This window comes from Alosa pseudoharengus, unplaced genomic scaffold, assembly GCF_046254945.1.
Source record: "Alosa pseudoharengus isolate Yale_2024_CS ecotype anadromous, Long Island Sound unplaced genomic scaffold, YU_APseudo_1.1 YU_APseudo_1.1_scf_16, whole genome shotgun sequence".
Taxonomy (NCBI): Eukaryota; Metazoa; Chordata; class Actinopteri; order Clupeiformes; family Clupeidae; genus Alosa; species Alosa pseudoharengus.
The window spans coordinates 30656240-30762268 of NW_027468630.1; the positions used below are offsets into that span (position 1 = coordinate 30656240).

General features: G+C 41.8%; 7 protein-coding genes across 14 annotated transcripts; 1 reads left to right on the plus strand and 6 right to left on the minus strand.

Annotated features, from left to right (window-relative positions):
* Positions 1-24607: 24607 nt before the first annotated feature.
* On the minus strand, positions 24608-40692 carry rab27a (RAB27A, member RAS oncogene family). 2 transcript variants are annotated; one of them, XM_076287690.1, is made up of 6 exons: positions 40501-40692; positions 29412-29583; positions 28489-28574; positions 28226-28329; positions 27948-28071; positions 24608-25502 (listed from the first exon to the last, which is right to left on the minus strand). In XM_076287690.1, exons 2-6 carry the CDS (start codon positions 29562-29564, stop codon positions 25301-25303), a joined length of 669 nt encoding a protein of 222 aa, XP_076143805.1. In that variant the 5' UTR covers positions 29565-29583; positions 40501-40692; the 3' UTR covers positions 24608-25300. The 2 variants fall into 2 exon arrangements, with proteins under 2 accessions (XP_076143805.1, XP_076143806.1); XM_076287691.1 differs by lacking the exon at positions 40501-40692 and adding an exon at positions 34452-34635.
* Positions 40693-41269: 577 nt separating this feature from the next.
* Positions 41270-42023, minus strand: pigbos1 (PIGB opposite strand 1). The gene is made up of 2 exons (XM_076288211.1): positions 41975-42023; positions 41270-41644 (listed from the first exon to the last, which is right to left on the minus strand). Exon 2 carries the CDS (start codon positions 41554-41556, stop codon positions 41362-41364), a length of 195 nt encoding a protein of 64 aa, XP_076144326.1. The 5' UTR covers positions 41557-41644; positions 41975-42023; the 3' UTR covers positions 41270-41361.
* A 172-nt stretch (positions 42024-42195) lies between these two features.
* Positions 42196-46785, plus strand: pigb (phosphatidylinositol glycan anchor biosynthesis, class B). Its single transcript, XM_076287692.1, has 12 exons — positions 42196-42426; positions 43077-43206; positions 43290-43407; positions 44210-44314; positions 44723-44853; positions 44950-45090; positions 45179-45230; positions 45336-45547; positions 45653-45717; positions 45801-46014; positions 46115-46295; positions 46520-46785. The coding sequence occupies exons 1-12, from the start codon at positions 42315-42317 to the stop codon at positions 46634-46636; spliced, it is 1578 nt and encodes a 525-aa protein (XP_076143807.1). The 5' UTR covers positions 42196-42314; the 3' UTR covers positions 46637-46785.
* Positions 46786-47173: 388 nt separating this feature from the next.
* On the minus strand, positions 47174-56225 carry ccpg1 (cell cycle progression 1). Of its 7 annotated transcripts, none has more exons than XM_076287699.1 (11): positions 56134-56225; positions 55227-55297; positions 54633-54747; positions 54326-54411; positions 53994-54225; positions 53534-53626; positions 52484-52780; positions 51466-51578; positions 50119-50244; positions 48516-49900; positions 47174-48302 (listed from the first exon to the last, which is right to left on the minus strand). In XM_076287699.1, exons 2-11 carry the CDS (start codon positions 55284-55286, stop codon positions 48116-48118), a joined length of 2694 nt encoding a protein of 897 aa, XP_076143814.1. In that variant the 5' UTR covers positions 55287-55297; positions 56134-56225; the 3' UTR covers positions 47174-48115. The 7 variants fall into 7 exon arrangements, with proteins under 7 accessions (XP_076143814.1, XP_076143808.1, XP_076143809.1 ...); XM_076287693.1 differs by lacking the exon at positions 56134-56225 and adding an exon at positions 55651-56114; XM_076287694.1 differs by lacking the exon at positions 56134-56225 and adding an exon at positions 55651-56112 and having other exon boundaries at positions 48516-49861.
* Positions 56226-58173: 1948 nt separating this feature from the next.
* On the minus strand, positions 58174-62089 carry dnaaf4 (dynein axonemal assembly factor 4). The gene is made up of 9 exons (XM_076286625.1): positions 61967-62089; positions 61446-61593; positions 61232-61365; positions 60888-61113; positions 60651-60784; positions 59741-59850; positions 59498-59651; positions 58983-59088; positions 58174-58277 (listed from the first exon to the last, which is right to left on the minus strand). Exons 1-9 carry the CDS (start codon positions 62087-62089, stop codon positions 58174-58176), a joined length of 1239 nt encoding a protein of 412 aa, XP_076142740.1.
* Positions 62090-63311: 1222 nt separating this feature from the next.
* Positions 63312-67128, minus strand: pygo1 (pygopus family PHD finger 1). Its single transcript, XM_076287700.1, has 3 exons — positions 66985-67128; positions 66156-66238; positions 63312-66038 (listed from the first exon to the last, which is right to left on the minus strand). Exons 1-3 carry the CDS (start codon positions 67031-67033, stop codon positions 64821-64823), a joined length of 1350 nt encoding a protein of 449 aa, XP_076143815.1. The 5' UTR covers positions 67034-67128; the 3' UTR covers positions 63312-64820.
* A 4228-nt stretch (positions 67129-71356) lies between these two features.
* On the minus strand, positions 71357-104086 carry prtga (protogenin homolog a (Gallus gallus)). Its single transcript, XM_076286626.1, has 19 exons — positions 103984-104086; positions 102231-102533; positions 90188-90332; positions 89948-90081; positions 89370-89666; positions 89060-89219; positions 88256-88503; positions 86278-86442; positions 84836-85141; positions 83169-83357; positions 76497-76592; positions 76128-76314; positions 75743-75870; positions 74107-74277; positions 72768-72950; positions 72315-72438; positions 72035-72170; positions 71837-71947; positions 71357-71743 (listed from the first exon to the last, which is right to left on the minus strand). Exons 1-19 carry the CDS (start codon positions 104048-104050, stop codon positions 71357-71359), a joined length of 3537 nt encoding a protein of 1178 aa, XP_076142741.1. The 5' UTR covers positions 104051-104086.
* Between the last annotated feature and the right edge of the window lie 1943 nt (positions 104087-106029).

The following is a 106029-nucleotide window of genomic DNA, read 5'->3' on the forward strand; positions in this document are numbered from 1 at the left end:
TTGGGTAGAACAAGATGGGACAATACAAAGTCTATGAAGGTCACTTTTGACCGACACATCTTTTTTCTTGCCCCATTATGTCATAACAAAAATGTCCCATAGGACAAACCAAGCTCCATTCCCCCCAAAAAATTGTCTGCCTCTAGAAGCTGCGAACAGTAGCCTACATACCAACCACATCTTCTCCGGTGTAATGAACTATCATTCTGGTGAAAGTTCCAAGGTTCTGTCACTGTATTGCAGTGTAAGATTAAGGTTGTATATCACCTTTAGGAAGCCAATGACAAACAACATTTCATCCATATGAAAATAAAGTAAATAGATCTTAAAATAATGTAAAAAAAGTGTTAAATCAGTCTCCAGTTGCTGCTAATGAATTAAATGATGAACATCCTGTCATTAAAGGTTGTATCAGCGATTGCAGGCCCAAAAAAGGCCCAAACATAAATGATCACATTCGTCTATTCTTTCCTAACGATCCGCTAGCTGTCCGCCCCATACATGGATTTCTATGGAACGTCACGAAAACATGCGTGCGCAACCAAGAGGCAGAAAGCACCACAGAACAGCATAGAGCAATGCAAAAGAGCAAAAGAATAAAATGAGTTTTTGTGCTGAAAACTGCACCAATTCGAAATCACGATGGCTAGAGAATGTTAAATATGTTCAATATCCCTAACGGAATGCATGTCTTCGCCAAAAATGACAAAATACGATGTTATATTAATAATCCAAATGAACGTCAAACTTTGAAATATAGTCTGAAATGAGATGTTATTATCATTGAGACAACAGGGGTATACAAAAAAATCAGATTTTAGCTTACAGCAGCCGACTATTTAGGTTAAGTTTATAACGTTGTGGACGGCCACCAAGCGTCTTCTGCCTCGCGGCTGCGCGCGCATCTAGTTTTGTTGGTAAACGGGAAACCCGTGTATAAGCAGGGCCGCGTTTGGGCATTGGGCAAAGGGGCTGCTGCCCCGGGCCCCGGCCACTAGGGGGCCCCGGCGCGGGACATTTAAAAAAGAAAACAAGTGTCTTATCGTGACCTGTCTTTGCCCGTATCAATGCATGCTATCACAGATAACAATGGCTTCGCATGAGACAATTAGGAAATATGAAAGCGGATCTCGAAAAAAGAGAGAGCTTCAGCCAGACGTTCTCAGTAATGCGCGCCAAAACCATGGCCGTACGCACTGGGCGTGTCAGCCAGGCTACTCATAACAACGAGAGAGAATTTCCCCTGTGTGCGTGTATTCACACCAAATTGGCCTAAGCTACCATAACTTATCAACTCTGAACAGTAGCCTATTCCATTAACTGCATGCCAGTAGGCTATTTACAATTTTCTGTAAAGTAAAGTTTGTAACGTTATCAAAATCAACTTAATGCAGAACTATGCACGCGCGCACCTTTTGTTTGAGCAGGAGAGATACACAGGCATGCTACAGAAGTTGTAGGCTAGCTTGTTGTTTTCTATTACTATCTATGCTGGTTATCAGCAAACAATGGTATAAGCCAGGGATTCCCAAACTGTGGTACGCGTACCCCCAGTGGTACGCGAGCTGCTTCTAGGGGGTACGCGAGATGAAAAGGGCTATGGCGGACAGGTGTAAAATTAACATTTTAAATCTTTTGTGATTAATTCATGAATAAATACACAATTTCGAATCAGGTCATAATGATATGGAAACATGCAATTAAAGGATATCATTTATAAACTCTGTATGTGTTCATCAAAAAAAGGGCAGCTTATTAAACATGACGCCTGGAATAGCTAATAGAATGCGTTACTTTTGAATGCGTTGGATGGTCCGTGGTCCGTGGGGGGGAAGTTTCGCGGATATAACAGGTTTTTGAAAACAACAAAAACAGAAAGGAGGGAAGGAGCAAAGCTAGGAGTTATTTCAGATGGGCAAGAAAGGTAACATTAAGCTAGGCTTTACATTTAACAAACTAAAGGTAGCCTAAGTTTAGCCTTTCTAGGCTGTATATGTTGTCCAAACGAATACATCCTTGTCAGGCGTTGTTGTAGGCCTATTATAAGATATTGTATGTGGATGTAACTTTTTAACTGACCAAATGCACACACCTAAAACCGGGAAACGGACAAATATTGTCAACGCGGGGGGGTATTATAGAATGCGTTACGTTTTTATGTGTTTATGTGTCGGATGGTGGGGGTACGCGAGCCGAGTCGTATATGTAGGCGGTGGTACGCGGGGGGAAAAGTTTGGGAACCGCTGGTATAAGCTAATTCAAGACTCATCATGGATATAACACGTTTTTTTTTTTTTAAACAACGAAAACAGAAAGGATGGAGACAGCAAAGCGAGAGGAGTTATTTCAAATGGGCAAGCAGCAAGCACAAGGTAGGCAAGATTATTGCTTGTCAAAACGTTAGGCTAGCATTACCACTGTTTAAAGCCATACGGTAACGTAGCCTTCGCTAGTACAAAACTAGCTTAAACTTTAGCCTTTATAGGGCTATACAAAGTTGTCCAAATAAATACCGGTAGGTCGTTGTTAGGCGTTGTTATAAAGATATTGCATGTGGATGTTATCCTACTACAGTATGTAGGCTACTTTTTAACTGACCAATGCAGGAACCTAACCGGGACAAATATTATCAAAGCGTTGAAAGTTAGGTGGGTGTGTGCCAAGCCTACCATCGCATTCATTCCTGCAGGCGCCCTGTCCACTTTTTTCAAAACGAAGTCCACGTCTAGGCATACCCTGTCCCTGACAACGTTACCGTTATCGGCTGCGACACCCCCCTTGTTTGTATTTGATGTGGTTGGGCTGTGTGTGCGCGCTAGACTGCGTGTTTCAATGTATTTGACGTCCTGGCTGGCTAGGGCTGCGTGTTACAGTGTATTACAAACAGCGTGTTACAATGCATCATGATGTGGCTGTGTGCGTGCGCGCCAAAGTCTAGGCTACAATGTTTCATGAGTTCAGAGTTCGGGAGTTGCACATTTTAGTCTGACCTGGGTACCACTGGCAGTTTTCAAGCCTTAGTTGAAGTAATTGATGGTAATAATGTAATATTTCATGGTTGATTTTTTGTGTGTGCATTGCCCCATGTTTGTAGGCTACTTGTTTTTTGTATGTTGGTACAATTGTATGTTGGTTATATGGTTCCACAATATAAATGCAAATTACATTTTTACATTATGTCTGTCATAATTTAATTGCCTCTCTCTCTCTGTCTTATTATGTATATTGATAATAATAATAATAGTAATATATATTGAAAAAAAATGGGGGGGGGCTCGGGGAGGCCTCTGCCCCGGGCCCCAGATGACCTTAACCTGGCCCTGCCCATAAGTAGGCAAAAAGCGCGTCTCTGTAGGCAGCCTAGGCTCTGAGATCTGCACACAAAAACAATTGCTACCAACAAGTGTTGCCAACCACTCAAAGGAAAAAGAAAGTGTTCCAACCAATAACCAATGAGATGCGCATTCAGGAGAGTTTCAATTGCACGGGAGGGAGGGGGAGGGAGTAGCGAGCTAGCTCTCTGTTTTGTTTGAACGTCAACAGAAGTGACGTTACCCCGCCATCACTGATACGACCTTTAAGGGTGTTACTTAATGTGTCCCTTCAGGGAGGAATGAAGAGTCAGACAAACCTCCTTTCTCAACCTGTCATGCAGTCCAAGGCTAAAGCTGAGGGGAACAAAAGGTATACAGTCATAGAAACATCAGAGTAACTTGTACATATATCATTCCATATCTCAGCTTCTTATGTACAACTGATGTATCCATAAAGCCTTTGTGTTGCCAGTAATGAACATCTCTGTTTTCTTTTGTCTTTGTTTTTTTTTTTTTTTTTGGGGGGGGGGGGGGGGGGGGGGGGGCTTTGAGGGACAATAGACTTTGAAAACAATTTGCTGAAATTATAATTAGCAGAAGACTATGAAGGTTTTGTTACACACCTTTTTCAAACTTTTTAAAATTTCATCCAAAGGACTTTGATTTCATCATTAATTAGATAACACACAGTATGCAAATTGTCACATCACATTGAAACCTCTGATACTTTTGCTGCACAGTCAAGGCTGACTGCCAAAGATGCAAATAATGAATGCATCGGTTACTCTGAAGGTGACACTAAGCGTGGGACTGTATTTCTTAAATGGAGGTAAACACTGATTTATGCAACTGTCAGTGATACAGTCATAACTCAAAATGCATTGCTCCCCTGCAGCCCTGGAACATGGATAGTGAGGCGAGATGCTGCATTACGGAGGCAGCTGTCCTGGCCTGTCAAAACAAATGCTCTGTTCCTTGCGACGACAGATGTTGGCTTTTCACTGCTCTGACGTGCTTTGGTTTCCACTTCTGCAGGTGAATTGTGCAACTATGTCTCAGTGCTGTCTTTGTAGCTACTGACTACTGTGTGATGCCTTAGACTGCACACCAAATTCCACCAGGGCATAAATCTAAGAGATGAGCTTGCTCGAAAGACATAAGCAAGCAGTTGATGAGTGATTAATTACTACAGCTGTTCACTGCATGTTCTGATAGCCTGTAATATATAATGTGCCATAAAGAAATTACTACAGCCATCAAGTAATTATGGCACACAATGCTAATATCCAGGGGACCTCATCTGAGATCTCAAGTGAGCACGTCACAGACCAGACTGTCATCTGATTGGAGAGCGGTGTTATCCCTGCAATGAACACTTCATTATTGAGGCCTGAAGGAAGGGACAATTCTCAAATCTTAACACAAACACATTTATCTTGAGAATAATGAGAAATGTGATATTCCTGTCATGATGACATAGGCGGACCTCATGCCCTCTGCAGCGAAACTGAACTCAATAGTGCCTGTGAAGTAGGGCTAGTTGGTGAAAGTAGTCCGTGGTCTCTCCCTGCGTCCCACAGCACACATCTTCATTACCAAACACCTATTAAACCAGCAGGGAGAGTTCAGGCGACTCATGTTTTATTCACAATCAGATAGATCCCCTGAACAAACCTGCAGAGCGTCTTAAGGGGGCCAGATGCAAAGCACAACCTCTCTCCACTTTCAAGCAGGGGTTTGAGAACATGACCTTATCCCTTATTTGAGCTGCATCCCACTGCTGCTTGCTGCTGACTTATCACAAAAAGGAAGATTGGTGCTGAATCTCTTTTGTAATGGAAATACAAGTGAGCAACCTAATAGTCTTAAACGCGGGCATTTCAAATCTATGTCAGGAAAAACAAATGAAAATACATTCCCCAAGCCAGGGTAATAGATTGGCCAGTGTGCTGTTGAACCTGAGGGCTGTGCTACGCATCCTTCCTGACTGTGCAGGCAGATGAAAAAGCAATTCATTTAAATTAAGTGCACAACTTTGAAAACACATTTTCCAGGTTAGGGCATTTCTATTCATTGAGGAAAATGTTCCATTCCAACACATTACAACATATCATGCAAGCATCAGAATGTCTCCACAGTTTGTTTATTTGACAATTGTGTGCCGGCTAAATGCCAGTAATCTACTAAATTCAGCTTATTTTGGGACAGAAATGGCCATTGAGTTTAAATCACAAAGTAGTACAAACCATTTTCACAGAATAAGTGTGCAATTACCCTTTATTACTTGATGCAAATGTTAGGCCCCTACTTTGGAAATCAACTCATTATCACAATCATTATCATTATCACATTGTGACAAACTGTGCTGTAAAAACAGCACTACACATGCAAAACAGCCAACAATAAGATGAGTTTTGGCTCTAACGAATGGGCTGATACACTGCAGAGGGAGTTTGGTGTATGGATGGTCTTTGCCACAAGGGCTCAGTTGGGGGGAAATCTAGAATGAGATGGTAAGTGATACTGAATCTTTCAAAAGTGATGAGTCTGACTGACCTTCCACTCCAGTGTTCACCTTGGGTTTGTGTAATGGCTCCATATGAACAGTACAATGGCACAGGGAAATGTTTGCAGATCATTAACATTGCTTGCATTTGCCTTACTTAAGTCAAGAATCCTATTTAGACAACTGCTGTTTAATTAGGGATGTAAAATACATTTTATGAAACCTTCCTCCCTTTCATCACATTTCTTTTCTTTTTCTTTCCTTTAGCAATTTTGTCCAAAGTGTCGGCAATTTGAGGTTAGAGGTTAGGGACCAACAACAATAAAAAAAAACCTGCGTACATAGCTCTGACTAAAAAAACTAAAGAACACAGTGTGTACATCAGGGCAATGTTAACTTAACTTCAGAACAGTAACTTCAGAACTTGTAACACACTGCACTGCATGGGTGTAAAATGTAAAAAAAGCAGCAATTATCCATTATAAAATTATCGAAAAAAACTAGACAAACACTCTACGCATAGGCCGAAATAAAAACATAGGCTATATAGTAGGCCTAGGCTATGCTATATATTGCAATGATGACCACCCAGTAATGAATAATCAACTAGATACAGCATGGAATGATTAGTGATTCCTGATTGACAAATCTGAATACCTATCTGAAACCCTAAATATTTTCCCCCGGACACCTCCCCCCAATCAAAACACATCGGTACTGACACATTCTATGACACAGAGAGGGAGCGGGAGACACAAACACTCACGCGCACACACACAGACCGGGAAAACAGGAAGTAGTCTACAGGGGAACCAACAAAACAGTCCAACAAGGGTAGAAGTCTCGGTATGCTATATATTGCAATGATGACCACCCACACCCAGTAATCAATGATCAACTAGATACAGCGTGGAAGCACGATTTCTTCCTACCGTAGCCTAGGCCTACTTGTCCAAAACGGCCCATACAGCATCCAGACCCCCGGCCTCCATTACCCTGCTTCTTTCTCACCTTGTGTCCAGTGCAGCTCTATGTCCTTTAGAAATCCATGACCTCACGTAAGGAAAGGGGTTGAACCGGGTAAGCGGCGGGCCAACAAGGCAAATGAAGAGTAGAGAGGAGATGGTAGAGGTAGATGGTATTCCCTGAAAGCCCTGATGACATTCTGCGGGCTATCGATGCAAAACTGCTGGCAGAGCGTCTCAACTTCTCTCCCCGAACAGCGCGTCACCATCCTGTGACCAATATTTTATTGAGGATAAAGCACTTTCAAATCCTCGATTCTCCTCGATCCTTGTTGTATCCTGTTTGGTCTTTCCCCTATTTCTAAAGACTAATAAGAAATATATCAACATTGAACACTACACAAACAGTAATTTATTTATTTTTTCGTTTAGGCGTTATATTGACGTAAGAGTTGACGGATCCAATAAAAAAAGGTTCCGGATCCAATGTCGGAGGTGCCGGAACATGTTCCGGCGTGTTCCGGCTCAAATTAAGCCCTGGTCATAAGACATTTGGAGGAACATTGGGGATAGACTAGGTGCATTTTTCCAGCAGATGCATTCCTTAGCGCAGACTTCTACTGTATGTGTTCCACACCACTGCAGTTATGTCCTGCTCTCTTTGCACTGTCTCCTGGCTTAATGGTGATTAATGATCTGTAAGAAACACTGGCCAGCTTGCAGGTCAGTTCCAAGGCACTGGGATTTTGCTTAGCTATCAGTAAATATGACTTAATCCTAATAATTCTAAAAAAAATGGGCCAAACAGTTCAATATAATGACTAAGTATGCATATAACACTACAAATAAACTCATGGTCAGCTATTTATGAGACAGGTAATTAAACGTAAGCCTCTAAAATTGTTGGTTCTCAGTGTGAGTCTGGTGCCATGCTGTTTGTGTTCAGCAGCCAACTGCTGTGCCAACGTCTTAATGTAGCGCCTGGAGTGGCTTCACATGTTTACAGTTCAAATCCTCTCAGACGTGTAATGATAACTCAGTGTGCTGAAGGATAACCTGAGCACTGAGTGCACACTTACAATAGGGGACTTGTAAAAGAGTTTGCAAATGAATTTGACAGCTACCAAAGCTACCACTTTATTCAAAAGTTTAAGCAAGTTTTGATGTACCAACAGCAATGCCTTAGTCAAAACTTTACAGCATTTGTAATTGCCTTTCTAAATTAAGGACAGGAATAAAATTCATTAGTTGTAATTCATATGTCCGATCGATACATAATATACAATGTACGCAATATAATATAAGCTCTTTACATTTGCATGGTAACTTAATTTAGATGATTCAGTCAGTTTTACAATTCTCAAACATTAGATTAAATGGAATTGAAATCTATCTTGTGATGTCTGAAATATCGGCAGGGGATTGGGATGACATCCAAAACTGAGAATCAATTAAATCCCCATCACTCCCCTGTGCAACCGACGGGCCTCTCATTCTCCTGATCTTGCATTAACTTTTTTTTCTGGGTTTTTTTTGCTTTCCATTCATTTCTCCTGCGCTGTGTCTCTATCAGATGTGGGGAAAGAGTTAGAGTCCCTAATTGAAGCAATCACTCACCTGCTAAAGCTGTCCCATATGCTAAAGAGCTGCCAAGTTGTGGCGAGCCGGGGGGAAAAAGGCCTCCGGGCTGGGGGGGCAGCAAGAGTACTTTTTTCTACTTATTTACTGTGACTGACAAGTAAATTCTAGAAGGGGAAAATACAAAGCGTGTCCTTGTCCACAAGAGTCGTTGTTGACTGAAAGATTTCATGCTCCTTTGAAAAAAGAGAGAAGGTGCAAGAGAGGGAGAGAGAGGGAGAGAGAGAGAGAGAGAGAAAGAGAGAGAGAAACAGCATCGACAGCATTCCACTGAAGTCACCTTGCTGTTCAGTGTAAGGTCCACTGTTCATCAGAGACACAGCTCACCACCACTGTAAAGGTTCTGGCATTGATATTTTCAATCAGCGTTTTGAATACCATTGTGACCAGCAATGGGTCTTCCACACCATTCCATCTGCCACAGGGCAGAGCCCTGCCCCAGAAACCCCCTCAGTGTGCCAGCTTAGGTGCCCATTATGCTCCCTCTCAGCCATCCTGCCATCTGCTGCCACTTCATGGACTCACCGTCCAGCCACCAAATCGCCACAGCAATCTGCAAAACTTTATGTAGACTTTGTGGTCATTCTGCATCATTTTTTGTCAACATGTATGCAAGTATTTTATTATCGGACTTATAATATGGTTATTACCATGTTAATAACATACAACTGACATAAGTATTACAAGTTGGAAATATCAAAACAGCAAAACATGGGTATGGACCAAGGAGAAAGAGAGATGTGAAAGGCAGAGAGAAAGTGAGAGACAGATAGAGAGAAAGTGAGAGAGGTATAGAGTAAGGTGCTGATGTTGAGAAAGATTACAAATGTAGTGTCAGACAAATAGCTGATGTGACATTGCCTACAACATAACATGTCCTTTTCCGATCACTATGGTGATAAAGGCCCCTCAAGACTGTGTGTCATGCTTTAGATGAAGGAGGGTGCGGCTTGCAGCAGAGCACGTAGCCCATATGGGTGAACTCCCAGGGGGGTTGCAGCTTGAAGGATGAGTACTTTGAAATGAGCTATTAGCTGAAGATGTAAGTGGTTTCTCAGCGATGCATCAGACAAACACATGGCTGCACTCAGCTTACGTACCACATCACACATACACACAGATACACAAAGATAAACATACAAACACATGTGGTCATGACTGCCATGATGGTCTATTACCGTGTCACAGGAATGGCTATAATCCTTTGAATTATAGGCTGCATAGAGCCTGTCAAGATGTGTGTGTGTGTGTGTGTGTGTGTGCGCGCGCACCCCTTGGAAGGCTTTCAAAATGATGTGAGAACAGATAATTTCGCTAAAGCTTTGTATCCTAACAAAAACATTGGATGATCAGATCTGTTGTCTATTAACCACTGGCTCCTATTTGGTTGCCAGAAAGTGAAATAATGGGAAACAAAAAACCCACTGAAGTGCCCTTCACACAAACAGAGGTGAGCTAGTGAGGATGAAGAGCCTCCTACACTCACAGAGTGAATAGATCAAACAGACCCTTGAGTGCAAGCGGTGTGTATTGGTTGATTAGTTTGCCTCTTGCTTGACATTTTCACTTTTTTACTTTAAAGTGCATGAGGGGAAGAAAGGATGTTCCCTCAGAATGCACAAACAATGAAAAAAAACTATGATTCCTTTCATTAGGTCCCCACTTGAAAATGCTACGCTTCTAAGCCCACCGCAGCAGGCTGGCACAAGGGCCTGGCGTCCTCCACACGGGCACAAAAAGAAACTCCACAGAAGTTCTTCAGAACCAATTTCTTCTTCACTGCCCCTGAACAGCTGCCTGCTGTTTTAAGTCCACGGCACAGGAGACAGGCAAGAGGGTGCACATCCCTTATTTAAAAGTGACACCTCTTTCCTGGCCGACACCCCTAACTTCCTCTCTGACTGCCACCTGAATCCAGAGGTCTTTACAGTGGTCCGTCTCAAACTCAGTGACATTTTTGGGTCCTTATTTGACCCTACACTGCAGTGATGCTTTCAGAAATGCAATCAAAACAATGGCCAAACAATGAAACAGGAATATAGGGGGCAAGATTTCCCTTTGGCGGAATGATACTGGTTGTCCTCTACAACATTTTTACATGCTGATATGACATGTTGAGGTATAAAAGGTTATCATCCCATGCGTTTTGAATATGGACATTTGATTAACTGCATACAATTAAGACTAAATGAAATCTCTCTGTAACACTGACAGGAATGAAAGATGATGCCCTACCAAAGATTCTGTGTCAAAATGAATGTTTGAAAGTCAGATGTATTGGACCGTTTGGGCAAGGTCCATCAGTTGTTATCTTTCACTCATCAAGAGGAGCCTGGAGAAGTGCTGACCTGGCGCCCCGGTCTCTGAATCTCCACGCCCTGCGTTCATTACACACACAGTGGCGGGAGAGAGAGACGCTGCAGCTCCAATGCCTCTTGTTCACTTTTCAAAGGCTGACAGGCAGCACCGCCCGCCTCGCCTCCCCGCCAACCTGACACGTCCAGCTGCTTAAATCTACTCTCCACAAAGCCTGCCTGTCCTCCCGTCGTCTCCTACTTTCCTTTTCCGCTGCGCTCCAGTCCAAGGTTTAACTCACCTACTTTTTTGTCCATATGCTCATGTCTTGACATACCAATGCTGCTTGAACACTCACTTATGCGGTCACTCATCTCCATGGCATCTGAGATGAATATTCAAACCTTCTCTCTGAATATTCAAACGTTCTCTCTTCATCAGTGACACTGGAGTGATCTGAGCCAAAACTCATTAGTATCTCATAACTGAGCCAGTAGGCCTACATTAGGCCAACTACTGCAGACTTGTCTCAAAACCTGAAACACTAAATTATATATTTCAGAAGATATAACACAATATCCAAGTGGTAAATAATAATTTAATTCACATTGAAAAAATGCTTAATCAATATCTTAGATTGATTAAAACTACTGTATAATTGCATCAATTACTGTAATATGCAGGTCAAACTATATTAGTGATTGCAGTGCAAGTCTACAGAGTTTGCTTATATCAGGTCTAATATCAGGTCTGAAACATAATGATTTAAATAAAACTAATAAAGCTGGAATTAATATTGTACGATTTTGTGTCTACGCATATTGGATGTATTTTGTGTCTACCGCATATTGGATGCATATTTTGTGAGCCATGAAAACCAGTTTCTCAAGTGGCATCTCCAGATTGCTCCAGATGAATAGATGACAGCCACAGAACATAGTGGAATATTAATCTTAGCCCTGGTCCTTTGTGGCACAAATACTACATGATGTATGTAGGGTGCACAGTAAGTGGGTGATCCATGTGTGGTTGCTCTGAGAATCCTTCTCTGCCAAATAAATGGCACATTGTTCACATTATTTACAACAGTGTAAGCTGTTGTGCACCTGCCAAGCAAGCGCTCAGCTCCAATCATATAGGTGGATATCATGTTGGAAATCATGTACACAGATGTCAGGGGAACAGCAACGGCAGTCAGGAGAGCTCATCCGTTCCCTGTAACTCATCAGAGGTCTGCTGTGCCAAACTAATGGCACAACTATCTAGAGTCCATACAACCAGACATGTCAGCCAGTGGCTTCTGTGGGGCGGAAACAGAGAGGAGGAAACTGAGGGAGAGGGAGAGAGAGAGAGGAGGAGACTAAGAGTGAGAGCCTCTACTGTGGTGTGTGTGTGTGTGTGTGTGTGTGTGTTTTAGTCTGAGAGGGAGTGAGGGAGGGCTTAGTGAGCGAGTGGCTGACTGCCTGCAGCTAGAACACTCTACTCTCTCCCCCTAATCTTCTATCCTCTCCCTCTCTGCCTTCTTTCTTCTCTCCTTTCCTCCCTTTTCCTTGTGTCTTAAGGCAGACGGGCCTTTTAATGTTAAAACATTCCACTGTTTGGAAAACATTGCTTGGCTTAATAATATTTCATCTTGTATAAGCCCTTGCAATGGCTCTCTTGTTTATACAAAATAATGTATATTATGAAATATACAGCAAATTGATTCACAATGCATCAGTTCCTGGATTAAAACATATTTGGCAGCCAGCAATCTTTGTGCAACATCGAGAATTTAGCTACATTACTGTGATTTGTATGGTATGTGACATTAACATACAGTTAAATTATCACCTGCTCAGAAAAGATCACCTGAGACACCTAAAGCCATGTAAGTTTTATATGTGATAACACGTGATATGCCTGATATTGTTAGTATACCGTCAGTAGTCAGCTCTCTGGCATTTGTGAGAACTGGATTCATTTTAGCCCCTGAGATTACAAAACTGGAAATGGGTAAGTGAAGTTGTTGGGATACAAACCCTGGTAACCTTACCAAACATCTTGTGACAATGGCCTTCTTCACCTAATAAAGGTTACATCCCCAAACAGTCTGTGAGTGCCCAAGCCATGTACTGACTCACTTTTTCAGCAGCCTCAGACCTCAGTCCTTGGAGTGGCCATCCTCAAAAACCAAAACCCAAGAGCAATGCAGAGCTATCTATCACTAAATTGGCCAATCACCTATCGTACATGTGTATGAAATGCCCTATAGAAATAAACTCGCCTGGCCTTTCCTTGCCTACCTCCACTGGTCTGGTGTGTGCTTGCCAACCTTAGTCACTCATTTTTGCTACTGGTCATGCATACTTTAGTTTTTTCTTTTCAAAGGCTTCCTCAACCACATCTTCGAAGGAAATCAATAACTCAATAAATTAAACAATATGCCCACACTGAGAATACAACACCATTTCTGCTTTCATAGCAGCCACTAGAACACACCGAGGAACTTCACGTGGCCTTCCAACATTAGACAGAAATATCCAATCCCGTGCATTGCCTTATTTGCCAGCACATTAAACCTCTTGCATGAAAGAAACCCTACTGTCCCTGTCTAGCAAAACCTAACCTCAACACATTTATTCTAACACGCCACTTATTTAAAAACCTGATTATTTCTTCACATAGCAACCCTGAGTCAAGCTAATTTTAACCAGACAGAATATGTTTTAATGAGCCGACAGCCAAACACATCTTGTAGCCTCTACCTTCACTGACTGAGGTTCAGCAGAGATAGGAGGACATCATAAGTGCTCATGTGGTTCATATCCATAGGCCACAAATCTCTTCAGCTGATCTTCATTTTCTCCTCATTATGCACCACTTCATCCATTGCCCATGCTTTGCCTGAGAAGCTGCTTCTGCTCATTGCTCATGAACAGAAAGAAATTGCAGAAATCACCTTCCCCATTAATAAACAGCCCTTTCAACCAGTTTTCACTCAGTGATAAATGTATGTCTTTGTCTGATGTTCTATTCCTAATAATATGAATCTGACATAATCAAGTGAAACAGTATCCTTTAGAAAGTACACTCAAGCAGGCTGCCCCAATTCTGATGTTACTTCATGCCTTGCCGTCTTCCAAACCCAATAATAGGTCATTTTAAATAGGTAGCCATAACATCCTGGAGCTAAGGCTTTGATTTGTATTTGTGGCATCTTTCCTATCCTGGCCTCTCTAGCCGTATTGCCTCATGGCCATTTGTCATGTGAACAAAGATGTGACATCAGTCCACACTACCACACACCACCAAACACTGCTTTCAACACAGAGTGTGCTGCTAGAAAAGGACAGACACTAACAAAACTGGCTAAGAATCATCCGTCACCCCAAAGACAGCTGAGATTATTATAGACTACAGACATCTGCGGTCAGGGTCACTGTGCACTTTCTAACGTGCCAGCATGGCAAGTGGCATCAGATACCGACAGAGAACAGGCGAATACCAAACACACCATGAAGCATGAGAGAAATTACCACAAGGGCCATTTCCTGAAAAGACTGGGGGTCAAATTACAGTAGCACAGGCACGCGCGCACACACACACACACACACACACACACACACACACACACACACATATACACACACACACACACACACACACATACACACACACACACACACACACAGACTGTCACTGCACCCCTTGACTGTGAGGCAGATTCATCTCAGCAGGAGGCGTCCACTGACACTCTTAATGCACTCTCTCTGAGCTGTAATACTGCTCCAGTGGGAGGAGGAGCAGATGGGGCCACAAGGGACAGAGCAGGGAGGGACCTCCTTCTGCACAGCCATCCCCCCCCACACACACACACACACACACAGTATGCACTGCCTAGTTGTACACCATGCACACCAAACAGGAATCAACTGAGAGAGAGTGACATCACACCACAGCATATGTCACTTGCCAGCACATGCGCCAATGTATCTTGTACGTGGAGATTGTGTTTGCTTATATGTGTGTGTGTGTGTGTGTGTGAGTGTGTGTGTTTGTTTCTGTGTGCAGGCTTCTGCCTCTACCCGGCAGCGTGTGGTGGGGGCAGCCTGTGTGTGTGCCGATGAGTGTGTGGATTGATGTGAGTGTTATCGGATCCATCGCTGGGGATGCTGCTGTGCACTGCGACCTCGCTGCTATCAGCACTCGCCGGCTCTCCTCGTCATCGCCGCAGCTTTTTTAATCACACGCGCCCTTTTGTTCCCCTTCATGGGAGATCTATGTGCGATTTGTGCGGTGGCCAAACTCTCCGCCTGTCAGACAAGACACATACACAAACACGCCTTGTATTCAGTGTTGGCGGCTGTTGGTTTCAAATGTTAGCTCATCCCTCTCTTTTCCTCCATTTCTCTCTCTCTACCACGCCACCCCCATCCCTTCAGCATTGGTCGAGGGAGGATGTGCTTTCTAATCTTGCCCTTGTAAATTCATGTCAGTTGATAGAGTGGAGGTAGTAAAACACATTTCTTCTACATTTACCACTCTATGTTGTATACCATCACAATTTGATATATGGGTTCAACCAATGCAAGCGCCTTCACAGATTCTCAAATTATTGAATCATTCTGACACATAATCCAATCAAGGTTATAGCAAAGATATGAATATTTTCATACAAATGAGTGTGCATAATATAACCAAAGTCTACATGACACAGTATGATTATTGTGGGAGGTAGTGGTTCTCCAGCAGCTTTGGTGGAATCCAGTGGACCTTCCACAGACATGGCCAGTACTTCAAAAGCCAGGGACTATACTGCCCTCAAATGGGGACTCTGAGAAGTGCTCATATTGACAAATGGAGCATCTACAGAATGTAGTACTTTTTGTAGGTCAGTGTCATTGATTATTGACATCTCTGGTCAGTATCCATGTCTTCAAACCAGCAGATACTCTTAGGAGTGTGAGTTTCCACCAATTTGCCTCAAATACAACCCAGCGACCCCAAAGACAAAGCTAAGCACAAACAGACTCAGTAATATGATGTCCATTATAAATAGACAGAGCATCGAATAAATTATGCAGTAACCTACAGCTTCTAGTTTTCGCCCTACTTCCATTTGCTAAACAAGCATAGTGTTAATCTTTCACAGAGCAATATGTCTGCAAGACATCTCTGGTGCATAAAAAAAGCCAAGAGCTACACTGAGCTGCACTACCTACACTGCATCCACAACACTGCTAGCACAGAGGGGGCACAATCCATAACTCTCTGTTGACATCTCATGTTTATCATAGATAGGCCTGTAAGTCCTATCCCCTGGGGAACAATAAAGTATCTATCTATCTATCTATCTATCTATCTATCTATCTATCTAAGTCATAGCACTCCTTAAGAGGAATCATAAGGAAGATGGGGTGATTCACACTGCTGTTCCTGCTGCAAGACATGTGTCTGGCTGGCAGGCTTACGTGAGAGGAGGCCGGGAGATTGCTAAATCCTTTCCCTGGACCTTGATGATAGACGTTGCGCGCCAGGAACCAACTGTTATCTCACATGGATATACTGTACAAGCTTATCCCATCCACCTAGCTTGTAGATGCACAACAAAATGTTTCAGCAATTGCGGGATTGTTAACCCCATTGTGTATTATGGGTGTAATGATGATGTGGTTTGGATCACTGCCACTAAAAGAGATTCTGCTGGAGGTGCTTTTGCTGTACGATCAATAATTATAATCAATAACAATAATAATACCTTTGGGGGAATGAATACCTTTTTGGGGGGGGAAACATAGCCTATCTAATAAACTGAAATTACATTATTAAAAGAACCTTTTTTTCAATCATTCTACACACTTCACAGAGCCATGTGACGTGTGCAACCCAGGGAGGAAGTAACCTAAGAGGAGGAAGAGCGCTCATGTGTGTAAAAAAAAAGGACTGCAAGGAATGTATGCAGGTATACATACAGACAGGTGTTCCTTTAAAAAAAATGGGAAAAACATTTGAGGCACCAATGTTGTGACTGCTATTTAGGTTTCCATGAAGTGAAATCAACTGAATGTTTATTGGTGGCACATGTACTGTTTACGACACGAAGCAAGTCTGCTCCACTGGCATTTAGACATCTGCCACAAATGGCAACAATAATGCAAACAAAGCGGCTACGAACTGTGCCAACAGAATCTTAATTCAGTTAACCAACGTTAACAGTGTCACCTAATTCCTCTACCATGCAAGTCTATGAGGGCAACAGGCCACACACAAATACTGAGAAGCGGGAGGTCCGTATCCCAACAGGCAGTGTGTGATGGATGCTCCCAGGAGGAGACAAACCTCAGCAGAGCGCTTAATCACAGGCCTAACGAGGTCCAAGCCCACATCACTGATAAGAGGCTGTACTCCAGCTCTCATCCCAAACGGTGCTCTTGGTGACAAATGCCTCTGTGCTCTACTTACTGTGTGTGGCAGTGGAGGCCCGTGCAGTCACCCTGGTGCCGGCGTAACACTGGCCAGCCTGCCAGGCCCGCTCTCAGGAGGCTATTTCCTTTCACTTCTCTTAACGTGGGGGGTGGTGCTGAAGGGGACCCACATCAACCTGCAGGAACATTAGCACTTAACTACATCAGAGTCAGAGGCAGGTCACGCTCACCTTTCTGCCACCATCACCACTTATGGGCCACTCCGACACAGGCATGGGATACGCTTACCTCCTGAGGATAAGTGGAATTTACTAAGCAAGCCACCGGTTCATGTCCCCCATTTGCTTTGTGCTCATCAAAATTTATTCTCCTCTGTGGGGACAGCCATGCATCTCCCCTCTTCCGAGGTTTATAAAGCTGCTTCAGATGTTCTGCAGGGAGATGATGACACTAATGCTAGTACTATACCTCTTCCATGGATCTGATAGTGTTCCACACCATGGAGACACGAAAAGCTGAAAATTGAGAGGCAGCAGCACACTGTAGGTTAATACAAAAAATGACACTTTGCAAGAACCGTATCGCAGAAGGCAGAGCTTAGAATCTCTGAACGTGACATGAAATGGATGATGGGAAAGAGATGAGAGCATCTGAAAGAAGGGAGATAGAGGCGAAAAGCCTCAGAGACCAGAAAATGGTAGTGGAGAGGAGGCTCATATACATGCAGACAGCACACCTTCCACAGGCTTTATCAGCAAACATGTAGTCACGCTCTGGGAAACACAGCTACACACAAGAGTGACACAAGAGAAAATGCTTAACTGCAGTGAGCAGCCGTTAGGCAGAGCACAAAGGCTACTTTTGTTCCCACAGACTGAAAGCATTAGATTGAGACGTGCATTCCATAGCAAGTAGGAGCATTTCTAAATTGAAGAAGCTGTTTTAAGGCAACGTAAGGTGACCAGTGTTCTGAGTGAAATTAATTATTGACTATTGAAGTCATTCAGTGCATGGCAACAAGCCAAAGTGCAATATTACATCAAAAATACTCCATATGCCCGATGCCAACCTCATCATTCGTCCGAGCCAAGAGTGATGCTGAGGTGGATATGAAGAACATAAAAGAATTGTTGGGGGAAAGTTGAATTATATTGACAGATGTTCACCAGCTCCTGCCAGTGTTGGGTAAAATGTTTTTTTTTAATTATATAACCACAGATATTGAAGAGAAATGGATGGCTGAAAAGCAAGTTCCCTAACTTCTGAAAATCTAATTCCAAGTTGGTTTTCTTTTGAGTTTCCAGTGTCCTTTAAAAAAAAAAAAGAAATGTGGCAAAGCTTGCACACACACACACACAAACAGACATATACACACACATTCTCACATAGGCTATACGCACACGCATAAACAAACACTCAAACATGAAATTGCTTGTTATTCAGGCAGTAACACCTCCTGGCACCCTTGACTAATGGTAATCACAAGTGAGCAGCCCAGGGAGGCCCAGAGACCCAGATTACATATTGTAAGGGAAAAGAGGCATTTATCACCCCAGCTCAGAAGAACCACTCAACAGCAGGGGTGAGGAAGTGAGAGCCATGTCTTTGTTCCACACATGCTCATCTCCAGCAGGAGAGAGGCAAATAAGACTGAGGCAAATCATATAGTGATGTGGTCACGGGTAGGACATTTATAAAGCACATCCAGTGCATTGCAGTGCATCTCCTGAAGTACATACCAAGATCCATCCTGACATCCTACTTCAGCCCTCCTATGTGATTATCCACATAGACATAGCATGCAATAGAGAGCAGGCTGCAATAACAGACCTATGGTGGTGTATTTTTACTGTGTCAAACACCTGTGGCAGTCAAAGGCAGACTCAATTGCTCAAAACACTGAATAACGGATGCACTCATTTTAACAATGGAAAATGGAAATGAGGCAATACAAAGACTTGCTGGAGATAAACAAATATTTTCCTAATAGGCCTATTATTTTCCTATACTGTCTTTCACTAAATGTTGTATTCAAGACAATTGGTTGGTTGTTTTTCAAGTCATGCTCTGATGCTTTGATGTAATCTATTGAAGAGCCTAAATAAAACATTCTGAAATGACTGGAGTTCACAGACATCAGTATACAATTGGACTACATGGATGAGAAGCTTCTCAAAGGAACCTTAAGCTAGTGCCGCTTCCTAACCCATATCAACACCAAAAACAGCATAATATTGAATCAGTAGGCCTAATAAAATTGTTTCAGTATTGTTTCAGTTATCCAAAAGGCTTTCTCAACAACTTTTCTGTTCAATCGGGACCAGCAGAATTGTCATTAGGATCCATCGGACGTTTCCCTTGTCTACCCCGTTAAACTTAAGGCTATCTTGTTTTGCTGAATGATATTCTCAGCAGATCACCCTAGTAGATAACCAGAATTACATTCTCCAGAATTGTAGGCCTAAGTCAGAATGTAAAGCTGTACATTAGCTTAAAAACTATCTAGCCAAGTATAACCTAAAACTAGCTTAATTCAAATGTCACAGCCCATAATTATTTTTTTATTAGAATATAGATATTAAGAGAATAAATCATTATGCAAATAATTTTACTTTTAATACTTAAAGTACATTTAAAAGCAGGTACTTTTTACTTTTACTTAAGTATAGTTGTCATTATGGTAGTTTTACTTTTACTAAAGTAAATATTTCTTTGCTTATTTGTACTTTTACCTAAGTACTGAGTTTCAGTACTTCCTCCACCACTGGTGTTTATCATATGTTATGTTAGTAGTGGAGCTGGAAAACCAGAAGGCTAAAATAAATAGCAGAAAACACTAGTCAACAACAAACTAGTCAAATTGATCCTGTACAGTCCACGTTTCCTGTATGCCTAATGCAATATGACACTGTAGTAAATCTTGCTGCATCTTGTAGTGGATTTCTCTTTCCTCTCATCTCCCTCCTCTTCTCAAATTACATGAGATATTTCGGTTTCAAATACAACTGGGTGTAGAGGAGGCAATGCATGCAAAATGCAGACAGTAAAAATGGCTACAATATGGGCCTCATAGGGTCTGAATTATCTCTGCCATAATGACTGAATGACTGTGGCAATAGGGATCCTCTTCAGGGTATCATGATATATTGATATATTAGGTTAAAGTATTTACTTTGACGCAGCAAGCTTGCCCCCCAAAGTTATAGCTATATACCATTTAGTTGTAATTGTATATTCCGGTCTTACTCAAAAATACTCTGATTACAGTGGTTTTGATTCCCAATGAATTGAAATGAATGAAAAGGAGTCTTATTGCTGTGTCTGGAAATTCACAATTTCGTCGCCGTTTAAAAAAAACAAAACATAGTTTTTTAAAAACGGCGACGAAATTGTGAATTTCCAGAGCGTGTTACAACACACTCAGCAATAAGACTCCTACGGACTTTCCCCTGAAGGTGGCGGCAAAGATGGCAACATTTCCAGAAAGGTACTGGCTTGATGAAATTCATTCTGGACTCTCTATTCGACCACATAAAGACCTCGGGATACTTCGGTTTGGCTTTAGGGACCCTCTACTCACTACCACGTAAGTGTTATGTTGTTTGGAACTGTAGAAGAGGTTCGAACTTTCTCAAATCGCATCCGAATGACATAATTTTGATGTCAACTCAACGTATGTACCCCCAATCATCCGTAAATCGATCTAAAGTGCATTTTACTCCGGATAATTCCTTTAAGAATATTGTCTCTTGGTTGTAAGAAAAGGTTTGTCTGTGCCTTAGTGCCCATTGTGTCAAAAACTCGTTGACCCTTACTTCTTATTTTCTTTTAATTATTCTGTAATTTTTAAAACTCTACCATGCTGTGCATGCGCAGGACAGTGTATGTTGTACAATTACAGTATGTTGTCAGGTCCTTTAGAAATGTCAGGCCAACATAAAATATAAACATACAATAAGGCACATTTAGTTAGTGATGCCACCTAGAGTTATGAGTATCTCAGTCACAGTTCAGTCAAGAGTTCATTAAGTATCAGATTAGTTTCTACCTAAGAAATACTGCAAACAGTTGCCTTGGAGTAAGGTAGGAAAATGCTACTATGCTGTTCTCTAGAAGATTAACTTCTACATTCTTAATGTCAAGACAATTGTGTGCCCTAAATTTTGTAATGTGTTTTTATGCCACCATATATATTGCGTACATATGCCCTGCATTATCTGATAAATCACCAGCTCCTAGATGAAGATTAATAAATCTGATTGGAAGCAGCGGGGGCAAATTACATTTCTAATTGGACCCATAATTCCCCTTGATATACACTATTTTATGAGTCACCAGCCGTGCTAGCTTCAGATAGAAGCTCATTTTATTCTGCTGGTTAAGTTTCAGTTGGTCGAAAGATAAATCACTAAAAATAGTTGGAGACCCATGTTTCCCCGCTGTACTAATCCCTATTTTTATCATCAGTGCAGTCACTTGACAATCATCTCCAGTACAGATGTCAGTACAATCAGTAGCCTATGCTGTCAATAAAGAGCTCAGCCAATAAAAGCCCCACTGATAAGCCAGGCTGGCCTCTTTGACATCATGCACACTGCAGCTTAGATTAGAACAACTTTGAAGGTGAAAATATGTCCAGAGCGAGCCTATGCTGGTATTGAATTTTTTACAGGATGCAATTTTCCAAGTAAAACACACTGCTTCAAAACAGAAGGGTGAGAGTTCAAAACAGTGGGGTGAGACTGCAGTCATCACTATCTCAAGATGGAGCCTTTAACTGTACAGCAGAAGAGATGCACCTGCAATTCTAATCCTGTTATGCTTTCCATGATGCAACACAACTCAGCAGTGAAACAGATCAAGAAAACAGCCAGTCACAAGGAGTTCATTCCTATCTCCTTTTTCAGATAGCCTCACAGAAAGCTTCTTAGTGTTTTAGTGGGATATTGCAGCACATGAGTAGCTGATGGAATATAAGCTTTACAGTATGATGTGCTCTTGAAATGATACTTAGTAGTAGTAAACGTCAAAATACTTAAGGACGGGTAGAGGCATATAAAAGAGGACAAAGCCTTAAGAACAGTTACAACAAACAAATGTTAGACAACACATTAGAAACATCTGTGATTCAAATAGAATAGGTCTTTATTGTCATTGTCACAGGTACAACAACAGTGCTCTCCAGTCAGTGCATCATTCATTGAGTCTATAAAAATATAATTTAAGTGCTTAAAAAAATAAATAGAAAATACAACAGCATTAGCAGCATACATACACACACACCACCATACACACCCAGTAATTGCATAAAAACAGTATGAACATACAACATCTACAGACATGCATATCATATTCATCAAGCCATAACTTGACAAATATTCATGTGGGCCAAATAACTTTGCATTCATTCATAGTTTTGATGCTTTCAGTGAGAATCTACAGTGTAAATAGTCATGAAAATAAAGAAAACGCATTGCAATGAGAATGAGTGTCCAAACTTTTGGCCTGTACTGTACCCATACACAATATTGGGATTGAGTGTATATTTTCTTTATCACAAGAAAGCCTTTGGAGGGGCGAATGCCATACCACTAACTAAGCCAAATCGGTCACAAGTTGAGATAGCTCAGCAGGTGTTCAAAAAGTGATCTCAGCACAGGGAGAACATTTCTATATTATACATTCCTTTAAAGAGACTCATCCAGGTATATTAACAACACAGCACATTTGGGGGAAAGGGACAGGTAAGTATGGCCTTGTCTGTGCCTGCAGTCATTCACAGCAATCTGCTGCAGAGCTCTGGCCACTGGAGACCCTGGCGGATTACTCACTGCTGTTGAAATCTAAAACTCCCTCCAGTGGCCGCACCCCTCTGTAAGACACTACCGCAGGCCATTCTCCACTAAATACCTCGTTTTTAATGCACCAACAATGCAGCCAGATAACTCATGCTGATTTTGTTCACTTAAGGTTATCACATATTTCAATGTCCTCATATTCTCTGCGCTAGTCTGCTTCTAAATAACGTAATAAGGAGAAACTACTGCTTTAAATCTACCTCAAGGGTGTCCATTTTTCTTTTGCCACACCCTTGACTTGACAAAAGCAAAACAGCACCATCTGCTGACTAAACTATGTGACCTACCTCAAAAAAGAAAAAAAACTTTCAAGTGGTTATGCACAGTGCCAGTCAAGCATATGATTGCCACCGACAAAGGGTATGTCATCTTTAAATTATGTCAGCTGTCTACAAATTAAGCTGCACCTTCCCCTTTCCCACATCCATTAAATGGCTTCTGAGTCATTATTTAACACAGGACATTAAGCACAACTCTGGTGCAGATCTATTTAAGGGAGATATACACAACAAATGGGAGTGACTGAAGATTGAAATGAAGTCTCCAAGAAGTCTCTGGCTTTAAAAAAAAACGTCAAAGCCCAAACTGACACTTCAGGACAGGAAATATGTTTCTCCCTGTGAACCTATTGTGTCAGTGACACTCCAGCACTCTCCCTTAGGTTAATTATAATACATACAGTATATGCATCAAATTAGCATTCTGTCTTTGTGTCTGGGAAGTCTGTCCCAACATGGCAACTATAACATCGGATAAAACTTATTTTGTGTGTGTGTGTGTATGTGTGTGTGATTTAGACACAGTGGGAATGTGATAGGGGGGCCATCAGGGAGACCATGTGACTGTGTGTAACATCAGTGAAATCAGCGCGACTCCTAACCGGCTCTGATGAGGTGAATGCTCTTCTTCACTCCAGTGGACACCTCCTCCCTCTCCAGCTGTCTGTTAGCCCCTCTCCAGCCTTTGAACGCAGGTGGGGTAGAAGGGAAAGGAGGAAGTTAAAAGAAATCAGATGTTAGAAATTAATGGCAGGCATAGCAAACAAGGAGAGAACACATATGGCTGCCATTCCATCTGTGAAGAGCTACTCCCTTCATCCCAAGGCTAGCATCTGACCAAAATGCACAATAACACAGAAAAGGTATTACTAATAAAATACATCTGAGCAGTTTGGCAGTTATTTGCTATATAATGCTATTCATTGGCTAGAAAGAGAATTAGGCATCACTTCCTCATCCCTCATTTCTTCCTGCTTCACTGCTTACCATTAATCAGGAGTGCACTTAAATCAATTAGAATTTTACTACATTTACACTTATTTTCACTCACCTTTCTATATTCATCAGCATGGAAGTTGTCATTGTTTTGGCTGTACTGTTTGAATGCCAGTAATGTGCTAAGCACATGGGCAGTGCTTCACTGCAACAGTAGAGGGTGCCACATGGCTTGAAAAAAGCCCTCAACGCTCAGCGGTGTGCTCACTGCAGCAACACATACAGGTACATTCAAAAGGCAAACATAGTTGAGAAAATTAGAGCTTAATTTTCTTTTGTAGATAAAACAAATCAATCAGCAGTGTCCAGACAAGAGACTGTTGTTATTAATCAAAATGGAAACCAATATATTCAATAAATAATAAAATATATTTATTTTTTTCCTGGAATAAAGAATTTGGTGTCCATATTTGGCATAAAGTGTGTTGGCAATGATACAGTGTTGCAGACAATACAGTAGACCCAGGGCACAGAGAAGCCCAGAGGGAAAAAAAACATTATATCTGAAAATATTATATCTGTGGAACCATACTTGGCAAACATACATCCATGATGTCAATATATGCTAATTGGTGTGAAATGTGGCACAAAAATTGTACATTGATTACTTGAATGTGCTTGAAATTTTAGCATTACAGAAGAGCAAGTAGTTCAGGATCTAAGAGTGCTCTGCAGGGTACATCAATTACATCACATAAACCTGCTTAGAAGGACAGCTATTTTCTTGATAACATTTCCGAGGACAACCCTCTTTTTCATTGCACGTTACTTCAAATGCAAAAGATCTAAAAAGACACTTTTGACTGTGAGGAATAAACAGTGTCTGAGCTACAATATAACAATCAAAAAAATATACAAAAAAAAAATCATAATGCAGTGGTATAACATACTGTATGTAAATGAGAGTAGAATGATAGTGATCCATGTATATTCTCCAACATTCCTCTATCAATATTAATAAAATATGAGGGTAACCTCTCCCATATTTCTGTCCAATCCAATGATAAAAAGGGAGACAGTAAAGATGGTTATTGCTTGGACTCCTAACAGGCACATTTGCCCTTCTCAGGGTCCTGTGATTCTGTGATATCTGTGGTGCTGTGGCCATTAGAGCGCACAGTGCCATCCGGGATCCAGGACTTGTCCACGCAGCGTTCCATTCTCTTCATGATGAGGTCAAGCAGAACGTCCACAGCCTTGCCCACGTTATCGCCACTTGCTGCACTGGTCTCAAAGTAGGGAATTCTGTTAAAAAATATATTATGCAACAGTTAGGTCCGGTTTGGTTGAATTATTTATTAATTTCTGAACGGACGAGAGGCATTCAAGATGTGCACATGGACTATACACCCCTAGTAAATCATTCAGATGTGAATGTTTCAATCATTCAAAACGAGAGAGCAGCGACTACATATCATCACATTGACAGTTATTGAGTGAGAAAATTGAGTACCGGTAAATGGAGTAGGCTAAATGTTCAATTTAGCATGTCAAGTCAAGTTTATTTATATAGCACATTTCATACACCGAGGTCATTCAATGTGCTTTACACAAACAAAACCAAACAATAATAACAAATAAAAGCATAGAAGGGCAATATAGTCAAAGAATAGTAAAAAGGTAAAGATCATAATAAAAAGAAAACATAAAACACAAGGTAAAATCATTTAAAAATAAAGAATAATTAGTAAGCAAAAACAAAGGCAAAAGTAGTAAAAAAAAGTAATAAAAGACAAAGTAGAATAATTATCAAGGCAGATTCAGAATTTGTAACTCGGCACAGTTAGCAGAAAGCATCTGAGAACAGTTTGGTCTTAAGTCTAGATTTAAAACTGGCTACAGTTGGGGTCTTTTTAATGTCATCCGAAAGTTGGTTCCACAGCTGAGCCGCATAGCAGCTAAAAGCTGCTTCACCATGTTTAGTTCTAACTGTAGGTTTTACTAGCAGGTTTTTCACCTGGGAGAAGGTGTGTACTGCTGAAGCATGTCTGACAAGTATTTAGGTCCTGCTCCATTTACTGATTTATAAACAAGCAATAGTGCTTTAAAGTCAATTCTGTGACTTACTGGAAGCCAGTGCAAGGACTTAGAATTGGAGTAATGTGGTCAGTTCTTTTAGTTTTTGTTAGAGTCCTAGCTGCTGCATTTTGTATCACCTGAAGCTGTTTAATAGTCTTTTTAGGAAGGCCATTGCAGTAATCAACCCTGCTGGAGATAAATGCATGAATGAGTTTTTCTAAGTCATGTTTTGACATCAGCCCTCTGAGTTTGGCAATATTTTTGAGGTGGTAAAAAGCTGATTTAGTTATCGCTTTCATGTGGCTGTTGAAATTTAGATCACTGTCAATTAATACACCAAGATTTTTAACAGTATCCTTTGCCTTCAACCCTTTTGTGTCAAGGAGAGTGGCAACCCTAAGTTTTTCCTCATTTTTACCAAATATAATTACTTCAGTTTTTTCTTTGTTCAGCTGAAGAAAATTTTGAGACATGCAGGTGTTGATTTGTTCTATACACTGACACATAGATTCAAGAGGACCATAGTCGTTTGGTGATAGAGCTAAGTAAATTTGTGTGTCATCTGCATAGCTATGATATGAAATCAAATTATTTTGAATGATTTGTCCAAGTGGGAGCATATAGAGGTTGAATAATAGTGGCCCCAAGATCGACCCCTGGGGAACACCACAGGTCAAGGACGTTGGTGTTGAGGTACAGTTTCCGATGGCAACAAAGAAGCTCCTTTCTTGTAGATATGATTTTAGCCAGCTGATAACTATGCCTGTAAATCCAACCCAGTGTTCTAGTCTGTGTAGTAAAATATTGTGATCAACAGTGTCAAATGCTGCACTAAGGTCCAGTAGCACTAGGACTGATGTTTTACCTGAATCTGTGTTGAGGCGTATGTCATTGGAAACTTTGTGTGACATATAGAAAAGCAGGTAGACTACCATTATTGTGTATACAAGCACATAATATGCACATGTCAAGAGTAAGAACTATTTCTTTAGGCGTAAAAATAAATTTGATGTCTTTAAACCCGATTAGTTCGCCTCGTACCTACGGCTGAACCACAGCCGCAGGTACATCCTTACCAACTCCACTCCCACTGCTTAAATGAATAAAGCCATCTTCAGAATCATCTGATACATCATTCTAGAGCGATTTGGTGGAAAATGTTAGGAAGTCAAACGGGTGCATGTCAAACCTGTTCACAATACATTGCTTAGGAGTGAGAAAGATGGTTTCATCTTAAGAATCCTATTTTCTGTGATGAAATTGAATTCAATGAAATTCTTGACTCAATTTGATTAAAAATTACAGAATAACACTGAATTTAATTAACCGCCACGAAATCACATTTGAGTCACTTAAAATATCTGTCATGTTCGTGTCAAAAGCAGACATGTCTGCATATTTCTGAATTCAAATTACACCCTCACGATGCAACACATGCTTGACATATGGTCAAACTAAACATTTTGGGATGCAAGAACATGTAGCCCATCCCAGTATATCTGATGACTGATTGACATTATACTCAAATAGAGCATTATGCAAACATTTACTTTCTAAGGAGGGCCCTGTTTACCTTGCTTATGAGTGCTTCCATGTCCCTTGACAAACAAAATACAGCCACTGCCCTCTTAGCAAACGTGTGAAACCCTTAAGCCATGATCTGATGCTCACCCATATTTTTCTGCCAGCTCCCGAGCCTCATCTTCACTGACTGCCCTCTGGTCCTCCAGGTCAGACTTGTTCCCACAAAGGACTATGTCTGGGTTCTCACAATAAGCATGCATTTGTAATTGACCTGTGGGGCATATCAGCTATATTAGTGACTCAAACTAGAAGTCCATGCAAAAAAAAGACCACTAAATTGCTGTGTAGTGGAAATCTGAGCATTACATCTGTAGAACATGTGCTAGGTGATATGTATGGCATTAAATACATTCTTGTAAACTCACTCATCCAGTTTCGGACATTGAGGAAACTCTGCTCGTTAGTAAGGTCAAACAAGAGCAGGAAGCCCATGGCGTCTCTGAAGAATGCTGTTGTTAAACTTCGAAACCTGATAATATTGAGGGGAGGAAAAAAAGACATGCCTCGAGTGATTGTTCTCAAAACTTAGCAACACGATCTCCGCTTACTATGTGAATCTAGACTGGAACAAAACTGCTTTTGCACAGTAGTATGTGTGAGTGGAAGGGAGATTTCTACTTTGCCACACCTCTCCTGTCCAGCGGTGTCCCATAACTGGAGGTGAATTCTCTGTCCTCTACCTGCTGTGCCATCAGGACCACTTGATTTGTACACCTTTGGAAATGAAAAAAAAAAAAAAACAGTATTTTTTCAATTACATTACAGCAACTACAATTAACATGCACTGTAAAAGTAACGTAATTAATGATAAAGACAGCCTGTCTCATTCAGCATTTGTAAGAGTAAGCAAAGTAATAGTAAGATTATTGGCATCACCAAGGATAGGTTACAATATGACGCCTATGTTTGGTTAAGGGGTACACATTGTTTGCACTTAAGGAGTGTGCCTTCTCTCAAAGAAGGAGTGTGTCTGAGGTACCATTAGTTGCTGAAATTCCATTTTGCTGTCTCACAGTGATCAGTGTAGAACAATGAACATCGAATGACAGAAATCAAAGAGACCTGTTTTAAGTTAAAATGACTACCGGTTTATGCATTAGTGGTTAGATGCTAAGAATTCAATAAACACGGTCATGTTAGTGTCACGGTCATCCTTGACAGTCTTGAAATGCAAACAAATGAGGTTGTAGAAGCTGTGCATTCAGACTGAATTAGGTCACCAACTGACATTTGGTGAGCCAAAGAAATTGTGCAACCTGTACTTTTTCTAATGCTTTTGTTTAAAGATGGATTTTCAACCTGCAGAAACCTTGGTGGTCTATTAGTAGAAAGGTAGAACTAGGAAATCCAGATTGTGATTTGCTGGACTGGTACATCAGACACCTAAACTCAACACCACATCAAGAGTATACCAGCATTTTGATTGGATCCAGATAAACCAGTATGAAATGTATCAACCACCAAAGAAATTAAAAGAAATACACATACACTTATGAGAAAGCCTTAAATTCATGCCATGAATGCTAAAATAATGGAATTTATGAACCCTACCACTCGTTTTTCTCGGAAGTCAATCCCCACGGTGGTGATGAACTTAGAGTTAAACTTCCCATCCGTGTACTGGTAGAGGAAGCTGGTTTTTCCCACCCCTGAATCTCCCAGGGCTAGGAATTTGATGAGGTAATCATAGTCCCCATCAGACATAGTGAGCGCTGATTCTGACCTGTGGGCAAAACAGACATGCATTTACAAATCACTTCAATTCTCAGCATCTAGATTTGAATGGTAATAGAGAACAAAAGACCCATTGTCTTGGGATGACCAGTCACAACCCTAACATTACTGCAGATTGTTGCAGAGCTAGAAAACAATGCATAGAGCATTTCAGAGATGAGGTCACTGTTGCTTAATTTTATCTAGAAATTTCTTGTGACTGGACATATCTATACCTTAGAATGTAAGTTCAGCAGAGAAACCCCTGCATACCAAGGCAAAGGGTTAATAAAACTTTCAACCAAACCACTTCAACCAAAGTTTGACACACTGTAGCCTACTAGATGTTGGTTCATGTGCAGACATGACTTCTCATGTTTGCTGACATTGTAACAGGAAGTAAAAAAAAAGTATCTTTTAAAAGTATGCCGTTTACAAAACCATCCCAAGTCAGCACAACATGTTTGACTGTTGCCACTATTCCAAATTGAAACCTCGAGCCAAACATCTAACATGTTCCTATTTTGTCTTTGTCTCACATCATCATACACTTATTCTCGCACTCTCTTTAAATTCACTTTATCAGATAAAATGTGAAGATTCTTGTTTAGATACACATGCACACAGTGAACACAGCACATTTAATCACTCAATTCCTTAGCACACAAGCATGGGTTTCAGCCTCACCTCACTCACCAACCCACAACCAAATTTCTACTGAAAACAGTATACAAAATCTTTCACAAACAATATGTACAATTGACTATTCAATGCATCAATCTAATTATCAACTAAAGAAAACACTGGGTGACAAGAGTTTATCGAGTGATCTCCAACCTAGACTGAAATAATTAACAGATCAAAACTAGTATGAGACACCACTTTTGTAGTTTGCTGCAGTCATTTGTATAAAATACATGTTATCTGACTGAAAAGGAAAACACCAAGAATACATTGATAAGCTATATTATGACATGAGGTACACTTGGTGTAGGTATTGCAAAGGATGAAGACGCCATCATATGACCACTGCATGAAAAGCCATTCCAACAAGTCCCACATTATTTAACTGGCGGCAATAAGCCCCATCCTGCGCTATAAGCAGCTTAATATCTTGGGGGAAGGAGGGGCTTGTTGAATCTGGTGTGAATACAGTGTGACTGGTGAAGCAATCAAACCTCATAGGAAGAGGCAGCACAGCAGAGCACACCATCAGACAGCCTAATCTACAGTATGTCTGCCAATAGCCATATGCATGACAAACAGAATCAGTCTCCACACATTTACCCACAGTGCCTGAGCACCTCTTATCTCTGGTGCCTTCAAATGCACACCCAAATTAGTCTATGAGCACTGTCAAATGAAAACCAACTACCGTATTTTCCGGACTATAAGCAGAGACTTTCTGATGAGAAAACACAGCTCTCAAAGAATCTCCCATAGAAATGTATGGGGTTAGTTTGTAACGCAAACATGGCACTTGTCTACACATATTCCGCCCCTTCCGCCACCAAAAGTTGACATGTGAATACAACGTGCCAATCATGTGGTATGTTGTGAATACATCGTGCCAATCATGTGTTGTGATCTCGCAGCTGGAGCGAGGTTGGTGTGTCGTGATTCGTGAAGCACTGTGCATGCGCAGTTCTACCCAAAATAGATGCCCGATAAGTGCCCAAAAAGCGTTGCAATATGGCCGCCGAGTGGAGGGACTTACCTAAAAGAACTTTGCTATAAGTCACACTTTTTTCATAGTTTGGCTGGTCCTGCGACCTATATAAGTCGTACATGACTATATAAAAATATTTATAATTTAACATGTTTTTAACTAAAGGTGCTCTAAGCGATGCTGGGTAACGTCACTTCTGTTGACTTTCAAACAAAACAGACAGCTAGCTCGTTACTTCCTCCCCCTCCCTCCCGTGCTGCTCCCGTGCAATTGAAACTATCCTAAACGCGCATCTCGTCTGTGATTTGCTGGAACAGTTTGTTATGTTTTCATGGGATAGGTTTGCCCAGGTTGTTTTTGTTACAGTTTTTGGAGCCTGCGCTGTCCACAGAGATCACGTTTTTTTTTACAGTGTATTCAGGACACAGACAGCTAGCGGTTGGTTAGGTGATGTTTGCAGTAAGTGACATAAAATGTTTTAGCCTAAAAAATGCATAGCATCGCTTAGAGCACCTTTAATTCATACTGACTGACATGAACCAAGGAGTAAATATTACCGTCTACAGCCGCGAGAGGGCGCTCTAGGCTTGTGGAATGAGATCGGGAGCTTGGTGAACTTGCGACAGGTCAGACATTTCTTTGTACTTAAGCCCAAAAGTTAGAGGGGGTATTAAATATTGTTATATAAATGCCTGGCTTTTGTCGGGACTCAGAACACGCAACTCAAAATCGGGACGTCTGGTCACCCTATTCTGTGTGCTAGTTAAATAACTTGCCTTTCCAGATTAAATGTCCATACTGGCATGTGAACAGCCTCTAAAATAAGGGTAGCTTCCTTAGTATAGCGTTGTTGAAAGTTCGCACGTTCTTTTAAAACATGCATCTTTTTTTCCACTCTCGCTCTCTCGGAGATAGCCTCCCGAGCATTTTCTCTGCTGCCAGCTTGTGCCCAAAATGCTTGATTGCATTGTCCACATTTTTAGCTACATTTTCATGTACCACATCAGCATTTTTGTTCAGTGAATCTTTTGTAAACTGCTTTACAATTACCGTCGGTCCCTCCTCGTTGGCTGCCTTCGTTATCACCCAGCTCGCCTCAGCTTGCCGCCATTCACTCCTTCGTCTTCATTAACATTCCCGGTAGAATTCTCAATCTTTTTGCCATCTATGTGTCCAGTTACATAGTATCTGTCTGCTCTTGGATTTTGTGAAATACATTTCTAAATAGGCCTAAATGCGACTTATACTCCGGAGCGACTTATTGTCCGGAAAATACGGTAGTTGTCTTCCCACTGAGGTCTGGGAAAGGTCTTCCTTGGGGGAGAATTAACTCCACTCTCCCACCAGGTAGAAGGAGCTGGGTCTGCTGCACCAGTCATCTCTGATTGATCAGATTAAGCACAGCAGCTCTGCACAGAGTGAATAAATGCTGCAGATACAGCCTACCCACTATGCAACCTTATCACTGCATCACATCCTCTACTAAGCGTGAGCAAGGAGGAAAAATGTCATTTTAAAAAACAAAATGAAAAACAGCAATGCTGCCAGAGGCCTGCTGTAATTAGGGGTCGACCAATTATCGGCCTGGCCGATTATTAGGGCCGATATTTAGCATTTTTATAATAATCGGTATCGGTCATTTTTTCCACCGATAAGCTGATATTGAAATGGATAAAGAATGAAACGCGCTACTTTGTCTGTAAAGCGTCTCTCACTCCCTGCATTTGCTAACTCTGTGGTCAAGAGTATTGTCCCGCCCACTACACCGTCTGATTTGTTAGTTAGCACGAATGCAGCCAATCAGGATCGAAGACTGAACACAGACAAAGTTTAGGATTCTCACTGAGGCAGACTGGGCTTCAGCTCTAGCCTACGGAGCTATTTTTCCAAGGTAAGGAAGGTAGCCTACATTGCTGAAGTTGCAGTGAATCACAATCATCTACACTGAAGTTACAAAAACACCACTTTGTAAGCTATTGTCTCTTTGATCCGGATCAATAAGTAAAGCACCCACTTCCTTAGCGAATTCCCGATTGATGCACGTTACTGATGCTGTTTACTAGTACAAACTCGGGTGCTGCGCGTCGGGAGTTCTCTGCCTCCGCCTCGTTCGTTAATTGTGAATAACGGGACACCTCGGCGGACATAGTACAGACAAGTCCTAAATTATGCGATAGCGAACGTCAAAAAGTCTAATTGCTCCTTTTTGAAACGGACTGTCAGAAAAGACTACATGCACCCAGGACCAACCGTAATTTACGACCTGAACAAAATCGCCTCTTGAGCTGGCTATTAACGTGCCTTTTAGGCTCTCAAAAGTGTAGCTTATAGCCTATGGATACAAATTGCATGCTTAAATAGCCTAAGAACTATTTTAAAACTGTTTTGTTAAACTATTCAACTGTAACACTTGCCATCACGCATGCACCTCTTCCTCTCCCTCTCTCGTGCACTCACACACACCATGGCAAAGCATCCTCTTTGTGACAGGTCCCTTAACAAGCACATAGCCCATTGTGCAGGCCTACTCTCTGAAAATAATTGCTATCACTCAGCTCTTGGATTAACATGATACACAGGATTTACACTTGCAAAGTGATGCAAGTTGATAGACAATTGTGTATCAAAAGAAGAAAGAAAAGTTTGCATAATTAAATGATTTTTAATTAAATTTTTGCAGCATATAGCCTTTACTATCTACCCCCCTTTTTGACAACTGACATATCGGTTTTACATATCGGTTATCGGCCTCCTGTTTTGGTAATAATTGATATCGGTATCGGCCCTGAAAAAAACATATCGGTCGATCCCTAGCTGTAATCTCAAGTGCCAAAATCATAGGACATGCATTTGCCAGACCAACTTTTCACAGAAAACTCTCCCTAGATTCTCTACAGACAAGTATGCTCTTGCAATCATGCCCCAACATGGATCTAATACCTGTTCTGACGGGAAGGCCCAGCAATGATGACAGATTACTCTGTGCCAATGTTAAGCAATAAACTGCTTGCAGTGTAAAAACAACTCTTAGCCAAATCAGAGAGAAAAGGATTACGAAATGCTCAAAGCTTAAGTTAAACATATAAGTGCACATGTAAATTCTACAGAATGCCTGTGAAACATTACAGTAACTTGAGCAATCCCCTCAAACAAACAAACATAAAACCATACTTGAAAAGATGACAAAAACTTTACAGGCGTAAGCTTACCCCTCCACAATGGCAGAAAGACGACGGTAAAATGTCAAGACTTCGAAAAAACAATGGTGGAACTGCTCCTCCTAGAAAGTTCACACAATTACGAGTTCAACTCCGAACTTGTTGACAATTCCAGAGACAGGCTGTGTATGGACGGGTGGGGCACCAGTCTGACACTAGTCTGTTATATGGCTGTGTCCATACAGTGCTGTGGCTGTTTGTGGAACACATGATCCTCTTACTTCTAAATAAGCAAGTGAGATGTGTTATTGCGTTGAGCAGGTGTTTTTGCACCAACAGGGCTTAGACTACCATTTAAAGGGAATCCAGACCAATGTAATTTGATATTCTAGCAGTTCTAGTCTGTGTAGACACAAAACTACTGTGGATTACTTTTAGGCTAATTATGGACATTTAGCCTAATTAATTACATGAGATTAACAAAGTTAGCCAATAGCATAAGAGGTCAAATTCACATAGTAAAGCGAGTGTACGGTCTTCCTTTCCATCTCTCATTACCATTTCAGTCACTCATCATTACCATTAACGGATAGAGGACATTAACTTACACTAAAGCAAGTTGCATACGTTTAGGGACCCTCATATATACCATTTGTACTATTCCTTTTCAGCCTTGTGGAAATCTGTTAATATAAGGGCAGAGGAAAAATTCTAATATGACTACTATGAACACATATAGACATAGACAAAGTCAGAGCCAAACAAGAGTGGTCCCAGCATGAATAGGCTACAGATTTGTATGTGACTTTAGAAGTAATCACATATAAACACCAACCTTTTAATAAACAAGAAAATTGATCAACAAGAGGAGAGAAGCATGCCACATAAAATCTCTCCCATCTAATAATCCTCAGCTGGTCCTCATGTGCTCTCCTTGACTGGTCAGGTGACCCCAGATATTCAGCCAAGCCAAGAATCTTGTAATAACCATGTCTTGCTGAACACAGATTCAACACTTCCATGAGGCTGCATTTTCTACAACCCACTGTTAAGATTGAGAGTGAGCAAAGGCAATATTTACTTCTCTAATGGTGCATCACCTCCTTTTCTGCCCTGCCTAGACAGTATACAAAACACAATTTAACTAAAAACTTGCTAATCATATTTTCAAATACTCACATTTATTGTGTAAAGGAACACGTAGGCATTACCCCTGTGTATTATATGCTCTATATAAATAAACTTGCCATTATGAAGATGAAGCTGGTAAGGGAAACACTGTTTTACTCTTACTTTTGTTTTGAACATGCCAAAACACTTTTAAAACATTTAACAATATTTAAATGTCAGAGTCCAAATAAAATCGTTGCTAAACTGGGCTGTCTACTGTTACAATCCGGCTCACACGGTTATAATATAAAGAAATCCCTCATCATTACGGAAGAGCGACGTACGGTATTATAAAGAATGTACGAGCCATATCTATTGGTTAGACATGTCTAGGCTATTAGGCTACTGGGACTTGGATGTTTAGGTCTACATATTTCCACTGTGTCCGCATGATAACTTCCTGCTTTGAGGGGGCAGGATAGGGCAAATTATGCCAAGTCAAGTTTTGTAGAATGGTTTCACATAGGCCTAAGAGACGGCTCCATCAGTAAAACAAAAAAGCGTAGCGTTTTCAGTTTGACTGGTTAATGAAGGTGGGCCATATGGCTACTCTACGCCATTTGGAAAAAGACTACTTTGACATTTTTAATTTGCAATTCGTTTCCAAATAAAGCGCGCACAGGTGGATAGCGTAAATCTTATACTCATGAATTTGCAGTGGACAATGTTATGCACGTGTCAGTTGGCTTACTATAAGAACTCGTGCGGCCCATGATGCAGTCTCAATGTAGCAGCCCAGCAAACACACTAACGTGGCCATCACGTGGCCGCAACGTGATTTTCCAACCAATGTTTACGTTGCCGCCACGTTAATTTCCAACGTGGCGGCAACCGGAAAAGTGAAAGACGCCTTGATGTTGCCGCCACGTTATTTGACAACATTACCGCGACATATCGGCGACATGCAGGCAACCTTCCTGCAACTTAATGGCCACGTAACCGCAACTTTATAGCAACATTGAAACCCATGTTGGAGGTCGCCAGAATGTTGTCAGGATGTTAAAAAAACAGCTCTGGGCGGATCTGCAGATGCAGTCCTCATTTGCCCACTCACTTGGTTTAAGAAGAACAGAGCGACATTTCACATTTGATTACACCATTTATTTAAATTCATTTAATTTGGGACTTCCTGCCGATGACTTGATGTGCTGCTGCTGCTGCTTCTCCTCCTCCTCCTCCTCCTACTGCTGCTGCCGGGCCTGCAAGCAAAGAAGAAAACCTTTAGCTTTCAGGTAAGAGCTGCACTTTTTTTGAATTTGTGCAGACTGTCCCGAAGTTTTACTTACGTTTTATTGTGCTGCATACTCCGGGTTCCGAGCAGTGGCAGCTTCTCCTTCCCCTTCAGGTTGCTGCCTCCAAATTTAGTAGTGTGTGCTACAGAAAACAACATTTCAATTAAGAGAGGCACAACATAGCCAACGTTTTCGGTCACCAACCATGAGAGAAAGGGTTCCACTTTCATCTCACACACACAGGCTACTAGCTCGTGTCTTAGAACATGCCAAACTAACGTCTTCTCTGGGGAGTCCGTTACTGCATATATCTCATATAAAATCATAGCACACCATCTACTAATTACACTTGTCATATTCAATAACATTCACATATCATATTAATATTAAAAAACTAACATTACAGTACAGTAAAGTACAGTAACAAAGCAGTACAGTAAACGTAAATCTCCGATTGTTTTTTTATATCATTCTATTAGCTCAAAGTTTTCCTAGCATGCTACATGCTAGCCCCATTCTAATGCAATTGCTGCTACGCGATGCTAATCACTCGCTAGCCTTAACAATCTTTGCTAGATGATAAATTACTCACCGGCGTTCAAAAGAAGTGGATAAATACGTAAAACAATGAGGGAAGATTAAGGACAAAGTAGAAATAGTAAAACGACTTAAGAGGTATTAAAAATGATTCACGATAGAAAGGTGTCAAGGAGTAAACGGTTTTGATTCAAAGTCTATTTATTCAAGTGTAACGTTATCGAGTAGAACGTAAAATAAACGAATTCTGGTATCCAAGCAACACGCTTGTCAAAATAAAAGCATTTCCCGTTGACTAGAAAATCGTATGTCCTTCTGGATTTTGAATTATTTTGTTATTTATTCAATTTATGTACCTATTTATTTAACATTGGGAACTAATTTTGGGTTTAGTAACCAATGCTTAGGTGGGTTACACCTTCACCCCTTCTCCATCGACTTTGTTTGTGCATGCACATAAAAATGTCAAAGCAAAATAAGATTTAGGTAAGCATAGACAATTGACTCAACCTAATGTTACATCTTAAAGGCAAGCTCGAATTAACAATGTTTGGTCTCCTCATTGCCAATGCAAAGGCTGCAGAGGGCAGCATGGTGGTACTCCTCACATCTGGTGTAGAGTAGAGTTACAGGCATAAAAACAAGATCAGTCAGAGACTTTCAAATGAGGAGACAGCACTCAAAAAATCCTCCATAGAAATGCATGGGGTTAGTTTGTAACGCCAATGGCGTTGTCTACACATATCCCACCCCTTCTTCGCCAATGTGTATACATTGAGCCAATCATGTGGTGTGATGTGACTACATTGAGCCAATTATGTGCTGTGTTGTGCAGACATCATGCCAATCATGTGTTGTGATCTCGCCACTGGAGCACACTGGTGTCGTGAAGCCTTGTGCATGCGTATTTCTGCCGAATAGGATGCCCGATGAGTACCCAAAAAGTGTTGCAATATGACTGCCGAGTGGAGGGACTTGCCTAAAAGGACTTTGGAGCAGTCAAACTCAGCTAGCTAGACACAATTGTTCTTGTATAGCTGTCTATGCACACTTTTTCATTTCGCTTGATATTTTATTAAACTGTGAGTGTGTGAACAGAAATTATTAAGACATTCTTACCTTTTTTTTCTTTTCCAGGGACCGAACTGAATAGGGATCGATCCACCATTTTGGAGACAACCGGAGGCAACATTGATAACCCTGACTCAGTTGCGACAGCAGAACCAGCATCTCTACGGCTTAAGGACAACTTCAGCTTGATAGAAAAACTTGCAACACTTAATTGACATATGAACTGATGTTGGATTGGCACCACTTAGCCTACTTGCTGATCGAATAATTTGGTGAATACAATAATAATTGAATTATAATTAAGCTGGTGTTGTAATGTAGAATTATTTTCTCATGCTATGATTTCATACAACATTTGGGTTCTATGGAATTATTGGACAGGAGACAGCTATTCCCAAAAGTTTTCTTATTGGACAGGAGACAGCTATTCCCAAAAGTGGGAATATCCCAGGTCAATAGAATAATCTGGTGTTTTAAGGTTAATTAGTCGGCAGCAGAATTAATGTATTGAATCAACACAGCATTTGTGATCGCAGGGTTGTTACCTTCGCCACTCGGCCTCAGAACCTCGAGGTTACAGCCAAACAAAACACCTGTGATTATATCATTACCCAACACTCCTACTCACACAATTTCAAATTGCTTAACCTCTTTTCAGCCTTGGTAACTGAATACTAAAATTAAACTTAGGTTTATTGTCAGTTATCAGTCTTATCCTGTGGGTCATGTGCACTGCTGTTATTTTCTTATAACTTAATATAAAGCATAGTTTGGATTGGATTCTGATTAGCAGTCAGTGGTTTAGCTACTCTCCACCTCAGCCTCTCCAAGGTCTTTATGCTCTCTCCTGGTTGACCAATGCCTACCCTGCAACGTGGTTTGTTTGTACACATCACTTGAATTCATGAAACACATGAATTTTACTTCAAATGTTAATAGAAAGAATTGTCAGTGTGATTTATTAATGTGTTCCCTACATGCATTTAAAATAAATGATTCATCAATTCAGTATCTGAATATATTTGATTGCTATTTTTCAACTGGGTCAGAGTTTGTGGAAATTAGAAAATTGTAGTTCTGGATGGTAAACATTAATCTCAGTTTAGCATTATTTTTGTGGGGATGAGTCATCAGGTAGTAAATAAACAGTACAAACCAGTGGTCCATTTTTCTGGCTGGAAGATAGTTTGACTTTAAAAAAAAAAAAATATATATAATATCTCTGATTATTATTGCATTTGATATAACCTCAGCTAACAACTGGTGTTGGGAAACGGCAACATTGCTAAATGACCATAGGGACATGTTATGGCCACGTTGCTCAAGTCACCAAATGGCAACGTTACCAAATGACCATAGCGCCACGTTGCGGCCACGTTATTTAGACCACTAAATGGCAACGTAGCCAAATGACCATAGGGCCACGTTGCTCAAGTCACCAAATGGCAACGTTACCAAATGACCATAGCGCCACGTTGCGGCCACGTTATTTACACCACCAAATGGCAACGTTACCAAATGACCGTAGGGCCACGTTATGGCCACGTTGCTCAAGTCACCAAATGGCAACGTTACCAAATGACCAAAGCGCCACGTTGTGGCCACATTATTTACACCACCAAATGGCAACGTTACCAAATTACCATAGGGCCACGTTATGGCCACGTTGCTCAAGTCACCAAATGGCAACGTTACCAAATTACCATAGGGCCACGTTATGGCCACGTTATTTACACCACCAAACGGCAACATTACCAAATGACCTTAGCGCCACGTTGTGGCAACGTTGCTCAAGTCACCAAATGGCCACTTCATAGTGGCAACGTTGTGGCCACGTTGCAGGAAGGTTGCCAGAATGTTAGTTGGCCGTGACCAACTGGCAACTTATAGGCAACGTGGCTGTTTAGTTGTGTGTTAGCTGGGAGCTGTAGTCTACTTAAAAATACTGACTTACTTAGGCTACTAAGAAAACGCATTAGAGTGAAATTGCCCATTCAAATGAGAGGCCGTGGGAGAAAACGTTGACAAGAAACTTGCTATGCCTTCAACTTCAGCTATGTTGAGAAGTTACATTTGGGCAAAATACTTACCACTCTAGTGCGTCACTGCTGTAAGTTGTTGGATTCCTCGACGTAGTAACGTTAAGATGGAAGCAATGTTCAACTTGGTACGAAAAATTTGATTTACTTTTCCCTTTGTGTCATGAACTTCGCAGGTCTTGCGAGATTATTCCGTGTTTGAGAACTCGTTTACTTAGCCAACTTCACATCACTTCCCGTTTTATTCAATCGCGCTCCTCCCTCTACCGAGCCAGGCTGCGGAGAAGCACTGACATGTGTGCTAGGCCTACAACCAAAGTGCTTATTCAAGGTCTAAGGAAAAAGGGTCAAAAAAAATTCTGACAATTCAACTACCTTACATTAAGTCTAATTGTGGATATACGTGTGTTGAACGCGGTAGAACATAAATTGTAGTCTTTGGCTATGTCCCACTTTGGGTTCTGATCATTTGAGTAACTCCAGGTGAAATCTGAGACGCATACTGTGATGAATTGAACTTCACTGCGCTGAACTTTATTGATACTTGACATGTATAGCTATAGCTCCATCTTGTGGTTCGCTGACCAGACTGTATAAAAATGGGTACAACCAGAGAATGTCTAATAAGCGGGCTCTGGTACAACCATGTAATGAGAAAGCCCTGCCGCGAATATTAGCCATCATTATACCTAACTACTCCTCGCAGTTTTGTATGTGAAAGAATCCCATTTGTGTCAGATCATTTTGCATGCAAAACACGAACCATATAGAACTACAATGACAGGCTAACACAGTGAAAGAAGCACCAACATCCAAATGGTCACCGTCAATGCAGCACTCATCTTTATTTAAGGCATAACGTCACAGAACATTTTAGAAATAATGTCTCTGCAGCTGATATTGTCTCTAACATTATTCGGACGTGTCCATTGATTGTCCGGAGGGTTTGTCAGGTATTGCATTCTCTTGCTTCGTGACTTCCTGCAGTTCTGCAGTCTGAGGTTTCTTCGGGAGTTCAAACATTGGTTTGTATACATATATGCCTCCAGCAACTCCAAGCAGTGTTGCCAACGCTATTTCGTTCAATGGTATCCTTCGTCGGAACATGTCGTGAAAAGGGAGCTTCTTTCGTTGTTTCTCATTTCATGTGGCCATTAGGCTATTTGAAGGTCGGTCCCAACAACTTCCATAAAAACTGTAAAGAAACATAGAGTTGGTTGCACATCTACCCAACTTTACCCATACGACACACAGGCGCAACAATACAAGCTCCCGCGGGTCAATATGATGCCAACTGTTTGACATTATATTTGCTGTCGCGCTAAGAAAGCCCTCAACTCTAACTCATCATCAACATGAGCGTTACATATGGGGGACACGTGACGTGACCGTGCTTATCTTAAAACCTTCAGTTTTCAGTCAAATAATAGTTGCCTATGTTCGCGATGCCAAACACCTTAAACGTAACGCTATCCTTCTATCCTAACAGTCCTTTATTCATTCAAGAGGCATTCACAAATCTTACCATGAATCTCACCAGCAGAAGGTCAATGACGTGTGTACGGCGCGACAGAGGGACAAAAGAGACCAGGGCAACAAAGTACATATTTTTTATATTTATATATAAAGGGTATCGTATTCTATGCAATACGTTCATTTGTAGGTAGGTGTACTATTTATATAAATATATAATACGATTATAAACGTTAATTTCCCCCTAGCAAAATATACATTTAATTGTATGACGTCACATCCAAAATACGGAAGTGGAGGAAAGGATATAAGTTTTTCGAGCTATTAGATATAACATGCCATGTGTTCATGTCGTGTAATGTGCCATGTAATACTCCATTTACTATTGCGGTATGGAACGAATTCGTGAGCGATTGAAGAACAAACCGACGTTTGCAGAGCCGGTTAAATTAAGGAAAAGGAAATCTAAACTCTACGACAATAATGCTGGTCCACTCCAGACAGGTATGGCTACACTGGGGGCTTGATTTTGAGTTCACTTCAGAGGGTAGTCTACTGTTGACGAGTAGGATAATAAGGAAATGGGATACTACAGCTATATTCTATCTGCACTACCAAGTATCCATCCAGTGGTTTTCTACTTAGCTCTCAGATCTCTCTAATTTTGTATAATGTCATAAAAGTGGTCAGGTTTATCTGCAGCCTAGGACAGAAATTCAAAAGTCGTATGACTAAGCTCATTAGCCTATAGTATCAAACCAGTGATTCCCTATTTGTTTGTCTTGTGATTATTATTATTATTGTTATTATTATTATTATTATTATTATTATTATTTTGCTTAATTGTGGCATATACCTTATTAAACTCCACACGTTTATTCACATTTCTACTAGTTGCTACTTGGTTTAACATTGTCAGGTGCAAGTTTGAATTCTTCCTTGTTTTCTTCCTGGAAAACTTCTTTGTTTTTCTATGATGCAACATACCTATGTTGAGGATGTCAGTAGGCTACATGTACAATAACTAGCCTATATAATCCTAATTGATGGTATAACCAGGTTCTACTCCCCTCTTGTTGCATTTTAAAGGGAAATATCAGGGTGTTATGCCGAATTACAAATAATAATAAATTATCTTCTGATATCATTTGTAGATTTTTTTGGCATCAATGCCTATCTATTCTCTGTGGCATTTCGTCTCATCAACTGCCTCCTGGTTCAGACCAACTTTGTTCCAGATGAGTATTGGCAGTCTCTGGAGGTTTCCCATCACATGGCCTTCAAATATCCTTTGTTTGTATTTATACATGGGTACTTAAACATTATACACTATTTGAACAAACACATGTTCATCCTTAACATATTACTTATGGATATTTAACTTGGGAGTGGACTGAGGGAATCAGAGGCTACTCTTATCCACTCATCTTTGCAGTTTTTTACAAAATACTGCATATATTTGAATGTGATACAGTTATACTCTTGGTAAGTGTAAATATTTTACTGCAACTGCATATATAATTTTGTAGTGACTGTAACCTACTAAAGAACCGTTATAAAGCATTTATTCAAATGTAATGATCATGCTATGGCTACTCTCTGGATTATGATCTGAGTCAAATCTATCCCAGTTATTTTTGGGATGTGGAATTCATGTGTTCATGTGTGCTTCATTGTTTATACCCCAAACCAAATAAAGAAGAGCAGTCAGGCAACTGCAGACCCTCATGCCTATAATTGGCCAGTAAAGAAAGTGAAAATAAATTCTTATTTCGGATTCAGGTCATCATGTATGAGTAACCTTCTAGCCTACCATGTAAGGAAACATAAATTAAATTGGACCAGCACTTAGTTAAGTGAGGGAACACACACATCGATGGATGGACCAACAGACTTGATTAAAATACCCTCCGACCCTGTCAGAGGTGATGATGACAAACTAACAAGCACACATAAACTAACTGCAATCACTCAACAGTGGATCCTGATGTTCCAAATCAACTTGTGAGTCATGAGTGCCTTTGAGACCTAAAGCTAAGTCATTTGCAATGTTTTAAGAATGGCATTCCTGACTCTTATAGCCATTCTCCACTGCTAATACATTGCAAGTTAACTGTTACCTGAAATTCTTTCCTAACACAGTGAAGCATAGTATTTTCAGCAGACATATTTCACATCATACCTCATTCTAGGGGATAGAATGCCAGATAGAATCCTTCTTACTTAAAAGAGTTAATTTCATTTCATGTCATGTGTGTTGTCATGTACACTGCGTTTCAATTAACAGGTGTGGCTGCCTCGTGTCCTGCAAGCACTTCTTGCTGCATTTACTGATGTTAAACTGTATGCAGTCATTAAAAATCTGGAAAGTCCAGATGTTGCACAATTAACAGTAGGTTACAGTATTTTCTTCATATCATTAAATGCATATATTTATTTGTCTGTTTATTGTCCATATCATTAAGTGGACCATGTACCTTTATTACATGGCTTGTTTGTACACACACACACACACACACACACACACATAGCTGTTAGCTGACTAGCGCAATCCAATTTGCTACAGAAATGGTGGCTATAGTAAGTGAGTGTTAAGTCCATCACACCCTGCTGAGACTGGGATTCAAAGTAGTGACCTCTGCCCATATATTTGCTTTAGAGTCAGAAATGTATCTTTAAACAAGTCACATTTAGAACAGTTTTGTTTGAATATAATTATTTTGTGCTAACTTGCAATACTGTGGGCAAAATACACAAAACTCAACTGATAAATTCCTAAATGAGCTATATTTGTCTTCAGTATTTCAGTCAGCTCTGTTCCTGGTTCACATGGTATTGTTGTACACGGACCCTGACCAATACCACAGAGACTATGCTCACAACTCTGGCTCTCTGCTACTACTCACTACCAGGATCCAAAACCCACAACAGGTTGTCCATATATAAATACATCTTGCACCAAATAAAGTGTCCTGCATCCTGATATAAAGAAACAAAATAAATATGATGTGTACTTTTGCTCTTTAGTGCAAAGTATTTGACCTTGGTTTCGCTGGCAGTGATTGTTCGTCCAACTGCCCTCATTGTGTGGCTTCCCTTGTTAGCATTCCATTTCTGGAAAGACAATGACAAGCTAAGACTCATAATTCATTATGGCCTTCCCATTGTGTAAGTAGGTGCATGCTAATTTTGCATTTGATTTTTAATCACATATTCTATCTTGAAATAATTGTTGGATTGTGATATTAATTTCCAGGGCCCTGAGTCTTGGAATTTCAACCCTTATTGACAGTCTCATCCATGGGCAGGTATATGAAGTAATATATACCAAAACATGTAAAAAAATGATATTACACATGAATCCAAGCACTAAATAATTACTCATGTATTCATGTTATGTTTCTTTGTTCTAGTGGACCCTGGTTCAGTGGAATTTCCTTAAGTTTAATGTCTTCCATAATGTTGCTGAATTTTACGGGTCACATCCATGGCACTGGTATTTCACTCAGGGATTCATGGTTGTGTTGGGATCTCATCTTCCATTCTTTCTCCATGGCTGCTCTCTGGCTTCCAAAAGATACAGAATACTGTTGTTCACAATTGCATGGACCCTTGTAATTTACAGGTTAAACATAATGCATTACCTTTCCAATTTTCTCATTTTGGTTGTGAAGATATATTGTAATACATTTTTATGTTAAAACTTAAGTTCTGATATGTTATTTTATAGTTTACTAGCTCACAAGGAGTTCCGGTTCATCTATCCCATCCTGCCTATATGTATGATATTTTGTGGTGAGTGTCCAGATACCAGATTCAGTGAAGAATGCCTATACTTTTTTATAATGCTTAGATCTCACAATGTGTTTTTATTTCAGGCATATCCTTGGCGAGCCTGAAAGCCTGGAGAAAAAAAGCTATGTGGTTCCTGCTCGTTACAAACCTCATCCCAGCCTTGTACACAGGCCTTGTTCACCAACGTGGGACTCTGGATGTTATGGGCCACCTCCAACCCCTATGTGACACGACATCAAACTCCTCTCAGCCCCAAGTTCTCTTCCTCATGCCATGCCACTCCACTCCTTTCTACAGGTATCTATATGTGCTCTTGTAATGACAAAAGTGGGCAAAAGGCAAAGTAGATTTCATGTTGATCCACATTCACTGCTTTGTATTCATGCCCACTGCATAGCCATATCCACTGCCCATTGAGAATGCGCTTCTTGGAGTGTCCTCCTGACCTGAGAGGGGATGGGAGCAGTATAGACGAGGCAGATGTTTTCTACTCCAACCCTGCAGCTTGGCTTATGAGAACATTTCCCTACAAGGACTCATTACCTTCTCACCTCGTGTTTTTTAATGTCCTTGAAAAGGTATGATTAGTTTTCATCTTGTACTTTAGGCTTATACAAGTTTGTGACTTAGCGTACCGGTATTTAGTACATGTATTAGCTGTTGTAATTGTGCAGTACAGATGATGAGGGTTTAAGTGTGTGAGAAGATTAACATAAACTGATTTGAAAATATAGGAGTTCAGGAAGACGACATGTAATTAATGAAGGGCTTTAACTAACTTAAGTACTATCACTTCTCACAGGAGATCTCTGCATTCCTGAAAGCAAATGTGTTTATTAAACACACTGAGATTTTCCACACTCATATTCCTGAAGGGCGAGTGGGACAAACCATCTTCATCTATACAAGAAAGCACTGAATCTGGGAGGGTCTGAATGCAAAAGCACTGTGTGGATTGCTGCTCAAGATTTACATTTTGTAACTAAAATATGATACCTGTAAAAATGAAGTTATAGAAATGTGCTTTAGTACTTGTAAACAAAATTAAACTCTAATTTCCATTATGTCCCTGACCTGTTTCATTTCTATTATTTTACAGTTTTGGTGAGCAGAAGAATCAAACATGGCTTTACCCTTAAGTTACATTAAAAAATAATGTGTACATTAAAGCATATTGTACATGTTTTGTGTAACTGATTGTTTTATAAGCCCTGTACATTCGGCAGACAGCTAAGGTGTTTATTTCATCCATGGGACAACCCCTGACATGCTGTACCTACTGACTAGCAGCAGCACAAACCAGTTACACGTCACCTGAACAATCCATCATCACGATCACACCTCATGGTACTTAGTCTCATCCCAGATTTAATACTTTGGGACTTGACACAGCTCAACTGATAAATGACCTAGATAATGTTGTGTAGATGTGTCAAAGAAAGACATGGCAGGTGCATTTCCATCAAACAATTTAATGGAGATTGCTCATTTTTCAAGTTAACAGCTTAACCACAAACCAAGAAATGGCATTAGGCATCATGAAAACAACCTACAATTGGAATGTTACTCAATTATTTGGGAAAGCAGAAACAAACACAAATGGCCCATCCATTACTTTCTATCATTGTATTCTATCAATTGGAGAACCAATTTAATCTGACAATTTTGTAAACATTAATTAAAAAAAATAATAAGAATTTGGTAATAAGTGCCTCTTCCACACGATTCAGGTTGCTACATTAGAGTTTGAATCACTGTGCAGAAATTAAAATAAGTAGATTTTTTTGGTCCTATATTTTTTTACACCAAACTAGAATTATTTGTTCAGCTTTTTAAATATGCTAAGTGACCAATCTTAGACATTCAGCCAATTAGAACAAATATAGGTAATTTTTAAAAGTGCATTTTCCTGTCATAAAGTTGCTCTTGAAACATCCAGAAACTAGAGCAAATGTGGCTTTATCCAGCAGTCTATGCTTTTAAAAAATAAAACTCTAGAAATCAGTAAATTGCCAAGGCTAAAGCTGAAACATTTTCAATCCAAGGCAGTAATTGACAATTATTCTCAAAATGAAGATGAATGTATTATTTCTACTAATGATAATTTATGGACAAACTGTCACTTCATCTGCTCTTTTTCTTCTTCTTTGTGCATGAGATTAGACAAGGCGACACTACAACTGCCATGGAGGCCTAGTTAGCGATGATTGCACAAACGAAGGGAGCGAGGAAACATTCCACCAGCATAAGGAGTCAACATTGTGCAAAATTACAATTAAGAGAATCATAGGTTTCAAGGACACATCCAAAATAAAATAAAACCAAGCAAACCATACAGTTTCAGTTTTAACCATCTGAATTACATAGACACTAATATCCTTAAAATCAAATTAAAATCCTAATATTTGGGATCAAATGGTATGGGCCCCAGCTCTATTTTAACATCCGCCATGTGTCTATCCGGGCGTCCTTGTCTACTCCATTTCCTCTCTTTCTGTGGCCGCGGACGTGCTCGCTGATGCTTTCGCTGATCTCTGGCCTCCCTGTTCTCTTTTGTCTTAGAATCAGGACCTTCAAGTGGTCGACTGTAAATTTACAAACAAAAGGGAGTTTACCCCTGGGCTTCATTCCTGGGTTCACAGCATTCGTATTCAACATGCAGAACTTATTGAGTTTCAGACCTAGTGACAAACAAAAGGCAAAATAAGGTACTACTTATTAGCATCATGCATCTGTCATTACCTCAGAAATGTCCATGCAATTAGTAAGGTTTAGTACCGTAAATCACACATCCTTACCTTGGACCATAACGTTTAGAATATGTATCTCCAAAAAAGTGCCTATAGATGTAGTCGTCCAAATCTTCAAACACATCATCATGGCTATGGTACTCATGCATATCCTCAAGGTAGTCCTCCACTCCACTGACAAAGTCTGTGAAAAGCATCTGGTCATGGATAAACACACCATTATGAAAGAAGTTCTTGATGAATCCCTCCAACTCATTCCAGTGGTGAAAGTGGTCCACCTCCTGTTGCAGATAGCTGTGAAGTAGCTGTTTAAACTCATCTGCCCGGATAGGGTCCATGGCTTTGTTGAAGAGACTCATAGATTCTTGGTAAGCACAGTCGAACACACCTGAGCAGCCTTTGGGGATACCTTTTGGACTTGCAAAGCCTGAATCCTTCTTGGTTCCAGCTTTGCGTGTGTTGCGTTCAGCCTCAGAAGATGAATCCAGAGTGGATTTTCGAGGGTGCTGATGAAAGGACTTGTGGGGCCTATGCTGCCACGACGCTTCCTCTGAGCTTGAGTCATCCCTGTGCGTTCTGAGAGGCTCTTGGCGTTGGGCTTTGGACTCTTTCCGTTCCTGGTACTTCCGTTCATGGGGTCGGCGATTTCTGTCGAACATGGTCGAGGCAGAGTCCTTGAAGGTGCGAAAGGTGGACTTGACAGAGTCTGAAAACTTCCGAAGATTCTCCTTCACTGCCTCTTTGGCCTTCTTGATCTGTTCTTTGTGGTGGTGCACAAATTCTTTGGTGGAGTTCTTCACTGCATCAAAGGTCTCCTTCACCTTGCCAATTATGCCTTCCTTTGGCCTCTTGGCTTTGGCTTGCCGATCCCCCTTGGCCTTCACTCGATCCTCCTTCGTCTCAACGTAGAGCCTCTCCCACAAGTCCGAGCGCTGCTGCTCAAAGCTCAGCTTCTTTTCCAGCTCCAGGAGGCGGGACTGCAGTTCCTCGGTCTCGGCGTCGGCGGGGCCGCGGCGGCTCAGCTCCTCCTTCAGCTTGTCGGTAGCCTTGCGCTCCACGTCCAGCTCGCCGCGCAGCGCCTGGGCCTCCACCACCAGTCGGTTCCGCTGGTCCCAGATGCCCCGCAGCCGCTGGCGCTCCTCCTCCAGGTGCTCCTTCAGACGCTGGTTCTCCTGGACGACCGAGTCCGCCCCGGCGCCGCGCTCCTCGAGCTGGCGGATCTGGGCGCGGAGGCTCCGCAGCTCGTCCTGCAGGGCGGACAGGGAGGCCTCCTCGTGCTCCAGGGAGCTCTTCAGCTGCCGATTCTCCCGGGCCAGCTGCTCCTGGTCCAGCTCCATGCTACTGCGCTCCTCCACCGTCTGCTTCAGTTGCTCAACCAGCTCAACCTTCTGGGCCTGTTTTGAAATGTCATGTGCTTGAAATGTGCTGCTATCCTGTGCGGTACAGTTTGGCAAGCAGTATAACTATCTGTATCAATGCTGTGCAGACATATGAAATACTATTAGACAAGATCTATTTTCTTTAACATAAATACATTTCAACAGTGGTGAATTTTGTTGCAGCGTGCATTTCACTCTGTACACTCTGCTCTCCATTTCAAATGGATTTCCTGTCAGCAGAGTCAGATGAACTGATACGTGGATCGTGTTACCTGTAACTCATCCTGTTTGAGTCTGAGCTGCTGGTTCTCCTTAGTTATCTTATCCATAAGTCCTGTGATGGACATCACCATGTTATGCTTTTCCTCTAGGTCTTCTCTTAGACTCTGAATCACTTCCTACATGTGGAGACAGTATCAACACTGTGAACAAAAGCCTGGCCCATTACAAGGCTTGTAGTGTAGACTGTGTGTGAGCCATGGTGTCAAACTCTAGCCTATATATTGTAACATACTCTCACACTAACACAGCATCTAAGATGTTGCTCTGTTCAGTTTTATAAATAGAAGGAAGGAAATGTTTCTTTTTTTTAAGCAAAGACAGCCAACCAGAGGGGTATTTCACAAAACCTAGATAACGGATTAAGCTGGATTGTTTTGGTTATCCTGGCTGAATTTAGCTTTGACTTGGTTTCACAAAAGAAATGGCACATAAGCTACCATGGAGATTTATTCTGTGCAGCAGCCAGGCTTAGTTTAATTGAAATGTTAATTATGTTGTATGGTTCAGTCAGCTGTCACTCCGATCAGACCTCTGCATGTTTTTAAAGAACGTTATTCCATCTATGTACCACAGCAACACCAATTGATTTAGTTGATTGGGTAGTGCTCTTTTCTTTATGATTTTGCGTGTCAAGATATGGAAACACTCACACATGGCTAAATGCGCATTCAGTTGCTCTATCACGCCTACTCTTGCTATTTTACAAAAATGTCCGTATTTCCCCATTCAAAAAGGAAATACTTCACTTCCTTGTTTGTCTATTTCAAAAGATGTTGAGTAAAGCTGAGAATGTTAGTGAATGTATCCTGAATTACTTACACCTGGCTTGACCTAGTCGCTTCTACTCATCCTGGCTTGGCGTTCAAGAACCGTGTTGAGCAAGGATGACCAGACAACGCAACCCTCGCAATATCTCTTATCTTGGATTTCTTAACTCTGCTTTTGTGAAATACCCCTCAGCTCACAAAGCTCCTCAAATGGTTTCTATGGTGTAGAGAGCACTGGAGAAGACTCCTTGCATAGCTCTGCTATACCCTTAAATGGAATATTTCAAGCTTAGGTTATAAAAATGTGTTCAGAAAAGAATATGATTGTGTTTAAACAACACAGGAGAGGAAAAGAGTTTAATTCTGAAAGCTGAAACAAAGTTCACCAAAAAATATTTTACCAGGAGGAAGGAAAGAACAGAAAGAAAGCCTACAAACTTAAAGTCTTGCAGTCTTTTCCCACCATTAAACCACCACGCTCCATAACTGTACTCCTTTTGATGATCCTGAGAGACGCTCGACCCGGACAGTGAGTTACTTGCTCTGGGGTGTGTTGGTGTACTTACTGACCTTGTTGATGTCTTTTTGAGGCCGATGACACTGATGGAGCTCTCTGGTGCCACTGGGCTCAAGTACACGGCTCCTCTCCACAATCCGCTGCCTTTCCTGGATCTGCACAGTGCCTGTGGGGGCAGAAATACCCCATGGATCAATGGTCATTTTCTTACATGTTTCTCAAATCACTGGGTATGGAAGGATCAAATAGGATGATGTGCTGAAAAAGACATTCCATCTAGGAAAACACAGTCTAATAAATGAGATGAATATTCATGAGATGAAAATACACATGCACTGCAAACCAACATATAAAATAAAAATCCACCTAGTACAGGTGAATCAGGGGATATAAACTTTAAAAGAAAAAAAGGAAAAAAATGTTTGCTGATCATAGAGGCACGACATATGCCATTATTTCATTTTCACTATTTGCCATCTGACACGGTGACAGAAACACACTGATTATTGTCTACTAGAATATTGGAGACAATGAAATGTTGTATGCAATTGTTTACTTTGATCACTGCATCATTCCAATGAAATGGCTTTCAGAGGACCCTTCAAAATAAAATAAAAACACAAGTTGTCATGCCACAGAGTGAAATTAAAAAGGACACAGATTTGATCCAATCTGTGTGAATCATGTGAAAACATGGAAGTTTCAGTACTTGACTTATCCATCTAGGCCAGCCTGTCATCCCATATGATTAGTCCATACCTTCAAAATAACCTGGAAGGCAAAGTCAGGGATGTTTCAAAAACATGGCAAGCTGACTCCAGACATGGTTTACGCGGTTTTGCTTTGCATTCTAACAAGAACTAATCTGACAAGGTAGACTATGAAACCATAATTTCCAGTTTGTGATCATCGGTACAGGAGAGAAACTGTGGCTTATTCTTTGTTCCATGAATATACTGTTCACCATCACAAATGGGGATTCCTATGAAGACATGTACTTCTGTAACATGAACACACACACCACACTGGTCTTTCTAAGGGTGATCTAGTTGCAGTTGGAGTTGCACTCACCATAGAAGTGTCCAACGCCCATGCTGATGGCCACCACCAGGGCCAGGAGGATGCACTTGTTCAGGGTGCCACTGACGTGGCCCTGTTGTGGCGTTCCAGCCCGAGGGTCCTGGTGCTCGAGGGGCTCCCCCAGAGCCTCTGCCTGGTCCCGCGGCTGCTGCTGTGGCGCCTCCTCTGGCTCCGAGCCGGCGGTGCTCTTCCTCACCCTGCGCCTGCGCACGGCTGGGCTGGCCTCCGCCTCCACCTCCTCATCGCTGCTGCTGGACTCTCCGACCACAGGTTGCTCCAGGGGGAAAACTGCAGCACCATCAACCACCACACACACACAGACACACACACACACACACTTGATGAGCTCATCCACTCGTGACCACAATAATAATATTAAATCTGGATGATGGTGGCACAGGAACTTATTTACTCTTGGATTTTTGACAAAACCGTTGAACATGGAACAGTTGCACAAGAAGAAGGTTGAATCTTAGGTTGTTTTCCTTTTAACAAAGAACTAATTCCGTTGAATTAGAATATGAACTATGCCCTTTCTTAAATTCAAATCACAGTGCTTTCTTTGACACAGATCACCTTCACAGCTATATCAAAAGCCCAGAACACAGAAAACTCAAGTTATCTTTTCCATACAATCTATCTTTTCAATCCTGTCACTTGACAGATGATTGCAAAGGAACTGTTGCTAGAGTAAACAAACTGTCACTGGCATTAGCTTTGGCACAGTGTTCGGTGTTAAGCGCCAGTAAGAGATTATGTTAGTTCATTGCTTAAGTTCACAACAGCTTCAAATCTAAGTGTAATTAGTCCAAATGCAAACCAATGACTATGTATATGACTATATTATACTACCATGCACCAATAAACATGCTTCTAAGTCTAGCCATGCCTTTACACACACAAAACCTCCATTGGAGCACAATTTATTTGCACCTATATGCCTGGCAGCACTGCCTTAGGCTTATCATGGCTGAGTCAGGGCTACAGTCAGAAAACACCACAAGCACACAGCAGACTAGCACCCAGTTCACAGGGGGCCACCTGAGAAAGAATGTCCAGCAGAAAGCTGCTCTCTCAGACGACAGCCAAACTTCCACAGAGTCTGAGTAAAAGTCCACTGGTTCATTATCCCACCTGCTTTCACACGTGGACAAATCAGAAAGAAGGAAGTTTCTCCATGTTTTTTTCTTTTACCCATACTAATCACACAAAACACATCAGCAATTCTGATACCATGCCCAGAAACAACTAATCACTCAAAAGTGTATTACACAAACACCTTATTACTGTCATTAATATTGCTTCAACCCACTGTGGCTGAAAAGAAGTCAAAGATGAAGAGTATTTCACCAGATGGACCCAGATTACAATTCTGTTAACATGACATAACATAAAATGCATGTATTCAGTTACAGGATAGTTTCCCTCAATTATTTCCTTAATGCACTTCACATTTATATGCTTCAATTCTGGCGTGTAACAAAGACAAGGAGAAGCACACCTGTCTCTGGTGCACTGAAGGTGTATTGGCTGCTTGAAGAGGTGCCCATGTAAAGGTCTTCGCTTCCAGCTGCCACCTCTTCTTCATCATCATCATCGTCGTCGTCATCATCCCCATCCCCTTCGACTTCTGCCTGCTCTTCCTTGGACGAGTCTCCCAAGGTGACGATGTCTGAGTGATCACTGGAAGAGCACAGTGTCACATGCTCGTCCGTCACCTCCTCAGCACCCACCTGGGGAGGACACAAGTCACTAGGATGCCAACACTTTAACACGGCTCTTTTAATAACACTTTCCTCGAATGATGTTTGCATATGACACCATCAGTCCCACCTCAGAAGTGGAGTGCAATTCCCCGAATGACTCTGCTTTTAGAGTGACATCCAAGGATGAGTCACCACGTTCCTCTTTTTTCTCAGCTTGAAAAATAAAGGAAAATACTCTGTAAAACCGTTCTCCACCAACAACTTTGTGGACAACTTCAAAAACTCAAATCCGAAGTAATGAGGGTGTTAATATACAAATGAGTGCTATATTGAATCGCTGTTACTAATTAAGGATGAATAGACCAACTGGATATTCCAAACTTTCCAGAAACTCCGAAATCCATGAACCCATAAGACAACACAGAGTAGCATACCACAGGCAAAAGCTGACTGGTCTAGCAGCTCAGTCTCCTGTATGGGTCCTCTCTCTGAGATCTCCACCTCATGTTCCAGTGCATTCTCAGGCCCCAGAGTCTCAATATCCGAGCCCTTAAAGGTAACAATGGCAGGCATTGAAACTCAGCGGTCAAACTCACATTACACAGGAGGCCAATCAATTTGACACACAAAACAGGGTATATTTAGCCTAGTTTCACTACAACAGACCCATGGGTAGGGGATACTTGATTTGTTGACAACATTTCAAATTCATAACATTAAAACGTCCATTAGCCTCAATGTCTAATACTTCAATGTCTAATCCACTTTGTGGATTCAACGTCAATTTTGCTAAAGCAACATGCAGGCCTAGTCTAATAACCAGGCATTAGACTAGGTTAAAATGAATAACAGAATTACATCTTCACATCTTCAGAATTGTAAAATTCAGTAAGAATTGTAATCCTATGGTACATTTTACAAAATGTCTTACTTGATATCAACAATGAATAGTGTTTGGATATGAACCTGATGAAAGGCTGTGTATGACTACAAAATGTCTGACCTCGTTTAGATTTGCACTGACTTACCTCATTACTAATGATGGTCCATCCACAGGAGGATTCAGTGTCACTTGAGCTCTCTGACATTTCAACACTGCCTGAATTAATATAACCAAATATAACCAAATAAAAAGGTAGTTTAGTCACCAGCTTAGGTCAATTTCCGGGACCTTCAAACTGTAAACTTCAATGCATCGAGATGAAGAAAAAAGTGTGTTGTGGTTTGTTTGCTGAGCTGGTCACGCTGACCTGAACTTGTTAAATGATTACTGAAATTTTAGTCAGTTGACATTAGTGACTTGGACAATAGACGTATTTTTCAAATACTTCAACTTGTGCGTTGCAGGGTAATATAGTTATTGTAGTAATGTAGTCACAATCATCGTAATGCCATGAATAAGGGATAACACCAACCAACATCATTAATACGTCTACAAGAAACAGAACTCACCGCATGACAAGCTATATTCTAGTATATATTCTCCAAAAATATTAACTGTCAGGGTTGGGGGGAAAACGCTTGAAACGAATGCAGGGGACTGCATTGCGCTGAGGGACAGTGCAATGCTGCATCTGAAACTGGTTGGCGAATTAAAGAGGCCATAGCCCAGGGACATACTGTAACATTTACAGCTAAAGCAGTAACATTACAACAATGTTCCAAAAGACGTGTGGCAACCATGCCACCCAGCGAAGCAAGAAAAACGCCCCTGTTTAGTTGAATATCCACAGTGTACACAGAGCGGAACATCGGCTATACTACCACCCACCACCAAAGCTTTTGAACAGAACAGAAACCACTGGCTAACGTCAGCTAGCAAACTAGCAAAACCTCTTTTACTGCCAAGCTACCAGTTCGAGGAACAAATACTTTCAATACAGAAGCCATCTCAAGCTATAAAGGCACGTTAATCTAATGTTTTGCATGCATTACCTGTTAAAACTGTCCTTATCCAGTGTACGTAAGAAAACGGCTGATGAAACTACAACCCAACTGGGCGCCCTCTCTCCTTCACTAGCCAACGTTAGCCTAATGCAACATCAACAACAAAAACATCTAAAGCCACTGACGCTAGTTGGAGAAGCGGGGTTCATAGGGAAATGAAGTTCTGCATTAATTTCCTGACGAAAGAGCCAGGCACTGTAAGGGATTGCAAAACTACATCTCCCAAACAGGATCAGATTGTTTCGGAAACTTGATGAACACAACGTGACTATGTTAGAATAAATAATTAAAATGAGATCCAACGCTGGATACATTTAGTTATAAAAGCAGGGTACTTTGAACAATATATTTTCTTGGTAATGACAAAGTAGGTGCTTCGATAGTGGCTTTATTTTTATTTATTTATTTGTATTAATAGTGGTTGCCAAGGAAGTGTAACCACAACAAAGATATCATCAGAGACACATGGGGGCTGGCTTCATTAAACTCGGCTAGCTTGAAGCAGAGACTTAAGTAGTATTTAAAACCCTTTCACAACAAGGTAAGTTTTTTCCTCCAACCACACATTTTCATTAATTTCATATTTAACTAGTTCTTTAACATCTGGAGTACAGCTAGAAAACGAATAAAACGTTTCGATTGAGATCTAACGTTAAGCCTAGAAAGGGTAAATTGTACCCTACAGCTAATAAGTTTGACCAAACTGGCGTTAGCCTACTTAACCAGAGGCGGTCATCGCGGGTTCAAGAAGTAAAGGTTCTGCAGTATTTGATCCAATCATTTAGTAAACCAGCTCATCCTAATTAGCAGCCAGGTAGATCAGATAATTAGTGATATCGCCTGTGTTAAGTGCACTGGTAGAAAGAATATATGGCAGGACTTTTACTTTCTGGACACGGGATGTCCGCCTCTGACTAGCACCCTAGATTATTGACAACTGTTTCAGTTAAAGCTAATATGTTTTGTAACCTAACATATATTAGTTATATCAGTAGTAGTAGGCTATATTTGCATGAGCTGTAGGCCTATTAAATTGAAGCTATTATACTTATAATGTTTACAGAACTTTATTGACCGTTGCCATTCTGATTTTGCATTTTGGATAAAACAAACAACCATAATAACAGTTATGGAATTGAATATTGTAGACAGCTGATCAGGTTTGCCAGAGTTTATTGTAGGCTAATTCACACCTTAACATTGACAGAATAAATGAGCTTTTGATAATAGATTTTGCGTATAATCAGATAATCTGTCCTTCATCTATAGATTACATCTATCTATCCACTCCACAATGTCTGAAGGAAACAGAAATAGCGCACACTGTGTCAACCCTGGGAACCCTGTGTTTTCCTGTATGATGAATCCAGTTTCTCAGATGCCATCTCAAGACACAAACAAAGCCATCGCTAGTCCTTTTTACAAGAGAACATCCTCTGATTATGGACACGGCCCTCCTACATTCGAATCTTCACCCTGCACCTACCACCCTTTATCACAGAAATTCTCAGAACACCTGGGAACGTGTGGAATGTACCGTGACAATTCCTTCAATACTAGCTTGGACAGAAGCAAGGTGTAACTGTAGCTGGCAGTTTGACGGTTGAACTCTAGGACAGTCCTAGTTAAAAAAACAGTTACTACACTGGATGTCCTAGAACACATTGTAAACTAGCATGATGACAATGTAGGTTATGTTTGAGCATAAACCTTTCTCAATAAAGATGGAAGATGAAAGCAAAGTCGTGAGCAAAATCGTGTGTATTATTCATTCATTATTTAAGTATGTATTACATGTTCATCTGACACTTGTCACATCATGATGTGATTAAACTATTGGTATATATAAAGTATATAAGGAAGGGATGTTGCCAGTATATTTAACCTTATGTTATAAAAATTCTACATTTAGTTTTATTTACACATGTACATCATGTCCCTTTCTTCGTAGCAAACATTCAACAGCAGGCATTTACTTGATACATTTCACATCAAACACTGTCACCCACTGCTTCATTCAAGTAGGGGTTAGACTAAGGCCCCTTGAATGATGTCTCTAATTTTTTGAGTGTCTTCTTGTAGTTTTTGATTGTCAGGGTCAATTTTCAAAGCAGCATGATAGTCCTGCAGACCTTTGTGATAAGATAGGATAGCTTTAGTATTTCACCAGTAGATGGCAATAAAACATGCAAATTGTAATGGTTGCATAGTTACTGATGTTTTTAAATATAGCTCATCTATCACCAATAACAACTAAATAAATCACAGTTCCATTATTTATACAACAGTTAGGTTCGGTTAAACAATTTAGTAATTTCTGATTGAACGAGAGGTATTCCAGAGTGGGGATATCCCAGGACATCCCGCTATGGGACAACCCCACTCGGTCTCCACACAGCTAGTAATCACTCCAACATGAACGTTCCATTAATTCAAAACGAGGGAGCCTCAATTTCATTATTCCGCATGTGACAGTTATTGAGTGTGAAAATGGAGTAGTGTGAATGCTCAATATAGCATGTGATGTACAGACAAGCAAGTAGGCTATACAAATTATTGTGTGCACAACCACATGAAGCCCCTCTCACTGAATGTGGCTCTCGAATTATATGCTGCGTTGCTTGGCAACAGGACACCCCAAGACTAAGATTGGAACTATTTTTTGGGGCGAACACACAAAAATCAAAGTAAACGATAGAAAACAGAATTTAGTGTGGGGCTGATAAAGGATATACCCACGGCTGTGGGTACCAACCCCACTTTCACTCATGCTAGATTGCTTAACTAACATGACTACAGTAATTGGGCACACTGGTTTCAAAGCAGGATATACAAACCTTCAACATATAGCTCAAGCTCACAAAATGCAGTGCCTCTTCTTACATGAGCCTTCAACCTGGCAGCTGCATTGTCAGCAACTGGTGGGGTTAGTAACTCCAGTGCCTACCAAGACATACATATAGGGATAATCTTCATTTTAGGCAAGGCAAGGCAAGTTTATTTATATAACACATTTCATATATGGGGTAATTCATTGTGCATAAAAGCGCAATGTTTAAATGTTTAAAAAGTAAAAAATACATAAAATAAAAGACATAAAATACAAAACATTGAATAATTAAAAGAGAAGAGAGTACAAAACAACACATTACTGGAAGACAGCCAACAACTTAACCTTATTCTTAGTCATACCTCCAGTTAGGCTGTTGCATTAAATTTAGCTTTAGACCAGCTAATCCAAACAAAACCTAAAAAATTGACCATCAGACAGTCTCTCGACAGGTTATTATTACTGTGACATTTTAGGGGGAAAAGATTGTGTTACTGATTTTTGATGTTGAGATGTACTGACTTGAGAGGAGTCTTCAATGGCTTTGTGAAGATTCCTTAGCTTGAGATGACATGCAGCACGGTTAGAGTACAGTGAAGGAAGTTTTCTGTTGAGCTTCAAAGCGAGGTTGTACGCATTGAGGGCGGCCTGGTAATTCCCAGCAACAAAGAATTTGCTAGAACAAACACAAATACATGAGGGAACATTAGTTCCACAGGACCCATACTAATGTTTGAATTAGCCATGTAAGGAACTTGCACTTACTCCCCTTTCTCCTTCAACCAGTCAGGATTCCTCTCCTCTGGCTTGAGGTCATCAAGCTCTGCCAAATCTGCAGCCACTGCACGCCTGGCTTCAGCTTGCTTTTTGAGCCACTGATCAAACACAAGTGTAGAACGAGAAGAACATGCATCATGCTCTTAAGAGCCACTTGTTCTTATTTTCCTATATTCTCAGATTTCACTTACAATATCATCATGTACAGTTCTGACAAAGGCATTGTGTTTTTCCACATTATGAAAAAGTATACTTAGTTCAAAATACAGCTGATTATACACCACACCACACCACATCCACACCCAGTACGGTACCCTACAATAGATTTACAGATTTACATTTGAGTTTCTAAACATGCCCAAACCCAAAGTTATTGGAGGAGTTGGGGTTGTTATGGACATCATTCTGTGCAGGTGTTAACACATTTTTTTCATGGTCTAACCACAAAGAATCAAATGGCAAAATCTCACAGGAGTTGTTATGCTGGGGCATCAGTTTTAAACATCAAACATCCCTTGCATGACCATGTATCATCAGTATGAACATGAAGATGTTGCAGAAACTAGTGCTGACAAAATCATAATTTAAAAAACAGTGAAAGGTTAAATAATATTGTTTTAAAGGTCATCTTTGCAATGTAAGCATGCACATAGAAATATAGTCTATTCTAGTTGTAATACTAATATTCTTGATCAGGGTAGAAAGTAGACATGTCTTGTGCCATTTATGGTGATCATTTAGAACACACACACTCATTTAGAACACACACACACACACACACACACTATTATTATTATAATAATAATAATAATAATAATAACAACAATAATAACAATATCCTTATTACAAATACAATTATTATTCTGAGAAAAGGAACACCCAAAAAAACTGTACTCACCTCCTCCTCTTCAGGAACTCTGGATTCTCGCAGTGCAGTGGGAAAGACTCTTGGTGTGAAATTTACTTTAATATTGCCACAAGACCTTGGACCCGGCAAATCAACATTTTCAGTTTTGGGGACATTTTTATTACCTACACAACAGGCAAAATAAAACATAAAACATAACTTATCCAAGACCTACAAGCTATACAAGTTGCGCAACCAATTGAAACATAGCTGTCTTGATCTACTAACCTAGCTGAGGTATAACGCCAACTCTTCCTGAGGACAAGGGGACAGATAACTTTTCAACTTCGCTAATTTCAGTGTTTCTCACTGATTGGATACTTTGTTGTTGTGGCTGGATAGCCTTCTCTTCCTTTGATTTGTGCTCCAGTTTCCAGGTTTCTAACTCATTTACAGCCTTCTTACACTCGTCATTCTTTATTTTCTGAATTTTTGCTCTCTCCTCTTCCTCAAGCTAGACAGAGCACACAGATATGAAAGATAATGGCATGATTAAATAGACATAAATAGGCTATCCTGTGCACAAACACAACATCATCATCATCATCATCAACAACAACAACACTTTGTACCTTCATCATAGTTTGTAGAGCAAATTTGCTCTCCTCCTGCTTCTGTGCTGCTTTAGCTTTTGAGTCAGCAGCTGCTTTTTCCTGGGCTTTAAGAATTGCTTTTTGCCTGATTTCTTTCTGTTTCTCTCTGTCCTCTGTAATGAACACACTATAGTCAGGCAATGTTTCTCAGCCTTTGCATTAGTCCTAGGGAGAATTCACCGAAGTAGCTTACCATTGAAGGTGGTGAGTTGATTCCAGAGTTCCTCTTTCTGTTTTTGTAATGTAAAAACAGCCACTCCGTTTCCAATCTTTGCAATACTCTTATCATCATCCACAGGAGCAAATAGGAATGCCTCAAATAAAAAGGGAGGGAAATGTACCTAGAACCCATAAATTAAGAATAAATCTTGTTAGATAGCAGAACACCTTTATAGATTATGCTACTAGAACAGAACAATCTATTTAAGAGGGTAGCTATCAACAGTAGTATTTGTCTTGTCTTGATGTCATGGGTACGCTGGCGACTACGCCGCTCCATCCGGCATCTTTTGTCTTGTTGTAATGTGTCTTGTTTGTGGAGCGCTTTGGATTGCACTATGTGCATGTTAAATGCGCTTTATAAATAAATCTGACTTGACTTGACTAGATTATGAAATTATTTAGCATGCAATTATGTGACAGGCTGCAGGCTAGCCAGATATGTTAGCATTTCATAACATGTTAGCTCAGTGAGAGAAAGTCCAGTCCACCAACCTTTAAATATTCATCCGTTGCAAAAATGTCAACATGTTTAGCAGTCATCCCCTTTAAAGGAACACTAATGTACACTTTCGACTCCGTTTGAGTCCATGAATAATCTTTGACCATTAATGGCATTCTTACCTAAATGAAAAGTACACTGATGTTAATTTCTCACAAGTTTCAACTCTGTTGCTACAACAGTGGTTGTTGCCTAGGAGGGACTTACATTTCCGGTAACGTCACTTCATCAAAGACTGGCTGTGGTCATCATCATCTAGGGTTGCCACCTGTGTCTGACAAAAATCCTGGACATTTTGACCATCCAATCGACCTTTTTGTTTGTAAGCAACGGCGCCTTTCGCACATCTAACCCAAGATAAAAACCGTCATTCTAATCGACAATTGTATAGCTAAAATTAGTAAGAATGACAATTTCTAGTTATTTTCATTCTAGAAATTCTATATATTTTCAAGTTTTTAGTTGTGGACACCTGGGGGCAGTATTGAGAAAAAAGGGGGAATACATAATTAGGTTCTGCTTTTTTGCTTATGTGGAATAAACTTTTCTTTCTCTGTCTCTCCTTGTCCCACACACTCTCCTTCTCCACCTTACCATTTCTAATGAACCTCCACGGTGCGTGCCCCCACCACCACCACCCATGTTATGCTACGTCATTTTTGTAGAGCCAATAAGTCTGTGCATACGTTTATGGACGTAGGCACACTTCAATTAAACTGAAATACACATTTTGCGCATCATGTACAAAAATCCGGGACATTCAGTGTCCAGGATTTTTATTTTCCTGGACAGACCATGAAAATACTGGACAATCAGGAAAATCCTGGACAGGTGGCGACCCTATCATCATCCTTCTTACTTAAGTTTCCATCCAGGTATGAAACACAAGTCAACGCGATCAAAAAGATCACATTCGAACTATCTCTAGTGAAAAAGGTCGAAGACCCTGCCAGAGAATTTCTGATATGAGGAGAACTTTCACTCTCAGAACACCAAGACTGGCTGCAGTAAGTTACTGTAGAGGGCACTCGCGAGCAAGCTTATGGAGCTTCACTGACCAATCAGCATTTGCAAAATGCTAGCGTGTTAAAGGGCAAATGTCAGGTCATCAACATTTTGAATTAATATTAGTTAATGTGTAGCCTAGATAAATCAGTGAAGGTGTACATTTTTTTAAAATTATTACTCTAAATGCACTACAACATGTACAGCCATTTCTGTCAAGATCGCATTTCAAAACACAAATTGTAATGGGAAAACTAAGATTAATTGATTCAAGTATTAACTAAACAAGTCTTGCCTGTGGGGCTGGTTACACAAAAGTATCAGGAACATGTAGAATTTCAGAAATCTTTTATCAACACCACACATTATCTGATGACAGCAGAAATGAAATCTAATAAATTAACAGAATTATTCAACATAAATATTGTTTGTATAATGAGGACCAAACTTGCTATTTGGCTGTGATGAATATCAACATTCAGAGTATTAGGGAATAATATTGCCGCTTAATGTACTTCTAATGAACTGAAGGACCAGTACTACATTATAATGCAGCATTTTGTTCAACAGAGAACCACACACTCAGATACAAAACAGATTACATTCACAATGCCACATTGTTGAGGAAGATTAAATGGCACATTTTTGAGCAAATGCAAAAATATGAAAATGATTTTGGAACCATAAAAAATAGTACATATGACACAAATTCTATGTTTAACAATGCATATTAAAATAATACACAAAGAACCTATAAAGGTAACATTATGAAAGTTCTGAAACCATATTCAGGGTCACAAACTATGATTTGTTACACCTTGACAAAAAAAATATTGAATAGTGTGCATCATTATAAAATAAAAGGTCTCTATAGTATATTAGTAGCTGAACAATCACAGAAAAGCAATAAAAATAGAAAAGTGTAGGCTATATATTATATCATTCTATCTTTAAACTGAAAAAGACTGAAAATATCGGTGTACTCACAAAAAAATATTATCTGATCACCATTGATATTTAAAATACTCCATGAACTCTAAAGAAAATATTGAATAGAGCTTACTGCCAAAGGAAAATCTTAAAGAAAAAAACAATATGGAAAAGCATAGCATGTGTATGTAATGCATTATTAGATATATCTGAAAATGTCTAGATATAGCCTATGCAAGAATGTTCCATGCTAACATATATTAACTTTATGTTCGTACATTCACACAAATGATTTTTCTCTGGACACTTTAATGCTACATTCCAGAAAAAAATCATTGCTACATTCAGTGCCAAAGCTGATGGGAAAATATGACTGTTTTATTTCAGTTTGTTCAAATGATACTGGTCATTTTCATATAAGGCTTTGGAGAACTTCAGCTGCATCTAATATCAGCCATAACAGCACCATATGAACACAGATTACTTGACATTTTTGAGAGGCTCAGGACAGTAAAGTGAATCTACTGTAACATACATCATAGGCCACCTTTGACAGGAAAAGTGCTGTGGTGTAATTGCTTGTTCGATCATATCTCAAGGCATCTAGTAACATGTCCTCACAAAGTAAAAACTGTCTCTCTTTGAAATGTCTACCCTTTGTCTGCTGAAATATATATCTTCCCAGCAATGACACTCAAACAAAATAAATCACGGATAAATTCATGGGTCATGAAAGTCATGAGACTACAGAAAATTGTTTACTATTGAGTTTTGACTGAAATAGTTTCAAACAACTACAAACAAGGGAAACTGTCCATAATTCTGAGCATTGCATGTTCAAAACCACCCGCTGCTTTAAAGGTACAGAATGAATATCCAGGGAACACAGTTATGCAATGCAGATATGTTGCGCTAACCCTCACTGCTGACTGTGGGTGGTCCAGTGGTCTCCCTCGATCTGACAAGCTGTGCTCCCTTCTCCTCCATACAGGTGTCACAGCCCCAGACTGCTGACGCCTCAGCAGCTAGCAGGTTGTAGGCTGTCTCAGTCATGCCCGTACAAACCCTGTGAAACCATTTCTGACATGAGGCATCACACAGGATGGCGTCCTGGTCATCGTTCACTTCATTTAAGCAGATGCCACATGGGTACACAGGCTCGACAGATGAAAGGCTCTGTCGACTAGGATGCGCTCCAAGTTTGTTTGCACCAGTCATGCCAACACCACCACTATTCCTCTTACGCCTCTCCTCCAAAGAGCTTGTGTCCAAGGGAATACAAGAAGGTGGAGACTTTTTCAGGGCATCATTAGTAGGGTGGATGATACCATTGATCTTTTCTAAAGAGTTAGGGTGCACCCCATCTTGACTGATGGGTGCACCCCTGGTTTTGGACTTTAGGTCAGAGGTCTTGTCCATACACACATTCTCCTCAGTGTTCTGGCCTGGCTTGTGTGGTGAAGTTGTCTGGGACGTGCTTTTGCCTGAGGAATCACTTGCATCTTGTCTGGACATTGGTGGGGTGGACTGTAAAAAGTTGCTCTGTTGTTGTTGTTGTGGTTGTTGTTGCTGCTGCTGCTGCGTAAAACTAGGGCTAATATCTGTGCAGGCCTTCCCTGTTGGATTTCCACTGTTATTACCCTCAGAAACAAAACTGCGGCCTGTGTCTGGAGGTGCACTTTGGTTGACATTATGAATCGGCATCTGATTAAAGTTCTCTCCTGGGCCTGGTCTGAACGGCTGACCCGAAGGAAATGGCATGTTGCTGTTGTTACTAAACATGGACTGGTTTCCATAGTTAGGATTCTCTGGGTGCCCATAATTAAACCCTGGGGGTCTATTAAAAGTCATACCCATCTGATTCTGGGCAAATGGATGAAGCTGGTTTCGCACAGGATATGCTCCCCCGTAGGGTGCAGGCATTCTGTTTTGGATATGTGGGACCATTCGGTGTGGGCTATAGCCACAGAATCCTGGGTAATTTGATGGGCCAAAATATGGGTTTGTAGCCAACAGTGGCTTATATGATGGCACACAAAAACCATCATCAAAAGGGTTAGATGCAACTAAGTGATCAGCACTTGGGTTTGGCGGTGGTGCATACTCTGAGAGAGGGGCAAATGGGAGTGCCTGAAAATGTAGAGAAAAGTTACTGACACAGAATTGTAAAAAGTATTTTTGTTCTGTGATTCTTATTACAAAAATAATAGACATATTTAAAATTGTTATGATTCACTTATGCACTACCTGTGTGCTTGACTTGCGTTTTTTCTTATCTGGACTCCCAAGAAGCAAGGGCCCTCCTAAACCATCAAGCCCACCATCACCACCTGTAAGGACATAAGGGTCCTCCTGATCATATTGTAGGTCTACTCTTAAGAATGAGGCCTATACTGTTATAATAATAATAATATAATAGTTACAATTAGGACACTGTCACATTAATTATAGGCAGTTTTGACTTTTATTTTTTTACATGTTCAAAACGTGGGAGTTCTGCTTTAACGTTCCCTCCTTTTAATCTAGCCATATCTCTCCTTGAACTTTTACATCGTAAAAATAACTGAGAGGTGGTCCGTTTATAAACATGATTAGCCTACTATTTAGCTAGCCTTGTACAAAATAGTCGAAAATAAGCACTGAAACTATATAAACTGCAAGAATGTAAACGGCAATGCACCGATAAGCTATGCAACAAACTTCTAGAGACGCAGTCTTCAGCAGAGCATTTATGTAGGCTATCAAGGCTATCGTATTCGTGAACGAGTTGTGAAAGTTACCTTTAGACTACAGCGACTACAGTACATTCCGATATAGTTTCATCCACATACTTTACAGAAGTTTAGGCATAAATAAATTAAATCAACTTCTTTGCCTAATTATTTTCACCGACATCAGCTTTATAGCGCTGTCTCTTCTGAGTTTCATTCAATTCTTCTTCAAAGGCCTTGAGGTAGGCCGTCAAGCTCCTTCACAGGCGTAATTACGGTCGAGACTTGTGTACAGCGTCTGCCCCCACAGACACTCCATGCCACGCTCGACCGAAAATACAGAAAAGCTAGAAAAGCTACGTTACCTCTGTTTCTTTTTAGAGAGAAGGTATCTTTATCCTGTTCTGTGGACATTACAGAGTTCCTTACATGACTCCCAAACGGCAAAACGAGCAATATTATTTAAGTGGTTGAAAAGGTACCGCACTCGTCTTCCTCTTCGCAGCAATCACAGCTATCTCTGTGTGTGACCAGGAAAGCTGCAATCGTTTGCAAAGTTTGGGAGGAGCGGACGAATTCAACTTTGCGATATATAGTAGTATGCGGGGAAATTTGTGTAAACACGGTGTGATTGTGGCAAACTTAGCAACAATTAAGGTAATCGATTTCCAAAAACTACACTTAATTGCAGTTTTGAAAAAGCCGAACAGTAATGTGGAAGAACAGATACCCCTCTACATTAGCATGTGAGTGTGTCTGCACAGCTCCGTTTGATGAGGTGCCGCTCAGACAGTATGATGAACCGCTGATGTAACACTGCGACTGGGAAAAGATATGATCCCACCAAACAAGTCAGTGAATTGGCGGGAATATTTTACCTTTTTAAATGCTGATTTGCTACATACATTTTGAAATTCGAATGGTACTGTGCTGGAAAGTAGCTATTAAGACTGTCCGACAGCGCCGTGTATTTCCTTGGCAAGTAGCTAGCCTACCTACACATCAAAGCCGCCAGAAAACATCAAAGGATGCGCCGCCATTTCTGACCGCGATGCAACTTTTTTTCCCCCTAGTCTTGCAATGATTTGTCTACATTGTAACAACAACACTAATAGCAAAGCCAGTGGCCTGTGAGGTTATCACATGCTTTAGCTCTAGGCTTACATATATAATCATTCGACCTGATGCTACTTTTAACACAGACCAACCATATTAATAGGCTATTAGGCATTTTTTATACAGCTACGAAATTATCGATACCTATCAGCCTATTTATATTAAGGAATATCATCATAATGGTGGCGGGCAGTAACTTCAGTAGCCTATCTTAGATTGTGCTATCCCAATGACATTAATAGATTGTGGGGTTTTTTTTTGTAGACTAGTCTCAATGGAAACCAGTAGTCAGTATTAATGTTTAAATCATTTTTGGCTTTTATTAGACATTTTAGGCTAATATTTTGGCATGAACACCGTCATTGTACAGAAAACACACACTGGAACACCTTCCAAACAGTTGATAATAATGGTAACTTAAGAGTGAATAACCAAAAACAACAAAACAAGTAACAATTACAAGAAGTACATTCATTTTCAAGGCCAGTGCAAGTTTTATGTGGCAGCAGAAGGCATTCATGGGCCCCCCTGAGTGAAACTGTCTATAGCCCATTTTTGCTTTGCCATTACACATGTACACCAGCACAGCCTTTACACTAGCAGTGTGACAGTAGAGGCAACAGAGCAGTGGAGAATCAACACTCACACAAGAGCCTTCAACTTCATCCTTTCTGTCACACATGTTAAGAAAAGAATAAAATGAAACAAACAAAAATTAGCACAATTCAGAATCACATAGCTGGAGTAATCGGTGTCACTAATTTCTCTGAGCATCATGTAACACTGGTAATTCTACTGGGAATAACAATCTCACAAGGTCTGGGTCACATCTCTACTGTGCAGATGAGGTACCTGAGTTAAGTGTCTTGTTCAACATTAAAATTGCATTACTACACATGCCTGAGTGTTTTGGAAAGTACAGAGACATCACCACAACATAGAAGAATGAAATAATCTCTGTATTAAACTAACTGATTATCTTGATTCGCCAAACAGTTTATGTATTCATTATTCCTTTCAGTGTATAAGTAAAATGTACTGTTGGACCACAGACAACAGAGACTAAGATGATGCAATGGTACACACCTGCCAATAAAAGAGCAAAACAAACAAAAATTCCATATACAATATGAACTTAAATTGTAGCACAGCTTTCCCGATTAATATTCACTTACAACACTTGAAGAGGTATTCACATTATAATAAACAATTCGGGCATTGCCTAACATTCAGCTAGGCAAAAGCGAAATTCAGTCAGTACTGCAAAGGGAGGGTATCAGCCTCCCCTACTAGCATAAAAAAGTTTCTCCTCCAGTGAGAAAACAGTAAAAAAAAAATTGGAGTAGACTCAAGCTGCTGTTAGCTGCTAGGTAATACCTAAATGACAAGTCACAATAACATAAAATCACAATGATGTATGACCCTATGAGGTGTCTCAGTAGTGTGTGTCTATAGCCATTTACTGCATACAGAGGGTACGGAATCACAGCCGTGGAACATGTTGGGAGAACAATAAAATATCATGCAAAGATAAAAGACTAACCTGATTATTTGCCAATGTGCAACGGTGACTGTAAAATCTTTGGTTTATATAGTTTGCTTTACAAATGAAATTAAATGTGATTGTGTCGCTCTGATTTTGAACATGGTCTTCCATTGACCACTGGTCTCCTCTGATTGAAAAGAATGTTGGAAGTTCGACAGGAAATACAATATAATACATATCTCTGCATATAATTTTCACCTATAATATAAACACATCCTGTCACACTTGCAACATCTCATAGGAGGAAACCAATCTGGACTAGTTGGTTGTTTTGCACTTGTAATCGATTATTACTTTACATCATCAAGTACCCTACACCCCAGGAGCACTTTGTGGGAGATTACCCGCATCTCAACTCATTTGGTCACAGAATGGGGGCACAAATGTGCAAGGCATTTTATTGTACAGGAAGCAGCATCTTTGCTGATCCACAGGGCACTGCATTCCATCTTTGGTCTAGTCTGAGGAAACCCTTATCCTCAGATATTCCTAAAGACCAGTAGGACAAAAATTGAAGAAGCAAACAATTCTTTGGGCAATAGCATAAGTCACCGTTGCACATAGACATAGTGATCTAAAAACTGAAACTATTCTGAGAGAAGTGCTAAACTCATGTTTCTACCCTAAAATAGTACGGACTATTTCAAGAACAAAAGTAACTAGATAATGTACTCAGTAGTACATAAGTCAAGAAAAAATATATATGTTATAAAGTTTTTTTGGTGTTAAAGCCATTCTTCACTTCCATTTCACTGATTCCACTCATTTTTTTGACAACATTCATTCTTCACTCATCTTTCATCCCCATGAAAGAGTTCCCTCAAAATATTCTTTGGTAGGCAAACTGTGCTTCCTAGCTGTGAGATCCAAGGAACTTGATCCATGTTAAGGCTATTCAAACGCTTTTAAGGGTAGCTGTGTTGCGCTTAACAACACTGCTATATTGGGAGAATTTCTCATAAGCACAAAAAAAGAAAATAGCAATAAAACAATGAACACCTGCCATAGTACAGCCATATATTCCTTAATGAAAAGGCTTTTCCACCTGTGAGAAGGGTATCACAAGGCTCTGAACTGTAACTGGCACAAGAATCTAGACAAACATTCATAACAGACCTATGGCAACTACTCCAACTATGATGAGCAGTTCAGCTCAAAGATGAAACCCTGTCAATCAGCCATGTAACATCATAAAAACACATGGCTTGTTCAAATGTACTAAACCTTGTTCCCTGAGTTAAGGAAAAAATACAATACAAAAAATGCTTAAAACGAGGTAGTATAAAACAGGGATTGAAAGGGCAAATGCACTTCCAGATACATAGAAAAAATAATTCAACATTTATCCCATCTTTGGAATTTCTTGAAATGTGAGGGCTTCAAATAAGTTAAACCACACACTCCTGGGTTTCTTCATAATGCGTAAGAATGTGGACAAACATATAATATACCTGAGAGCATTCATCTGAAAAATCGGTAGGTACACTAGTACTGCATGTATGTGAGAAATAAAATAGGAAATGCAGTGCACTTACAATCCCATACTTTAAAAAACAAAACAAAAAGCACAGAAAAACAGAAGACAACTCTAAGCTAATTGAAGCAAATTATTGCTATCAGGAAGTATCAATTGTTATGACAGTGGGGTTACCCACTGCATATGTAAGTAGACATTAAATACATAGTTGATGTTTACCCAAGGTAAACTGAGGTAGATCGTCAGCAAAGGGAGGTCCATTATCCCTTTTGCTCCAGTGACAAACTTAAATAATGTCAGAAAATGTAACAGTCATATTTCCCATTTTTTGACAATCTTTTTGAAACATTCATGGTGGGTGAGATTTACACAAATAGACATACACAAAAAAGGGAATAAAAAAAAAGGAAAAAATGGGGACATTCAATAAACGCAGGTCTTTGGCATAAATATGAAGCCAGAGCCCAAGTCTTCCAAGTAGCCTCTTGATTTTGGCTTCCTGCTCATTGTCCATCGAAACAGGAGGGAGGTGGAAAGGCAGGTATAAGGGGATGGGGGGCAGGGATAGAGGTATGGAGTGCTGGGGTCATTCACACCGCTACAGGGAAAGTGCAGACTGAGAAATTACTGGGACCTCTTGCTGCTCCTGGCAGGGCCTTCCTGTGGCTTCTCCCATGTCCACAGTGAGGTCAGATGACGGAGCCTCAATAACGCATTCACCTTCAGACCCATCACTCTCCACTCCCTGCAGAGAAGACGGCCGACTGCCTTGTCCTGACGACAGATTGGTCATCTCCATTTCGTCATGGGAGTAGCGGCCCGAATCACCAGTCTCATGGCTCCCCTCACTGTTCTGGGAGCCCTCAGTGTCTCCTGACGAGCTAAACAGAACCTGTAGGGAGGTGGGTTGGTGGGCCTCCTCCTTATAGCATAGGACAGTGGTTCCTGGCTGGTAGGAACATGTGCTATGGGTCCTCCACTGATTCTGTGTAATAATACAAGGAAAAATGTATGATGTAACAGACTGTTAACCACCATGGAAATTGTGTTACATCCACTTGATTATGTTTCTTTTTACCTGGACTTTCTGTTTCTCCTCCTTCTCAAAGAAAAGCCATTTCTTCTTATTCTTCTTTTCGGGACTTATGTTGACAGGGCCATAGCTATTTATGATCAAATTCGTTCCACCCTAAAATGTCAAAGTCTCAGAATTAATTTTCTTACATTTTCTAACAAACAAGTTAAAGCAAGATTAATTGTACATTTTGATTCTCACCTTGGCGTCAACAAAATGGTCACTCATCATGGGCACCATAACCTCTGCATTCTCAACCTGAATGTCTCCAGCCAAATGAGAGAGAGCAGGAATCGGGCCACCACCTTGCCTCACAGTTTTTGTTGTGGAGGATTTCCTATAAAACCAATATGATTTCATTACACTTTTTGACTATTGAGAATGAGTATAGGCCTAAAACATTATCCAGTAAGTGCAAGGTGATTGAAAGGAAACATATCGACACCAGAATGGTCTGATAATGGTCATCTTGTTAGATTACCTGTCTTTGCCCCTACACACAAGGATTAAGGCGCAGATGATGATGCAGGTGAGTGCTACACAGACTCCTAAGATGATGCCAGTCATTGACTTCTGGTCCAGGTGGTAGAACCCATCAGAAAATGCTGTAATACACATAATTAATCATGACAAAAGTCCCTTTACGTGTCACTAGAAAGATACCTAATTTTTCCCAAGTAGCTGAACCATGGTGACTGACAGAAACACATCTGGTATTCACAGGGCCACATTACAATGTATATCATTTAAACTGGAAACTTTTTAAATAGTCAATTTTATGCTGCAGCCTTTACAAGAGAATGTTTACAGTGAAGTTAATATTTATTACAGCCTTTCTAACAGAATATTTACAGTGGAGTTACACCAAGGGGTCCACTAGGGGGCTCTGGTCATATTACTTTAAAGACCATTGTTCCATGAAAGCTCCTCTGACCTGTGGCATGAGAGGAGCCATGTGAGCGTCTGGGGACATGGCCAGAGGAAGAGCTGTGGGTTTGTACAGCCAGCTCTACTGCACTGGAGAACGGCCCGTCACCCATCTCGTTGGAGGCCGATACTTTCACCAGGTAGGTGTTCCCTGGCTCCAGTTTCTCCAGCAAAGCCATAGTGATGCTCCCTGTGAATGTAAAAATGAAAGGGACAGTTAGTCGCACACGCCTGAAAAATGATTACAGATACGGAAAGAAAAAGCCTGCCGTGTCATCTGTGGTCATCAATATATTCTCTGTGGTCCCAAAACTAAAGGTGACTTAAGTGCCTCTCTCCCATGGTTCTACTGAACCATGAAAACCCAAGGTTTACTGCACAGTGGAAAAAAACATAAAAGATTCCCAGCAGAGGAGAAGCTATTTGCGACCCGCGTGCCCAGAGAACAAGAGGGGGTCAAAGATCGAGGGGCATGCCCATTCCAACCTCCTGTACCACCCAGCCCCTGGCTGTAACACAGCCAAACCTTCAACAGTAACTGTCACAGAGCTGCAAGTGATTTACACCACAGAGGGCCCAAAGCTGGGTTGGGGGGCTTTGTGGATGACCTCAGTTTTGACCCTCCACAACGACAGCTCAGGAGTGAAGCGGAGATGCCGTGCATTTCAAGGAGTCATCTGCTATCAATTACATCTCTGCTTCTCAGAAACCTACTGGCAGTTCCAGGAGCTTAAAAAAATTGGCAGCTGACTGTGTCACAGATATGTGCCCAGTCAAATGTCAGCATGTCTAAGCAAATCAGCAAAATTTGTTTTTTCTTTCCCAAGTAGCTTGACTGTTAACAGTAGACCATTTTCCCCCATTTATATGTTTGTGTAATCTTGGGTGGAATTCATTGTTCATAAATGTCCTTGTTAAACATTTTTGATATTTTTCATTTGGTGTAGAACCTTATGCAGAGCTTTAAACCACACTTTATGTAATGGAGGCACTGTCAGTAGAATATTATTTTCGTTGTTTGACAGTGGTCACTGTTACTTAGCCAGACTGGGACATCATATACTTTAATGTAACCCTGGATCCAATAACTCTTAAACATGTATTGTCTGAATGCTAAGACAACAGACCATTATCTAAAAGCAGACAGGAATCACAAGAGATGAATGACAAATACAGATGTGGATTGTAGGATGAAATGAGATATTGATTTCCAATCGGCTTTGTGGTGTGGAGGGGGCTGATGTCAGGGGTCTGTAAGGGCTCCCTGCAGACCTCTCTGCCCAGCAACTGCTTTCTCCCTCTCTCTTTCTTTCTCTCCCTCTCTCTTTCTCTCTCTCTCTGCTCACCTTCTCTTTGGAGCACCTGCCATTCGCCAGCCACCCAGGCCTTGCGGGACGCATAGAGGATGGTGTAGTGCGACACGGCTACATTGGGATCATCTGGCAGCTTCCAGGACACGAGGGCTGTGTTGTCCTCAATCAGCGTCACCTTCACTCCGGATGGAGGCTGTGTGGGGGCTGTGGGAGAGGAGAGGAGAGGAGAGGAGAGGAGAGGAGAGGAGAGGAGACTTGAGAACTGTAGAAAACAGCATTTTTGGACTGAGAAGGCAGGAAGTCTACTTTGGCAGTGAACCGAGCACAACCCGAGCTCAAATCTGATACGACCAGAACACTCATGGGCTTTTACTCGACTGTGATATGGGAAACCTGATGGGAGGACAGAGAGTGCAAAAGGAGGCCTCCAGAGGGCTGTGATCTATTCATGCTTGGCACACTCCCATGCTCAATCAATTTAGTGCTGCTGAGGCTTTTTCTGTAAATCCACTAAATGGCACTGGCCTTTTGGGAAGAGAACTAGAAGTACAGAGAGGCTGTACTTAAAGGAATTATCCGGAGTAAAATGCACTTTAGACCGATTTACGGATGATTTGGGGTACATACGTTGAGTTGACATCAAAATCATGTCATTCGGATGTGTTTTGAGAAAGTTCGATTGTACCGTTTTCAGTCACAACTCGTAGCCTGGAAGTGAGCAGGGCATTTCAATTTCGCCGCTACAAAACGCTATTTTTATACCTCTTCTACAGTTCCAAACAACATAACACTTATGTGGTAGTGAGTAGAGGGTCCCTAAAGCCAAACCGAAATATCCCGAGGTCTTTATGTGGTCGAATAGAGAGTCCAGAATGAATTTCATCAAGCCAGTACCTTTCCGGAAATGTTGCCATCTTTGCTGTTGGAGTCTTATTGCTGAGTGTGTTGTAACACGCTCTGGAAATTCACAATTGTGTCGCCGTTTAAAAAAAAAAAACATAGTCCAGTATTTCTTTCGAAATTGAAATGAAGTTGTATGAAATTGATGATGAAATTCATTCTGGACTCTCTATTCGACCACATAAAGACCTCGGGATACTTCGGTTTGGCTTTAGGGACCATCTACTCACTACCACGTAAGTGTTATGTTGTTTGGAACTGTAGAAGAGGTATAAAAATAGCGTTTTGTAGCAGCGAAATTGAAATGCCCTGCTCACTTCCAGGCTACGAGTTGTGACTGAAAACGGTACAATCGAACTTTCTCAAAACACATCCGAATGACATGATTTTGATGTCAACTCAACGTATGTACCCCCAATCATCCGTAAATCGGTCTAAAGTGCATTTTACTCCGGATAATTCCTTTAAGCCACACTTCAGCCTCAGCTTAGTGAATACTGGGGGGACAGAGTCACATTAACAGCTAGCTAAATCAGGTCAAATACACTATCTGAGTGCTTCTTGATTTTAGCAACACACCAGTGGCAACCTACCATGGGATTACCTCGCAATCAATGATGATCTCCTGTCTTTTGTCCACTTTAACAAGAGGTTCAATGATCTTACTACATGCGTATTCATGGGAACAATGGAAGACCCCTGAACAAAAGAGTGGCTTTCCTATATCACAGGTCAATACGTGTGAGTGGTGGAGGGTCTCCATGCTCACCTTGTGAAAGTGTGCTCTGGTACACAACAGGGCTCCATGGACTGAAGAGCTGGTCCACGTGGAGACGAACTGCAAACTCATAGCGGGTGTTGGGTTCCAGGTCCTGTACTAGCAGACTCTGTTCAGCTCTGCACACGACAGGGTGTTTCAAAGATGATTACAATGACATGGGTGTACACTGCACACTTCAGGTGCACACAGAAATGGCATTATGGTGTTTTGCCAAGGTGTTTCAGAATTTGCCTTGGTAATAAAATGGACAATATAACATATGAGATATATTGTTTTTCTAGGCCTGTTAACACATTTTGTGTTAAACACAAATGCTGGAGATGTAGATATGTTAAGCTGCCTGTGTCATGAGAAACAAGTGTGGGCCACGTACGTCTGGAGGTAGAGCACCAGTGAGGCGTTCTGTAAACCCACAGGATTACAGCGGACAGTGTAGTTCACCATCTGGCCCGTAGTGAAAGCAGGCCGCCCCCAGTGCAGGTACACAGTGGATGAGCTGTTGGTCTTGGCATACAAATGGTGAGGGGGTGGTGGTGGGGGTACCAGACGATCACGGACGGCTAGGAAAGAAAGAGGATTTTTTTAGATACAGCATGCTGACAGTTCATGGCACTGTCTGACTACATTACTGAATAAAATCATCATAGTGATCTTGACAGCTCAGTGTCATTATATGTTTTCAATGCATGACACAATACAATAAGATACATATAATGTATTTACTAAAATAGAAGCAACTTACAGACACATCCAGGGGTGCTAATAGTCTGGTCTGCTTGGTATCCCTCTCCCATGAAATTGTAAGCCAGGAGCTTGACATGATACTTCTTTCTGGGGTCTGCATATTCAAAGACAAGACAACATACGTGCATAAGACATTTTGCTGACACTGTCACTTGGCCTTCAGCATCCCCCTCCATGCATTGATAATGACCCCAGCGTGTGGATCCATAATTGACGGTGAGGGTGGCAGAGAGGTGTGTGAGTGGCCAGCAGGGCGTTTGCTGACTCAGGCCTGTGTGTGATTGGAGTGGGTGCTGGAGCTCAGGGGGCCAGTCTATGGCAGATGTGTGGCGTTGAGGGCTCACAGCGCTTGACCACCACAGCCATCCACCCCAAGACCCCCCCCCCCCACCCTCCCCCCACAAGCCTACCCAGAGCAGCACAAAAGATGAGCACCCCATCCATCACGCTGTCAGCGTGCGGGGAGAAGAATGGGTGGCTTTCACCCTGCACCCCATCCCACCCCAGCCACTGCTGACCACTGGTCACTGCCCAGTCAGCCTCCAGGACAGGGGGGAGGGGCTGCAGCAGGAGACAATGGCCCCATGGGAACGAAGGAGCGGCCAGTCACACATCCAAAGCCAGGGCCCTTACAAAACCTTTGTTGTAACAAAAATCTTAAAGGCATATATATATATATATATATATATATATATATATATATATATATATATATATATATATATCAGCATCACATCAAATAACAAAAAAAAAAACACTGCTGGTTCTTGTCTACTGCGGTGAAAAGATCATGGTATGATAGGAGTATCCAGTTTTAAATCCTGAATGGCAGTTACAGGGAGTATATTTTTCAAAAAGATAACTCACGTCACAACATAACACAAAGGACCCTGCTCACATTTATTTCTAGGTGAAGTTAAAGAATATACAGGCACAACATGGGTGACACGCTTAATCTGATCCTGATGACTCATGTCACAGAGTGACTGATATGAGGAAACAGAGCGGCTTCACTAGGAGACATTAGAGTACTATTAGCAAGGCAATTACAGGAAGCTTTCACAGCAACCTTGGAGACCTTCCAGAAATAACACAACATATCTCAAAGTAATGAGTTACTGCCAACCTGGAATTCTCACCTTCTCAATATTTCAAAGTATGCTGCAGATAATTAGACACTTCAAGCAGGGCTTCAGTGAATTCTTTAAATACACATCAGTGCCCAAGACATATCACCACCATCAATTTTAATATTATATATTAATGAATTCATGAATATACAATGCATCAAATGTTGTCAACATGGAGACAACAAATGTCAATAACTTCTTCATTAATCTTTATCTACACTGTGAAACATACATGAATGCTTAAAAATTACTTCAACAAATGTCGGCTTTGCGTAAGCCTGAAAGCCTGAAATATGTGTTTTTCAAATAGTATAAGCCCACTGAGAAAGATATATAGCTATGGGTACTTGGAACTTGTGAGACCTTCCAGATGGTGAGCGGTGCACTCAAGTTACCCTGTAGTGTTCATTACAGCCACTAGAGAGTGCTACATGACACTGGATCTGAAGGAGATGAAAGAGAGTATTGGAAACAGTGGCAAGGATATCACTCTGAAGTCTCACCCACTCTCAGTGAAAGCAGTGCTCAATACAGACCACAGTACAGACATGATTTCTGATTTCTCAGTCACACACACACATTCAAAAATAATGTATCTCATTTCTCAAAAGTGATTTCAAATGTCCTTGCTGAAGCTTGTCCCCAGAAAAGTGGTTGGAAATGCCCCAATGAGCATCACAACCCCCGTCGTAGACAGCGGGGCACCTCTGTGGCTTCATAAACACGTCACTTTGACACCTCCGCCAACTCAGGTGCCACCTTTTGGGCAGCAGGAAACTGAGCCTGCTAGCCCAGCAGCACAGGCAGAGTGAGGTGTTAGGTGTTCTGGGAGCTAGGGAGGCGCTGGGAGGGTTTGAGGGGAGAGGGGGGGGAGGGGGTGGCTGGAGGGGGAGCGCGCAGTGACAGGGATCCACAAGCTTCAGTGGAGCCAGCCTGGGGTCAGGGGTCAGGCCCAGATAAAAACTCCCTAGGAATTCCAGGTCATGGGTGTGGAATACGAGTTGAGTCCTTTTTTCTCCCAGAATACCCCCCAGCTTTAGTTGGGTGAAGATAAAGAAATTATTTCAGGCAGATGGAAAAGAGGGGGAAAACTCTTCAGTTTAGTGCAGAGTGGAATGGCTAAAAACTAACCTAAACTAACTAAAAACTAATACTAATGTATATTTTATTTAAGATATACTTCTGTACATATTTTAAACAGCTTTGTCTATGACTAAATATTTATTAATAATAAATTAGCATTTTAAATGAGAAAATAAATAAAGCAAAAAAAATTCATGCTCCTACAAAACTAGCAAATATATATGGGAGGATCACTGAATAGTTGCAAATACTGTAGTTGACTCTTTGAAAAATGAAATAAATCCCAGTGTCACCATTCCCTAGCTCCATGCCTGGGGACTATGTCCGATTCCATGCTCCATCTTTTTAGGGGTAGTGGTCAGGGAGTTCAGCCCAGCAGTGAGCCCTGCCCCTCTGCATTGAGGCCTGGGGCAATTACGCAGTGAGAGAAGTAGAGGGGATGACATCTGGGCCGTGACCTTTGACATGGAATCTGGGCAAGCTAAATCCTGCTGTGGGTGGAGCCTCATGAGGGGGAGGGTTTAGCTGGGTAACCAAGCAGAAAAATGCTATAAAAAACATCAAATGTGTGATGGACAACTAGAAACAATTTTAGGTTTAGATTTGGGTGTATTTAGAAAAATACTTTTATCCAAAGAGACTTACGTATCATAAAGTGTACGTATAAAATGGTCATCCTATGAGAAAATGTCAAAATAGAGATACAAAGATCTAGAAGTTGTAGTGGTAATACTTATACACAGGGCGTTAAATAGCTTAACATTTTTGGATTCAACAATAAATAGTAATTGTTATTTGCTTATACTGCCAATAAAATAGGAAAAGAGGCAGGTTTTTCTTTTGTATTGAATATGCACACTGAGAGAGAGATAATGCCTCATCACACACACACACACACACACACACACACACACACACACACACACACACACACACACACACACACACACCTCACCCTGCAGTCACTCATGCCTGCACTGATTGCCTCTCACAATAAACTGGATTCTCAAAGGAAGGTATGTATTAGCCTTGAGTCTATTCAACAACACCAAGTCCCTCACACAGATACGGGATGCTATATATGCCTTAATGCAATAATGTCAAATGGATGTTAATGGCCCTATATGAGCTAGCATATGTAGATTCAACACTACTCATTACATTACAATACATTACAGATGAATTACGTGTCCATTTTATAATGAAGCACTATAGACTGTATAAAATAATGAAGCACACATTCCTCAGCGGTTTGTGGTCACCTGATTTTAACAGGGCATGTGTGGATCCTGTGGGAGGTCAGGGCTTTGTTCTACTCCGAGGCCTCGAAAGCAGAGCTTGTGCTCTCACACACTGAACCCCCTGTGCCATATCACTATCACACACACACACACACACACACACACACACACACACACACACACACACACAGCTACTTGGACAATATGTTCCTCTGTGCCCATACACATAGGAGGCCCCTCTTCCCACAGATAGCCAGTGAAGTCAACATTTGTTTAAATCAAAGCGGGAAGCCTATTGATGTCCCCAGCATCACTCATCTATCTTTTGACACCAAGATGAAATACTGGATTTGTAAACGGAACAAACACGACTGACTCCATATGATGGCCTGCAGCAGGCAAAATAAATCTCAGACTGTCCGTTGGTTGCCACAGGCTCAGGCAGTATTTTAACCCCAATCACTCCAGGAGAGGAACAAGCAAAACAGGGAAAACGACACCCTGTCACAGGCCTCCACTGAGGCAGTGCTCTCCTTCAAAGGCTCATATTCCTCTCAGGAAGAGCCATTCATCATGGAAAGAGCGAGCAGAGCACGTGCAATGTCACTCTCTCTCAACATGACTCAGTATGGGAGCCTGGGCTACTGACACATCCGTGAGCTAAGATTGTACAAGACAGATCTGTTTACTCGCCACTAGCCACAGGTCCCACTGCCCATGGCAAACTCAACATGGTTGACTTTAATGGCATACAATGGGGTTATTATGGGTAGGAGAACTGTGCAATGGATCTAATGGAATCTTTCAACTCATAGGCTATTATAAAAGGACACATTGTCGTACACAACACAACAAATATCAAGAGCTCATTTATGACTCACAAGCTGTGCTAGCGCCTGGGCCAAGAGCGACAGTTGGATTCTGGCTGCATTACAGTAAAGATTTAGCTAAAGATCAACCTTTACAAAAAATTCATGTGTTCTCCACCCGCTACTCCCTCATTAGAGTGAATTCACATCCGGATGGTTTATTAAGAGGCTTAAGTCATGCTTCGTCACTAAATAACTAAATAAAATCAATGATAAAATGCCCTCTCAGAGGTCAAATACAGCCATGAACTACTCAATTATAGGTAAACATGAACATTAAACCTGATCCAAATGTATGAGGACACCCAAGTTTAATTAAAGAGGCCCTATATTAGGAGACTTAACATAAAGCAATTACTGTAGAGAGGCCGTCACCTTTATGGAGCTATAAATATTCAGATGTTATAAAGAGACCCCCAGGCAAACAGGCAAGGCAAAAGAGCAGCACTTTACAGGAACAGATCTTTACAGACTAACACACCATCCATTCTACATCTCATATACAATTTAATTATATAATAAAAATGTCTAGTCTATCGTCTTTCATTACCTAGTTTAGTTAGACTTTCCAGCATAAGCAGCATTTAAGTGAGTACTAATCAGAGGTTTCTGATTCTAGACAACACGTTTCCTACTATCTCTTCCAATTATATCAATTAGGTCACTATGGAAACATTAAATCAGTAATACTGTATTTTCTTCAACTACAACTTCTAATCTTGTTTGTGAGAATGGATTTCAGTCACTGAATTGTTAAACAAGAACACCTCAAGAGCCACCCCTTTAGATCCTGTGCATCATTAGGAGTGTTCAGCATGTGCGTACACTTTGTCCATCCACACCAAAAAGGCTGCAGGCTTCAGGCCAATCCCTAGCACTGTTCCTGTGAGTAAAGCTCTGAATTTGGTTGACTCTTGACCAATAAACACTGTTCTGCGGCCATGAGAGCAGCACAATGGGCAGCTTTGATGTGAGAGCCCCTCCAATGGCTGGGCTCACAGCAGTCATAAAACACATCATAAATCTCCCCCACAAAATAACAGCCTGACTCTCCTGGAGAGGCAACCATAGCACCACCACCACCACCACCACCCTCCACCCACAACAGGCCCAACGGAGGGACCACCAAAAAGGCTGCCCAATGCGACACTAATGAACACTGAAAGCCTACTATGGAGGATTTCTGTTAGGTTCCCAGGTCATGGCTTGTTAATAATAGAAGATGTATGTTTGTGTTCAAGCAGGTGGTAACTCTCAGGTTTTCCCACAGCATAAATTTGCTTCAGGCACTTTTTTGTTGTTAAACTGTACAAAGTGCCCTTTCCATGACAGAGACTGATTCAGATGTCAGACCATTTCTTTTCAGTGTTCAATTAATAAACAAAAAAGGCATAAATCACTCTCCAGTATCAGAGCTCTACTTTTCACTTCCTGCATTGTGTTGTCTCCCCTTGCCCTGTCTTCACTGTTCCCCTCACAGTATGGCCACTGCACGGCATAACAAAAACACTCCACCAGAGAAGAAACAGAGAAAAGGAGGATTCACACTGTATTTACGGCTCCTGGGTGCCTCCCCCTCCTCCTCCTCTTTTCCCAGAGCAGGGCCGTGGTCAGCCAAGCCTCCCCTGATTTACATTTCAGCTGCTGACCACATGGCTGACCCTGTCCTACCACAGATGGTCAGATGTCCACTGGTTCTGGAGTCGTGAGAGCTGCCTTGAGCACACATGGCCAGGGCAAAGAGGAGCTGACCTCCACGCTCTGGACAGCCCGGACCCTCCTTTTTGCTCTGACCAGACAGTTTGATTGGAGGACCGCTGGGTGGACACACATTCAGGTTTTGGGAGGTCAAAAGGTCAGTGGGGAGTGGGGATGTGGAGGGGTGGGAGTCCTGGTCCCTTCTCACAGGGAAAGGCCCTCCTGAGATGGGACACATATCTCCCATGACAGGGCTGATTTAATCAATCAGGCCTGCACTCTTTGTTGTCAATAGCTTCTCCTGATAGGAGGGTCCTCCATTGTTCTATGCAAAACTAATGACCTCTCTCTTCAGCACGAAGATGGTCAATTGCTCTACGGAATAGGTTGACGAAGGGTCACTGAAGTTTAGCAAACTGAGTTTCAATTTCAATCAAGTATGCTGATTGAAGCACAGTATGCATTCACACACATACAGTACTTTTGACTAAAACAATCACGAGTGGGGTAATGGGGTAACTCCTCTTTGACACTAAAACTGGATACACAACACACAGTTTATTCAATAGATTAAATCTTCTTACTATAGCTGAAAAAAGAAAGATCCATAGCGATCAGTTGGTGGTAGAGGGAGACACATGTCACTCACCCAGGCCTCCGATGGTGTAGTGGTTTTCCTGGGCACGCAACTGGATCGGTGGTCTCTCTGTCTGGGTCTCCTCATGATAGAAGAGCCGGTAGCCTTGGATGCCAGCAGCATTGCCCAGGGTGAGTCTCCAGTGGACCACAATGGTGGTACAGTTGAGAGGCTCCAGCAGCAGCTCCGGGGCCAGGGGCACTGCAGGACACAGGGAGAGAAGTCAGACACTCACAGCAGCGTCTCCTGCATCAGGGAGCTCACACACTCACCACTGGGTCACAGTTACAGCTCGACAGTTTGTGTGTTAGGTGTCTGATTAAACCTTGTGGAGAGAAAAGCAGCCTGGCTTTATTTGAGAGGTGCCATTATAACTGGGTGAAGCTCCTACTACTACTACTATGTTTGATGATCACAAGCCTAGAAATGCTTTTGTAGGCAGATTCTTTTTTGAGGCATTCATTTCGAAATTCAGTCGCATAAAACATGAAGCTGGCCTCTGGGTATTACTGTTAATGCACAACTGGCGTCCCAGCTGAGACTTTGCCCCATGGCATCTATTCTAGTCACGGCTGATGGACGGTACCAAAATCAGCAGGGGCTCACAGGAGGGTGGATGCAGGAGCCCAAAGTATTGTAAGAATGTGAGGCCGTGGAGGTCTCTGAGAGTAGGTTTAACTCCTGCTCCTGCTCCTGGTCTTGTTGACGCAACTAGGAATGTCTCCACCCAGCTGTTCTCCTGCTTTATCTGATGGAAATAACAGGCCGTGCTCCCGCTGCCCCCCACCTCTCCAGAGACTCATCGACTCTTTATAGCTACAGCAGGCACATCTACGGTCAGCTAAATACAGGCAGCAAAGACCCCACAACCAGGAGAAAAAGGCTATGTGGTCTGGACTCCCAGTTAGCTTGTCACGCTTACCTGGCTTTCAGGAGAGGCCTTAGAAAATGCAAATCTCTCTTTTTAGAGGGAGATTCAGAAAAGCATCCCCCTCCCCCATCTGAGAAGACCCTCTGGCCCTAAACAGCCCTATTCTTCTCTGTGCTGCTGGAGGCTGGGGTCTCTCTCTTTATGACCCATGACTGAGGCCATTCCCATGTTTTCTGACAGTGCAGGGCAAAGGTCACTGAGTAACAAATGCAATGCCTTAACAAGATTATTAGAGCGCGCTCTTCACATGGGCCTCTCTCTTTCTCACAGCACCACCAGGGACGCAAACACAGAGAGGCGACTCACACTATTCTCACTGAGGTTTGGGGGCACTCGCCGTTGTTTTGTTTTTGTGTTGTTTTTTTCCCTCTCTCTCTCACAATGAACTTTGCTTTCAGTGGACTTCAAAGCCACCGGCATTTGCATATACGTGCACGATATGGTTTAGTCAACTGGACGCTTCACTGAGAGCTTACAGGGTTGCGGCCCGTTCTTGTTTGCTTAATCTATACATGCCAAACACAGTAGGGAGGAATGTCAATTTATTTAACATGTACAGTCTGTAGGTTATCGTCTAAGCACTAATACCCACTTCATACCGCACTTCATAAAAAGATGCATGAAATTGACTAATCTAACTACAGTATGTTATTGGCATGACTTCATAAGTGTTTTACTATTGCAATGAAATGTATGCCATACTTGATACTAATAGTATGTACATCAGCACAGAGGAGCTCAGGTGTACCTTTGGTGCTGGAGGCTTTGGGAGTGCGGTGGGATGTCCAAGCAGACTGCTCCCCCCAGCCCACTTTGGTGGCAGCCGAGATGCGTACGAGGTAGATGGCGTCGGGCTGCAGGCCTTCCAGCAGGTGCTGTGTGAAGTGGCCCGCCAGCTCCAGCTGCGTGATGGTGCTGTCGGCGCTGGTGCGGTAGGCCAGCCGGTAGGCAGAGACGTGGCCGCGGCTCAGCTTGGGCGCCAGCGGCTGCCAGGACACATGGATGTCGGTGGGACTGCGGCTGGTGAGGCTGAGCTCAGGGGCACGCAGGGGCACTGGGGAGGACAGAGGGGAGGTGGTCAGTCTTAACTCACACACCACAGACCCATACAACCATACAGCAGTTACTAGCGCTAATTGTTTTATTTGTGACTATTTGTCTTCAAATAATTTTTCATTCATACTACATTCTCTGTGAAGTACAAATAAACACACATGTCCTTCCAACTAGCCACCAAGGGCTACGTACTATGCAGATCTGTGGTCCAGGTCAAATGGCGTCAAAAAAAGATTTTGCAGCATGACATTACTAGTTTTTGACCAACACTCCTTATTGCTGCTTTAAGACAACGGACTGCAATGAGAAGCAGCGCGGCCACTACACCTCCACGTATGAAGTGTGAGCCTGTTCCTCACAGGGCCAGGTCACTCCCTATAGCCTACTAATAGACGCAACACTTAGTCAGAAACTGAGTCGGGGACCATGCTGAGATGAGACAGAAACATATAGATCTCTATGATTTACTCTGTGCCATGTGCCCTTGATCTCCATGGCCTGCTGTTTTAAACACCACCAATAAATAAAGTTATATGTCAACACCAGGAAATATATGTCTACACCTGAGGTGAAGTTTCAAATAGAGGGCTTTTCCTATCATACGTTAACAAAACCCAGGGCATTGATTCACCAAGGAAATAAATGTCCTTCCCTGTATTAGAAGGAATGTGCTTGTGAAAGGTCTAAAGTTAGGCCAGGAGTCTCAGGATGATTTGAAATGCGAGGTCAGACCCCTTTAGCAGGAGTTAAATAACAGGTTGTATTTTCAACACTCTAGGACAGGTCTCTACATATCATCCAGCCTAATGTTTAACCAGTCGAAAGTCCTTTCATCTCCTTCTCCATGCCTTTAGTTGTGTGTCTTGGGGAGGGCAGCTGGTATTTGTTCTTTCAAAGAATGGGCTGTGAGGCCTATCAGTCCTCTCCACTAAAACATCCACACCAGCTGATTTACTCTCAGTTTACATCCCCAGAGTTCCAAATGGATCACAGTAATCATTTTGCACTAAGTGTGTAAAGCAGTTACAACAGAGAACTAGCTGAAATTGAATACAAGAACCTCCATGTATGTTTTGTAAATGTGTGAATACAAATAAGCACATGTGTGTGTATAATGTGTGTGAGCAAACTCACCATCTTCAAGAGTGTGCTGGACGATGTGGTCCGACATGCGGCTGGCTCCCATGGGCATGTAGGCCACAATGTAAAAGGTGTAGTTCCTGGCAGGCTCCAGGTCATCAATAATATAGCGAGTGGTGTCATTGCCAATGACAACTTGGTATTCTTCATTATTCAAACCTGGGTGGAGAAGAGAGGCTTTGTTGTCAAAACACACTGCATACAGTTACCCCTCACCACACCATCCACATGTTGTGACCTATAAATACAGTGGAAAGTAGACTCTACTGTTATTGTTCATGCATATCAACAGAGCAAATCTGAAAGTCAGTGAATGATAAAAGTGTTGCTGGAAACACTTATGCTTTCCAATATCTGTTAAAGAATCATGAATGGTCCATTGTCAAATGAGCAATGAAAGAAATGTTCTTGAAAATGTTAATGAGAGCGTTGTTTTTCAGTTGTTAATTAAGAGCCCCTGAAAGGGACTCACCTCTGACTCCAAGCAGGCCTCCCCACAATAACAGAGATTTGTGTGGATTACTGAGACTGAAGATACATCTGCACCCTGTAACTGCCTATCCTCTGGATAGACTAATTCATGTATAATTTCTTTGACTTTGGAAAGCCACTCATTATGTTTGTTGAATGATCACACTTAAGAATTCTGAAGAATTCTTTCGAAAAATTGAAGAAGTGCTACTCACTGTGGGCCACCATAGAGCAAAAGTGTCAACTCAATCAAACTAGTCAGATCGTCCGCATATCGCCAAGTCACTAACATGTCCATAACTCAAACTTTCCCACAGCTTGCACCTGATAACACTTTAATTAGCCTACTTTGGGGAAGATCGCACAAAGGAGTCACTTAAAGCCTGGATGCACTGAATCCCCCTGGCCCAATTTCTGACCTGGTAAACAGGCTCCTTGAGAGCAAACAGAAGAGTGCCTTGTTAGGGGCCCTGAATGTGCCTGGTGAGCCCCGCGCTGGACTTGAGGTGAAAAGAGAGAGCAGGACAAAGCCGGCCTTCCAGGCCGAGTCGAGCGCTCGCTCCCTGTGCCTCCTCCGAGATCCTCCAGTGCAGGATTAGCACACTTCAACACAGAGGCTAATTAGTTCCTGCCTTCAATGGAGCGCCCATTTATTTCCGATGTTTTCTGCCCATGACAACAGAGACATAGTGTAGTGTCCTGCCCATTCTTGTCAGTCTAAACGGCTAGGCTTTCTATGGCACAGGAACAAAATGTGCTACTAACTTCTCATCAAGTGAACAAAATCACTTACGAAGGCAGCCATTCATCAGGGGAAGAGGCTGATTTTCTGACTTTTTCCCTCCATTACTATGGCATAGCTTGACAGGTGTTTCTTCTGCATTCAAAAGCTTGGACTGGTCACAGGCAGCTGAATGACTTTACAAAACACACCACTAACTGTTCATTTTACTCTTCCTGCCTCTCATCAACAATAACTATTCAACTGGCACAGGGGAAGCACAAAAGACTCCAACAGCAGCAAAGGTCACGGCTCTAAAATCGCCATAAGGATTAAATATATTCCTGGAAGGTGTCTTTGTCCCTCTATCAAACTAAAAATTCACATTCTGGAATTGGGTAGAATCCTGCACCTTTTTTGAACAGCTGTAAGCACTAGAGGTGGCAAAAGCTATTCCTCTAGCTTTGGTGGTGTAGTCATTTATTTCCCTTGACCTCTGCTCAGCAACCAACTATTAACAACAGATGGCCAATCTCCCACATTCCATTTTCAGGGCAAGGAGGAAGTGGGAGCTCCGTGGACTCACAGCAGTGTTAACTGTTAACTCCCGGGGGCCACAAAGTCCATTAATCTCACCCACTCCACGTATATTTTACATCAATACAGCCCTTTCAACATACACTTTCATCAAAAGAGCTGAGGAGGAGACCATTAGCAAAATGTTTCCCATTAGGTTTTGTTTAGCTCGTTGGTTATTTACTTTGTGCTGCGTTAACTCACCTTCTGCCTTCATGTAGTGCACTGAGTAGGCGATGACTTTGTCGGAGTTGTACATAGGTCTCTCCCAGGCCAGCAGAATGGCCGAGCTGGAGACGGTGTCGGCACGGATGTTCCTGGGCGCACTCGGCCGATCCTCGGACATGACCACGATGAGTCGGGCCATGGACAGCACCGAGCCCAGCTCATTGTCTGCCTGACACTGGTAGATTGCATCATCCTCAGGGATGATCTGATTGATCACCAGTTTGCTGAATGAAACACGCACGCACACACACACACACACACACACACACACACACACACACACACACACACACACACACACACACACACACACACACACACACACACACACACACACACATACACGGTCATGTGCAAAACCAATGGTCCAGAACAATGAGCAATTACAGCTCCTTTTTTTCCTATTTCAGAATGCAATCTACTAACAAAGTGGGACAGATGCGCAAGCATAAAGGGGTAAATTAGCGAGGAAATCAACTAAAATGCCATTAGTCAGAAGTAAATTATTCAAGCTCCTCTCATCTAACTGGAGGCACAAGCTGATAAATATTTCATTGTTCCAGAGTTTCCCGAGGACAAATTAGCTCGTTTAAGAACACAAGATAGTCCCTCCAAAGGAGAGAGCTCTCGCTGTTCTCCCCATTACGTGGGAATGAACACCATTTCATCAAATCAGAAGCAGTGGAGCATGGCTTACGGCGGCTGTGATTTGTACAATTTAACACTAAATGTGACATTTCAGACCACTGAGAGCAAGAGAGAGGGGGGGAAGGGCTCTACCTGTGGTACATTTTGATCCTTCCATTTGAGTGGACCCTCTCGCCATTCTTCAGCCACGTGATGTGGGGGGTGGGCACCCCCTCCGCCTGGCACACAAAGCGAGCCGTGCCCGCACGAGGACGGGTCAGACTCTCAGGCCACTCCACCAGAGAAGGGGGAGCTGAGGCACAAACAATTCTCTTCAGCATTAGAGAAAAGCCAGCAAAATGTCCACAAATGTGTGACTAACATAATGCCAATTTACACACAGTTACAAAGAGGAGTGGTGATATATCTATGAAATGCGAGTAGAATGGGAAAGCACAGTAACCTTGCACAGTGAGGTTGGCCACAGCGATGGTGTAGTTGCGGGTGCCAGGGGTGGTGGCCCTGCAGATGTACACGCCCGCGTGCTGGGCCTTCACATCGGAGATCATGAGGTTGCCGCTGCCCAGCACCTTGGTTTTGAAGACGTCAATGGACTTGTGGTCAGCTCGGCTCCAGGAGATGAGCGGCCTGGGGTTACCTGTGGCCATGCACTCCAGTATGGCGCTCTGATGCAGAGACACCGTCTGGTTCTGGGGTCCAGCGACAATGCGAGGCCTCTGGGGGAGTCGGGCACCGTGAGCTGTGGGACATTAGAACCAGCACTGTCACACCCTCAACCAAGCTAGGTAATGATCTATGGGCACAGTATTGCCAAATTAATAACCTCTATGTCAAGGTTATACAACTTGTTAGTAATATAAATAGTCATAACATCTATCTACTTTTCCAGAAAGCTACATCATTTGTTGTTGTTGTTTTTTAAGAAAAACTACCACCAAAAGTTCATATGAGGAGTTCTAGACCTAATCATATTCAATGAGGCCCTTACACACATATAAACACACACACACACACACACACCTGGAGTGATAGTCAGAGTAGCCTCTGTGCTCTTGCGACGGTTGGCGATGTTAGTAGCCACACAGCGGTAGTTGCCAGCGTCCCTCTGATCGACTCCCTGGATCTGCAGCACTCCAGTGGGCAGTACAGTTATCCTGCACAGAGACAAGCTCATTAACCTTTCTGCAAAGACCTCTGGAAGGAAGAAACACCATCATGTGTACTTGACAAAAGCAGAACCAGTGCAAAAGGAGGACAAACCTTTCTGTTGCCAAGGGTAAGGTGACTCTGTTAAACTCCCAGGTGAGGATAGGGGGAGGACTCGCCGTGATTTTGCAAGAGAAGCGAGCAACAGACCCCTCTGTGACCACAATTGATGTTGGCTGGATTGTAAAAGGGTAAATATCTACAAAAGAAAAGATGGAACAAACTGTCAGTCAACAATACCGGTAATTGGGCACCATGTAAATGTCAGAATGACAGAAACAGTGCTGTTTGGCCACCTCACAATCCATTGAAACATCTCCCGCACCTCTCCCACACACACTGGATACACATCCGATTAAATATGGATCATCATCCATTTTATGTCAGTGGGACCCTGCTTATGTGATTACTCATATGGACACACTCAGTGTACTCGCATGGATCTATAGGGGTCTATGGGTCATCACTCATGTTAGCTCTGGACTTTGTTGAGGGTGTCCTCAGTGCATCATGTGATCGCCAAGGTTGAATGTATTTCAATCCATCAACAAAATCCTCCGCATCAAAAAGACTTACGGTTAAATCTCCAGTCAATGGCATTTATGGAAATCAGTTACACTACTGAGCCTCCAGAAATATCATATCAATACTCTATTTAAATTAATGAATACATCATCGCCCTGGAAGCTATCTTGGATGAGGAAAATTCGAAGGGTCAAAGCCAATTAACTATCATACAAATTATGTGAAAAAAAATCTGAATAGATTTCTGTTCAGAACTATGTGTAATTTAAAACATTATGACATATCTGGCAACTTGAAGATTTTTACGTCATAAGATAAGATGTAGGCAAACTACCATTTTGGGTCTCCAACTTTAGGTTGACTCTGAATATCGTCCACCTAAAGTCTGTACACAATCTGGCATACATTACAAGGGCATAATCTGCAAGACCCTACTTGTGCTGTATCTTAGAGCCAAATGTGTCTTTTGACCTCAGCCTCTTACTGTCAGGGAAAGTGGTTTGTTAGATGACACATGTCCATTTAATAGGCCAACAGCAACAGGTAAGCCCTCTGTGTTTTCTCTCATGTAGACTAGTTCACAAGCCCAAAGCCAGTTCTTCTCTCCCAGTGTACAAAATCTCTCACTAACCAAAAAAAAAAAAAAAGAATATCTTGGCTCGCACCCAAATGAGAAGCAGAACACAAATCAGATACCCGATAGTGAACAGTTAGCTGTTACCCTTCTGGGAGTCCCTCTCAGTGGGCTCTGATCAGACAGCAGGCCACAGCCTTGCTAATCTCATTAATAAACTCCTCACCTCAGCCGAGCGCAGAGCCAGAGGGATCGGCTGTCAGGACCTGGCAGCACACACCTGCCAGGCTCTCGAAAACACTAGAGCACCAAAGCATTTCCTTATTCACCCTCACTACTGAGTGACACACAGGTTGTGTTCAACAGCAGTTTTCCTGATGAATCTTGCCGTTTCACCTTTAAAATGCATTCGGATCCACTCAAAGTTTGTCTAATCTCCTGACGGCTCTGTCACTCTCATTTGTCACTCCTATTTTATTATTTTTATTATTTTTAGGACAATATAAGAAAGAGAGAGAGAGAAGGAGGGAGAGAGCGAGAGAGAAAGAGAGAGAGAGTTGTATGGAGATGCCTGGTCTGGTCATCCTGCAGCAGGGGTGGGCAGAGGCAGGCTGCAGTGAAAGGTGATACTATGAGTGAAGGCTGAAGCTCGAGGAGACGAATAGCCAGCAGGAACCAAAAGGGCCCAAGCTGCTCTGTGTAAACACACGGGCATGAAAGGCCCCATCACATGTGGAACGCCTCAGAGGGAACACAGTCCTTTTGGTAATAATCCTCTTGTTCCCCTTTTCAAACCTCACCAGCACTAATTCCTTACTGCCCCCACCCCCCAACCCACACACACTGACAGAGTGGGAGAAAGAGAGAGGGGGCCGTTAGAGAGAGACACTTTTACTAATTTTATTACTGGTGTATTTCTTTTTTTTCAAAGGATAGAAAGGCCAGATTGTGTTGTGTGTTTTAGTAAATTCTGGTAATGATAACAATTACAGTTCAGTCAAATCAACTTATCTGCAAAGGTCTGGTGCATAATAGGTCATCATGCCATATGTCTGATAATTATAATATCATATTATTAAGTATATACCTCAGTAGTGCTAGGGGATACCAGATTGGACCTACCTAATGGAAAAAAAACCCCAAAATAGTCCACAGAATCAAGAACCCAAAATAGTCTACAACACAGAGAGGCTGTCCTCCAGCTACTCCTTTATGTGGCACAGAGACACTTCTCCAAACAGCATTCTACAGATAAGAGTTTCCTCTGGACCCAGTCTTCCATCAAGGTGATATTGTTGGCTAAAAACAGAAGAGGGAGGCCTTTCAAGTTCCTCTAAACATACAATACATTACTACAGCTCAATATCAGTTTGAGAGGATACCGCCCAAACTGCGGTATGGATGTTTTCTCTGGCCTTTTCAGGCAGAGTTGTAAAACCCCCATAAAAGCCATTAAGGTCAGCCTCTTCCCTCCCTACCCTCCCCCTCCCTTCCTAAAGATGCCCCAGGTCAATCATTTGTTAAAAGAAATCAATGACAGTGCTGCCTCTTATTTAGGCCTGTGTATAAATCACATTTTGGGAAGGTCTTAGGCAGTCTTTACAAAAAGCCCCAAGGCTTGATAACATCTACTTAATTATGGCATACAGTAATCAAATCCAAGTAGCCTATTCACATTCACATAAACACAGTTGACAGCCAGAGCAGACTCAGGCACAAACAAGAGCATCTCAAAACACCACACAACACAGGAATTGTACATTCTTTTAGTCACACAAGACCTGATTGGCATTACTTTGTCGAGGGTACATAACTTTGGCAACAGCTGCGGTTTCTCCGATTGTGCAGCGCAACAGCCTGGCCGAGTACAAACAAACACACGTCCCCGTGCTGTTTGAGAAGGACTGATGAGAGGCACTCGCTGTCCGCCACACAGTGTCCAGCCGCAGCCAGAAGAGGAGCTCGCATAAGAGACCACTCCACGTCCTTCAGCACAAACCATAACCCACCTGCCCTGTTTCAGCTCCACTGACACTTCAGCACAAACACAACACTGGTGCACATACACACACTCAGTGCAGAAAGCACCAGAGAACCAGGCTCAACGAAACTCCCACTATATCACGGACAAACACTTAGGCAGATCCTGACAACAACCAAAGGGGGCGCTAACTCTTTGCAGGCATGCTGAAGGTCGGACTGGCCTCTCTGGAAGTGATAAATGCTGCTACGTAACTTGTGTTGCCAGGTGTTGGCATGCTGAACAGCAGGATATCCCCCGTGGCCACACGGCTAGTTTTCCAGTGAATCATTAGCTACATAGAGGGCCTCCACATCCTTTCTCGGAAGGCATGCAGAGGGAATTCTCCTTCAGCTCACCTTTGCCATTTGAAATTAGATGGTGGTTCTTTGCTTTTTCACCCGTGTGAACGTTGCACCTTCAGATGCATATTCGTTTAGCGCCTGTTACCTTTGCTCAGGCCTCAAATGCCTGTGAGAATTTGCTTTGAGTTGAGGCAGAGGGCTTGAGGGAAGGGCTTCACTAATGGGCTCCTCGCCTGTGCTACTGACACCCATTGCTGTAAAGGTCACTTCCTTTGTGTCCATCTCTTTTGGGAGACAAACCGCTCCAATTCCCTTTCACTGGGCTCCCAGCCTCTCCACTTTTGGGCATTTTTAATTGAATTGGTTCTGAGCTGTTGAGTCTCTTGTAGCTCTGGAACAGTGTGCCCCACTGTGGCGGAACTTTGATGTGGGGATGCCGGCTACGGCAGAGGGACAGAAATGCACCCTCTGACCAGCAGGGGAGTAACTGTAGTGTCTCCAGCTCAGTGGACAGAACCTGGGGATACTGTCCTGTCAAGAGGCCTTCTTCTCAACGTTCCTCACGGGAGCAAGACTCAAGTCAACATCAAACACATTCCAATCCATTGCAAAGCATAACTAGCGTGACGAGGAGGCTTCCCAGCCAGGGAAGGCCTTAGGGCAAAACAAGGATGAGCTCCCGGAATTCTCTCCTTTTCTGGCTTCTTGTTTGCAGCCTGCATCTTAGCAGATGCTGGATTGGGAAACTGCAGGACATATATTGATTATTGACCAACAACTAAGCACTACTGTGATATCCACAAAACCCTCCCAATAATGGTCAGTGCTCTGGCCCTGAACAACGCAAAAACATACAGCTGACCTTTTGTCTGCCAGGGAGATAAAAACCAGAGGGCTTCATGTTTTAAGGGGGGGGGGGGGGGGGAGAATACTCAGGAAAGGCAAGGCATGTAGGCTCAGGACCTAACTGTGTCTTAAAATGGTTTCTAGAGGACTTCACCTCAACATGCATTAAATCACCCACAGGATTAGTTTTTAAAGCCCCCCCTCCAAAATAAGACACATGCACTGCATTGCACTGAGATTTATTTCATTGGTGTCTTGGGGGGACCTGGGGATCACATTACAAAGATTCTCTGCTGATGTCCTTAACACAAGCTTTAACACCCCATTTGAAATACTACTAAAGTGCGTAGTCATTCCGGTTTACTACTGTACATCACACTAGCGAGCTGACATCCTAGCCTTGCTTTCAAACTAGAGATGAGGCCTAAGCCTATGGATTCCTGACCAAAACGTAAAGAGGGTCTGGCCATCTGCCCCCTCTGGTGACCTCACCTCTCACCTCTGACCTCCACAAATCCTAGCCAGGGCTGGGCTGATCCAGGCAAGGCTATGCAAGGCCACCCCAACGCAAAGCAGAGCCTGCTGGCCCTCTGCTGTGCAGTCGGCCCATCAATAACCCTGAGGCCCCGCAGAAAGTGCCCTCCTGCAGCTCAGAAATCCCACAGCCTCTCTCTAAATCGTTCCTCATTACCAAGGCTGCACAGCACTGGACAACTTGTACAGGTCGCCTTAGTCCAGGTCTCGTGTACATTCAGTCTGTAGATTAGCTTTATTTTTGTTTGTTTCTGTGGATGTGGTTTTGACCTCCATCACCCCCTCTTGTGTACATCTCTCTCTCTCTCCCTCTCTCTCTCTCTCTTTCTCTCTTTTTTTCTCTATACTCAATGACTAACACAGCAAACAATCAGTAATATGGCCCTGGAATTTTACCATATTGACTAAAAAATGCAAAAGTAACACAAGCAAAACCGATATGGCTTGGCAGGCATGTTCTGTTTTCTGTTTCCTTCAGTGGGTCTGTTACTCTCTCCATACCTCTCTGAATCTACCCCTGTTTTATGGTGAGACACCCCGCTGCCATCCCTGCGTATCCATGACAGACGGCCTTTCTGCAGCCAGCAGCTCGCTTAACAGTGGGTCAGTGGACAGGTCAAACATGGACAAAGGTTCCCTTGGAGACGTCAGGGGCCAGCTCTCAGTCCCCCTTTTCCCTGGTCACTCCAATGGCTCTCCATAGCTTAAGGGGGCCTTCTCAGCCCATGAAGAAAGAGACTAGGCACCATAGCTGAGATGAAGTTTATAACTTTCAGGAAATACACACTGTCTCATGACAAGAGTACAACAGAGGCAACTACAGGCCTAATACCTCTGTTCAATTTGAGACCATTTTTGCATCTTTCATCACAGCACTAGGTGGGAAATGCCAAATGGCTCTTCTAGGAATTAATTCATTTTTATGTGTGTGGTGAGATATTGTCATGGTAATGAATCTCACAGTGGATGGCTGCAGCAAATGAATCCCCTCTCACAACCACACACACACATTTCTGTCCCCAGGAAAAGTATGTGTGAGCGCAAGTATAAGTTCACTACACTTACTAGCACTCCTGTACATGAAACATTAGTGACATGTGCCTAAGTGACCTTCCTTATAGCCCCCAATCCCCTTCCTAACACAAGTTAGCTGTGTGAGCATGTTTGGGTCAAGCCAAGCATCCTGTTTATCTGTCTATTGCACTCTTTGGTTCTTCTTTGTTATGAGTCCTCTCAGGACCAGAGTAGCCAGAGTGTCTGTTGACAGGTAAAACGGCTGAGTGCGTCCTACACTGCTAATTCGCTCCAGGCCACCACCACCAAGGCCTTCCAATATGTGCTAAAACTCAGGAAGTGGCCGGAGAGGATGTGTTCCTGTTCCTGTCACCGTTGCTTGTGTCTGTTTCTACACAGCCCTGATTGAAACAAGCTGGAGGATGGGCAGCAGAGAAGAGGCTTGTCCAGTGGAGTGTGTCCAGACCAGTGAGGGGCAGAGCTGTGCTCATGTGGAAATTTAAAGCAACACCAAAGAGTTTTTTGTACCTTAAAATAATGCTTCCAATGGTTCATCAACTCGTAACAGGGTGAACGGCACTTCTGCATTCGCTTCGCAGCTCTCTATTGGCTATAACCGCACTATGTAAGTTTGCCAGATCAGGTAGCGGATCTGCAGTTCGATGGATTGAGACATAAGAAACTACAAATTTGACTTGCATCTGATGTCGCAATACATTATACTTTCATAAAATCATGCAACTTTCTCTACCTTGTCTGTGGACATCATTATTTCCAAACCCAGAGCTGAATAAACAAATAGCGTGCGTGCGACAGAGGAAAAGTTCTTTGGTGTTGCTTTAAGCCTGCAGGAAAACATGGGCTCACCTGCTACCACACCACCACCTTACACTCATCACCATAAACTCATGCTGTACTTCATTGCCTTGTATTGGTGTTGTAGCATGTTTTACAGGCTTATTTTGTATTCCTTCACCTGAGAGTCATGACCTGTGAAGTGAGTGAAGTGAGGGAGTGAATAAACTTTATTTCTCATTAAAAAGGGACTGAAACCAAACTGTATCCAAACGCCTTCGAGTGAAAAGCAGCCTTTTGTATAGCCGTGATGGGATTACGTTAAAGTCTTTTAACTGACAGCTGCCTTTCAGAAGACCAGTCTGTAATGAGAACACTGAGGTAGCCAGGTATTCTCCACTGGTTTAGTAGGGACTCTCTGTGAGGTAGCACATCAATCACCTGGGCATGAACACACTTTCTTCATGCACTGAAACTCTGCCCAGCATCAGACAGTTAAGCATGCTCCTCCACATCTATTATTGATGCACCACTGGCCGTCACTGTAAGCTATAAATACATTTGAGTCCCGTCGTTGAGTCTCATCCATAACCCAATAAGCAATGGGAAAATGAACCTTTCTGGAACATTGATGAGTGCTGCTTTCATACGTTCATATGTAATTTCACATCAATTATCTCTTACTGGGTCTGGCAGGAAACAGTTAACATGACAGCTCATGTGAAACTGGAGTGCGCTCAGTGATCGAGGTGACACCCATTTCTCAATCTCCAGAACCCTAAGGTGATGGAGAAGGGCCTCAATGGTAACACCATCTAACTGAGAACAAAATACCAGCGATCAGTAAGCTGATATCACAGAGCTGAGTGTGAAAGCCATTGGTAAACTACCACAAATTAATGTTTGGTAAAAGCTGACTATTAAATCATGTAATCGAAGGAAATAACAACTTACAGTGGGCTTGAAAAGGACATAATCCTTCATTCACTGTCTAGTGTGGCATAGTGTCTATGGCAATATCACCAAGCGAGTCGATGGTCCTGCTGTACTCATCTCTCCATGTAGTAACAAATGGCTCTTGATGATCAATCTATTGAATGCCTTTGCAACATGCCAGAAGACATTTCATATTTTGCTAGTTGCATAACTAAGTAGGTATGGGGGCAAACAAATCCCTGAATAAGGCTTTCAGAGAGCACTGACCTCACACGTTTGTATTTTTCCCCCCTTTAATAAATAATGAGGGCTCCTGAAAAAGAATGCGCTTTCTTGACAGCAGCAGAGCAGAATGCAATGCCGACAAGCACAACAAATCAATCACTGACCAGCCGGCACCAGACTTAAAGCCTCCAGGACAGCCCAGTGGTCACCGAGCTGGCCAAACAAAGAGCGGCTCCCATGAGCACTTTGGCCTCTCGCTGCCTTGTAGGCGGCAGGGGGTGGGGTGGCCAAAGGGGCAGAAGGCTCCCCCACCAAAGCTCTTATCTCGCCCCCTGAGCTCCTCAATCATGGGCCGTGATATCTTTGCCCCAGCCTCACAACTATGCCATTGTTTCTAATCTCGCCCTTCTCTAGCCAGGTCAAACAGTCAAGCCAAGAATACAGTCCAGCTCATAAATATCACATCATCACACACCAACATTTTGATGCTGGAATGTTCTAGCAATTATCCTACAGGCAGAATGCTGATCCATGGGATGAGTATAAAAACTCACCTGCATAGACAAGTCGTGAAACTAAAAGAAAACTGACAATAATGTGTGTAAAATATCCTGCTCTGCTCTAATGAATAATTCTGTGGGGTGATTTTCAAGATGCATTTGAGTGCATCTTAAGGTCGCTGATCAACCCAGAAGAATGTGCATTGTGAGGAAGATTTAAGCAGCTAGTTCCGTCCTCGCTGACAATCCATTGAGCAATCTAAAATGACCTTTGACCTCTAATGCCGCTACCCAAGGAAACCATGGCAACCTTTCATGTCAGGCCCATTGGCATAAAGAACTTTCAGGTTGTCTGAGTTACTCCACTTTAAATGATCTGAACATCTTTCACAATCCCAAACTGTGCGAGTTTGCCCCTCTATCCGTCCAAGTTATTAGACTGCTAAACCACTGGAAGTCAGATGCATCCCATGGCAACCCAAAATAAGCTCCAAGGCTTAGGCCTTGCAATAGGCCCCGAGACTTCACACAGGAAAAGCAGCTGTAGCCTATTATCATTTATTCTAAGAATCATCTTAAAAAACAGACTTGTCAGTATTCTTAAATGCCATCATTTCATTGTCCCAATTCCAGGCAGTGGATACAAACAATTTTGTGTCCTTGTGGGTGAAGGCCAAGCCACAGAGTGCAAATGTGAGTAAAGTTGCGACCTCCTCTTAAATGATGCTGACCCAACCTCTGGAAACACAAGCTCACACACCTCCAGTGACACAGTAAGAGGGTCCAACGTCAAAGTAACGTTTCAATCCACACAACTGCACGAATTACAATGATTGAATGAATGAAAAACATTAGCTTACTGAAATCTCAATACTTCAAAACATATGTATAATCTGTGTATATATGTACATTTACTCACATATGTGTATGTAATTGTATGTGTGAGTGTATATAGACAGGATAGAAAAAGTTAAACCTGAAAAAATTAACCTGCTAGGCAATCACCAAATCTTTCCCAACTTTTAAATGCAGAAGATAGCACTCTGTGACTGATAATGAAGGATATCTCTTGGGGTCAGAGGTGAGCAGGACTCAGAGCAGAGGGTACAAAAGGTCTACACATGTCAGGCTATCAATCTTCCCCAGTGAGGGACAGGGCACAAGAAGGGAGGTCAGAGAGCCAACACTCACACCTTCCCTGCACACATTTCATTGCCTTTCCTCGAAGGTGCTTAAATGCCACCCTGCAATGTAATGTCTCGTAATGTGTAAAAAGTAATATGAGGAGCATTAGCAAGTGATATAAAAACTTAAGAATGGTTCTCCATCAAAAGTTTGCAAGTATGTGTACGCTTATTCATTTTGACTTTACATAGTCATGATATAATTACTTACAACAACTTTGAGTTGTATGTTTACATCAAACATCAATGCATATAGAATTCAGATCCATTATCTAATCTATGCTGTCTGTTCTTCGGTGACTGATGTGGTAACTAAATGGTAAATATGTCGGCCAGTTTTGACATATAAAACTTTCTAAGTACAAAAAAAGTTTTTTAGAGTAAAATGTGACTAAACTGAGGCCAGCACCTCTATAGACCTCTACCATTACCATAATTGCCCTTCCAGTGGTGAATAGGGCCAGCTGTCCTGTCCACTGATCTCTGGACAAACAAATGCCCTCGAAAGAAATCCTTTTCTTTACAGGGGCAGTTGGGGGCAAGAGGGACAAAAGGAGGCCGGAGTGAAAAGGGTTTCATTAATTCTACAGAGCAGCAGAGCAGAAAACAATCCCATGCAGACCACTGCTCTCTTCCTCTGTTGGCCGCCTTTCTACCTCCTATGCGTTCAGATAAGGAGCTGCACTCTGTACTGTTTGAGAAAGTGTGTGTGTGTGTGTGTGTGTGTGTGAGAGAGAGAGACAGAGAGAATGTGTGTGAGTGAGTGAGTGTGTGTTCAAGTTTCATGGAGAGGTGGTAATCTTGATGATCCCCGTTGCCACCTCTGTTTTCTTCAACTGAGCATTTCTCAGGTACCTGCAAATTTTATGAGCTTCCATACAGACCGTCGAGCAGGTCTAAGTGTCCCTTTAAAACATGCCTGTAAACTCTGCTTGCAGTCTTTACCACCTTTTAAGTTCATAACATAAACCTCAGAAACCCCTCTCAATTAATAAACTGCACAAACAGGCACTCCTGTAAAATCACATAATGTGAAACAGTGTCCAGGGACCAGGTTCTGATGCTTGTTGTTAAGCCAGAGGGGGGAGGGAGAGGTAATAGTCGTATTTTGTTGCTTTAAGACATTTGCTGCTTCCACCCCCATTCCTCAAAGAGCTGTTACACAACTTGAGGCTCATTAACTGTCTTTTACTACAGTTGGATTTACAGGTGTATGTTCTGGGCAAATAAGTCGAAAGAACGTGGCATGCCATGTTTTTATCCCTGAAGATGACATCTCATCTTTTTAAGGATATTGTAAAGAAAATAAGAATAGTCTGTTGACCCAGGAGAGTGCCGCTTGAAATCTCTTCCAGTAAAGACACATTCTTGTCTCTCAACATCTACTTGTCAGTGGATTGTCAGAATAAGAACAGATAAGGAATGTGGGCCCAAAATGGGATGATCCCAATTTTAAACTCCTGTGTTGAGTCTGCTCAAGTGTTTTCTGTAAGTGGTATATGTATGGCCTATACTATTTTCCCAAACAAGAAACAAGTGATAGTATTTAAATTCCACAGCTAGACGTGACATACAGACCTGAAGCCACAGGTACTTATGAACTATACCAGATCCCTCTGGGATCAGTTGTTGGATGACAGTATGTCATCACTTGCAAATTATGCAACTTCTTCCCACTTCGTCCCACAACACAATTGCAAGTAAAGGTCTGATGTGATCTGTCTTTGCATACTTTTCCCGTCCTATTGCCATCCCAGTGAAACATCACTGTTGTTGAAAATGTTGCCCTATAAGAGTGCCCACTTCCTTAGCAGGTAAGATTTCCTAAGTGAAACCGCACACAAAGAGGGAGAAAAGAGAGGCACATTCTTTTGTGAAAAAAGCAGCACAGCAAGTAAGATGGCCTGGGGGGTGGTGACACCCAAGAGGAAGGTCCCTAAAAACCCAGCACTGAGGCTGCCTCACTGCCCCTTCTAAAGAAAGGCCAGGCTCACAACGTATGCACGGTAGGGGAGAGAAAAGAGAGGCATTCCAAAAGAACAATTCCTAGTGATCATGAGGCAACAACATGAAAGCCCAGGCCTGTGAATAGGGGTCATATGCTCTTTAGCACTGGGGTAACCAGCATCCTGGTCAGCTCCTAACCTTTTAAACCTGTGGCTCTCTCATTTGCACACCAATGGGCATATTCTCTTCAACAGAGTATCTTTCTGGGACTCAGGCCTCTAGCTTTGAAGGCTTTATCCCCTACCCCCGTGCACAATGGGGAGAAAGCTTCCCTAATGCCCTCTCTTCCTCAATGTTTTCAGATGAATTGGGGAATCCCCAAAAAACGGCGATACATGCTATTATGATTCTGAGAGGGATTGTCCATGGTTGGAGATTAGATGCTGTAAACTAAATAGAACATGATAGCACCCTACTGCTGGATTGAGATATATGGTGTCGAATCTGAGATTGTGCCATCCTGTTTCAAATCATGAAATCTGATGCCCAAGGAAAGGCCAACTCATCCTTGTTTAAACTAGATTTTATATGTGGCCATCCACATACAGTATTTCCCTCACGACACAGTGAGTTTCCGTAACATCCGCATTCAGAGGGGAGAGAAGGTGCTGCACTGCTGCAGCCAAACTTACTTGCGATTGTAAGACGGGCTTTCTGGCTCAGGATGGCTCCATACTTGTTCTGAGCGAGGCACTGGTAAAAGCCCTCATCTGATTTGTCTCCTCGCCTACTCTCAACCTCGGCAATGTAAAGTGAGCCGTTGGACAGCCGGTAAATGCGATCGTTCTCTGCAATATGTACTCCATTCTTCAGCCACTTGACGGCGATGGGGGCCTCCCCGTGGGCCTGACAGTCCAAAATAACGGCATCCTTGCGCATCACCGTCACATCATGTGGCTCTTTGATGAAAAACAGCTCGCTAAAACACAGAACACCTGTGGAGAAGGACAGAGCGGAGTATAAATCTAAAACCATTCAAAAGAGGAGAGGGTCTAACTGATCTTATTTAACCCTACCAGCAACCCACACAGCCCAGGCCTGCCAGTAATAGTGTGATGTTTATGGGATAAAGCTCTCAGCAGGGGCTGGAACCCTTCCAACAACAGGTCTTATTATGTCGAGCTACAGTAATCATATTTGAGTTTCCAGATTTCTTTTAGTGACAATTTAATCCAATTACTTAAGGCTCATAAAGTCACAGGCTGTGAAGAGACTGCTTCTATAGCCCTATTCACTCAAGAGTTTTTATTAGAGCCAGGTCACAGCATGATCATCACTAGGATCCTTGTGACAGAATGAACAGTGTCTTTGTGTTTAAAAGGCTCTGGTGTTTTACACATCACAAACAGACATGCAAGATGGCAAGAATGGTCTAAAACCTGAAGTTGTTCAATTAAGATTAATTAGTAGAAATTCTATCTGAACACTGTATTTTAAATTATGAAACTGTGTTGTGCTTCAGAGTTTCAATGATCACTTTACATCCCATCCTGCAATACACATATCACATCACAAAAAAGAGGTTATATTAGATAGCCTAATGAAGATCATAGCCTGCATTTACTAATAACTAAACCTATTTATTTGACCTGATTTGGTTTTGATATTGTTGACCCATGTGCTGTTACATTAATGTATTAGTCTACTGTGGACATACACAACCTCATGTTTATTACGAATAACCTAGCAAAAAATGAAAAACTTTCTAACTTCCCTGCATCTCACCTCTTCCACTGGCTTAGTTACCACTTCTATCGCATAGGCCTATCAATAAATCCAACCTTGTGGTTTAGGCTACTGACAAACGAAAACTCTCAGGGCCTGAAAACATGAAAACATTCTTTGTGAATGCTCTTACAGTGTTATTCACAGTCAGTTCCATTCTTTCAAAGGGTCACAAGGCTCTGCAACAGAGGTTGCGAAATCATCTTCAAAGCAACTTCCACGTGCATCATTAGGCTACGTTAGTTTACAAAAGGAATTCCATAAAGGTACCCTACCCTAGCTTGAAATTCCTGTCATACTTCTGTTTTTACACTTATCTCTCTCTCTCAATCTACTTCTATTTTGACTATGGATAATACATGTAAACAGCATTGGTCAGCACAGTCAGAGCACCACCTCTGTGTCCAGTGCTGAAAGTTCGTTAGATTACTAAGACGCTACATCTGCCAGTGAGTGCATATCTAAAATGCATTTTTTCCAGGACATTAGGCCAACAATATAAGCTACATGCAACGTTCTCATACACAGCAGACCTAGAAGTCTACACGCTGTCATCCTAGTTTACTGACACTTCCAACAACCAAGTCCGTAACGCTACGTAAATGCTTCTCAAAAACATCTAAAATAGTCACATACGAAGAATCAAAATAAGCAACTTACCTGAGATTGGAAGAATTACTGCAAAAACCAGCAAACGCTGATATAATTTCCGTTTGAAACAAGCCATTTATTATAATTGTTCTCGCATGCTAGAACCTTTGGGCTCCTGCCTCTAGCTCTACTAAGGACTACTACGAGTCCCAACTGAGCGCGCCTCTGATCGCAGAGGGGATTACTTTTTTCAGCTCGACGTGGAGGAATACCCCCCTTGCCTGCGTTGTACGGTTCAGTAAACGTAAATCATGATGAAGACCACTGAGAGTTATTCCGCCAACTTGGGGACAACCCTGTCATGCTGTTTGTTGACCTATGACGAATAAAAAAATTGCTGATTATAATTGTAATATTTTGTAAACTGTCTGTCACTGTAGCCCACTGGTAGGCTTTAGTTTTACCAACTGATAAGACATCCCGTCAACATGCTTACAGATGTGCATGACTGAATATTTTACTTAATGTAGGCCTATTTTTCTTAAAAATTGTGTTATCCTCCATACATGACTATATGAAATATGTAGGCTTATCCAGTTATTTCTAAAATGAGGTGTAGGCCTTGGGATGTTTATATTTTAACTCTCTTAATATTTCATGAAAGACAACACATATAAAACCATTATATAACCCTGGTTCGTCAAGGTGTGCTCAGTTTGACACTGCTATTCTAATCTTCTACTCACTTTACCAGGAAGCCTTCTTCCATCTCTGTGTCCATGTGGGCATATGTTACATCCTGCATTATTCATGTGCTGTGTTTACCTGGTGCAAAAGAGCTTTCAGTTTCTTGGGTCTTCAGTACAGTTGGTGGCAGAGTTGGTTGCTTAAATGTAGGCCTACTCTAATTTTGTCCTTTCTAGATGAATGCTCACAGTGAATGTTTTTCCTCTTGAACATAGGCCTATTCACAGCACAGTTGAGACATATTTTTGAGTCTGACCAAAAGTTGGGGAATTCCGTTGTTTACATATAGCCTAACAATTCATTTCTGAAAGGCTCTCAAAGATTTTCACCAAAATGTATAAAATTCAAATTTCACCAGAAATGGCAATCAAGTTTAGGGTGTTAAACAGCTGTTTACATGTTGACACATTACATTCACCACACATTTCTATTAGAAACAAAAATAAAATTTTCACACTTAACAGCACAAATACGTATTGTATCCTATTGTTTTACAGATATTCATCATGTCATTTTACACTTTCAGATTATACAGTGTTTTGACTGATTCTGCATTATTTTTATGCAATGATGCCTGCACTTCACACCACTGTGGCCAGAGCTGGGAAGTGAACAGTTTTATGCTAATGTGCTCGCTGGTCTACAAAAAGTAAGCAGAGCGACGACTGGACTAGGCTTAGGCAGCCAGCTGCTGTGTAAGGGCTAGTATCGATCCACTGTTTGTCTCTTTTTGTGGGGTGAAAGTGACCTCTTCCCCTTTCTCCGGACCCTCATTCAGTAAAGGGACAATAGGCCCAGCTGCAACACCGCCATGTGAACAACACATACTGCTGCCATGGAGTACCTCACCTGGCCTCATGCAGTGTGGACACAAACCCCACACAACAGAATACAACACTGAAAAGTGAGAAATGCATGGAAATGGCTACTGTGATGGCTAATGGGTGTGGACTAGTTTGAGTATGAACATATGCAACTTCACTAGTGATGTTATAAACTAAAACAAAGTCTTGCTGTCCGTTTTAATGCAACACTAATGATGATGATGCTGAGATGAATCTGCTCACTATTTATACGTTGATGGCAGTGAATCAACAACAAAATATTGAAAGCCAGTTCAATGTGTTGTACCAGGTCTTACATAACATATGTGATGAGGCCTCATTTATGTTCACCCTATGGCCCATGACTGGGGGTTGTGTTACTGTGTGTGTGTGTGTGTGTGTGTGTATGTGTATGTGTATGTGTATGTGTGTGTATGTGTACGTTGGAGTTTGACTTGAATTTGCTCCATGGACCTGCCAATATGGTAACATTTTGGGGGTTTGGGTTCTGTAAGGCCAGAGGTCAGATCAATAGAGTAAAAGT

Excerpts from the sequence above, each read along its gene's own strand:
- prtga (XM_076286626.1), bottom strand. The coding sequence starts at position 104,050 with ATGGCTTGTTTCAAACGGAAATTATATCAGCGTTTGCTGGTTTTTGCA. Across the intron at positions 90,082-90,187 it reads TTACCCTTGGCAACAGAAAG|GATAACTGTACTGCCCACTG; the intron begins GTTTGTCCTCCT and ends GTCTCTGTGCAG. Across the intron at positions 75,871-76,127 it reads CTGGTGCTCTACCTCCAGAC|AGCTGAACAGAGTCTGCTAG; the intron begins GTACGTGGCCCA and ends TGTCGTGTGCAG.
- pygo1 (XM_076287700.1), bottom strand. The coding sequence starts at position 67,033 with ATGTCCACAGAACAGGATAAAGATACCTTCTCTCTAAAAAGAAACAGA. Across the intron at positions 66,239-66,984 it reads CTCTCTAAAAAGAAACAGAG|GTGGTGATGGTGGGCTTGAT; the intron begins GTAACGTAGCTT and ends ATGTCCTTACAG. Across the intron at positions 66,039-66,155 it reads AACGCAAGTCAAGCACACAG|GCACTCCCATTTGCCCCTCT; the intron begins GTAGTGCATAAG and ends CTACATTTTCAG.
- pigb (XM_076287692.1), top strand. The coding sequence starts at position 42,315 with ATGGAACGAATTCGTGAGCGATTGAAGAACAAACCGACGTTTGCAGAG. Across the intron at positions 43,408-44,209 it reads GTGATACAGTTATACTCTTG|GTGTGGCTGCCTCGTGTCCT; the intron begins GTAAGTGTAAAT and ends TTCAATTAACAG. Across the intron at positions 44,854-44,949 it reads GGATCCAAAACCCACAACAG|TGCAAAGTATTTGACCTTGG; the intron begins GTTGTCCATATA and ends TTTGCTCTTTAG.
- pigbos1 (XM_076288211.1), bottom strand. The coding sequence starts at position 41,556 with ATGTTCCGACGAAGGATACCATTGAACGAAATAGCGTTGGCAACACTG.
- ccpg1 (XM_076287693.1), bottom strand. The coding sequence starts at position 55,816 with ATGTCCCTGGGCTATGGCCTCTTTAATTCGCCAACCAGTTTCAGATGC. Across the intron at positions 55,298-55,650 it reads AGAATATAGCTTGTCATGCG|GCAGTGTTGAAATGTCAGAG; the intron begins GTGAGTTCTGTT and ends ATATTAATTCAG. Across the intron at positions 54,226-54,325 it reads AATTGCACTCCACTTCTGAG|GTGGGTGCTGAGGAGGTGAC; the intron begins GTGGGACTGATG and ends TGTCCTCCCCAG.
- dnaaf4 (XM_076286625.1), bottom strand. The coding sequence starts at position 62,089 with ATGCCATTAATGGTCAAAGATTATTCATGGACTCAAACGGAGTCGAAA. Across the intron at positions 61,114-61,231 it reads CTCTACAAACTATGATGAAG|CTTGAGGAAGAGGAGAGAGC; the intron begins GTACAAAGTGTT and ends TGCTCTGTCTAG. Across the intron at positions 59,652-59,740 it reads TGGTTGAAGGAGAAAGGGGA|CAAATTCTTTGTTGCTGGGA; the intron begins GTAAGTGCAAGT and ends TGTTTGTTCTAG.
- rab27a (XM_076287690.1), bottom strand. The coding sequence starts at position 29,564 with ATGTCTGATGGGGACTATGATTACCTCATCAAATTCCTAGCCCTGGGA. Across the intron at positions 28,575-29,411 it reads ACTTCCGAGAAAAACGAGTG|GTGTACAAATCAAGTGGTCC; the intron begins GTAGGGTTCATA and ends TCATTTCCAAAG. Across the intron at positions 25,503-27,947 it reads GAGCTGGCAGAAAAATATGG|AATTCCCTACTTTGAGACCA; the intron begins GTGAGCATCAGA and ends ATTTTTTAACAG.